A 119,191-nucleotide genomic window follows, 5' to 3' on the forward strand; every position below is an offset into this window, starting at 1 on the left:
TATTATGAGTTAAATTTACTGAAAGGTCACATATTCTAGAAGGAATAAACGTCAGTGCGACATTTGGAAGACCCCTTATATTTGTTAAGCAAACGTGCCATAATTATAATACAATGAGAAAGAAATTTTATGACAGAGCGGAAATACGTCTTTGCAGTCGATTCGCGAGTTTCATAGTGACTAGTCACATTGAAGTAGATTGGCGACAAAAAGACTAATAAAAAGACCAATAAAAATATATCTTCATAACTGACCGAGTGAAGTATTCAGTCTCAAATTCGAGATAATCAATTCACATAATAATCGAAGATAACTCAATAATAATTTCAATTAAAGAAGTTGAAGACTAAATACAAAACTAAATTATTATTTTTCCATCGCAATTATATTGTTAGAAAACGCATATAATATCTATATTATTAGAAAATGAGGATATAGTTAACTAATATTTTTATTTATTATTTGTGTGAGCATTACGACAAAAAGATCGTAATTAGATAATAAATTTTCAAGTATATATATAAATAATATCTAAGTTTTATTTATATGCATCATCGTCATGGCTGCAATTATAGGAAAATTCATAGCAGGATATGAATATATTAACGAAAATCTGGCAGGTGAGTATCTCTTATCTTAACACTGAATCAATAAACTAAATTTAAAATAAAAGATATTGTGAAATATATAAAAAAAAAGCAATATTTTGTCGTGTCATTAAATTATAAAAAAATAAATTTCTATGTAGAAGAATTTTAATTTATTACAGAGTATTTACAAATTTTGTTTATAATAAATTGCGAGTAACAAATAAATGGGCATACACAAATTCTTCTATATTCTTTCTTTTTATTCACAAAAACTATTAGAGTACGTATCATGATATTTATTTATTTTATTTTATAATATTACTATTGTGATATGTATTCTTTTATCATATCTCTCCCCCCTTCCGTCACTCTCTTCCTCTCTCTCTCTCTCTCTCTCTCTCTCTCTCTCTCTCTCTCTCTCTCTTTCAATTATTTGTATACACAATTAGCACATAATTATCAAATTATCTTATCACATTTCTGCAGTACACATATGCATATAGCATAAAAATAAGTAGCATTAGGTTATTTAGTCATATATTAAAATTTCACTATTTTTCATTTATCGTAGCAATACTAAAAAATTATATAAAGGTCTCAAAAAAAATGATACAGTACTATATAACATTGTTCCCAATACATGCATTTATTTTTCTGTTTAATCAAAATACATTTTTTTTCGATATTGAATCCTTTTATTCTCCTTTACTCCTTTAAATCTTTTAACAATTTAATAGTAAAATTAATAATGAAATACAAATATTCAATAAAATAAAATTAAAATTAAAATAAAATTCAATAAAATAATTTATCTTCTTATATTCAATAAATAATAATAAATATAATTTTTATATAAAAAATTTTTATATATAATTATTTCTTATTTAATATAAGTATATTTCAATGATAAATATAATATGTAATTATATTATATTATACTTATTTAATATAAGTATATTTCAATGATAAATATTTTGAGGAAATTTTTTCATTAATTTTTTGGTAAATATATAAAAGAATTAAATAAATATACACAGTTCCAAAAAAAAGGGGTACACTTGAAATTTGGAAAAAATCACTAAATTTCAAATAACGATAACTTTGTAAATAATAAAGATAGAAAAGTTTATAAAAAATGAAAATAAAGCTTGAAATCTCTACTTTAAAACTAGGTTCCCCGAAATGTTGCGAAATAACATTTTTAAAAATGACGGATGACGAAACGAGAACATGCAAAATTGAAAAATAATTGTTTGAGTTTGCCATGACACGTAGCGAGAATCAAATGTCGCAGGTCAATGGAGTCAAAAGCATATGATAGTACAAAGATTCCTCTTTAAAATGCTTTTTTGTTCATCTCATAAAAAAGCTTAGTAAAAAGTAAAAAATCATCTTATCCACATTTAATTCTCGTCATGTGTTATGGCAAACTCAAACAATTATTTTTCAATTTTGTATGATCTCGTTTTGTCATCCGTCGTTTTTAAAAAATTGTCGCACACAATTGCGATATAAAATTTCAAAAAGTAGACGTCTGGACCTTTAAAATGCCTTTTTAAAAATCTTGCTAGCTGTATTAGATGCTGAAACATTCAATTTTGAATTTTTAATAACGCTGAATTGGAAGAATAAGAACCTTGTGGTTCGTCAACTCCACAGTAATTTAAAACTCTAAATTCTCCTTGTAATGTGTGTGTGTGTGTGTGTGTGTGTGTGTGTGTGTGTGTGTGTATGTGTGTGTTTGTATACCATAAGGACCCCGTGTTTCATCAATTCCACAGTATTTTAAGACTCCAAATCCTCCTTGTGGTATGTGTATGTGTGTGTGTGTGTGTATGTGTGTTAATAGTGAATATGACCTCCTCGTACGCGTATTACCTCATAAAAAAGCTTAGTAAAAAGTCGTTTTTTTCTTCAAATGTGTAAAACTCGGTAAAAAATCATATTGAACAAAAAAGCATTTTAAAGAGGAATCTCTGTACTATTATATGCTTTTGACCTCATTGACCTGCTCGTGGTGTTAATAGTGAATATGACCTTCTCGTACGCGTATTACCTCATAAAAAAGCTTAGTAAAAAGTCGTTTTTTTCTTCAAATGAGTAAAACTCGGTAAAAAATCATTATATCGAGATAAACAAAAAAACATTTTAAAGAGGCAAACTCAAACAATTATTTTTTAATTTTGCATGTTCTTGTTTCGTTATCCGTCATTTTTTAAAATGTTATCTCGCAACATTTCGGAGAATCTAGTTTTAAAGTAGAGATTTCAAGGTTTATTTTCATTTTTATAGACCCTTCTATCTTTATTATTTACAAAGTTATCTGTTTGAAATTTGGTGATTTTTTTCCAAATTTTAAGTGTACCGCTTTTTTTGGAACTGAGTGTGTTTAACAGTTCTCATTTAATCGCAATATGAATTGTGACGAACAATTAAAAATGTCATATCACAAAATATAAAACAGACACAGAATCAATTATATAAATTTCATAACAATATTAGTCATGTAATTATTTTAGTTGTTATAATATGTTCTCAATCTTAAATTATATATTTAAAAATATTTTAAATAATTATTTATATAAGAAATTTATCTCTACTTACACAATATGTATAATTAATTAATAATTATCTATTATAATAATTAATATTTAACTTTTCTTATATTGCAAGATCCACGTACCAAAAATTATTTTATGATATCCACGCCATGGCCTTGTATAGCTCTACTTGGATTTTATGTATATTTTATTTATGACTTGGGACCAAGATTTATGGCAAGGAGACAACCTTTCCAACTAAATAGAATATTGCAAATATATGATTTTTCACAAATTGTATTAAATGCATATCTATTTTATAAAGTAAGTTATATTTTTAATTAATTTTTCTATTCATTTGTTTTATTATTATAGTTATTTTTCAAAAACAAGAAGAAAATTTCATTTTTCATTTGGAATTTTGCACAAATTTTTAAAAATTATATTATATGATATTTAAAAATAACATATGGACAGTAAAAATCAACAAATTTATATTTGAACAAGATTTGTACCTAAATTCTATTTTTGCAAACTTCTTGGCATCCTTAAAAAATTTAAAATAGGAATAATTGATATCATGAGACATTCTCCGTACTATAAAATTTGATCGTTTCGATGTAGAATATGACTCAACTGATATATTACTAATAGATTATGCATTAATTAGTTCATTAATACAGTGCTTATATATATATATATATATATATATATATATACATATATATATATATATATATATATGTATATATATATATATACAGGGTGAGTCATTTTAATCAATACACTCGAATATCTCGAAAACAGCACTCTTCAGAAAGAAATGTTTCAAACAAAAATTGTAGGGTGTGAAGGGGGACATAAGATGGTAGCATTGGTTTGACCTTGGAAAGTCATTTGAAGGTCACATAAAAGTCACCTTCAATTTCTTAAATTGAACCCACTATTTTTCATTACATATTCTTGTAGCTTATCTCGAGAGCTTTCCAAAACACTACAGACAAATGTTTTTTCATTAAGTACTTTTTGAGTTATAAAGCTTCAAAGTTTGCAGTACTTCGATATAAAATGTAAAATATCTCGTAAAATATTTAATTTTCGGTAGTCTTACCCTAATACTTTTATGCACAGGATAATGAGACAAAACTATTGGTGCAAAGAAAACGCATGATTGTTTATAACAAAAAGTGCATTGCAAATTACACATTTTTTATTATAAACAATCATACGTTTTCTTTGCACCAATAATTTTGTCTCATTATCCTGTGCATAAAAGTATTAGGGTAAGATTACCGAAAACTAAATATTTTACGAGATATTTTGCATTTTATATCGAAGTACTGCAAACTTTGAAGCCTTATAACTCAAAAAGTACTTAATGAAAAAACATTTGTCTGTAGTGTTTTGGAAAGCTCTCGAGATAAGCTACAAGAATATGTAATGAAAAATAGTGGGTTCAATTTAAGAAATTGAAGGTGACTTTTATGTGACCTTCAAATGACTTTCCAAGGTCAAACCAATGCTACCATCTTATGTCCCCCTTCACACCCTACAATTTTTGTTTGAAACATTTCTTTCTGAAGAGTGCTGTTTTCGAGATATTCGAGTGTATTGATTAAAATGACTCACCCTGTATATATTTCACAGGCACTAACATTGGGGTGGTTACGCGAATACAGTTTCTTTTGCGAACCGATTGATTTTTCGTATTCACCAAAAGCCATAGAGGTAATTATTTAAAATAAATAATAATTAATTAATTAATTAAAAATTCAATTTAATCTAAAATCTAAAAAAGATTTTGTTATCAATTATATTTATTCATAAAATAAAATTCTTCAGGTAAAAAAAATGACGATATTATTATAGCTATTTAGCTAGTAATATGAGAATATTAACATAATATGTATATATAATATAATAACATATATATATAATCCGGCCCAAAAATCACACATTAAATGTCATAAATATCTTCAGTTTTATTTTACGTTTACATAGAAATAAGAGACAACAAAAAAATCATTTATATTTGACTAAACAGATTACCAAAACAATATGGATGTATTTCATGATTAAGATATTGGATTTGTTGGAGACAATTTTTTTCGTACTCAGAAAGAAACAAAATCAAATAACCTTCCTTCATATATATCATCATATGGGCATGGTATTTGGTGCTTGGAGTGCCACTAAATATCTACCTGGCGGTCATGTTACGTTCCTCGGTATAAATTTAAAAAATTGCTTTGCAATTATTATAATAATTCGTGTTTTTCTGTTTAAAATATACAATAATTTTACAAATATATGTAATTGCAAGATAAGAAATTTTTTCTTACTTATTTTTTTGATATGAAAATTATATTTAATATAAGAAAATAGAATGTTTATGTTATATTAAAACTCAAAGAATTTTATTCGTTAAAGTTAAATAGAGAATTACTGAATGAGTTTCTTTCTTCATAAACGAGATCTTGTACTTTGCAGTTAATTAATTATTAACCTTATATTTCAGGATTGCTCAATACATTTGTACACTCAATAATGTACACGCATTATCTGCTATCGACTATGAATATAAATACAAATTCATGGAAGAAATACATCACTCAGTTGCAAATGATCCAATTTTTCCTGATTATTTTACATTACGCACAATTAGCCTGGGTAGAAGATTGTGGCTTCCCGCTTTGGACAGCATATGTAATGATCCCACAGAATTTGTTTATGATAACATTATTTGGAGATTTTTATTATAAAACGTACATTAAAAAACGGCCGGCAATACTGAGGAAAATGGAAACAAATGGCGTTTCCGCAGAAATTTCGAAAGAAAATTCAAAACAACAATGAATTTAAAGCATAATATATTGTTTACTCTATTTTTCTCTTTCTCTTTCTCTATTATCTATCCATCTATCTATTTATCTATTTATCAATCTTTTTTCTTCTTTTTTATACATATCTTTTTTTATATTTGGCACTAATATTAATATGCTTCTTAAAATAAGATAGTGCAAAAATCTTTCATATGCCGAACATTTAATATAATATTTTTGTAATATACATTTTCTTAAATCTTTATTTTGATAATTCTGAGAACTATAATTATGTGGTTCTAATTATGTGGTTCTTCTGATTATTAATATTCATTACATATAAATATTTTAGCATAAAAAGTATACATATATAAATAAAAATCTGTATAAAAAGAATACATATGTAAAGTATAGTATTTTGATATCTGAAATTGCAGAACCGTTTTAATTATATTTTTGAGTTTATGTATAATACGACAATCAATTAATCAAATTATTTCTCAAAATTATACTTAATTTCAAAATTTTATTAAGTCTATAGCTTTAATATTATAATAAATTCTAATGGTAAGTGTGTATTTTCTTTGAATAATAATATCATGCAAAATTTTGTGTAAGTTAAAAAAATTTTTATGAGATAAATACAAAAATATTTTTGCAATAATGTAAACAATGTAAAGAATGTATACATTTTTTATTTTTTTATTTTTCTTGAAAAATATGCATTTTACATTTTATTTAACATCATTCTTCGATCGCACTTGCCTACTTTGCATTTATTCAATTATTTTAGTACAGTAAAAACAATATTAAAATTTTTTACAATATATTATATTTAGAATAATATAAATGCTAAACTTTCAAAGTTACGGAATATGAGGAGTTTCTATTATAATTTTTTTCTACAGACAACTATATTTAAGTTTTAAGCTACATGTGAAGTAACATTAATTAATAAGAAATTCAATATTGTTATAATAGAAACATCAACATTATCAGCATTATCATTCACATACATGTAATCATTAATATAATCAAAATTTATGATATATATATATCATAAATTATCATACATGTTATACATTATTTATATTATACTTATGATATAAATAAAAATTGAAGTGTATATTTTTATAGCAAAAGATAAAAAATGATAAAATTTTTATAAATATATATGTGTAATATTTCTATTGCTTATATTATTTCTTCTAAATGGAAAAAGAGATTTAATGAAATATATAAATTATAATATATACAAATATACACTCTCTAAAAATATGGATACGCCATATAAACCATATATATTAAACCATAATTTTATATATGTATTTATATATTTTATATATGTTATTCAAATATATTTTATCTATGCATATTATCTATATACAATTTAGAAGAAATTTTATAAAAACTTATATATATATATATATATATATATATATATATATATTTATATATATATATATATTTATATATATATATAAACTTATATATATATATATATTTTTTTTTTATTATGCATATATATATATATATATATGCATAATAAAAAATTACTAGTTAAAATTATATAAATCTGTTATTATTTATCTCTTTCGGTTATCATTAAGTACGTTAAAAGTGAAAAAATTAATCGTTTTATTTTACGATATTGTTATCTCGATACTGCTACAATGTTATTTTAATAATAATTGAAATGGTTGTTAAAAATTTTATAAAGATTTAACAAAATATAAAAAGTTGCAAAATTAAATTAGCCAATTTAATTCTGAGAATATGATATAGAAGATTTTATCCAAACGACCAAATATGCTTTGTTAGTTTATTAAAACTATATAAAAAGTTTCTTGTGTACTTTTTCCATCCTTGATATTGAAATGTACCGGTAGTCTTAACTTCTCTCTTTCTTTCTTTTTTTTCTCTTTTTTGACGTACCCATTTCTCGTGGTTGAAATGATCTTGCGCCAACACTGGTTTCTTGATTTTGTTATCCGGTTGACCGCAGGCCAAATAATTAATTGTAGCCATGACCGTGGACGAGATGCTAATGACCTACTTTTTTGAGTACATATCCGAACGGGGACGAGCGAGAGGAAAAGGACAAACAAGTGGGGAAGTACCGAAAGAAGCGCATATATCCACAGCAAGTTCGGTTTTTGTTATAAGATGCCGTTATATTTGATTTTGGTTCACGCTCTCGAAGATCCGCACATAAAGATCATCAAAATTTCTGTTTCGATAATGGTACTTCACAATCGGACAGAAATGCATGATTAAAAGTGTTTCGCTTCCTTTGTTATATATAATAAAAAATATATTTATTAAATATCTTGAAGTTTTTGTCTAATTTTATTTCATAGAATTTTTAAAAACAACTTCTATAAAAAAATTATAAAAATCTCGAGCAAGGCACTGAATTAAATCTTTCTCAGCTTTCTTGAACACAGAACTTTATCTTTGACTTATCTCTAATTTCACTAATTTTATTTTTTCACTTAGTCAGTATAAGAGTCTATAAGAAAATAAAGCAGTTATTTTTCGAATATTTTTATTTAACAGTTAACTGGAAATGAAGAAACCGGTTAATGTTTTCAGTATATTGATTAGTATGTCACGATATAAACGGTTTTAGCACATTTTAAACAGTTTAAAACATATGTTGAATAAAATAAAATAAATTAATAAAAAAATGATAAAATAAATTAATTTTATCATTATTTTATTCAAAATTTGCTGTTTGAAAATTTATATAATTTTAGTCTGATTATTTAATAATCGTATATTATAAATATATATTTTATGTTTTATTTCATGGAAATCTCTCAGTTTTACCTCTAAAAGGAAACCATTGAGCTATGTTTATTGCCACATATAGCAATAAAACCGAAAGCAGATCTTCTATTTGTACAAATCTTTGTGTACATACAATGATATGATTTGTATCTCTAAAGATATTCTAAATCCAGATTTTCAACCGCTAACGTTTATACAATAACATTTACAATTTTCAATTTGCATACTTTTTTGAGATTCAATGATAAGACTATTTTTACATATCTCGACTATTTACCGTCTTCCACATTTTTTCAATTATGTATTTTTAAATCTTCCGAATCACCCAAAAACTTATATATGTAATAAGTAATTATTTAAAAAACCTCTATTAATATTTCGAATGTTTGCATCGCGTTTATCCTAAGTTTTATACAGTACTTGATCATTTACTCTTTGTTTCATTCTGTTTTTCCAGCGATATCAAATTTTTATCTCTTTTAATTGACATATTTTATGATATGTAAGCTCGATAATAATGAAATTTTTATAGTTAGTTTACTTGACTTAAAGCTTTAAACAGTGCCAGTCGTTGATAATTAACATTTACACACAAAAATTAGTAAAAATCAATTAGTTATTTAATAGCAACATCATGCAATAATTACATAATTGACGATATTATGGCTTATACAAGAATACTTTTTAGTATATAGAATACTATTTAATATATTTAACTATTTAATATATTTAATATATTAAACTATTTATTTAATATATTTACTATTTAATATATATATATATATATATATATATATATATATACTTTTTAATATATTTTAATATTTAGTACAGTATTTTCACAATAGCAGCCTCGGAATGCGGTAATATTCGCGGTAATCGCAATTACGTAAAAATGACCATAAAATTATACAAATGGATATAAACATAATTCTGTTACAATATATTATTTTTAACTTTATAGAGTTAATTTATTGTAATGTAAGAGCTTACACAAATGAGAAAATTTGATGAATTTATTTAGTGATCTCTTGAACTAAAATGACATACGCGTAGCACATTAATAATTATGTTTTTTAAATGCTATTTATTTCAACTATAGGACTGATGTACGTAGCAAATCGTCTATTTTACTATATGACATAAGTACGCGTTTGAATCAACAAACATCTTATTGTTTCATATACAAATATATGCATTTATAAAAACTCTTATTACAGAGTATTTTATTTTAGTTTTATATACATTATATTATAATTAAGTAAGTATTATAATCAAGTAAGCAAAAATTAACAAAATAAATTTTATAAAGTATATTATCTTTAAAGTATATTATTTTTATTTAAAGTATATTATTTTTATCTAAATTATGTACTTTTATTAAATTATCATACTTATTATTATTATACTTATTGCGCGCAATGAATTTAAATTTTTATAGAAATTATTTCAAATAAAAACAGTTCACTATGAATTGTTTAAAACGGGTTAAATGCGTATCTATAAATTAATTGCTTGCATAAAATAACTAAACATAGTAAATAAGTATATTTTTTTATCTCGTTTTTTATTCTCTTATCGATTTATAGGATTACATAGATTATGTTCTCTTTTTAGTCACAAGAGTATGACGTAGTTCGACGTTTCATATGTGTCGTCTTTAGCGCATAAATCTGAATTCGCTACAATCCTGTTGAAGATATTCCGACCGCTTAACCTACTACAAAGAGTATATAATCCTACTTCTTTGCTGAAAATCGTTAACTTACTTCCTAGTTAAAAATGATGGAAAGCAATATTGAACATTCCAGGTCGATTTTATTCATAACACTCGTGTCCCTTATTAACCTGGTTGCCATCAGCGTCGTAATTATTTAAACATGTCGGCTGGTTCGCTTACACAGGTCTGTTTTTAAACGAACAATAAATTTTTGTCAGTTCGTTAAATATATGGATAATATATGGTATTGAAACAATGCAATGCCATATATTATGTAAATAACGGGAAACTATCGTAAAATTTTTTCGCGTATCACGCTATGCAGCTTTAACGAACTGACAAAAATTTATTGTTTGTTAAAAAATTATTAAAGACACAAGTCTTGGAACTGCGATTTTATGTGAAACTCTAAATTTTAAGAAATTCCCTCCATGAAAAAATATATTTCTTTGCAATATTTTAATTTAATTAAAAATTACAATGACTTTGAATTTAAAAACCGACATTTCTGCTTAATTTTATTATTAATAAACTATTCGATGTCATAAACTTCTTAGATGTATTAAATTTTTTTTATTAATTGAATATAACAGAATAAAATAACGATAAAATATTTTTTTGCTAACATAACAATTTATTATAAAATGCTCTCCTTTACATCATTTATATCATTAGCTACATAAAATAAAGAGTGCATTACAATTGTATTATAATTATTATTAAAGCACTATTATAGAACCCATTTTGGCTTTTATGTAACATTGTATTTGCCTCGATAACATAGTAGGAACTTCTATAGGTATTTTATGGGTTATACAATACAATTGTAAAATAATTTTTCTATCGTTAATGATCGGTATTCTTGAGAGTTTGTTGCAATAAAATGTTTTAACGGCGCTATTGTCTAACGGTGTTATCAGTCAGTTTTCTCTACGAACATTAAAGACATGAAGGCTTCTATGCGTTTTCCAATTATAATAGTTACAGTTTAGAATAGTTAACGTCAAAATGCGATATTTCCTCGTTGAGAATGCGATATTTCAGTATCATTATCAGTGGGTTAACATTATAGTCAATGTCCCTGGGGAAAAAATAAATATCGGAGCGTAAGTCGAATATAAGGAAAGAGTAACAGAAGTGTAATCGAAGCTTCTAGAAGACGTAAATTGAAACAATGAAACGTAAATGAAGCGTTAACACTTCTGTTACTCTTTCCTTACATTCAACTTACGCTCCGATATTTATTTTCATCAGGGGTTAAATAAATGAAAATTTTTTCTCAAATAATAATAACTAAAAATTAAATCAAAATTAGCAAATAAAGCCACAACGCTGTAGTTGGAGCATAGGGAAGAAATAACACTTTCTTTTTTCTAATTAATTATATATTTCAATTTAAAAGTAATTATATTAGCAAAAAAACGAACGTTTCGGGTCATATTTGATCCCTGTTCAGTGCAATGTTAATAAAATATATTACACAGTGTTAAATGCAACGCATTAAATTATACAAACATATCTATTATTGACACGCAGATGACGTTGGTGTATCACGCGGGAATCCACATTTTAAAATATAATAATTTTAATGTAAAATTTTTTTACATTATAATTTATGACATGTTTCAAGATAGAATTTTGTTTATTATTCAGCATATAAAATATAAGGAAATATCTCATTTTTATGACTATTGTTTAAATATTTCCTATTTAGTAAAATTAGTAGAATTTTCCCTTTAATTTTGTACTATTATGCAATATAATTATATCGTTGTCCATTATATCGACCATGATATCGATTCAATCACAATTTTAACTTTATTTCAACATTTTGGTTCTCTACTTTAATTCAAGGTGTCACAACAATTATATATTTCTGACTGGGTTATATTCAAAATTTAAATTTTTACTATGTATAATTTTTACTGTATAATATTTACATTCGTCAGTTTGTATCATATTTATTATTGATAGTAATAAAATTACTTATAATGAATTTAAATAACCACAAAACATTTAAAAATAAAGTACAAAAATAAAAATAAACACAAAAATAGACTTTTAATTTGATTCAAGAGATTCTCAACTGTTCAAAATCGAGTCTGACTAATTTAAGAATATACAATGAAATGCTTTACTCTTGTTTTGATTCTACATAATTTATGTGAAGTATGACTTTTTCTTATTTAACATGATTAAAATATCCCATTTCAACCTGATAAATATGTAGATGATTCAATAAAACTAGTCTTACATTATATTATTCATCCAATTTTCAATTTTTAATGGATGAAACAGACGCAGTCATCATATTAGGATAAGAATAATTTTTTTTAAATAAATTGTATGGTGCAATATCAGCGAATTTTACTATTTTGTAAATCTGAAAAAAAAATAGAAAAAATGAAATGTGATGATCGATATGTATCTGTCATGAAAATCAATTACATTTTAATAAAGATGGGCAAACCTAAGTTATTGCATTGTCCGTAGTACCATTACGTTTCTTAAATATTTCTCCTATATGCGGTTATATCTTACTTATTCCGGTTAAATATATGGTGAATAAACATTCAAACAAATTCATAGCTTCATGCGACTTAAGTTTTCTTCGAAATGTGTCCATAATAATTAACCAATTTACATAAACGTTCAAGGAAATAGTCATAGGTTTTTTATGCAAACCATCAGCGTGTACATGATCTGCATTGTTATTTTTTCGTCATTTCAAGGTGACCTTTTTTTAATCGAACAATAAGATATTAAAACATATGTAAATCTACGAAACGGAAGCAGTGTCGCAAGGAAAATACTGCTGGCACTTCCTTTCAAAGCAGAAAGTAAAATCAGTAACACTCATGCGGGAGACAGCGTCGAATTACATCGACAAGTTCCAGTGAGGTAAGTAACTTCGAGAGCATTTAATAATAACAGTTTATTTGACACCATTTCGTCTAAAGAATTATATATTATATTATATTATATTATATATATATTATATTATATTATATTATGTATAGAATTATATATATATATATATATATATATATATATATTATTTCATACATAATATAATATAATATAATATATAATTCTTTAGACTAGGAATTATATATATGTTTTATTATAAATTAATATTTGCAGACATTTTAGCAAACAAAATTTTAAGCAAGTTTTAACAAAATTTTAGTTTAACATTCAGTAGTTAAGATGTTTATAATAAAATTTTATTAAAATATGAATTATAAATCTAAAGAGATAAAACAAGAATATTTAATGTAAAAAAATTATATTTTCAATTATAAAATAAAATATATGTAAATATTTTATTGTGTTATTAACCGTTTGAGTGCCACTTTTATAGAAACTCGATCGAAAAATGCCAAGCGGGCAGCCTTTTTAATATTAAAAAAAATGTACACCTACAAAGTGTTATATTATTTCAATTTCGTCTTACTTTGCCTATTATCAAACAATAACGTCAGTAAAAACGAATGTATCGATAAAAATCGAGAAGGCAGTTACTGTGAATTTACATATTAATGCGCTGGAACTATTAAGCACTGGGCAGAAGAAACGCAATCGATTCGCTTGGCACCCAAACAACTAATATATCCATATTCTTATTATCTAATGTTAATGGTTATAATTGTCGCGATAAGAATGTTCACTTACAGCGTTATATATTTATAGCGTTTTGGCGACTATTTCGCAAATTCTTCCAGTGTTCTCTTTTCCTTCGGCGTGTTTTTTTACTGTTATCTTTACCGCTCCCATATAAAGATCTTTCGTATTCATATACCTTCTTTCCTTTTTTTATTGACTCGCGATTGAGAATCAGTCAAATAAAACTATACCTTTTATTTCTATTTACTTATATTTATTTCTATATTTCTTCAACTATTCATCAACTATTTATCGTGTTATTGGAAATAACGAAAGTTGACAAACGAGGTGGGGATTGCAGGATACGTTTGTCGAACGGTAATTTTCTTCTTAGTGGGCGCTCACCACAGTGGACGATCAGTTTTTAATAAGACGCGTCTCTCTTCCCATCGCAAGCGAGACGCTCCTGAAGAAAATTGTATATCGGGGCTTCCTCGTTCCTCTTTTTAACGTGTCGATTTCAAGAACGTGAAAAATTTCTGCATTCTAAAGCTTGTACAAATAATTACAAGATAAGAATTTATCACTCGTTAAAGAAAGAGTGAGTATATTATAAAAAGAAAGAGTGAGTACATTATAAAAAGAAAATTCGAATTTCTCTGTTGTGAACGTGAAATCAAATCAACGAGACACTTATATCGACTGTTTTTTACGCTTGTTCAAATTTTACATTAAATGATACATAATACCGTTAATAGTGTTACGAATTACACAATTTATGTGTGATAGATAAGAGTATTTAATTAAATATAGATATATTTTTTATTGTGCTTGTGAAATTCACACACACACACACACACACACACACACACACACACACACACACACACACACACACATATATATATATTGAAAAATTGAGAAGGACACATCAATATTTTATCCGTGTAAAAAACATACTTAAAATATTCGAACATACTTAAAATGCACGAAAAATCTATAATATATATTAAATGAAAAATTAATTCATCTTACATGCAAAATTTTTATATTAATGTATTGCAAATCGCAATAAAGTTGAAAAGTAAATATAAGTTAAAAATAACTATTTAGATCTTAGATCATTTTTATTTAGTAGAAGAAGAAAAAAAAGGGAAGAATTATTCATCTTTTCTTACATACATTTTTTTTTAAGTTATATAAATGGAAAATAATGAGAAATAAAAACTCAACCTTCAAATTCAAATGAGCATATAATAAGCATAACAACATGTTTTTTAATTATGTAAATGCAAAATAATGAGAAATAAAAACTCAACCTTGAAATTCAAATAATAAAAGCATAAAAACTAAACAAACTTAACAAATATGTTTTATACTCATATTTCAGATTTTTGAAAGCCTGAACATCATGGCCAGTCTTATACGACTCGTTGTCAGCAATTATAATGAAGTTTTAAAGAATATTAAAGGTAAGCTTATTAGCACTATAAAAGAAGCCATTTTTTTAAAAAGTTATTTTATTTAAAAAAATCTTTTGAACGAGATAATATATTTGAATTTTTAAAAATTTTTTTCTCTAATAATAAAACAATAAATTGTTAAAATTAAATTATCAATGCAAATATCAATTCATTCATTTTTATTATTTAGAAGTTTTCTATTCATGTAACAAATACAACATCTATTCATATAACATAAAACACTCACATATTCACGGAAATATTAATGCTATTCAGAATAATTATATCAAATTTCTCCATTATGAGTATTATATATTTCATTTTCATAATAATTTAATTATATAATTTGTTTTATACTTGCAAAGAATAAAAGAAACAATCTTCACACAGTAAAATATCTTTACAAATGTAGATGCAGCTTGAACAATTTTAATGCTATTAATTACACTTGTAGAAAAAAGTTTTTGTTATCTTGAATTCTCGCAAAAAATTGTGAAAACTAACAAATAAAAATATACGTGACCCAAAATCAATTGTTAGACAAATTTTATAAATAATAAAAAGATGCAATATTAGATACAAATACATACTAAATATAGATAGAAAAATCTTTTCATTTTACGCGTATAACATTTGCACAGTTGCTCATTTTATTTTTAAACAAATAAATTCTTGCAAATTAGCTTCATATATTTCAATGGATATATATAATTTATCTTTATTTTTACAGAAAAAAAAGCGTATTATTATTATTATTATTATTATTATTATTATTATTATTATTATTATTCACTCATTTAATATTGATCATAAATATTTGTAATAATGGCATTTCTTGCAAACGCATATTAAATATCATTATGTATTTTCAACATTTTCATTATCTGATTTAATATGAATCAGAATTAGCTAATAAATAGCGTACAAATAAATGAGTTTTGCATTGATCATTTAATCATAAATAATCTAATTTATTTTCATTACTTGGATCTTCACTATTTACAACTAATTACAAGAATGCTCCAACTAACAGATGTATATAAATAATAATGAAACATAATTTTGTTTTATTTTAGCTTATTATTTAATCAAAATAATAAATATTTCAAATTTAACAACTCATTTATTTTAGAAATAATTCACACAACACAAAATTTATACAATAATTTATAAAATATAATAAATTATTTATATTGTGTATAAATGTTATTAATCAAAAATTTTTGATGCGTTTTATAACTTTTCATAAAAAGTAGTCGAATTATATTTTCTTCCCCAACAGATCCAATAGTAGACACTTGGCCTTTAATGGGGTCTCCGGGTCCTATGTTATGTATCGTCGGCACATATTTAATATTCGTGTTGAAGGCCGGACCAAAAATGATGGAAAAAAGGCCAGCCTTTCAACTAAATACCGTTATGATTTTATATAACGCGTTTCAAGTGCTCTTCAGTATCTGGTTGTCATCTTTAGTAAGTTTAATTTTATTGTGATTCTCCGCATCTCTTTATCATTAAATGCGTAACAAATTATAACATTTGATACAGAATAATTTGTAAAAATTATTCGCCTATTTCAGATATTGAATATTGATATGAAATATGTGTTCTCTTCTCATGGATGCAACTTTCGATTTGATCCAAAAGCCGAACTTATTCAAAAAGCGGTAAGCATTTTTTTCGTAATTTTCAATAATTGTAGATTAGTAAAATTTCAATTTTCGATAAATAGTAAATACACTATTTTAACAATATTATATGTATGTACACTATTGTAACGATATTATATATGTTTCGGACAAATAGTTATCACGAAGCGCATGGTGGTATTTCTTCGCAAAAATTATCGAACTTTTGGACACGGTAAGTATTTATATGCAAATTTATATGCAAATAAAATTAACTAAGTTAATAATTAAGATGTTTAATATGTATTAATTGATTTACAAAGATTTCACAATACAATATGCATTAATTCTTATCATACTTCCGTTCGAAAGTTACATCATCGATATCGTACTTCCGTTATCGTTCAAAAGTTACACATCATTTCGTCATTTAACCGACAAAAGCAATCGTAACCAATGGTGTTTTGAAATACGGACGAAGCGCTTTGTTAAATCGACAATCGTTAAGTATTTGTGAATTTCACACATTGTTTTGATTATATCAATAACTACAAATGAGTTGAATTCTTTTTATCACGCACGTAATATCAGGAAAATATCACGTGTTATAAAATATAAATTTAAAACACAAACTCAACACAATCACTCAAGATATTCAATTACATACTTAACAAAAATTTTATTATGTTATATATAGTTAAATTTATTTTCTTTAAATGTGATTTTTTTTAATCGCGCAATTTTATAATAAGATTGTAATAAAAATTATTGATAATGCCACAAAATAACAATTAAATCAAATTATTAAATATTAATTAAACAATACGTGTATATATAAATGTATGATATAATATGTATATATATATATATATATATATATATATATACACACGCATATACATATACATATATTATTATAAGTTAAAAAAAGATTTCATAAGGAAAACATCCCCTAATATAACATTTTGTTTTTGAAGGTATTTTTCGTTTTGAGGAAGAAACAAAACCAAGTGACTTTTCTTCACGTTTATCATCACACCATAACAGCCGTTTTCTCATGGTGTTACTTGAAATTATTGCCTGGTGAACAAGGTATCATTATAGGTTTCTTGAATTCTATAGTTCACATTATTATGTACGGTTATTATTTCATCGCGGCACTTGGCCCCAAATACAGAAAATATCTCTGGTGGAAAAAATATATGACCTGGATTCAATTGGTAACTATCTCTCAAAATATTAATTAAATTATCAAAGTAATTTACAAATTACATAGAAACTCATTTTATTATTATTTTATCGATCTATCAATGAAATTATGACATTTTTAATAACAAAAAATAAATCTTATAGTATCATATATTTTATTTTATTTCTTTTAAATTTCTTATAAAATATATAATACTATAAGATTTATTTCTTAAAAATAAATCTTATAGTATCATATATTTTATTTTATTTCTTTTGATTATTCTCTCTTCAATTAACATATATCTTGTTGCATGCTAATATTTATGCTAAATGGATTGTAATTACTGATTTTTAATTTCAAAAAGAAAAAGATTGCAGAAACATTGTTTATATAAATCACATCTAATAATTGTTTGTCATAAATTTCAGATACAATTTGGAATAATATTATTCTATCTAATATTAACATTGGCCATGGATTGCCAATTCCCGAAGATTCTGACCTACTTCTTCGTAACGAACGTGATAATCTTTATTTACTTGTTCAGCGATTTTTATCGAAAAGCGTATAAAACTAAAACGGCCTAATAATGAAAATTGATTTCGCAAGTTAATTAAAAAATACGGATTTATATTCGAATTTATTTATAAAATAAAATAAAATTTTAAATAATAAATGCATTTTTTGATAAAAGTTAAGATATATTCCGCTAAAATGTAATAAGACTGCAATTTACAATTCAACAATCTTCTATAATTGTGTCATATACTTTTACAATAAAAAATAATATCTGTATATATAGATATACGCGCGTAAATATATAAGATACAGGGTGAATCATGCAATTGGAACGGATTCAAACATCTATTTTAGATAGAAAACAGATAGAAAAAAATGATAAAGATAAAAAAAGTGGAATGGTAAATAACAATACACGTTTTGCTACGTTCCAATTGAATCGCCCACTTTATTGAATGACCCACCTTATATAGTTTATAGAACATATATGTTGAAGCTTCTGCATCTGTTATATATGTTCTGCAAACATTTTAACAAGAAAATTATTACATAATCATTATGAATCTTATAACCAATTATCATTAATTGTAATTAATTTTCCATAATCCGTTGTTGTATTAATTATGTATCACCGATTGTATTAATTACATATAAGAACTATATTATTTTAATATATTTATCTTTCAAAGCACATATTAACATTTTCATTACTATATGAAGAAATATTAAAATATGAAAGCAATTTTAAAATGCATGCAGTCTCGCGATTTCCAGTGTTATCAAGATTTAAGATTTAAGAATTATCAAGATTTTATATTTAAGAATCTCTTTTTTGGATGTCAATAAATTTACCATTGACAAATATTATCAAATATGTACATTAAATTAATTATATATCGAAAATCTATCCGATAATTGAAAGACTAAAAAAGAAATAAAGAAAGAAAAAAAACGTGTTTATTTAGACGCAGTATATAAACTCGAAGCAAAATGTGTGACATGTGCCAAATTTATATATATATATATATATATATATATATATATAAAGAAATTTTAAATATATGTATATATATATATATATATATATATATATATATAAAGAAATTTTAAATGTTATATGTATTTAAATTTTATATGTATATATATATATATATATATATATATATATATATAATGTCAAATCATGTCATTTGTCATCAAAACGATGTGCACTTATTGCTTAAGTATACATACATTGTAATTATTTGAATCAATTAATTATAGATTCATAATATATCAAATCTACGGTGTATGTATTGTCTTTTTCACTAGATACATTTTAAATGAAAAATCATATATATATTTTAATACTAAAAAAATGTTGTCTATATCTTATATTTATTATTAATTATCACGATGAATGTCTATGCAACATTTTCAATATATCTACCATATAACATATAAAAATCCCAGGTAGCAAGATGACGTCTCCAGATGTCTTAAGGACGTACAATGACGTCAATGACATTAAAACGTTATTAAGATATCATTTGACGTCACTCTGCTACCTGGGATATGTGATATTGAATAAATTAAATTAATTAAATTAATATTTCTCTAAATTTATATAAAATTAAGTACGTCATTGATTTTATTTTCTTTAAAAAAATTAAAAATATTAAAAATAAAATTTCGCTGTTAAGTATCAAAAATAACATTGTGGATTACAATATTACTAATATCGTATTAATGTATTAATATGTTACACTTTTATTTTATAATAAAAATTATACATTATATGATACAAAAAAATGATCGATATAATAATCCATCCATTCATTCGAAGTCGCGAAATTTTTGATCGAAGTTTTTTGTGCAATCAATCAACAATTTTGAAATTGCGACTCTTCGAAAATAAATCATTTGGAAGACTGTCTATACTATACTAAAAAAGATATAATATTTATAATTATAAATTGTGTAATAACTATTTACATTAGAAACCCCAGTAGTTTAGTATCTCCAAAAAATAAGACTTCAATAAACCTTAAAATCTAGAAACATATATTTTATTGTCAGTATCTCTAAATACGAAAGTATTATCAATATGTAAAATTAGAAGAAAGATAAAGAGGGAATCGTGGCATTTACCACGGAATATTCATAGCAATTAGCAAACAAGCTTAAAGCCATTTTCTTTGGATTCATTATTTTAGCTATCAATATTTCTTCCGACGTGAATTCCGATATTGTGTATAATATATTGTTTTTTACATATTTTTATTTTATTTATATTATATTTAAATTAAATAAAATTGATGAAGAAATAAAGTAACTAATAGAATATTCGTTGAGCCCTCAAACACACATTTGTGAATTAAGATGATTCAAACGATATAAAAAAACTTTTTTAATAAATATATAATATCATATAAATAATAAGTTTATTAAATATTCAATTTTATTAAAATTTATTCAATGTTTTATTAAAAAAAATAAAATAATCAAAATTTAGAAAAAAAATTCCGTAAGATACAAAATTCAAAAATTATAATCAAAAAATCATATTTTAAAAGTTTTTTCTTGTAATTACATTCGTTTAATTAACAATTAAGTTTCATAATCATTTTATCTATTACTGCTACTTAATATTACTGTGTATTATTCTATTCGAAAAATGACAATTATATTATATTATTTATGTATACTTTTTGTTCCTAATATCTACAATTATTTGATATATATATATATATATATAATAATATATATAAAATAATATATATAAATATATATATATATATATATATTTATATATTATATATATATATATATATATATATATATATATTTGATTATTAACTTGTTCCGAACACATTTAATGCGTTATTTCGAAAGTCATTTTGCTCATGCGTATAGTGCACGCATATATTTATATTATGTATGAACTTTTACAATCATTCCTAGCGCAGATAAAAATTCTAGAAAGACAAGGATTCTAATTTTTTTCGACCAACTTAATTAAGAAACTCAATAAGATCTAATTTGAAAATTTCTTACTTTCGAAAATTTAATTTTTCAGAATAAATTCGGCAGTGTTCAAACGAAATTTTCCACAATTTCACAAGGAGTTTAAAACTTTGTAAATTGTATAATATATAAAAAGAATATAATATATATATGCAAAATAGCAAAAAATATCATTGAATCTCTTAAAAGTGCTTTTGATTGACATGTTTTAATTAAATAGTATATTATGTCCATATATATCGATATGATTAACTATAGATACACTTTTTGTATTTTGATATAAATTTTTGGAATACGTTCTTTTAAATATCGTCTTAAACTTTTCATTAGCATCTATAAACGATTGATAGGATTTTTATTCGTTAAACAACTATTGTAAAATTGTATATTTAGGGCATACGGTATTCATTAATATCTTAGTGCTGTAATTAGCTCTAATCGAATGATTAATCGCATTAGATACGTATTGCGATTAATCACGTCGCGAAATACGCTGCAAATTTGAAAGTATAAAAGTACTTGCTTGTCATCACAATGTATTCTGTATCGCGTATCCTCTTTACGATTTAAAATCGCAATTCAACTCGCAATTATATAATTACAGCTAAATCTGCATAATCTTATAAACATTGTCAATGAATTCATCGGACCTCTCGACCAAGCGAAGATTACGATAATAGCAAGGCTTTAAATATGTGTGAATATATTTTTTAGCATTTATATATGATATTTTGTTGATTTCTCGAGATCTATAGAATGTTTTATCTGGCTGTTATTGTGTAAAAAAGCAATATGATTTCTCTTAAAATAACGTAATACATATTATATATTTTGCTGAAATTATGAACTTCACGTAGCAGAAAATTTTGTGATATTTATCATTTTTATAATATCCATGATTTGCAATAAGATAATCCATATAGATAATCTATGACAAAGTGTAACACGAAAACAAATGAAATAAAATATTCTTTCGATAAAAAAGCATATATAACCTATCTATTATTAACAAAGAAATATGAAAAATCTATGTTTTGAAACATTATTAAAAATATCATTAATTTTTAGCTTTTAGATATCTTGCCGAAATTATCAAATGTTAAACAAAGTATATTTCATCATGCGTAGCTATGATATAATCATAAGTGAATATTCGAATATTATGGCTGAATTATAGAATAGATAAAACACGATTTTACGTATTTCCTCATGAAAACAACACTATGTGGAAGAGATTCTAATTGAGCGAATCTAACTAATTGTCATACATACAATGTATTATTCAATTTGAACTTGTTAGTATCCAAGTATATATGCAATAATTGCGCATACGTTCTATTGTCGTAATATTTTAAACTGTAAATTTATAAATAATACATACACAGAAGAAGAAATAATAATGTTTGCATTATTTATATTTAAATCATATATAAAATAGATGTATTTGAAATATTACATACTAATTATGCACAGAAGTTTGACATTGACTTTGTTGTCAAAATTTCACTATAATGTGAAAATGCACTAAAGATAAGAAGATGCAGAATAAAATGCGCAATAGATGGATCGCTTTAGCTGGTATAAAAAACAGACTAAAAAATCAATCAATAATTAAATGTATTCGATCTGTGTCAATATCTGGCCATTTCTACGGTTGTTACGATTTATTTTTGCATTGTGCGCGTTTGATCTTTTTTTTCAGCACTGAATGTTCTTCACAGTTGTAACACATCGACAAAATTAATTAATAGAGAATACAATTGCGATTCAATTGAAAAAACAGAATGATAGTGGCCGTATCGCGTTTCATTGCGGTCGCAATCATCTTCTTCCCTGGCCGCTCCCAATTAGTCGCTTTTCCCTTTTCCGTTCGGTATCTCGTCGTTGCTCACTTTCTCCGCGATGCCGTTCGCTCTGGCCGAGTTCTGGATCGACGGCGTTAAGCTTTTATTCTTCGAAGTATAAGCGTTATTATAAAAGTCCGAGAATAAAAAGTAAAAGAACACCGCATTTGGTAGGACGAAAACCAGCGAAAATTTCGGATAGTCGCAATCGTAGAACAATAATTGGCAGTTGTGCAGGAAGGCCAGACAGAATTGAGCCTGTAGATCGAACGAAAATTGCCACATTAACAGTTTTCATAAATATATGATGAAATAGTTTGTGTCAACGAACGGTCGATGTCCAATGAAATTAATCATTAAAATAGACGAAAATAGAAATTTTAAAAGAAAATTTTAGTGAAATGAAAATTTTATCTTTTATTTTATACACGCATTTATTTCTTACCATTTGCAAAGTGGTAATGTACTTCTTCCACCAAAGGTACCGTTGATACTGGTGATGAGGTAGCAACGCTGCCAATAGATAATAAGTGTACATGATGATGTGCACAAAGCTATTAATGATTCCTGTAAGCGAATATCGAATCAGTACGTATATATGATTTGATTCTTGATTGTTAAAACTGTGGAAAATGAATGATACAGAGATAACTCTATTAGAAGAAAACGAAAGAGGTGCATATTATATTACTCCTTACCCTGACATACCTATAAAAATACCGTGGCCTCCGGGATAATATTTCGTAGCACCCCACGATATCATTGGCATCACGGTATGATGATACAAATGAAGAAACGTGATTTGCTTTTCTTTCTTGCGCAACACAAAGAACACCGTGTCAAGGAGCTCCGTGAGTTTCGCCAGAAAATACAAGTGAACACCTCTTGCGATCTACAATAAACATCACGCAAGACGCGGATAAAGATATAATTGACTTCAATCGTTCCACCTTCATTCATTTATGACGTTAAGAAAATTTAATTGCATTATTTTTGTGTATATAAGTACTGCGTGTATATACATACTGCGTTCTACATAGACATGTGTTAAATAAGTTTTACTTATCTATGTAGGATGCAATGCGCAGAACACTTTAATATGCTGCATTAGAGAAAATTACAAAACTACAAGCTTGTAGTAGTAATCCTTTAAAACGCAATGTGCAAACATATTTCGAAAGTAAATCACGATTGATTAAAAATTAATTAGAAATATGCAAAAATTTAACAAAACTAATAATTAAATGTTTTGAATGCAACATTTTACGCACTCTAAAAGCGTACGGAGAATATGAATAGTCCACCGGTTCACATCTCCAATTGTAGGAGTTATTGAGCCATGCACCGGTTAGGCCTTCCCAAAACAACCATATGCTAATGAGAATCTGTAAAAAATTATAAACGACTAAGGTATTTTTTAATTGATACGGTTTTCGATGTTCCATGTATTTCGGGCCCCATGATAATGTGAAATATAGGTAGCCAATTATAATACTAGCGCCAGGTATGGGTGATGGTATGAGAAACCAGTCTCTAGTTCGAGGATCTGAAAAGAACAAAATATGATTAAATCAAATAGCAATCTTAATTTATATTTTGTATTGACATTATTATGTAACTTTTTATATATTATTCCAATATAAATTGAAATAAGTTCGCTCTATTTCATTATTATCAAAAGGAATTTTAAATATAAATATTTTACGTAAAAGATTATTAATACAGAGAGATTAATACAGACTTACTTCTTTGAATATTTTCTCTTTTTCTATTATCAATCAATCATGTACAATTAAAGCGCAATTTATCGTCTCCCCTTTTCAATTTTATAAATAATAAATTTCATGAGATAATATTGCGTGATTCTACTCTATATTTCGGAATTACATATTTGTGTAACTATATATTATAAGAACTATATATTATAAGAATAATACAAGATTAATAAGTAAAAAATCAATCAAAGAAAGTTATATTAGCATTAGACATTAAAAGTTGTCAGATTAAAGTACGATACAGTAAATAAAGTTTTATACATTACAATTATAATATTAATTATTGCTTTATATATTACAATATATATCACATGATTCTGTAACATAATTTAGATCAATATTTCATGCAACAATGGAAAGGAATATCACAAAAGGATATCACAAATAATAGAATGTAATTATATACTGTGGAATAATTATATTTTGCGCGAATGTCCTCCGAGGACCGCTCGATGATGCCAAGGACGCGTTAATTTTCTTAGCAACAAGCAGTATGTTTTGACAACAGTTCGGCGGCTATTATAATTTTAAATTTAACGGTAAGAGGTCAGAAACGCGGATGCGAGAATTGAATAAGTCAGTCGAGACAAAGCGTTGATCGAGAAAAGTTGCGAAGAGATCGAAGGGTGACGATAGTTATTGAAGGCGCGATACTTGTTCTTTATTAATTATAATATTAATTGATCCACTTTTTTCTTTATAAATATATCCATACTCATTTATTTAACTAAAAGTTTCGAGTGATTCTATTGCTACCTCTACAAAAAATTATTAAAAACGGCTCATACCGATGAAGAAGTCGGCAATACTGTTTCATGTCATTGTCATTATATGGATTAATAGTTTAATAAACCTTTTCAAATTTAATAAATTTCGCATAATGTAAACTTGCCAGATAAATCGTGGAATATATAGTGCCAGAAACGCACTGCTGAATTGTTGTAGATATTAGACATCCTGTCGATTGTCGGTGGCGCACTGATATTCATGGTAGGAAGTTAACTGAAAAAATCATTTTATTTTATGAGCGTTAAGTTTTTAAATTTTAATAATATATATAAAAAAAACATTTATAAACAGGATGTTCCTAAAAGGTCTCGTCAAACTTTAACCATAGATGCTACGTATCAAAACAAAGCAAAATATCCATATAAACATGGATCCGGAAATGTCCCCCTTTTGAGATAACACAGGATGAAGTCACGTATCTTCATAGGCCTACTTGGCTCACTGTAGTAATGATTTGCATCAGATAAGAGCTACGTAATCTCCTATGGAATGTTAGCTTTTTGCTTTGTTTTGATAGCGTAACATCTATGGTCCACAGATGTTGATAGTGAAGAAGTTTATTACTGTATGTATTACGTACGTATTAAGTACGTGTTCACTATTGCTGCTCATGGCGGCCACTTTGAACATCTTATCTGATGCAAATTATTATTACAGTGATTGAGCCAAGTAGGCCTATGAAGATACGTGACTTCATCCTGTGTTATTTCAGAAGGGGGACATTTCCGGATCCATATTTATATGGACATTTTGCTTTGTTTTATTCGTAGCATTTATGGTTAAAGTTTGACGAGACATTTTAGGAACACCCTGTATATTCATTATATATTCTTGCACGCATAAATATATATACATTAATAAGTTTATATATATATATATATATATATATATATTAACATAATTTTTAATTACAATAATGCTTATTTAAAAAGTCTATGCTCTTCCTTCTGAATTAAATAAAATGCACATATTAGAGATTCTCTGCGCATATAATAAATAAGTTTTAAGGAAAATTTTAACACACACTGCGCATCACCTTATAGATAAATTGCTAAATTTTATTACAAACATCGTATATCCATGACATTTTTACTCGAAGAAAAACTCGCAATTTGTCATAAAAAGAAATTTTCACTTTTATATCGCCATTAAAACAAGGTCCTAATTGAAGCATGGAATTTTTAGCATGGAATTTTCTTGCGCAAGATGCGTGGTTTGCCGATTGCTGAAATCTGCATTCTTCCCATAAATCTGCGTACGAACCGGTTCGCACACGTCTAATATAATCCGATGTGGTCACAACGAAAAAAAAAGAAAATAAAAGAAAAATAGACAGGAAGAACCCGCTCATTTTCGCAGCCTCTAATGACAGTTTGAATTGCCATTTGGCATTACTCAATGGCAGTGAGTACATCGTTAAAAAAAAAACATGCGCAATCGCAAACACTTGGCGTGACGAACTCCGATTAAACTTGTTTCTCTTTCTCGTCGACTAATCTACAGTTTGAGATTGCAGTATCCTTTTATAAAGTTATTTTTTTAACTTTATAAAAATATATTAAAAATGTTTTAAAAATATTTTTCTATTTGTCTTAACTGATTAATCGAGTAACATATGTATGTATTGTATAAATGTTATTTTGCTAATATTTTTTTCTTCATAAAGAAATAAGAAATTTCTTAAATATTATAAAGTCTATTTTGTCTGCTTATTTATTATTCTATATTAATCTTATCCTTCCTATATATTTACTACAAAGAAATCCACGTAAATCATTTCTTTTGTCTTATGTGAATCGAATATGGTAAAATGTCATTCTGCATCATCAGAATTATACTCACCCGAACATACCTTCATGACACTTATCGTCACTGCAGTGATTTAATAATAGCGTTTTCTCACTATCAAATACAATTTCTATCAGTGCCGATACTCTTTCATATCTGTTCAATATACGTTCGATTTTTTATTAATATTGTTGATGTCATTATCATCATCTCGATAAAATGAAATTGTCTTTCCGACTTTTCACACGGTGCGACGGAATCAAGCTGAGGTGAGCAACGGATGATGAACGGATCGTACGTCGGACTTTTCACTGGAAGAGTGAGAGCAAAGCCGAAAAAAAGGCTGGAGTGTGATTATGACTAACGATTCGACAACTAACAACTAACCGTATGATTCCATCACGCATGAACGATCCCTTGTTAGAAGAAGCAGTCCCATATATGTATGCAATGCAATTTCAGACAATAGGGAGGTGTCGCCACAAATTTCCTTTCTGTCGAAAATTAACCATTTTTTTCACGGTCCAATCATCTGTGAAACATGCAGATTATCTAGCATGGCGCGAAGACAATTGCTCATAGCCACAAACAAGTATAAAGTTTAGAATAATTTTTTTCAAATTACATAGCTTCTATGTATATCTATGGGAAGAAGTATTGTCTTCTACTTTTTACGAGAGAGTACGTCTTTTCGATTGTAATTATTTAATAAAATTATATATAATTAAGTAGCAATATTTTGCTATTTAGAAAATACATATGTTAAATTACATAGTTTTTTTTTTAATATTTTAAAAATATTTATGAAGAATTCTCTTTTGCAAACTATTAAAATCAATGCTTAAATTTTTATCAATTATTAAAAAATATATTTTCCGCAACACTGTAATATTTTCTTTCTCTTTTCGATGATAAGCAACGTTGAATCATTAATATATAATTGAATTGTGAACTGATCGAAGAATGTTGTATTTTAATTTTCGCTAATCATATTCTCAATCTTAAATATCTGGAAATGTATTTTCTTCATAATCGCATGGTGTTTCATAATAGTTTTTTCTTGTCACATTTAGCATCGTCCCACATTACTTTTCACATATACCTTTGTATGTGCCTTTTCACGCTTGAACGTTCAATTACTATCAGATGTTTCACAGATTCTCTTGCATTGTTTATCGCAAAAATATGATATGCAATCAGCAATACATAAATTTTCAATTATAATTCATAATCTCATCCCACTAATTTAATAACTCGAGTAATATATCGTTATTTTTTTGTTATTATTGAAAAATAGATGCGAAAATCACTGCATAACGTTATGTTTTTCGGCACAGTGCGACTTTCCTCATGACTGCTAAATATAACTGTTAGATTTATTTTATATTATTAAACAAATCAGTTTTAATGGCAATACAAATCAAATGTCTATCTTATAACACAGTTATTTATTATACAATCAAATAAGTATGGAACAAATTACAAAGAAAAGTTAGCGAACGTTCCGACCTTATTTTTGAGCCATCTTCAGCGCAAATGTGATGATGTGATAAAAAATAACAAAACGTTTTATATCGAAATCAATTACAAAGTGCCGTCTAAAGTAATAATAAATGTATCTTATTATTTTGACGATGTCTGTAATAAAATCAATCAAATTTGTCAAAGAAAAAAATTATATGAAAATAAAAAACAAAAAGTGAAATAAATTAAATAAATAATGTAAACTAATGTGAACAAAAATAGAAATAAGTAATAAAATTTAATTTAATTTATATTATTACTCGTCAAAGAAAGAAGAATCATAGCTTACGTAAAATTGCGTGAACTTTCGCAAAACCAAACATTACATCAATTGTATAATGATTCTTGGGATATGCAATGTCGATGCAATGTCATTAAAAAGTGCTTTTACATAATATTTCTTATTTTAGAAAATAACCGGTTCCTCGATGCTATCATCAAAATAGTATTCATTCAACTTAATTTAGCTTTACTAACTTAGAACTTATAATTTAGACTTCTTCTTAACTGTTTTATCATTCAATTTAACTTAATATCTCACAATTTACAATATTAAACTACAATATTAAGTAAATCGTAAAATGTGAATAATTCCTGCAAATAATTTACTATCACCAAACTATCTATAACTATACTATCATCAAGAATAAAGCGAGCGTAATATTTAAATGTAAAAAGTAATGTTTGAAAAACAAACGCAATTAGATAAAAAATGTTCGATTTAATAAAACTATATACAAACTTTTGTCTAAATTTTATTTTAAGTATTTTTACAGATATGTTATAATACATTTTCCAACTGAAAAATTAAGCGTAACTGAATAAAAACGCAGCATCTAGATCTTTTACTACGTTTTATCAAATTTTCATACTGAATTCCTCATGATTCATATTTCTCTTTGACTTTATTTTTATATTCTAAAACAATGAAACAAATTAAATAAATTAATTAATATTATCGTAAAAATGTAATGACAAAATCAAACGATAAAAGATAACTAAGTAAAGATTTTAATTAAACAACGATTAATTTGAACACGCAATCGATCAATATAAAAATATACTCTCCTTCTGTTTATTTTGTTATATAATTTAAAACTTTTCTCAATTACATTGTGCATGTGTGCAACATGTAAATGTTTTGTATATTTATTGAAATCGCACATCTCTCTCTAATCGTTCAGAATGCAAAATTAAAACTCTCGAAATAATAGTCACTTCCACTTTGCGCAATTATATCCAATTATTCTCATTATTATCGCGTATGCAAAAAGAGTACAATGAAATGTCAGTTTGCAACAGCCAGACATCCTTCTATTATCGGTGTCTCACATTACGCTTCATTGACACATGAATTATCGACCCGCCAAGTTTTACATAATAAACCGCCAGAGTTATATTCCTACACCATTGTCACACATATATGTTTTCTAGAATGAACGACCGACTTTGTGAAACCAACAATTGCTTCAGGATCATGCAAATGACCGTCAATAAATTCGCCTTGCGAAATATGCCACCGCCTGCTGGCGATTTGTCCTTTTAACGGCGTAATTTCAGCGCATCATCCCCCCTATTCGTTTTGGAGCATTCATGTACGTATTTGTACACGCGCGGACACGTGACTCGCGTGCATCTCACGCGCGATTCTATCAGCCATCAAAGATCCATAATACCCTAACTGCAGTTTCACTTACTATTGCGACACATGCTTCTTCGCTATTTAACTTTTCCCAGCACTTGTTCTGATCCTTATCTCTCCTTCTCTTCTGAAAAGATTATTAATTTAGATTTATTGTTAGTCACAGCATTCTTGCAATGCTACATCAGTATTATCTGAATCAAAAGCATGTAAGCATCAAAAGCCAATAAAATTTTCCTCATATATAAATTTTCGCTTTCATTTATTATGATAATATTTATTCAATTTTTATTTTATGTTTTATTTCATTTTATGTGTGTGTTACTTAATATTTATTTATTTACAACACAGCACATGTAAATTCAATATGACAGCACTGGATGTCTTTTCTTCTCGCATAATTTTTTACTAAGTCCACTCTTTTTTTCTTTTTTATCTTATCGTATAATTTTACTTTTTCTTTCTTCGTGTCTGATTTTAATCATATTTTAGACTGATATAATTTTTTTTGTAACTTATTCTAGATGCTCCAAAAGAAATGTTTAATAATCACGATAAACTTATTTATCTAATTATTTTTTTCTCACTATTTCTTTATTTTGTCCACTTATAACAAATATTGGAGATATAGTGTTTGTTTTCATTTTCTTCATTGTCAATGCGCTTCAGAAATGAATAATTGCTAAGTAATTTAAATAATTGCTTATTATACATACTGAAATCGTATTATCTCAACATTGCATCATACATCGATGATGGATAAACTTGAGTTGGAATATTATGCATTATGTTATTACTGTTCGTTGCGCCTTATTTATGCGAATTGCAAATTCTGTTCCACGTCAATCAAAGAATGAAGCATAAGAATTGTTTTCTTTTAAAGAACAGTTTTCTTTTAAAGAAGAATTATATTATAAATTTAAAATGTATACGTAGCCATGAAAAAAATGTGTTCGAACTATGTATGCATATATATATTTTTTTAAATATTCCTAAAAGATTTGAAAACAAATGAGATTTTCTTCACAAACTTTTCCTGTTCACATGCTTTTTTTGCAATGCTTGATTTAATCTTTGCATACATTAAGCAAGTTTAAGTAAACTTATTAAAATCGATATTCTTAAAAGAAAATGTATCAATGTAGATGTCAATGTATATTACCATATCATTATACATATACATGATAATATACGAGAGAATAAATTATACGAGCTGCAGCATTAATGAGCAATTACACTGTGGTTTTTAACAACAGATTGTGTTACCAACGTTCACGGTCAATGGCACAACCATGATTATCTCATATTGAATGCAGCGTATACAACTGTACACATTGATATTATTTTACAATCTACTTGACAATTTATAATAAGATTATTATCAATAATGTTATTTTATGTGCTGTATTTATTGTTCCATTTTCTATAATTATATGAAAAATAATATAACATTGATTGTAATAGAAATCGAATTAATATTATGTAATATCCTAATATGATCTTGATAAGGAAAGTTCTTGCGAGTACATTAGAAGCGGGAAGGAGGTATAACATTTCGAATATGTCTTCCGATAATTAATTCGTCAAATTTGCTCTCTCTCTCTCTCTCACATATTGTATTAATATCATCATTCAAAATAAATATTAAAATATATATATATATATATATATACGCGCAAAAAATAGTACTAAAGAAAGTAAAAAAAGAAACATCGAAAAGAATATATAAATTTCAACTTCATCACCTTTAATTTTTAATTTTTCAAACGCAAAATTAAATGTATGCTAGGATATTTAAATGTATGTCACTAAGAGCTTATTCGACTTTTCTCTTCCTTCCCGACGTGTTTCTATGCCACATCGATCCAAAGAACTCGAATACCGGTTCGCCAAGAAAGTCATATACCTTTCGCGCATAATGCGTTTGCTCTGTCTGCCACGACATGTGTACCATGAGTTTATTGACCAATGACGAATGCATTCAGAGATGGTATATCCCGCGACTTCAAACAACTTACTTGCAGCAATAGGAAATCACGCAATATTCATTTTCTCATGATGATTAACATTCGCGTGTCGGTCTCGTTAATTGTTAGCTGATTACGTATATTTTCCTAATAGCAAACAAGGCGAGATATAGGAAAGAGAAGGAGGGACAAGAAGTGGAGAAGAAATTCTCACAAGAGAAATTAATATTTTCTTGCATTATTATATTATATTATATATATTGAATGTATATATAATATACTTGATTAATTCATAAACAGTGAGTCTACAAACGCGAAAATATGTGCAATCAAATATCTACTTTGTGCGTAATTGCAAATTAAAAATACATGGTTATTTTCATTTCTAATACTTAAATATCAAATCCTATTTATTTAACTGAACATGTATTTAACATAAAATATATATAATTAATTGTTATATTAATCCAAGCATTATAGGAAATTAGAAAAAGTTATGCAAAAATTATTATAAGTTCTCGAATTATAATCAATTTAGTAATTTCTCAGAATATAAGTAGATCTTTCGCTTTTTCTTATACCTTAATTCTGTATGAGTCTTCTAAAAGAATTTGCAAATACTTAAGATCTTTTACTTTACGCAAGCTATTTCAACAGTGACCCATTGTATCGTTCATCTTTAAAATTTTATTAGTAGCGCTCTCTCTCTCTCTCTCTCTCTCTCTCTCTCTCTCTCTCACACACATACACACACACACACACACACACATTTTCTCTCTCTATCTATTTTTGCACTAATGTCTTTGAATAGAGTTGCCTGAATGCATTCATCGCTACTATGCATCGGTGCTCCATCATGAAAACATATACGATGTAGTATTGCGTTATCTGGTAATTTTACGGCTGTAAAATCGGCCGTTGTCTGTTTCGAATGTTTTATACGTCGCAACAATTCTCCTTGTGTGTGCGAAATTATAAGATCGAAAAACTTCCAAGTGATTTATTGTCAGCTACGTTTCTTCGTGCAATATCATCCTCGAGATTTACGAGGCGCTCGGATAAAACTTAACTTCGCAATTTATAATTGGCCTTTAATTAGAAAAAAAAATTAGAAAAAAAGAGTATTAACGAAGCTTATCGAAAATCGAGAACCTAGACATTGCAATCGAAGAAAAACTTATTTAGGATAATTGCGGTTGTTACACACGCAAATGTCATCGATAGTGACCGTTTTCATGACAGCGCAATTGCCAAATTATAGAGTAATAATCTTATGACTTACAGTGAATAGAAAGGAGCTAGCAATAGTTCATACCTTGCAGTTTCATGATAAAGAAGGAATATAACGAATGTGACGCGGTACAATAAAAAAAGAACATTAACATTGATCGTAAAAATAATTCTGCAATAGAAAATTATATAGCCGCAAGAACTTGACATAGGTGCTGCAACAAATCTGAGAAAAGAATAATCATTGTAGGTTATGCAATTTTTACAAAGATATTGACAAAACTAATATGTGGTATTGATAAAACTAATCTAGTATATAGTGTATAATTAACATGAAAAAAAGACAATTATTCTTGTAAACGTTAAAGTTAAATGAGGTCTTACTAATTTTCTCCAGAATGTCTAGTTGACTCGAAAGGAATTCTAACGACAATAATTTGTACGTTTCAACTGATGTAAGCAATGTCAAGTAGCAATTCTTGACAGAGAAAAAAAATAGAGAAATCGATTGCTCAACGAAGTTGCAATCATTCATTCATATATATATATATATATATATATATATATATATATATATGCTGTTTTAATTGTTTTATTTGAGATTGTATTTATGTATTTTCCAATCTGACAATATATTTTGGAAAATAATATAAAAAAATAATAATATAAAGAAACAATATGTGTAAAAAATAATATAAAAAAACAACTGTTTTTGAAAAAGAAAAATGAAGAGAAAAAGAAAGAAAAATAAATAAAATTTCTATTAAATCTCAAAATATTATATTTTCTTAAATTCACATAAATACTCAAATCAAATTTCTCAAAATGTTATTATTATTTATTTTGATAAATTGTAATAATTTTAATTGGATTTATATCTCCTATTTTGATCATGGTGATCATGATAAAGTGAGAGATATAGAAGAATAGATTTTAATTTTCTTTCAGCTCTTTCTTATAAATTAAATATGTATCACATTTATATGTATTACATACATTATACGAATATTCATTTTTATATTATACGTGCATGCATTTCAATAGTTTCTTTTATATAAAAATTATCATTATTAAATTATTATAATGTATATGTTGTTATATAACATTATAAATGAATAAACATAAACTACATTGTAAAATTCAAATTTGTGTTTATAATTATAATTATATAATCCATCATTAAAATAATTATTTTACACGTTGAATCCGATACTAAACAAAAAATTGAAATATCATACATTGACAATTATAGAATAGTAAAAGCTCTACAATATATGCATAAAAACAATATTGCATATAAACAATATCTTCTTAAGACTACATTTATGCGCGCAACGGCATTAATTATTTTAAATATATTCGCGCGTCAACAATATAATCAAGCTCTTTGAAAATAACACGTTTTTGTCATAAACTTATATTACTGTTAACTTTGTTTGAGCTCTGGATTTTTAGTATTTCGATAATTTTTATATTTTACTTTCTTAAATAGGTCAAACAGACTATAAAACTAACTATAAAACAGATACGAATATTGTCACGTAATAGTGAACATGTGGACTAATAAATATCTTTTTCTACAAATTTTATACAAATAAATAAATTATACATTGTAAATATATATATTTTATATAAGATGATTTATAAATGCATAGCAATATTTCCAAAAATAAAATGTACATTTTAAAACAAGTAAAAAATATTATTTGAACAAGAATCGTACATATTATAGTTGAAAAATTTTGTAAAATGTTTAAATATCTGTCTTGCACCTCCATATATGTTATAGCTTCTTACCGAGTATTTCATATTCGTTGAAAAATATCAATTTCGCATAATCTTGTATATATTTTGCATATTTTCTAGCAAGTCATGAATATGATTAATTTGTGTGCATGCATATAATAGATTTTAAATAATGACAAAAGTAAAAATCGCAAGTCATAAATATAATTAATTTGTGTGCATGCATATAATAGATTTTAAATAATGTCAAAAATAAAAATCGAATGGATTTAAGTCAGAAGACCGATTATAGTGTCAAGATTTCGATCTATTAATCTGGAGAAAAATTGTTTTAAAAAAATGTTTGAACTGCAATCCCAAAAAAGTAAAATTAAATATTTTCTTTTTAATCTCCAATAATTCAATTCAATTCTATAGTAAATTCTATATGCACAATTTACCGAAATTAATTATTTGAATGAAGCGCTTAATGAATATCTTGAGCGGTGTTCGATCTTGTGATATCAACCTTGCGGCCGTGTATGTACATTCAGGATCACTTATACTGTCTTACCAGTGAAGTCGACCAACGTAACAACATATTATTGGTTTCCTGCTACGCTTTCTTCCCGTTAGCCATTTCACCATCAATATATAAATATATGTATATATATATATATATATATATATATATTTACACACTATACAGAAAGTTCATGTGCAATAGAGCAAATGGATGTTCAACGACATTCACGCACGCGATCGCGTGCATGCGTAGATATGCCCATCTGTATGCCACGTGTGCCACGTGACTATTAACGAGAATCACACCATTGACAATGAAATAACTTCGCAAATAAACATATGATAAATCATGCTCATTTTAGAATCTCATTGTTCAATATCGCATTCTCCCATATTGTACATTCGAATCTGTATAATCAATTCAATATTCAATAAATTCATTGAAAAATTTAAATTTGCAACTGCGATTCATCGATAAAAAAATGTTACTTCACAATAGTTGCATTAATATTGAAAATAACGGTAAAATACAATTTTATACATTAAATTAATTGTGAAAAAATTCGCTTTTTTCATATATGTATATAATACTTTTAAATAACTAGAAAAGGATAATTTTTTTTAACTTTATACAATACAAACTAAGATAAATCTGCCCGTTAATCTTAAAATAATACACATACACACATACATATAAACGTTCCTCAAATCCTGAATTCCCTTCTAAAGTGCCTTACTTCTTTGATATACAATCTTTGTGAAAGTAAAAGCAGAAAATATTCTCACTGAAACTCTCTAAGTTCTACACTGTATAATAATTTGTGCAAACATGAGTAAGCGTAAAATATGAAATATAGGCAAATTGCACAAACATGTAATCTGCATAATTTTGTTTGATAATGACATAAACGATTTCTTCAATTCCATTTTGATTATTCAACATAAATAATATTACGTAATAAATTTTAGAATTTTTATAAACGAAAGAAATAAAACTCTTCGTTATTCTTTATTATATGTTAAATTTAAAGAAATTAAGATTAGCAAGAAAATGATATAATTTGAATTCTCGAATGTGTGTATATATATCGAAATTCGAATTTCTATTTCATTCCATCTATTTAATTTCTTAATCGTTACACAATTTGATTACTTAACTCGCAATTTCTGTATTTCCCACCATCCTACAAAGTGCGCTGTAAAATAAAAAACCTATCAAAATAATAATAATGTATCAAAGCGAACAAAGATATACATCTGTGAGCTCTTGATTACTAGCATATGTGCGAAGATTGAAAGAAAAATAATTCACAGTATTGCAATATAGCATTAAATCACGGAAGGCTGTATAGGAAAGTATATTACTTCCGCGTGACATACAACTAGTAATTTTGATACATGTTTTCATACATGGAATTTATACAACAAACATAAACAACGAAAGAACGAAATCGTTTGAAAAAAGGAAAAAGAGAATGTCAAGATTATTGTTACGACTGTGTCACGATTATTTTCGCTCATTTTTTTTCCACTCATTCCATCATTGTTAAAAAAGACTAGGTCGCTGTAAGAATCAATGCAAGAAAGTTGTATATCAAAGTTATAAGCATAATGGAAGATTTTTTTTTACATCTTTTTAATACTTTCACTACCAAGTGAATTAGTAGGAAGGACATTTCCTTACTGCAAAAGCATATTTGATCGCGATATTATTATTTCCAAGCCTGTTATTCGTGAGAGATAAAAGAAATCGAAACTTGGTAGAGAAAGCGAAGTTGAAGTGAGAAGTAAATATGTTACAGAAGATTTCCTGTTATATTTGCATTTTCTGCCAGAATTCTCCTCTCTCAACCCAATTTCTCTCATTTCGCCTCGATTTAATAAATAATTATAATAAATGTAATAAAGTTATATGCATTTAATGAATATATAATAAGTTAAAAAATTATTTTCATGAAAAATTCCTCTCGTTGTCGTTGTGCGGGAACAAATTGTATAGCGTGTCAAATAAGTTTTTCTTTTTTTTTTTTAATATCAGATAATTTTTCATTGAGAGTGTAACTTACACGGGTAATATTTTTCGCACATGTCAATGCCCTTACATATCGTAATCATAAGAAATGAAATCACTATCGTAATCGTGGCGCTTGTGAAATCTATATCAAATAAAATCGACTTATTTTCAATTCTCTTCTCTCTTAATAATGTAATGACGAAAGTAATGACGTTTTGTAAAATAAATGGGAAGAAATCAAGAATCTCTATTAAATGAAACGCGACACTTTCCTTCCGGAAATACTAATCCACAGAATAGTGGTTAGTGGCATCAGCAAAAACTAACGCGTTGATCTCTTAGAAAATGATAAATGTTAACAACTCTTAAGCTACTTCGTGGATCATGTAAAGAAAGTAGTAATCAATAATTTCAAAATTTCACAAATATAGAAAAAAAATCGGCCGGCAGAGAAGCTTACCTTTGAATTTTACACGTATAGCAATAGAATTCACTAGTTCATCCTCTAGGATCGTCACGGGACGCAACCACGCGATCTTTTTTTCAATTCCGCAAGCTCACAACGAGAATGACAATTACGTACAACACGACGATTTTAGGGTATATCAGCAATTTTAATCCAAGAAAAAAGAGAAAAGCGTCCCTATTAATATATATATTTTTAAAAAGAAATTAAAATGTCGCCAAAGCACGCACTATATAAAATCGATAAGAGGACCGATCCTCCTACGATAATCTACAGTGATTTCACAGCAATCGATCTCGCGCGATCCAATGTTTCCAAAAGACTGAACGACCGATCGCAATACGCTTGAAGTAAGCCCGCGGTGTGCTTTCCACCTTCAGGATCGAATAGTTGTAAGAAGTGGGGTGCGAAACATTTAAACATACGGTTTCTCGTAAGCACGACCACCACGATACCAGTCGATGTGATGGTGGGGTGCTTCCGAATGACCACAAAAGAAGTTCCCTTTCCCGCAATCTTTCAACGGTCCAGTTTTACTCGATCTTTCTCTCCTCTCTCTTTTACGGAATTACCATCGGCTGTTCTCGTCGTAATTACGTCATTCAAACTACGAAAGTTGTATGAGATATATGATTTCTTTCACGACAAGACGTATCTCTCCTTCCTCCTATAGCATAAATGCGTAATACTATTTAGAAGAAAAAGGGAATCGCGAACGCATGTAATCTGTGTATTTATAAGAGAAATCTGTGTACTTATAACAAAATATGTACTAGTCTATAGTTTTGTAATAAAGATCATATAAAATCGAAAGATGTATAATACTAAAGTGTGATTAAAAAATTTTTCAATATTTTTAGAAAATTATCTCTTTTTTCTAAAATTTAATTTATCGAGTGATTTGTTTAGTTTTTTACAAAAACTAAAACAAAATGATTTTTGAAATTTCCAAAATGCGCGAAGTCAATTTTAACCTGAAATTATAATTTACAATTATTATAAAAGGTTAAGCAGATACTATAGTAAATCATAATTAGGAGAATACTCATGAATAAAAAATTAATTTAATGTATATAAAAAATAATTTTCTCGAGTTTCTATAAGATATAAAGAGAAAAAGATTGCGTAAAGTTTAGATTTCGTGAAGTCAATGCAAATCTGCATTAATATTTTAGAGAACTTCGTGATTCTTTAATTTATCATTAAAATACTTATAAATAAAGCTTGTATAAATAGAAATATAATAATTATATTAAAAAACATTTTTTAATCAAATCATTTTGTTTTAGTTTTTGTAAAAAACTAAACAAATCACTCGATAAATTAAATTTTAGAAAAAAGAGATAATTTTCTAAAAATATTGAAAAATTTTTTTAATATACCGAATACAAAATATTGTTGATCATATATAATTCGATTATAATATATAATTAAAATCTAAGTTTAATATGTCTATAATCTAATAAGATTATATTAAAAAAATATTCCTAATATAATATTATCATAATAAATTGATAATATTATCACACAAAATCTCTGTCTCTCTCTCTCTCTCTCTCTCTCTCTCTCTCTCTCTCTCTCTCTCTCTCTCTCTCTCTCTCTCTCTCTCTCTCTCTCTTTCAAAATAGAAAAGAAAGTAGAAAAAAATTATTTCCAGCATATTGTTTATCGAAAATTTACAGTTCGTATTTCTTTTTAATCGTATAATACATCCGATTGTGAGAAAAAAACATAATTAAGTTCCGAGTGCATATTGCACTACTTATATTAATTTTATACATTTAAATATGTAATAATATAATTGCCTCCTTTAAATTAAAATTGTAGATTATTCGTGCATTATGTAACTTTTTTGTTATTTATTTTGATATCTGCCAAATCTTAATTACAAAAATTTATGTTTATTGGTAAATAAAGAATGCATATATCTTCCAATTTCTCTTATGAAAAATATTTTTTTTTCATATATATTATTTTTTCATATAAATATTTGAGAAAAATTTGGTAATGATTTGTAAATTAATATAATTTATTGTCTAATCTGCTTAGTAGTAATTGATTTTTATCATCAAAATTCTATCAAAATTTCTATCAAAATTTATTGATAATAACGCAAAAAGGTTATTGTATAAATTGCCGCTATTCTGCCAATATTTACAAAAATCTTATACAATATAAAGTAAAATATAATATAAAACTATAAATTATAATACAAAAAGCAATGCAAAAGATATATAAAATATACATTACTTAGCCAGTGCTTATACAAATTGAAAAACGCAAAAGCGCTTCGTTAGTAGCTAGTGTATTCTTAGTAAATTAGTTTTAGAGAGATTCGAAAGTAGAAAGATTTCTATCATATTGCCAACTTATACCGCATTTATGATCCATTTAATCTTGATTACAATTACAGATCATATATAGTATAGGTTTTAGCATATTTCGCAAACTATTTCTATATTGTTAGAAAAAGAAAGAAAAGATCCTAAAAGAAAAAATAATATATTAATAATATAATATTAATTATAAAATAATATATTCTTTGCTGAATATAAGATATTCATTTAATCTTTATATTATTTTAAGTATATTCACAATATAATATAATTCAGATGTAACAGCAGAATATTACGATATTATAAAATATATATTAAACTTATATTAAACTATATATTAAACTTAAAATATATATTTAAAAAATTATCTTTACAAAATAATTATTTTTTTGCGTAAAATTATCTCGTACAAAATTATTAAGATGTACATATTTAAAAAGTACGAACACTTTCTTAATCATTATGTAACATTGATAATTGGAAAGTTTCAGTTTTGTCTTGTCCAACATTCTTATAAAAAATAATTGGCTTAAATTAATAAAAGCATGATTTAAAAAATAGAAAATAAGATGCTCTATACATATATAATCAATTAATGAATTGATATATTCATGTATAACTTGATTACTAATTGTAATCTGCTCATTTTCTCGAGACGCAAAATCCTTTCTTACTCGCAAAGACCTTGAATGCGATACCATCGCGTCGGAGAAAGAGTAGGAGAAAGAATCAAGCGAGCTATTAAGGCCAAGAGAGAAATCGCGAGCGTATATAGTAGGTGATCGTAAGTCAGGAAAAAAAAAGGAAAAAAGCTCATCAGCCAGAGCAACGACTCTGAGGATGAAGATAGATCGTTCATTCTCCAAGGTCATTTATGCGAAGCACAAACGATTATGTCACTGGCGTTAAATGTCGAGCCATGATTCAATCTACAGAGCTATGATTCTGAAACAACACAACAGCCGCACATAGCATCAGGGATAAATATAAGTCGGTAAATGTAACAATCAACACTGTAATCACGCCGAGATTGTTGCTACAAGTCAACGTTCTTTAGGAGTATATTATATTGATATTTCAATCCATACCATAATGTCAGGTTTACGATTCACAATGTGAAAGTATAATTTTATTAAACCCATAATGTTGATTAATGTTATTAATAATACAATCGATTAGGTTAATAATGCAAGCGGTTTATAAACATCGGAAAATAGATTTGAAATTTGTTTACTTCAAAGTAAAATATCTTGAAAATTACATTACTGCAATGCGCTATTTATTTATGGAGTTTTCATTCATTTTCTTTATCATCATATTTATCATTTCTAGTATCATTAAATTAATTACAACTGTGCAAATATGTAAGTATACAAATAGCAAGAAACGAAATATTTTATAAAGAATTTCATATATATATAAATTTATCTCTTTAAAAAATAAAAATTACATATAACTTAATATTAATAAAAAATATATTTGTGTATAATATTAACGAAAAATTTTATCTCATTGATTTATAAGCCATAATATATTTTAACGAAACTTAATATCAAAATTTTGAGAATAAATCTTATTACCAAAATCCTTGATTCTTCTGTGATTCAAACTTTGTTTTCATTTTTTTACTCATTTTTTAAATCAATCTCAGCTTTATATTGCTGCATAATTTGCATATGATAAATTCTCCAAAATATCCTTTTAATCTCTCTATGTATTTAACATTTCAAATAATTAGAGATTAAATGAATATAAAGATTGAACGAATAATTTCGTAAGAAAGCGAATTATTAGTTGAAGAAAAGTAAAACTTTGAAGAGCTTTGTTTTCGTGATTTTTGTGAAAGAAAGTGAAGTGTGAAGTAATGATTTTTATTACATATATAATTTATAATTTTTATAAATAATTTCATTAAAATATAAATAATATACATAATAATGTGCGCGAATATAATATAAATAATATACATAATAATGTGCGCGAATAAAACGAAATTATTTGCACAAAGAGCCATTTCCGGTATACGTAGAGAAAACATACTTTCATTCATCAATGATGAATTTAGGTTAATTAATGCCTTTAGCATACCAATTACTCGGTTACTACGATGCATGTTTATTAGCTTCGAGAAAAAATATATACATATATTAATAATATATTATAAATATTATCAGTGCTATTTGTTACTTAATTAGGTAATCACACTATATTGCAATTATTATTATAAATTTCTTACAATTTCTCAATAATCATACAGGTACAAATTATGTGTGACATGACTTATTGCGTGTTACAATGGATCCTTTACATTTTCATATAAAAATATGATATGCACACCTGGAAATCACATACATTATAAATTGTTAGTCATAAGACGAGAAGTTAAATTAATAATAAGTGGCTCTTCAATATGAGGAAAAATAGAGGAAAAAAATTCATACATGATATTAGCATTTTTTCAAGTATGCATGAAAGACTTCCATTTTCGGACAGACATACACATAAGAATTCACTCATTTTAATTTCACTCATTTTAATTTTAATTTTACAAAAGCATTCCTGAATGTTTATATCATATTTAACGCGTACAATTTAAATAAACTAATTATACTTTACACAATAAGTTTTAGATATATATTTAAAGCAAAATGTAATCTTAAATGTAATTTTTTTCAAAAAAAATAACAATCTCTTATTCTTAATAAAATATAAGAAATAGTAAATTTCATTGCATCAAAAAATTACTATAATAAAAAGGTAAAAATTTTAAAGTACATCATAATAATAGATTGAAAAAGAACTCGGAGGATTAAATTTAAAAGTAAATAACACTTTTGTAAATTCGCATAAATTAATCATATAAAAAATAAAATTTTCATTCTTTATAAATCACATTAATATCTCATGTAAAGCAGACATTGGTTTTTACGTCAGAGGATAAGTCATGCGTAACGTATCTTAAAAATCATTTTTCTTTCGTCAGACTCAATAATACCTTGAATGAAACATAGTTGATATTCATCGTAATGCACGTGTAAACTTTTTGCACCTGGGCTACAATTCGAAACCGATTACTTACTTAACTGAATTCCGCGGATCGAATTGCAAAATCGGTTACGACCAATTGCGAAATACAACATATATTTCTGCAAACTCGCAAAATCGCGCATTTGCAATATCTCGGGGGAACGATATATATATATATATATATATATATATATATATATATATATATATATATATATTGATTATGAAAAACTAACGTAATAAAAACGCAACAAGATTACGCCAACTTTATCAAATGCAGTTTAATGAATAATTTGATAACATATTTGATAATTTCAAGCTAAATTAAACTATTATAAATGATTAAATGAAATTAATAAATACAGATAGCGTCGTCCTTTTTCTGCAAAAACAGATATATTTTCGCGCATTAATAAATTTAAACTTCTTATTTCTTAATTATAATATATTTTATTTTAATTTTTTAATATATTATTAAAAAGATATATTGTTACTATGAAATAATTAAATCAAGACATAAAATACTCAACAACGTAAATAAATAAATAAATATAAATAAATTTATAAATATTTCGTGCAGAGTTTCCAACATATGTTTTACAAAAAAAAATTTTACGCGCAATATAAAATCATGAAAATAATAAGAAAATCATAAGAATATACGGAATATAAGGAATCTCATTATTACGAGACGAAAAAGTGCATAATATTACGAACGTCCGGTATGACATAGATTTTGCGTACCTCAACAGTTATTCATCGTAAAGAAACCGTTAATGGAGACGAATAGAAGATCAGCAGGGAGAAGACAGCAATCGACATTGCAATCTGATGAATGACTATATATCGACGAGCAAGATCGTTGCTTACTAATCACAGGAAATCTTACAATCACCACCAGTCATTCGACGTGGAGCAAATCAAACATGTGTGAGTGAGGGAGCAAATGAGGCAGGTAAATGCATGCTTTCTCTGCATACTCGCCTCTTCGGTATTTGAACGAGTGTTGCAATTTCGTTGTTGGTGTCATCTTTTATGCAAAATAGATTGAAAAGAACGCGACATTAATTCTGCTTTAATCTGTCGTAAAAACCACATTTTTAATCTAAACACTAAATTTTTTTCATATTATGTATAAACGTTGATTAATAATCAGTACAGTATTGCTAAAACTATCAGAGTTATAAATAATTTAAAAATAAGGATATGTGTGTGTGTGTGTATTAAAATGTATAAATATATAAATCAATAAAAAATTTGAATGAGAAAGAGAGAGTTGAATAGTATTCAATATATCGATAGAAGAAATTTTGATATATTGATATTCTTTTTTAAATGTATAATATTCGCAAGCTTTGATATATTGATATTCTTCTTTAAATGTATAATATTCGCAAATGTATTTAAACGTATGCAGACATTTATGCGAATGTAGATAATTACACATTAAGCATCAAGTGAACCCTTTCCGTAGGTATGCCCGAGTGTCGATAATGGTTGATGACCACAAGCCGCTTATATGTATATAACACAGACTACAATCGATAATGGATTATTCTTTGGCAAATTTTATTTGCAATTAATTTAAAAAAATATAGAAAAGCACTACCACAATCAAGAAAAATGAAACTGTAAATCTAGAATGTGATTCTAGATAATCTTTCACAACATTAAATAATCTTCACCAATTCATGATTGAAATCTGCAGTAAAAAAAAAATTGTCGCAAAAAGCATTAGATTTCGAATAACCTTATATAAAATATTCGACTCTTTGTATTATTTTTTAACGAGAGAATTTTTAATATAATTTTTTCATAATAAAATTATCGAAGTATCAACAATTTTCAAATTACAAACGATTAATAAAGAAAGTTGATTTGTTTGATGATTAAATTTCGAGAACCCAAAAAAATTATTCAATAAATAAAATTAATTTTTAATTATTAAATGGGTAAAATGGGTTAATTTTTAATTATTAAAAGGATAAAAAAATATTCAAATTTAATATTTTAATTACAATGTTCTTTTTACGTTTTTATTTCTACATATAATGACATCATCCGCTTTGATTTGTCTCTTAATATATTATATATTGAACTTTTAACTCAAGACTGTATTGTTAATGCAATTTAAACTAAATGTATTGTGCAAGAATATATATATAAATTCTTATATAATATATAATATATATAAATTTTTTTATAACATATATAAATTTTTTTAATTAATAATATCTTTCAGTATTGTTGCTAATGCAATTATGTGTATTATAAATCAACAATTATATAAACTGTAAATCAATTTTCATCTACAAATGACTGATGATTTTTTGATGTTTAAGATATGCTCCATTTTCTAAGAATAGTGATCAAATATCAATGATCAAATAAAGTTCTGATATTATTAATATTAATCAAACATATAATTACAATCCATCTTATCAATTTGTTATATCGCAGCGTCTAATTAATTTTATTTCGTGTAGTAATATATTTCGCATTATATTACTGAAGTTGGAAATGTCCTCGATAGGAAAACGAAAATGTCAAAAAGTCACGGTTTATACACGAGTCGTTTACTCGTCGCGCAATTTATGAAAATGGCAAAGATATGACAGACACAACGCATCGCATATAACTAATTTGAAAGGAAAACTTTTGTAATATTGTATTTTTTGTCGGAATAAAACGATTAATTATTATCGAATATTTATCAATTGCACTTATTGTCATGTATATGCTTTTGTAATGCAATAAAATTAATATCAACTTAATCGCATCTACTTGGAAATTTCATTTTATTATCACCGAATAATCCATTAGATCATTATTTCTTGATATATGCATTTTACGTGATATATTAAATATAGAAAAATAATAAAATCTACACATTGGAATAAGCTAATATAAATTTGCTGATATCTATGCAGAGTTGACGCAAATATGATAGACTATTATTTGAGCTTTATAAATTATGAATCTTTCATAACTTTATATATATATATTATATATATATATATATATATATATATATATATATATATATATTAATGTAGCAATTCAACAAAATCATTATCGAATATATATATATATATAAGATAATGATTTTGTTGAATTGCTACATTAATATTTATATATGTATATACAGAGTGTTCGGAAATTCAACCGATAAATTTTCAAAGATTGTCGGGAACACCATAAGAATCACTTTTGCAAATGAATCTGGAGTCGAAAACATATCATTACATCGCTACGGTATACGGAATGTTTGAAAGAGTCGGGACCTCAAAATATCACAAAAAATAGAAGTTTTAAAAAAAATTGTTTCAAACAAAAGTTATAGGGTGTAAAAAAGTCTATTTACTGCAATTAACAAATACATATTTTTTCTTAAAAATAATTATGTGTTTTCTTTACACCAATTGATTCCTCTCATTATTTTGTATATAAAAGTATTAAGGTAAGATAATCGAAAAATGAATATTTTACAAGATATTTAACGGTTTATGTAAAATTTAAAAAATGATTTCAAGCCTCATAACTCGGAAAGTACTTAATGAAAACTAATTTAATTATAGTGTTTTGGAAAGCTCTCGAGATGAGCTACAAGAATATGCAATAAAAAATAGGGGGTCCCGTTTAAAAAATTCTAGATGGCCTTGTCGTGACCTTAGCGACGCCATCCAAAGTCAAATACATGGCACCAGTAAATAGATCTTTTTACATGCTACAACTTTTGTTTGAAACAATTTTTTGTAAAACTTCTATTTTTTGTGATATTTCGAGGTCCCGACTCTTTCCAACACTCCGTATGCCGTAGCGATGTAATGACACGTTTCCGACCCCAGGTACATTTGCAAAAAATGATTCTTATGGTGCTCCCGACAATCTCTGAAAATTCGTCGATTGAATTTCCGAACATGTATATATATATTAACATAGCAAGTCAACAAATTATTATCGACTTGAGATCATTAAATCGATAATAATTTGCTAGATTTTCATCATTATTTATTAATGCAGTTGGCAAAAACAATATCATGAGTATAAATCATCATCGCATATCATTTAAATCGAAATGAATTAAATCTCTGCAAATAACGCACAATATTATCTTGAGGCAAAGTTTAAAATGTTAAAACTTTTTCTATTACTAGTTTGCAAAAAGTTGTTATTATTTAATATCACTCAGTTAAAATAGTTAGAGCAAAAAAATAATTGAAACTAATACATGTATCTCTTTACTGTTTTGCTTATTTGCTTTTCGTATGAAAATATATATAAACAATATATAATCGCTTTTCTATTTAATCGATTGACGTTCACTCTAAAAAATCGATTAAAAAAATTTCTTCTGTGAATCGATATATTCTGCAAGTTTATAATTATGCGAATGATCAAAATGATTAAATGTGGATAATAAGTTTACGATTAATCAATCATCGCATACATCAATTGTACTATTATTATTAATAATCCATTATCCTTTATATATCTGAAAATAATCTTATAAACAACAAAAAAAACTTGCAAGAGAATAAATTAAAGAGAATAAATTGAAAGAAATTTTTTTAAATAAAAATAAGTTAAAAAAAAGCTCTTTTCTATTAATAAATTATTAAACCGATTATTTATTTTAAAGTTTATATATATTTAATTAATTTTTCAATCAATATAATCAATATTTTAATAAATATTTATATCATTTCATTTAAAAAAGAAATTTCGTAAATTCATATGAGAGTCGACGAATTGAATGCGACCATAAGCATACAGACACGAATAATGGTTGCAATGCAACAGGCGTTACATAGCACAATACTCTATATAAATGCAATATAAAATTAGCTATTGATTTTAAAAATATCAATCTTTTAATAGATCTACACATATCTTATTATGTTTTTAAAATATATAATAATGGGATCATTAACTGTCTGATATTTTCAGACATATAATTATGTCAGAAAAAATAAATACTAATAGACAATATTTTTCATGTTTATATAAACTAATCATAAATTTCAAAATTTAGTTACTATATAAATTTATTTATCATGTAAAATATTATATCATCTTTTGAGATTATATTCAATTACATCAATATTGCACTTATAATTTCCTTTAATATATATATATATATATATATATATATATATAATATATATATATAATATATATATATATAATATATATATATATAATATATATATATATATATATATATATATATATATATATATATAATATCTATTAAAGAAAAATAATATTAATATTAATATTATATATATATTTCAAAATAAACTTTTATTTATTAATTAAATATTAAATATTAAATATTAAATAAACTTAAATTTTTAATCTTAAATTTTTAAATATTAAATAAACTTAAATTTTTTAATTCAAATTATTTATGCCTTCTCAAAAAATACAATAAAATGAAATAATGTAACACTTTAATGTCAAGGTCATTTTATATGTTGAGAACCAGGAAATATGAATGCTGAGTCTAATCTGTCAATCAGACTATTTTTTTACCAAGTTACAAAAAGATCAAATACTTGTAAGCATTTGGCCTTTAAGAAAAATCACATATATGCTTATTCGGAAAGAATATTACAGAATAAAATAAATCACACTCTCGAATAGTTTCTAGTCTTAGAATAAATTAAAATAATTAATTTCCTATAAATTACAGAAATAAAAGATTATAAACTTGTCATATGATTAAGAAACATAAATTTCGACAATATAATTAATTAATATAATTAAATTTCTTAATGAAAAGAAATTTATTAATACATATCTTTACATATGTATGATAAAATTAAAATCCGATAAAAATATGAAGTTTTTGATGCCCTTGACTATATAAAAACAGATTTATCATCATGCTACAAACAAAAGAACGTCAGCAGTTTAATATTGATTCTATGTATAATATTATATAAATCAAGAAAAATTCAGTATATTTTTTCAGGCCTCAATATAATTTTCAGGCTTTTACGTCTAAATTAGACATACATATTTATACGACACTAAAAATTTAATCCAATTTTTACTCTCTAATAAATTATTTCTTACGTTAGTCAAATATCCACGTGTGATTTAGTAATTTATCAAATAAAAGCATTAATTTGTTAATTTATTGAAACGATACGCAAAAAAATAGTTCAATCAAATATGTATATTATATGCAAACAGGAATATAATTGCACTATAAAGACATTAACATCTTTAGTGTTTTATAAAGTCTGAGACATCTGTTCCAAATGGAATAATTAAATTTGTTTGATCGAACAAAAAACTGCGCTATTTTGCAAGTTTCAAAGTTTAATAATAAAGTTTACACATGTATCTAAAAATTCAAAAAATCAAAATTTTTTAAAATTTCATTCGCGACATTATAAATTAAACATTTTTTCTTTCTAATTTCGTAGATTTATTGAAAACTTTTCCAGTCCTATACAATTTTATGTATTTCCTTATACATTTTTTGATATTCTATATGTAGATATTAGTTTTGAATGTAATTATGAAAAATCAATATTACATAGAATGAGGATATTCTACAGCTACAACTTTAGAGACGTAACAATCTTTTTCTATCATAACATAACAAAAATACTTATTAATTCTTTTTTCGCATAATGAATGATGGATTTGTGTTATGTTATGATTTTTTCAAGAAGATAATTGTTCAAAGAAAAACTGAATATAAAATTAATCTTACTTATTATGTAAATGTAAAGAATACATCTAGAAATATTCTGAAAAATAGAAACATAAAGTCTGCAACATTATCTTAAAAACAATAAAATATACAAAATATCATGTATCTATAAATGTATCAAAATATAAATGTATTTAAACTTACAATTAGGTATATCTAAATAAAAAAAAGATGAACAATATAATATAATGTGTGATTTAAAAAAAATGCCGAACTTCTTGTATATCAACATAGTTCGTATAAAAACGTACGTATAAAAACATTGTACGTCATTTTCGTTGAACAAATCATAATACGTAACTGTGACAAATTATCTTGCAAGGAAAAATTGGATCATCAATCGATTATTTATAACGCTTTCTAAGAAGCTCGATAAATGAAGTTAATATAAAAGATTGAAAGATATTTTTAAAAATATTTGGAAAATAGAAGTTTTGCTAAGCCGGCTGCTATATATTTTATATATATATGATAAACAAAAATAATTAACAAAAACAACAAATTAACTGTAAATTACCACCTACATAAATTTTTATAAATTACATAGTTTTAATGAATTTTATTTATATCAATAATAGATAAATAAATAAATACATATATATAAGGGAATATTTTCTCTTTATAAAGTCCTTCAAAATAAAATTTTTTGCGTTGAAGTTTGAGAGCCTAAAATATGCGAATTTGATTTTTTTCTACGAAATTCATTGGATATGTTATATGATTATAAATCAAGATGGAAATTTTGAGATATTTATTGAATGATCTAATTTATTATATAATCTTTATTATCGTTTTAATTAATAGTGCTGAGTTGCAGAAATTGTCTCAACAATGACGTCAACCATTTAACTGTAATATATGCGTCTTATATATGTAATGTGCTGACAAATCGGAATTTTTACCGTTGCATTACGTCGCGAGCAAATTATTATTCTTTTCATTGTAATTCGATCTTACGAAATTCGATTCTAGATACACAATCTGATTTTTGACTACTCGAATTCCTTACAAGATTCTTTGCAAGCTTGCAATGTATATTTTGAAAGATATAATTGAAAAAATATCTCATAAAAATTTTTAATGTAAAAAATATTAAGCAAAACATTTTAAAAAATTGCAATTGGTAATATAAGATAACGTCAACATAGATTTCTCTAACATTAAAAGAATAGTTTAACAATTTATCAATTGTGCAAAGTATTATTTATTATATTATACTAGCATATTAATCATCCCTGATAATAGTTTATTCAGTAAAAATCATCGAAATCGCAACTTATCTAATCTGCACTAATACATTTGCCTAATGCAAGGTTGCATCAAGAATGCTTGATTGCGTATAAGAAAGTCATAAAACGTGTAATATTGTGTAATGTATTTGTGGCTAACAGAGCGAGTGACAGATACTTTAGCGAATATTTTAGAGTACATCCTTGAGAATGCGTGTAATATTATATATATATATATATATATATATATATATATATATATATATATTTGGAAAGTTAATATATATTGCAAAACCCCCGAAAAATTTGAAGAATATTTCACGTGATTATGCAACAATCAATACAAATGTAAATTATTAAGTTATTTTTATAAAAATTTTATAATTATCTTTCTTAGTTTGCTACGTTTTTATTCAAAAAGCGTATAATATGATATAATATAATAATAAACTTATAAGTAACTTTTTCTCTTGTTAAATTTATATTACTTTGTTATTCAAACTAGTTTGTTATTTTAACTTTGTTATTTTAACTTTATTATTTCAACTGTATTATATAAGTATAAAGAATGAGTAAACAAGTTTTTTATTTTCGTATATTACGCATAAATTTTTTTTTTTAATGGTTCGTATATTACGCATGAATTTTTTTTTAATGATCGGTATATCGATTATAAATATAACTTCTCTTCGATTAGACGAGTTCAAAGTGACACTATATTTTATGTCAATACAAAAAAAACTTAAATAAAAATCTAATATATCTAATATATAGAAATCTAATATATATAAATACATTAAAAATGCCTAAGAGTTGTTTGAAGAATTGGTATGCCTCTTAGGTCTCAAAAATACTGCTATTTCATTGAAAATAAAAAAATCACAAGAAATTCTTCTCTATAAATACATAACTGGGAGATTATTAACTATAGTAATAAATTAAATTTATATATATATATAATTTAAATTAAATTGATGCAATAGTTCAATGTACGGAGTGAAACAGCAAGATTAATTCAGAATTAAATTAGTGATGTAAATTAATTCAAATATATTTTTAATTAAATATATTTAAGTACTGTTGGCTCTAATGCTGTTACGTCAACCATAGTACACGGTCCAAATTACACGATTTGTTCTTACAGCACCGATGAGCGCGATTTAATTACGATTGCTTTGTATATTGTATTTTTATAAATCGTAATTTTAAAAGAAAAGATTATATAAACCAGCCAATAGATTCTTTAGACGAAATTCAAGGATAAATGATTAATTTTCAAAATTAGCTTTGTGTGTATCGATGTGTTGCCGAGATAAAAGAACATTCAATCTCAGCTTTGAAATGTTACGTGATGAACGTTTCTCTTATATACTTTACCTGTTGACTTTTAAAGCAAAGTTCATTTTAAATCCACTTAAAAAATCAAATCTGGTTTCAGTGTCGATTACTTCATCCTGTCAAATATATGATTCATATAACTCTTATATATTTTAAGAATAACCAGTACAAAGTCTACTTAAGAATTATACACTAGATAATGTATTCTAATCAAAATTTATATAATCAAGAACAGTTAGAATCTCTAATATTGGATACATTTCATTTGATTCATGATAGATTTTTTCAATATTTAAGAAGGAATTAGATTATTAATATATGAAAATTTGTATATTATATTTTCAATTTATACATATGTGTATATTAATTTTGCATATTTCATAAATTATTTTAATTAGATGTCGTATAAGATTAGTGCATAATATTGCCATACAATTATTAATTATATGAACAAAGAGAGACTTCAAACATTATTTGTTAAATCATTAATCATCGGATATATAATTGAATATAAATAAAAAATATTGAACAGACATCTATCAAGTAATATTTATTACTCTTTTCATATAAATTTGAATATAAATAAATTAGTGAGAGAGAGAAAACAAAACAACCAAGTAATATTTATATACTTTTTATACCAATTTTTTGTCTGTAAGTACTCTCTATTATATATTGCAGAAAATGATGTATCATGCCGTATAAGGATTACTTGTTGTTAATACCAATGTCTTTTCTCTTACAATTAATAATAATTTGAAAAAAAACTCTTATGTAAATAAAATGTTATAAAAACATAATTCTCTATCTGTTGTGAGAAACAAATAGAAAGACGTCATGGAAAGATATTATTGAAAAACAAAACGCTGTAGAGTGGAATAACACTCATAATAATCTCTAAAATATAATTTTATCAATAGGAACTCTAGAATTAAAATATTAAGGTATAGCGAAATCTTATTTAATATCTAATAATTACACCGCCAATATGCATTATTAATATATATTTTTTATTTCTGATTTTTCTAATATCATCATTATTTATGAAAACTTAATATTTTTATATTAATATTTTGTATTAATAATATTTTTATATTAATATTAATATTTTGTATGATTTTTTTGTATCCTTTTATCTTATTTTTTATGATAATTTGCTTTTACAAGTCTACTAACATACGTTTGTACATACATTAATCGTGTGTAGATTATTATTAGATTAACATACATAATTGCAAAATATAAAATATCCTAGAATTAGCAGAAAATATACAAGATAATATACAGAAGCAGAAAATATACATTCTTTACGTTTCTTTTCAAGATGATATATTTCTTCCTAATAAAAATGTTAGTTATGCATTGCAAAAGTAAAATCGTAATTTTTCACTGTATTTGTCAATATCGAAATTATTTCAATAATATCTAGGAAATAATAATTTTAATAATATTTTTATTTCAATACCTTTAGCAATTAAATGAAAATTTTATTAGAATCGAATTTATTTCACATTTATTGAAATCTCTTCGTTTTCGAAATTTAATTAAGAAAGACTTTATTTATTATTTTCATTAACTTATAGATTTAAAACTATTGGCACTTTGATATTTTGACGATTTCAAATATAATACAAAATACCATATCTTTTTACTTCTTTTATTAATTTTAACATATTTTATATTATATTAATAAATATATAAGACTAATGAAAAATATAATTACGTTAGAAAAATTGCGACTACTTCAATATTCTCTTTTATAAGATAAGTAGAATTAATTATATACGAGCAAACTTTCACTGTAACATCAATTTTTCAAAAAAATGAAATTAATCAAATGTACATTTTATCCGTTTTCATCCTATTGAAATCCATAAGAGCGATCGCATATCCAGAAACCGTATCTACGAGAAAAGAAAATATGAAAGATCGTTTCGAAAAAAAAAACCAGTATGAATGACGATAGATTTTGGGGAATACCAGTCCGTTTCTAGAATCGGCCTCGACGTCGTCGGTTTCTCAACGGAGGTGCGTGTTTCGAATGGTATGTGACCTTGACCGAAGGGTGTCGCGCCCGTGATACGGAGACATCATCGAGAAGAAACACCTTTCTTCTCCTCCAGACACAGCCGCCTGAAAAGCGACCTTGACTGAGCGCGGATTTTGCAGACGATCACCTGGTAGAGCCCCGATCGGTGCAGCCCCTCCTTGCGCTCTCACGCGCGCTTAAACCCCACTTGGGTTAGCCAATACTTAAACCGCGGGCTTACCGTGCCGCAGACTATTCTCGCAGCATCGTCTGGTTAGACCCATAAGCGCACATCCGCACTGTACACGCGCGTACACGCGTTTCAATTTAGTGCGCGACCTCACGACCTTTGTTAGGACTAATCATTGTGCGCCGCGCGAATCAGCACTGATCGCGCGTATGCGATCGTGGGAGTATATGTAGCTACCTGCACGCATACAGGTGTTTTTTTTTGACCCCGCGAGAAAAAGGAAAGTCGCATGAGCGATCGGTGGACGGAGTGACGAAAGCCTCCCTCCGAGTCTCCGCGACCCTTTGCTCGTCGGAAGGGGATCCCCTCGCGATCGGTATCCATCACCAGTGTTCGTAGCATCGGTCGACGACGCGTTTACCAGGTTCGAGGGAAGTGCGCGAAAGTCGAACGAGCGAGTCTCCGATGATCCGTTTGATGCGTCGCTCGGTTTGATGCAGCATCGTTGAATCATCGTAGAGATTGGTAACTTCGGGTAACTTCGAAGTAGCCAAGAGAGCAGGAGTGGTGAAGTGCCCGGCCAGTTTCTGATCGACAATCGAATCCGGCGGACCGTGAGCGGAAGGTAAGCGGTTTTTGGGAAATCCCGTGGAGAGTGGAACGCGAGCGAGCGAACAATCCGAAACAAATTTCCGCCGCGAGAAATCGGGCCGATTCCTTAAACGGATCGATGCACGTACGCGTGCGAAAAAAATTATACTGCAAAAATCCGCATCTCTAACGAGTCCGCATCTCCTCGAGTGCATCATTTAAATTCTTTTGAGGTATGCTGCACATTAGAAAATTAGAGAAGATGAAGGAAATTTGACAAAATAATGATACGAGACTATCAATATCGGACTAGGAAGACAAATTCTGTGTCAGAAAAATTTTTTCCCATTATCTTACATGTTTTGCTCAAATAATGAAAATATGATATCGTTGTTAACACATATATGCATCCTACATCCAAAATCGCACGCGTGACCTGGCCACAAATCAAATAGTAGAGCAATACGCTAATGTCGTATAAAGGATTCATCCTACTATGTCTGTTTCACGAATCAACTAATTATAGTTAAAAAACAATATAGATACAGTAATCAGCCTAATACGAGCTAAACTGCGGATGATAGGTCAGTTAAAAAAAACAAAAAAGTAGAAAAATGTCGATAAGTCGCACTTATTAAGAGAGCAACTAAAAGTGAGACGTTTCAATGCTTACTTGCATCTCTTCAGTCACGAAGTGTTATAATTCAAAATATGGTAATTGCATCTCGAATATAGGAAGTCACACAACGTGTGTTGTGTGACAACTTGGTTTCTTTCTCTCTAGTAAAAATTACATACACAAAACATAAGAAAATGACTAAAAAATAAAAGAAGAAATTTGCGCAAAAAGTAAAGAACCGTTACAATTATATATAATAATCATTAGTAAAAAATCTTACTAAATCTCCTAAAATTTGAAACCTCCACACAGACTCGAGTCTTAATATTAAAAATTAAAAAAACAGTGTTGCGATAACGGCAGACAGTAAGACTATGAGAAGATACGTTATTCTCAACGCAATATAACCAGTACAAGATGAATAATTCCAGATCAATAATTACAGATTTAATACAGAAAAAACGATTAAAAAGCGAAAAAGCGAATAAAATAATTTCATGCACTGTAATACCGATGATGCAATAAATATCGATTAAATCGTTTATATTTTATATGCCAGGCTTATTAATATTCAAAAGCTACATTTAAATATTGACAATATCATCAACTCATTATATAATATATTTTAGCCCGTCAGAATATATATTTTGCACATTAAGGTTTTCTCCCGGATATTAATCGATATCACGTTTTGTTAATTTCGATCGATTTTAAAATGAATTTCGAAAAATAGAAACAATTACTTTAATATGAGATGACAAATATTTCCGTCAAAAAATTTCAGTAAATTTTTGTGAAAATATACACAAAAAGTTAAAAATGCAAAATTACAATTATTTTATTAACGCATAAACTATTGCAAAAATAATTATCGCTTCGCTATTTAAATCATATCCTGTTCATATTGATAAAGTAGACCAAGTAAATTTTCTTCGACGCAACTGCACAATTTCACCGTGTCACATGTATATTCTCATATCACAGTAAGTTCTTCGAAAAAATGTCACATTCATCATTTTTGACATTAACTCTCTCTCTCTCTCTCTCTCTCTCTCTCTCTCTCTCTCTCTCTCTCTCTCTATCTCTCTCTCTCTCTTTGCCATAATATTTTAATAAAGTATCTATCAAAAAATGGGTCAAATTTGATCGCATCTATACACACACACACATACAAATGTTTAAGAAATGTAGGCTTTTCTGAAAAAATTTACTTTAAAGAGATTCTACAAGAATATTGAGAGAGAGAGAAAGAAAGAACAAGATTTCATTAAATAAATGATCGCAATTTATCAGTCTGTTTAATATTTGAATATGTAAATGTACAGTCTTTAAAATAGCTGCGCACTTTTCATAACTAAGATGAAAAATATATACATTAGAAATGTCGCAGCTGTTTTAACTCAAAGTGTCTGATCCTACTATAAATGCTGCATATATGTTGTTTCGACAGATGATAGAAAAGAAGATCCTTTCTCGAGCTCTGTAAAAATTTGGCTCGTCTCGCAAAGATCTTCTCGCTGGTCTGTGTACACGAACGTGCATTCGCTTTGTATGAGCAACTACTTGTTATAATGTAACCCCTACGTATGTATGTCCAGGCACGTGAAATGCGTAACATTACACAACTGTCTCGAAACACGTCGTAATATTCGGCACAAGGTCGCTGGACCGTTTTCGAGCCAGTTTCTTAATAGCGACGCGATTTCGCGTATCCGAGGAAAACGAAATCTGCCCTTTTGAAGCGACATCAAATAAAATATAAGTTGCACGTAATGCAAAAAATTCTAGAATTTTTTAACAAAATCTTTGACTCAATTTGTAGTATTCAAATCTAATTAGATTCACAAAATGAGCAGCAAGAAATATATTAATTAATTTTTATGTAATTCACAAATATTCATACAAGTATACAAAATATCCATAAATAATATTAAATATTATATATAATACAGAATATGGTAAATTAAGTGTGCAAATCATATATACACACACAAATCATTTAATTGATACTTAATAATTGAATAATTATATTATGTCTTTGCTTAAATGAACAATAATGATATCCTAATAAACGAGAATTAGTCATTATTATATTACCATTAATAACAATATATCTTTCATGAAGCGAATAAAGTGAGCAAGATCAAAATAACAAAAAAAAATAAACTAATTATCTGAAATTATTATTTTCAAATACGTAATTAAATAACTATGATTATGATCATTTTCCATATCTTTTTCGAAATATTTATAGACTATATTTACCTTGATATTTACATCTAATCATATAAAAAATAAGATTTTTTCTTATTATAAAGATAAGAATTGTCTTATAATAGTACAGCATAAATTAAATATAAACATAAAAAAACGATTATTAACGAATTCTAATGTTTTTACATTCTAAATGAATACATTTGAATCGCAAAATCTTCCAATCTTGGATAAATCATAAAATATAAATATGCGTTTTACCAATCGAAAACATCATAAATGCCAATTTGTTTTGTAAAAACAACTTGGCCGATTTAAAAAAAAAGTATCTTTTTTCTTTTTTTATAGAAATTTATGGAAATTTGTTTTCAGTGTACAATTTTTATAATTGAATTATATCTAATATATTTATATCTATTTATATCTAATATATTTATATCTATGTTTATATCTAATAATATGTTTCTATATATAATATAATCAATTTCTTAATAAATTAGTTTGTTCCTTTAGAGATATTATATGTATGTAAATCAAATAAATATTTTTTAAATAAAATATTATGACAAAAACTTTTAAAAAATTAATTTTAATGTACAAAGAAATCAATAAAAAATGTTTTAAGCTAATTTATGTAAGCATCTTTCAAGTTCATTAATTTTAATAGTATCCCTGAAATGTTTATTACAGCATTAAATTTTAGACGAATAAAGATGAATGATAAAGTAATTTGATTAAATAATAATATAAGCTTCGTTCTCTCTGCCGAGATGAATGATCATCGCATGCAAAAGGTGTTGAAGCGACGAAAGAAATAAATCTCATATTTACACTAAAGATTAACGCACGATTTCATATGACACAATATGTGTCTCTGTAAAACTCTGAAGATATTTTGCGCTAGTCAAGGCTAAGATCTCTCCAACGGAGATTGCAGAATTTCGAAAGAGCGTTAACGTATCATTGCTTTTATCCAAATCGAGGACATTGAAGCACTTGAGAATTGCGGCAATTACTTTCAAGTTGTTAATAATAACGACATTTTCCTCTTCTTCATTCTTTCAACCACTATCTTCTAATTTATGCGCTTAGCATATTAGTTGATAATCTCGATTTATATTAGTGTCTAATCTAGTCCAAATAAGAAATGTATTCAGAACTCGACATTTTAGTGAAATCCATAATAATAATAATTCGCTGGCTGGAAGGAAAATCGAAATAAAATGTTAGAATGCGAATTGAAAACTGCGCGTCTCATAATTAACTCATCTAAAAGCCCTAACTCTAGATGAATAGCTGACAAAAAGGAAGGGACTACGAAAATGATGATGAGATAAAGTTTCACGATGTAATTGTTATACTTATAAATTATACCTCATTCTTTGTCAAGCAACTAAACAAAGCCATCACATTGAGCAATAAATTTCAATTATAAATGCAAGAAACGCGCGAAATGCTTTGAATTGTTTCAAATCGACTATCACAATCAAAATCTGTAATATTTATAAAAGAAAAACAAGATTGTAATCGATCGGATTTTGTGGTTTTACAGAAATGTTGAAACTTAGGAAAACTGAGAGAGAAATAATCTAAAGAGGAGAATGTACGTAATTTTCTATTGATTTAAAAAATTATTATAATTATATCAGAATAGAAGAAATTGCAGCACATTTATATCTTATCATTATTTCGAATTATTTCCGTCATTATTCTAATCTTTGACATTTGTGTATATAATTATATTATAATTTTATTAATTTCGTACATTTCAACTATTTTCTAATCCGTACTATACCATCATATAATTGATAATGTAATCATAAATCTACGCTTTTACTTAGACATTTCTAAGTAATGACGTTGTTATTCTCATTTAAGAGCGGTGAAAACCGTTTTTAAAAGTCGATAGATTTCGATCGCGCAAAAACAAACTAGTAGCACGGAGAAATTAGCGAATAATACCGGGTTTTTTTAATATATACAAAAGATTGCACGATGACGTATAATGAATAAATCGACAGAAAGAACCCGTTCTGAGATATAGGACATACATTTCCGAGCTGCGGGCAGAAATAATGCAGGAAGAGAACATCGAGAACAAATAGCAATGAGTATATGTTGTTAAAGAGAAATTTCACAAGAATGAGCGAAGAAGAAAAACTAAAAATCAATATAAAAATCTGTAATAATTATACACAAAATATTGCGCTCTATTTCTTTGTTTCGACGATAGTTAATTAACTCGAATAAGTGTAACAAACGATTGCATGAAGCTATAATATCTCGAATCTTTAAAAGATAATTAACTGTTTACTTTTTAATTACACTTATCTTGTTCGAAATACATAAGATGAGAGAACTTAAGAAATACATGCAATGTTATAGATACAATCGATGATACATATTTATCAAGCACGCAAAAATATTAAGAAATAAAATAATAGAGAAATAATAAAATCAGTTCACAAAATACTCGGCGAAAAATGGAATTGTTGTTTATCTTTTGTCGCACTTATATTAATGTGAATGCTACTTCTGATAATTTATCATTTATGAATGTAACGTATAACTTTCTTGACACAATTGTAATCCGGTCAATATAACCGGAATTTCTTAACCGCAATTTCTTAATTTCCTAGTCGCAATCGAACCAATTGCATTCTTCTTGCATAAATCAATGTCGTTAAGTAAGTTCCATTTAATCGATTAACTCTCGTCAAAAATATTGCTAAACGATTATTATACACAGAAAGCTGACATAGCAAAATTTTTAATCGGTCGAGAAAGCGAGACGAGAAAGAGAAGTGCACTGCAAATCTTTCGTAAAATTAGAACATCATGCTCAACATATGCATAAATATCGTTAGAATTTGTTAAAAAAATAATAGCTTTTTAACTTTATTTCCAAGAGTTTAAGTACATGAATTGAAAATATAAAAAATTAAAATATAAAAAATATAAAAAATATAAAAAATTTTTGCAAAATAATGAATTAAATTACAAAAATTAGAATGAATACTCTCTATTCTTTTTAGGCGAAATGTCACGGAAAGATCAAAACAATCTCGATAATGCTGAGCAAAAGTGATTGACATACGCGTTAAAGTTTTGATTGGAGACGATTAGTAGCACGAGATCAGAAAGTAACAAGAAATGCGCGCGAAAGGGAAGAGAGTAGTCGCATTCGAGAAAGTGCGAAGCGGAAGAAGAGATCGAGGAAGAAGAGAATAAAAGGAAGAAGAGTCACCTCTCCTGGCATGACAAATGTCTCACGTTATACGGCCGATCCCGGCAGAGGCCGACCTGCAATTAAACGGTCGAGACGACCCACTTACCCACTAAACTCAAAGAGCCATCCCGCCGCACGGATGTTACCATCACATCATCGGAATCCTCTCTCATTGAGAGAGAACTCGCTGACACTGGCTACACGGCATTTCTCTCTTTTTCCATCTCCCTCTGCTCGCCGATTTCATCTTCTTCGTATTTTCGCGGTCGTGCGAGACTTTCTCTATGTAACGAGTACCGTTTTACTCTACGGATCGCGCCGTCTGAACGATGTACCGAGAGATGAGACGTGAATCAGGATTCTTCATATAAAACGTGCCACTATTAACCTTGCCGAATTAATCCACCGCTCTCCCCAATAGATAAATTTAACGTTTAACATATTATAGTGATATCTTAAAGTAAAATGACAGGTGTTAAAGGATATATGATCCAAAGATATATATTTTAAATTATGTACAAATATATATACACGGTATCCCAGACCATCGGTACACCCCTTTCAAAATGAAAATAAATGGCTTTTATCAAAAATCGCGAACAATTTTGAAATACATCGGGTACGCTCTATCAAATGGTGATATTTTCAATTTTTGATTCCGACCAGAAATACGTCATCTGGATCGGAAGTTGAATTTTTTTAGGGGAACATGATACTTTTTATTAGAGATTCGAATTGTACATGAAAAAATAAGAGACTTTTGTATCAAACGTTTTTTCTAAAAGTGTCTCTGTCAATCTTAAAATTGACCCTCATTATTTCATCACAGTTACCTTCAAGATCAATTTTTAGATTGACAGAGGCACTTTCAGAAAAAAACGTTTGACACAAAAGTTTCTTATTTTTTCACATACAATTCGAATCTGTAATAAAAAGTATATTCCCTATATTCCCCTAAAAAAATTTAACTTCCGATCCGGATGGCGTATTTCTGGTCGGAATCAAAAGTTGAAAATATCACCATCTGATAAAGCGTACCCGATTTACTTCAAAATTGTTCGCAATTTTTGATAAAAGCCATTTATTTTCAATTTAAAAGTGTACGGGTGGTCTAGGACACCCTGTGCATACATACACACATACACACACACAAAGACATCTCGTTTCCTCTCATATATATAAATATATTTAAGAGATATGATTTTCTTCCTTTCTTTCAAAATTTTATTTCTCGTAAGAGAAAAATATCTATTTTCATGATTGAAAACAGATTTTTCGTTCTCAATAACGCATAATATAATTGATATAGACAAACTAATTTTTCTTACTCTAAAGATTAAAAAATATTGAACGTATTTGCGAATTCTCATCTGATACAAAAGCGCAACGAAAATAAAATCAATAAAATGAATAAAAATTCAATAAATTTTTATTTTAAAATTTAACGAAAAATCCACGTGTATAATACTTTCACTTAAACAACGTAAGAAATATTTGTAGAAACTTAGATCGTTAACCTAGATTCTCTCGGTAAACAGTGCAATGTATTTTTGCGTAATCCTAATCATAAACAATATTGACATCGCTGACATGACATGATTGTGTTTAAATAACCGGGCATCCGGTTATGCAAAATCGGAGGTTCATTCGTTGCGGAATGTAACGAAGGTTGCTCGAGAGTGCAAATGACCGATGTCTTTCCGTTTTGACACCCACATCATGTACATATATATGTACGCGCGCGCGCTATGTAAAAGATAAAAACCGATGATAAAAACTGACCATTGTATGGCGTAAAAAGGTGAAGGGCCACGTAACGACATTGGGCAACCTTCAGTCGCGTATAGCCGTTACTCCAGTTTTCGCAGTCCGGGCATTGCAATTTCAATTACGCAAACGCAAAAACTCTCCGCTAGCCTTAGAACACCGCACAGGCCACTGAGGCGATGATCGAATCGCGGCTCGTTTATTTTTCTGGTCTACTTGCCACTTGTTCATCCCCCGTGTCCATTTTAAAACACGTATTAATTTATAAGCGTATTTCGATAACCACACGCATAGATAAAGATGTTACAATAAACAATGTATTCCCTGTTCGTATAATTGGATATGATTGTGTGACTTATTTAGGAAAAATCCTTGAAATAATCGTTTCTCTAATCACTTGTTATTTGAAATCCTTGATATAATTTACTAATGATTTAATGTTAATCGCACAAGCGATTATCCCAAGGAATTATTCTTTTTAAAACAATGAGATGATACATAATTGAAGATAACACAAAAGTTCGGGAAAGTATCGTTTTAATTTATCAGATGTATATTTTCTGGAACTTGGTTTTTTAAACAAATTTTAAATATTAAATCGAGATAATTTTAGAATATGTACAATAAATTTCTTACATATACACGAAAACGTTTTTCAAAGGATTCAATGCATTTTGCAGTTGCATCACGATTACGGAAACCATGAGTAATCAAATTGTGAGACTATCGTAGTTACGATCTTTTCTCCCTCGTGCAATTTTCTCTAAACTGTGTCTTCAAAAAATTGCAATACTTAATTCGCATGTCCGCCGAAAGTATCCGAGTTACATCATAAATACGGAAATCATAAGCAATCGACTGTTACGAATCACGAAGACGCAGTCGCGCTATTCTCGCGATTCCATTCCATTCGATTAGTCGATGTCACCCAACATGACGAAGTGGGAAAAAAATCAGCGAGAGTCTCCGAAAGATGATTACATGGAGTTCCCTAAATCGAGCGCGGAAGTGAAAATCGATTGCGAAAATGATTTAGGCGATTACGATCTCTTACGAGAACAGACTGTCTCCTTTGTCGCGTTATACAAATTGGTTGTCATGCGCGAAAATTCGCACGACTCATGTATAATAATCTAATACAAATCGTCTACGGGAATGTAATCTAATGACCATACGGTAAAACGGTATTGATGCACGGTAAGATATAAACTTTTTTCGCGATGAATGACGAGAAAGTGTTATTCGTGAATTAGTGCTGTTCATCGGCAACATTTACGACTAATAATTTGCTAAACATTTACGAATAATAACAACAAGCTCTAAATCTCGAAAAGTGCATTACGTGACATGGCAGCGACAGAGTGCTGAACATGCGACGCACATCCTCAATTATTATGCACAACATGATTATCCTGCAATTACGCAAAAAACTTATCGGAAAAGGTCAAATATTCATAAACACGATTATGTATGTATATATAATAAAAAATATGAAGAAAGATGTAGCGATGATATTCGGAAAAAATTTATTCTTTTTATGTTATTGATTTTTTTATCTTCTTATCTTCATATATTGCAGATTCACGTGTGGAATGTAATTATAAAATATGTACATTAGATAAATATTTAGTTCGTTAAAAATACAGAAATAATTAATTTAGATTAAAAATATATACTTTTAATGTAAATTAATTATTTCTGTATTTAAAAAATATATATTTTTAATGTAAATTAATTATTTCTATATTTCCAACGAATTAAATATTTATTATTGTATATATATAATATTTGTATTCGCAATCCTGACATCATTGCACTCGCTCATAGGGACAAAGATACAGTGATTTATTCGTGTGCAAAACAAGACAAAGAAAAAATACGAGGTGATTAATGGAGACGATAAAAACTAAAGAGGGAGGGAAGGAAAGGAGACCGGTTGACATCCGTACATAAAGTCACAGCGAAAGCGTGGCATGATGACTTCGCGATAACGCGAGAATTCTTAATGATGTCCTCGACGAATTCCCTAAGCCATTGCGTTCATACAGGCTAGATTCGCTTCGATCGATGGTTAGGATTATATGTATAATTGCGCATCAACGTGAGCGGAAAGAATTATTCGCGAATCTCGATTGCGAAATTGCATCGTTTGAGAGAATGCAATTTAGTCAGTCCATGATGCACAATAAATGTATATGCATAGAAAGAAGACATATTCGTGAAAAAAATAAATAAATAAATATTAATTTTCTTAAATAAAATTAAAATTTATTAGAATATTAATAATTTTAATTTAAACTAAAACACACATATAATAAAATTTAATTTATTTAAAAATTAATATTTATTTTTTTATGAAAATGTTTTTTTCTTTTAAAAATATTTTATTAATTTTTCATTTCAGAATTCATTATTTTACATCAAAAATAACAATTTTTTTTACTTCTAACAAATTTCAATTTATTCAATTTTTTTAATAATTTATAAAGTGTACGATTTGCTCGATCAGAGATATTAACTGTAGATGATCTGATAAAATTGAATGCCTTACTCAATAAAAATTGCAAATATCGAAATCTGATTCAAACAATCAATTCAAATGAATCTGATTGTAGCTCAGAGCGCAACTAAGCGCAACCTACGCAAATACATATATCCGACAATGAATCGAATCAAGCCAATATTTATTAATGATATGCAGAGAATTGAAAATTTACAAATCTTTATTATCCTTCTATCATTAAAGAAATGGTTTATTGTTCTTTCACATTCTTTGTAAAAAATATTGATGATTTTAGCATATATGTCTTAATAATATTCGGAAAAAAAATATATTTCTCTCGCGTTTGCATCTGTATCATTCACAAATTAAAGTATTTTTCCCTCGTCACTCAATCTGATAAATCAGCATTTTGCGCACATATTGCACATATTATTTACTCTATGTATTATAAATCAAAATATTCTGAAATTATTTAACATAATAATTTTTATAAAATTTCTGATTATATTTAAAAATTATGATTTGATGAGTAATGTGAAATTTTGGGAAAAATTAAAATTAAAATTAAAATTTAATTAAATAAAGTTTATTTTTAACAATCAATAAAATTTAAATTTAATTAAATAAAGTTTATTTTTAAATTTAATTAAATAAAGTTTATTACTTAAATTTAATTAAATTTTAAATTTAAATTTTAAATTTAATTAAATTTAAATTTAATTAAATAAAGTTTATTTTTAACAATCAGTTTTCATAATCTTTTTTCTAGAAATGGCATCGGCGGCAGCGGAGTTAGTAGCGGAAAGGGAGCCGGAGCTCATTCTCGAGATGACGGACTCAAACAGAACCTTCGTAGGCGCCCAGGGCTTGGTTAAGATGGCCTTAGATCAATACACGGAAATTCTCGCGACAATCTCGGATCCTCGTGTCGGTGACTGGCCACTGATGGACTCGCCTGTACCAACAGTTCTCATTGTACTCCTTTATATGTATGGCGTTGTCATATTCGGCCCGCGTATGATGGCCAACAGAAAGCCGTATAAACTCAGAAATGTCCTGGTAGCGTACAACGCATTTCAAGTTGTCTTCTCACTAGGAATGATGTACGAGGTAATTGAATTTTTTATAACTTTCTATTATGATTAATCGAGGATATGATAACATTAATTTCATCTTTTTAAGAAAGTAAAATAAATTTATGATTCCTCATCAATATAAAACCAACATATGTATGTGTTGTTTCCAAATAATAATAAATGTATAATAAATTCAAAAAATGACATATTTAGTCTCATCTAAAAAATCTATAATATTAATAATCCCGATAAAATTTTTTAAATATCTTATATGATTCAAAATCTATATATTTTACATAAAAAATTAAATATCTTGCAATGTTAAAAATCGAAAATAGATACTATTAAGAGACTAACAAAGATTTTTTTTATTTACGCTTTAACGTTTTAAAAAATTGAAAATTTTTAAATAAATATATAAAGCAAAATATATGTATTGTACGTAAAAAAATGTTGAAGAAGATACAATTAAGTTATTAGGTAAACTAATACAAACTGATTATTGAGAGAATCATGAAAGTAGAATCTCGATAAAGAGGCACACGAGCTAGAAATCGTATAATTTGTGATCATACTACCTTTAGGCGGAAAAATATGTTCACGAGGAAGAGAATAACAAAAGATAAGAAGAAAAGGAGAGAGTACGTGCATGCGAGTGACTAAAAAAGAGAGAGAAAGAGAGAGCTCGATATGACCTTGTCCAAGTCACCCTTGACATTCACGTCTTCTTATAGCCATCATTAGATCCTTGCTATACAGGAAAACACATACACGACGCACAAAGTTCACGAACGCTAACGATCCGTCAGGATCTAAAGACTCGGCAATCGAAGCCAGTCAAGCAACTTCTGCCTCGTTATATAGGTCACGATATAAGTATGCCATCGGTATAGTACGTATTCGCGAGATCGAAAAGGATTGAATCGCTAGTCGCGGAGATGACGATGAATCGAAGCGAACAGTATACGAATTCGCAAGATTGCTACGGTTAATAAAGTGTGACGGTGAAAGGAGATGCTGAATAATCGCGTAATCATTGACAAAGAGAGAAAGAGAGAGATCGAGAAAGAAACTTCGACCTAGAACTTCAATTATGCTGCGCGAAAAGTCTATGTAACACGCGACAACCAAATGCGATAATTCCCATAAGATACGTATTATAATTACGTATTGTAATTAAACGTCATCCGATCTTAATTAGATATGTTGTACAGTATTTAATCAATCGTAATACGTACAATAAATAAGCGACTTATATCACTATTATCGCGACGCTCACATAAATCACTGTACGCTCAAAATTCGCTAAAAAATAATGTGGTGACCAGATCAGAAAAAAACGTGAATTAATCAAAATGAAACGAGTCAAATGACCAGAGACAGGAATATAAATTTTGTACAATATTCTCAATTAATTTTCACTAAGCGAAAATGAATAAGAAATGAAGAGCAAGATTTAAAAAATAAAATATAAAATTTGACTCTTTGATTCTACCATGTTTTAAAAACAATAAATTAAAAAACAAATTATATAAGAAAATTTATATTTTAATCAATTTTTCAATTATTTTGAATTAGATTTAATGATCTTAATTAATTTTAATCGTTAAAAGTTTTATTTTCTTTCATAATAATATTTAATATAGTTTAATACAATGATTTTTAAAGCACATAAATTATAGATTTTCTAAATTAATAATCATAGATATTAAAAACGATAATAATTATAAATATGAAAGATTATACATTCATTTTCTTAATGTTATCAATATTAATATTTCCATAAAAATGCACTTATTATTGTAAGAAATTATATAATCTTTTAAAATAAATTTTTAAAGTATGCATAAATCAATAAGAACAAATGAGTATTTAAGAATTATTAAAAAAACTCATCATAAATAGAAATTATTAAACATATTTTAACTGAGTTCCATTCATTCCTCGAGAGTTTATATATTTAATTTGATTTCAAACAGACAGCAGTATAAGCTTATTATAATTTCAAAGCGAAGTTTCAATAAAAATTCTAATAACAACTAAAATTTTAAATCAAAAGTTGTAAATTTCAATTAATTAAGAAAATTTTAAATTTCTGATAAAAATTTTTAATACAGATATACAGTCTCTCCAATCAATATCATTTCCAATTCGCGCATTTATTTCGGATTCGAGAAATATATTTAAAAAATGTAACTATTATGTGTAACTATAATAATTTCAACATTTTGAAATTTCCAATAATGTAAACATAGAAATAAGAAATTATATTCCTTATAAATTTTGAAAAATTTCATTTTCTCGTAAGCTATTAATTGGATATAGCGCATTAAAAGTTCTGCTCGTAAATTTAGTGGTAAAATTGCTCAATAAAGAATTTACAATTTTAGAAACAGAGATTACATTTCTCCTTCTTTGATAGTAACCTTGACCTACTGATTACCGCATAACTAGGCGTGGTCAATATCTTTATTTAGCAACCTTGTTCTGAACAAGGTTATCAAATACGAAGCATCCGCTTTGTAATAATGTAATTAAAATATTAATTTCGCAACTCTCTTGTCTTTCCCCATTTATTAATCGTCTATTTCTCAAATGGAAAGATATTAATCAGGAACTAATTTATATTTTGTAGTTATATCATTTTTATTATCATATTTTTAGCTAACATATTTTAACAGATTTCTTCTGTAAATATAATAGAAATATGGCTCTTATCTTTTTAATATTTTCGCAAATTTCACATATCGATACAATGCAATTTTACATGAATTATTAATTGCATGCATTTTTATTGCAATCCTTAGAGATAAAAAGACTTAAAATATATAAATATTCACAAAATTTCGTGTAAATTTTTACGTCGACAGCACTAAATACTTTTTGTTAAAATTGTACTTAACATTTTATTTAACTATTGTATTTGTAGTAAATGCAAAATATATACGTACGCATATTAATATTACATATTAATATTACAATATTTGAAAATGTTCTTTCTTTTCGTATCATCTATATATCGATCTCAAAGGTGACAAGAAATATGCATAAAGAGGTATAGTATTTCATAGCGACTACAATGTTGCTTAATCGGTTTATGCACTCGTACGCATTTCGTTAGCAACGAGACGTCCGGTTTTCGACTTTCCAGTGCTTTCCTTTTCGACTTTAAAGTGCTAAACCTCATTCACTACTCCCACGGTGCACGAAAATACAAAGTAAAATTTCGTGTGGAAGAACAAGAAACAACAAGAGACGATTTTTCATGCGCAATAGAATGGATAATAAACGGTTGCAACTACGCGAAAGTTTATTTTACAGAAGCAAGTAACCGCAGTAACTGCCGTTTCTGTTAGAGAGTCAATCGGAATAGCTTTTTATGTACGAGATGGAATAACTTTTCAAGATATTTCTATTCGTTCAGCTATGTAAATTTTAGTTTATTCGACACTTATAATCTTTTAACAACTATTCTTTTTATATTATTTACTAAGTAAAATAATACACGTGAGTCATTGTCAAGATTACATGAGGCTTACATAAACAGTTTTAGAATAAAACTGTTTATTTTATATAAATATATAAATTATAAATTTTATATATTTATATACTTTCTAAAAATAAAAATATTTAAAAAAAATTTTTTTTCTCATCAAATATTTCGTAAAATTTTCTCACGCATATTGCTTAAACCGTTTAAAATAACAAAATATAATAAACTAAATAAAAAGTTATTATAAAAAAGAAGATACATATCAGTAGGAGAAAAATGTATTTATGTAGGAGAAAAATAGATTTATTATGCAAATGTTAAGCAGATAAAATATGCAAAAATATGCGAAACGGAACATGTCGGCCTTAAAACACATAGTTTCTCCTGAAACTATTTTATGCTTAGTCACTTACTATATGAAAGCTAATAATGTGCAATCTTCACGATAAACATTTATAACTGAATCTAGAACAACACACACAAATCAATGAAATAATAATATATTTACTCAGAACGCAATTAGCAATTAAATGTAGCGATTACATATATCTGTCTAAAGAGAATATAAAGAATTTTTTTTAGTATTTTTTATAAAATATATCTATTTAATCTAAAATAATAAATTTTATTACATTATTATTTTTCAATTATACTGATTCTGCAAGGCATATTTAATTTTATTATTTATAGAAAGTAGAATTATACTAACTCTCTGTTTTGCGCGATCCAATATGGTGAAATACAACAAATGTTTGCTCAAACCGATAGTATACAAAATTATATTTCATCAACTTATGTTGAAGTTCTTATACGTAAACAGTTCTTATAAATATCGAAATGAATGAATTGAGACATCAATTATTTTTAATTGACCTATGAGGTCACTAAAGAATCAAAATTGTTTTATTGGAACTAATTGATATTGAGTGACATCTAATTAGATGTTTTTTGTTTTTTTATAGCACTTGATGTCCGGATGGTTACTTGACTACAGTTACAAGTGTCAACCGGTTGACTATTCCCACAATCCATCCGCTCTGAGGATGGCAAACCTCTGTTGGTGGTACTTCATCAGCAAATTTACGGAATTCGCTGACACGGTATGACTCACTTTCATACATTCGTGTGACATATATAATAATAATAATAATTAAAAGGTCAAATCAGCAAATTTAAAGAGAAATTTCTTTGGACTTTAAGAAAAAATTAAAAACAAACTAACAAAATTAAAAAATATATATATATATATATAGATGTATATTATTAATAAAATCAATATATAATCAGGTACGATTAAACAAAATGTTATAATATATTAAAATAAACACAATATGAAGAAAGTATTACGTAGATTTTTAAATGATAAGAATCACGCGCAAAAAGTCATATAAACATTTGATAATTTCCTTTGAAATGGTGTTACATTCAAAACGTTAAAACAAGAAACAAAATTATCGTATCGAGACGCACTTTCTAGATTTAGAATATATCTATTAATAAAATATTTTTAGTATATATCTTAAAACAGTACTTTTTCTTTATAATAAATAAAAAATGAATAACATGCAATTATAAATGTATCTTTATGACATAAACTAGAGATCTATACTCCAACTTATTCACTTCGGACAGAAACAAAAATATTCAATATATCACGTTATATATTCAATAATATTTTTATATACTGTGTTATTCACATTATTTTTAATGAAAATGTCGTCACATGATCAATTTTTTAAACAATTTACAAACTTCATTATTTGACATTTTAATGAACAAGAAAATTATATAAATCCAAATTATATTAAATTATAAATTATAATTAATAATTATTAGTTATAAATTATAAATGTACAAACTAAAAGAAAAAGACTCTATTATCTATTTGCACTTTCAAAATTTATTTTTTTGCAAAATTTCTCTCTCTTTCTCTCTCTCTCTCTTTCGTTTTTTCTTTTTCTCTTTTTCTCTATCAAATTATGCTATCGATTAAAAAAAAAATTATTACCTATTTTTTATTTCATCACACACGATCTAGTGAACCCTGTACTTGCGACAGATATGTATATGCATAAGAAATATAGATCCTGAGTAAAGAAAGAGGCGAAGTATATATGGTTAGCTTATTTCACGAAAATCGGATAATCACGTACATATATGCTCGTATATCCCTTCTCTCGATGCAATAACCCTTAAGCAATCGTTTCCATTAGCGCGAGCGAGCTGCGCGGGCAGCACCGAATTACTTGTCGAGCACGCAATCATGCTGGCGGATAAAAGGAGCAGATAAGATTTAATCAGGCGATCGCTGATTTGTTAGACTCTGACCGAAGGAACCAACAATTCGCGAAGTGGATGTTAGCTTACCTATCTACCCTTGCAAGAGAGAAAGTGCCTGTTAGTCTTTCAACAGCATGCGTACGAAACCCAACCGAACATAGGAATCATCGCAAAACAGATTCTTTTATTGTTCATTGCTCAATTTTAATAACGATGTATGTTGCCACTATTAAGATATTTTCGAAAAGATATACGGTATAAGAGCTTAATTTGCCAAATTATTACAACAGTGAAAAATATTATCCACTATAAATATACTTTATATTAAATAATTATATTAAATATGATTAGATTATTTATATTAAATAATTAATAATTTTTTATTTATTTTTTCATGTTGAAAAATATGACTTGAAATATATGTATATATAAATATATGATATAATACGAAGATATATTTTCATAATTTATGACAATGTAGTCTAAAGAAAAGCAATTCCTTAAACTCATTCCTATCGGAACTGAATTTTACATAGTTTAACAATCAATTATTTTCTATCTATTTAAAACGTGAGTCAGCGAATCTAGACCTAAGCTGAATAACAGGAAATTATGACCTCAGAAAATGTCGTAACGTTACTCGTTGAAATTTCAGATATTCTTCGTATTACGCAAGAAGGACAGCCAGGTGACATTCCTGCATTTGTATCATCATTCTCTCACACCTCTAGAGACGTGGATATGTGTGAAATTTATCGCGGGCGGTCATGGTACTTTGGGTAATCTTATTAATAACGCAGTACATGTGATCATGTATGCGTATTACATGTTAGCAGCCATGGGCCCGGAATATCAAAAGTACTTATGGTGGAAGAAGCACTTGACCACAGTACAACTGGTAAGTAAGCGAATCTAATTAAATTACACATTCTTTTGTAAATGTTCATATGTTGTTTCAAAAACGGAATTAAAATTAAATCAAGTCGAAATACATGTAATATTTTTTAAGTGGCATATTAAGGTAGAATTTAAAATCATAAAATTAACAACAATGCAAAAATTTTTATCTGTAATTATATAATTAAAAACGCAGTATAAAATTATAGAAGAAATAAACTTCCGAATTATAGATCATGTTTAATACATAAATTATATATTTCATAAATAAGTTATTTGTTTAAAAAATGGTTTCTTCAGAGCTCTCAGTCACTGTTACCATAAATGAATCTTATTATGCGTTCTCCGGGGATAGATTTTTCCTCTCCCTTTCAAGCACAGTGTATGCAATGTATAATTTACAATGTACAATTCGATTTAATGCCTATCGGTGATTTACAAACACAAGAATGCTGAGCGAAATTCTGGGCGAGTATGATATAGTAAAAATGCACACATGATTCAATATTTCAAATGCGATTGTTGTACGGTATTAAGCGATTTTCTCAATGAATCAAACCGATTCGTGATACCTTCTTCTTGCTCAACACAAGTTTCGCGATAATAATTCGAGTCGTTGAAAGTGAACGGATAGAAGCACTACTGACCCGTTGCCTTAAAGATTTAAAGGGTGTGCATCGGTAACACGCAAAATATGCTAATTGTCCGTTAAGACACGTAGCGTATTTGCTTTTCTCCTGTAAGTCCGCTTGTCAATACAATACCTGCCTTTTTCATCGCTAAGAATGTTAAAATCAACGGTTTTTTAAATAAAAATTAATGAATATTAATTCCGGAATAATATAAAAAGAAATAAATGTATGATTATTTTAATAAAAGTAACGTTCTTTTTTTAAACAAAGAGAAAGAGAAAAAATAGGAAATTTTAGTAACTGTCTAAAATTGTCCTCGCTTCGCGCCAGTAACTAAAGTCTACGATAGAACGTACTTTTCATTGCCCGTTTTTTTTGCGTGCCACTTTACTGGTTGCGGTTTAGGATCCAAAACTGGTCTCGCAACATTCGGCGTTTTCCGTTACAATAATCGTAGCGATTTTAAATCAATCGTTTCGGGACATTAAATTCGTACAAAAATTCTAATGAATACTATACTCGAATTTGCATTTACAATTTGCATTTACAAAAAACTTATAACGAGACATGTTTTTTGCGTAAAATTAAAATAAATTGTACGAAAATAGCATATTCATGAATGTAACGTATTTTTAAACAAAAAATGTGATTCTGATTATAAACGTATGGAAACGACGTAAGACTATTAAGATTTTATTATAATTCCTTTTTTATTCGTTAATCCGTTAAATCAAGTTCAACACTGCTAAAATTTTTTTACTGTACCGATACACTCTCAAAACATACAGGGAGTATATTTTCTCAAGTATCTATCTCTGCCTTTTTTTTCTCTCTCCGCCCATATTTAATAGAGATATATTCATGACTTAAGAAGATTCTTTTAATATTCTCAAGCTTTTGCACATCATGGCAAAATTGATTCGTTCCCATCGACGATATCTTTTCAAATCGAGAAATATGAAATACCTAAGATTGATTTTAATACTGGGAAGAGGACAAATTTTTGACAAGGTATAAACGCCTTCGCGACACCTTCCCCTCTCTCGCCGGATATATAATACGTTGCTCGAACGAACTCGCCATCGCGTTCGCGGATTCTGGGCCATCGGCCTATACATTCGTGCTCGTTAGAGATTAGTCGGTCTCTACCCAGGCAAAATTTCATACGTCGTATGTGCACATGAAAGGTAGGGGTGAGGGAAAGTGAAAAGTACAACGCGCGTTGGGCAATTCGACTTGACTAGACCTCGCTTTAAAGCCGGCCATCGGACCCGGCCAACCACGCTGGCGGTGGCGCAACAATTTGGCATTCCGATATGTCGTACTGTGGCACACTGTCTTGTACCACCACCATTGCCCTACCCCGACACCATCATCATCATCACCGCCGCGTTGTCGTTGTCATTGTCGTCGTCGTCGTCATCGTTGTCAACGTCGTCGCTGCAACCGGCAGCATATCGCGAAAGGTACCGCGAACCGGCTGCATACCTATGAAGCCTCACCTAAATACTTACTTATCCCGGCTTACCTCGCAAGACCCTCGATCCGCTACATGCCAGGTATAGGCACAGGTGTATTCGCTTCTGTTCGCCTTTTTCCCCACCCCCGAGAAGTTCCATCTCGCGAAAAAACGTACGGATAGATAAGGATATAACCAGCCACCATTTGTAAAAAAGAATTTCATCGATGACGAAATTAAATCGAATGGTAGATAAATAGCACGGGTGTGTTTTATTACGGACGGTAATTGCTAAATCAATTATTGCGACTATAGAGAACTTGAAAAAGTATGTAATTGTTCAAGTAAATAGTAATTGAAAAATATTCGATGATAAGAAGAAATTCGAGAGATATAATAGAAACATATACATATGATTTAATTATTATTTAATAATTAATGAGCACTTTTATTTGCAACATTTTAAAGTCAATCTCATAAAGAATTAAAGATTAGATTACAGTAATAGAAAATATTTTCACAACCTTCTTAATAAATAAATTTAATAGCAAGATGCCTGACATTTAAGTAAGTAAAAATGAAAGAAGAGGTTTTAGCAAGTTTTATCTAAGAGATTCTACACGTACGAAATATCAATTGTAAATGTTAATTTATATATTGCACGATATACTAATATGTACATAAATTATAGAAAATTTTATAATGATATAAGTTACTTCAATATCAGTTGAAATTAAATGATCTCGCATATTTTTGTTCCTGATTAAATATTAGATTATTACAACAAAGAGATCTTTTCTCTCGAATTGATAATAATCAAATGAGGCATTTGACATTTAAATACGAACAGAAATGAAAGAGCTTTACAAAAGTTACAATTCAAAAAATCCTACACGCATTTCATAAGATGCAAATGCAAATATCAAATTATCACGATATGAAAATAATTTTCTCAGTTAATTCTGATTATATCCTAATTATATTTATTTTCTGGCTATATCTTTGATTTAATTTAATTAACAACATCTTCTAACATATTTTTTTAATTAATGAAACTATTAAAATGTTCAAAATATAAGTTTCTTAGAAGTAGCATTTGCTCATGAAATATAATCATTCGTTCGCAATTGTTTTATATACTTTAAGCAGAAGAACGGATTAGAATAGATTGATATACCGAAAGTATATCTCGATAATAAAGCATGGCAAGTTTTTACCAAATGAACACGCGATAAATTTAGCTATCGGCTCGCGAAAACTCGGCCACACACATACATCTATATATACTTTCTATAAATCGGTTAACAGTGTCTGACTTTATGTATGATGATTCGCCCTATTGAATGGACTTTTTTTTGTACAAGCCCTCAAAAACAATTTATGAGAAACATCAGTAGGTAAACTTTAAAAAGTTTTTGCCCGTACTACTGTTGTTTCATTCACGAATCGGCCTCTCGATCGTTAAGAGAACGAACATGTGGTAAGCAATGGATTTATGAGCAGTTATTGCTACATAATGTATATTGGCGCATTTTCTTCGAATTGCTTGATGAAGTCAATCGTGTTGAGCGAACTAATCGCAATACGCAACACGACTGTGCAAGAGGCTCGAGAAAAAGATCTTTGTATAGAAGATATAATATATATATGGCTTATGAAATATGACGAAATCAAGAGTATTAAACCAAGTAGAAGTACAAGATAGTACAAGATAATATATAAAAAAGACGTAAATTTATGTTAATTATCTTGCCAATTATAAGTTTTGTATATTCGAAGCTAAAATTCCCATACTTCTAAGTTTCCGTTATTAGCTATAAATTATATTCTTTTTCTTTACTCACCAAAGTTGTTCATGATTTATGGTGTCCGGCTATATCGCTATTTGCATTAATTTTCAGGTACAGTTCTTCGTGGTATTCGTGCACAGCGCGCAGGCCTTCATTTTTGACTGCGGTTATCCGAAACTGGTAGCGGGTCTTCTTCTACTTCACTCGTTGATCTTTATCGTGCTCTTCTCTGACTTTTATAGGACTGCTTATCGTAGAGGAAAATCTGCGAAGAAACTTAAGGCTGAATAGAATACATGAAGAACATATGGAAGAAAAAAAAATCTTCGTTCTTATGTGTTGGACAGAATATGCGTACACATACACACATGTCACGAATTCGTTCAAATATAGCTCCCTTCTACATCAGTGAATCAACTTCCAAAACCTGTCTCTGTATATCGACGAATAAGTGTGTGTGTGTATATATATATATATATATATATATATATATATATATATATATATAATATTCAGAATATGCAGTTGTGCAAAAGGAAACTTCAAATATACGCAATAGGAAAAATATCATAATTCTTAATGTATTAAAAAAAAATGGTGAAATTTTATATATATGTGTATATATATAAAAAAGGAAAGAGAAAGAGAAAGACAGATGTCAGATGAGATGAGTAAAAAATCCATTGCCACCACTTTCACGTCAACACACTTTCATATTTATAAAATTTTCCCGTATATATAAAATAATTCTACTTATTATTTTATATATATATATAAAATTTTTTATGTATATTATATGTGTGTAATATGTATATATATATATATATATATATATATATATATATATATATATAATAGATAGAGATGTATAGATGTTTAAATATAACAATTATAAAGTTGCAAGTAATGAAAAAACTTAATGATGACAAGAAAAACTGATAAGTAAAGAAGAAGAAGATGATCAGTCGGCCAATGGGTTAATACTTGTATCAATCTCTCGCATCTTCTTATATCCATTTGTAAAAACAATATACAGTGAGAAATCTAGGATGACATAGGAAAGAGTGCATTAGAAACCTCCTTTTTATTCGTTAATGCGACTATTTCGGTCGCATTTGCACAGACATAAATCGTATTAGCTTCCGATACAACTTTCTGGTAAGACGATCGAGGTCAAACATTTCACTAGTTGCGAAGCAGTAGAAATTGCTTCTCTAAAGAAGAAGATTCTTATTCGTTATACCTATCGTGTCCTTCGCAGAACATCCCAAATCTCGCGCACACTTTGGACCGGCATTTCTATCAATTTCAAAAATATCATCTTTATCATTCTTTAATTGGCGTTCAACATTTATTTTTATATTGTTTGTATATAATTTACTATTTTACTATTTTTATGTTGTTTAAAAACATTCAACAAGTTAAAATAAATCTACATAAAATAAAGTCTAGAAAAAATTTTGAAGTTAAAAATTTAATAAAATGTAAAGAGAGCAACATTAAAAACGAAATGAAACAATAATAAAGCGGAAATGTGAAATTACATTGATTACAGGTATAATTCAAGGATACGCTTTGTCATATTAGAATTATCTATCTTGAAAATTATGCGTATCTCAGAAGCTCGGAATCATCGTCAAGCATGCCTTAGTGTCCTTAGTGTGTGTCGTAACTCTTTTATCATTTCATAAAAATTACTATGTTTCATCGTGTAAGTAGAATTATTGTAAATATAAAAGTAGTTATTATTATGCGTGCGCTTGGAGTCTTGTCATCTCCAACTAAATAATTACAAAATGATTGATTCCGATGGATCTATTTAAAAATATTATTCACATAAGTTGTAAAATGCACGTTTATAATATTATCGCGAGCACTTTTCATTCGTGTTTTTTTCTTTATGAATTTTAATTTTATGTCAAAAAATCCCTTGCACAACTTGAATCTTTTTTATATAAAATCTTTATACCAAACAATTGCTCAATATAATATCGTCATATTGCATCGATTTATTACATAGTGAGAAAAGTTTTTGTTAAATTAGTTAAAGAATATTTCGTAGAAATCCGTAAATATCGATCTATTTATTATCGCAAGATATTTTGTAAATATTCAAGCTCAAATATATCTGCCATTACAAATTAATGTACCTGTCAATTATCCAAATACTTATTGATAAAGATTAAAATAAGTATAACATATAATCATATGATTCAAAAAGCAATCAACGCAATATATTAAATTAAAAATGTGAAACTATTTTATACACAATATATATATTGTTTGGTATAATTTTTATAATAAATAATTGTAAAATCGATTAATACTATATGCGTAAATTGAAGAAAGATATATAGAATTTAATAAGTTTATATTTCTATTATGTTCAAAATATAAAATCAAGACACGCTATCACAAGATTTCGCGATATCGCAATGCGGGTTACGCGAAATCTTGTGATAGCATGTCTTAATTTTATATTTTGAACATAATACAAATATTTATTATAAGCAGTCATTGCAAAACATTGAATACGCGAATGGAATTACACATCGTGCACTTGCAATAAATTCCGTTTACATGATTCTCGTCTGAAAAACTGATGATTAACTTGTAAAGAATGGAGCTTATAGTTGATCGAAATTGTTCACGTATACACATAGCGAAAGAAAATCTAGTTTACTATGTTTTATTGCTCCTTCTGTCAAACTCACCATTCCGTGAGGTACAGAGAGAGATGCGATATAGAGGGTATATTTGTTATTTCAGGTAATTCAATGTATAAAGAAGAAACCCCAGGCGATCTTACGCTACGTAATATATTTCACCACTGTCATTACTATGCTTCTACAGAATATTAAGCGAGACGCGAGATGAATACCGCGACGAAGAGAGATTAGAACCGGAGCGAATATACACGGCCCGATGCCGTCGAAGAGGACCCGCGGAGTTGCACGTTCGCGGCGCTTTCCGTACTTTATCGATTGCCTCGATAAAGCTGCGCGACTATAAAGGGCGCCGAGAGCGCGCATCCTGCCTATAGCGATCGTCGCGAATGTCGACACACACACTCAAGGGGTTTAACAATTGTAATTAATGAGATAAGTTATTAAGTCTCGAGACGCGAGACTCTAATTTTACCTCCAATCTTAGGATTACCGCTCACTTGCGTATGACTTGTGCGCTGACTTGTACATATTGTATCTTTCTTTTTTTTGTAACAATAAATAAAATATTATCTATAGATTCTACGTTCGTGTAAATCAATTATCCTCCCTGCTACATAAAAAAGAAGTTATTGTATACATTTCAGAATAATTAGCTATGAAAATATTGATTTCTTGCCAAATATTTTCGAAATTATGTATCAAAAAATGCGTCATAGAAATAATAGCATCGTTAGTTCACAAGAAATAATTAAAGTTATTTCAAACATAATGTACCATGTCATATTTTTCAAAAAAATCAAAATAATTTTTTATGTAAATCTGATATCAATCTTCTTAAATTATGTATATTGAACGTCTTATAAAGTGAAAAATCTATCATTATATATTTTATTGATATAATTTATATACAAGGTGGACACAACACCTTCGTGCATCCTAAATTACTGACGACAACAATCAAAATTCATCAAAGCTCTATACAAGATTTTCACGCTGCGGCTGCTTGTTCTATCCTTTTTTGTCTCTCGAGCAAACGGCGTTCTCTTTCATATTCCTTCATTCTTAGAACATAACTAGAAAATTTATCATAATATATCTTGATATTTTTATATTTATATATTTTTATTATAATTATTACTTACTCCTCGACATAGCATTCATAATACTCATGTCTTTTGTGTGCACACTTTATCATGAAGGGATAATGAATTCTCTTACAGTCGTGTAACTCCAAATATTTATGGGCACAATAATCACGTTGCTTAAGTGGTATTCGTGCAGCTATCATATCTTCTTCTGATACTTTCATCTCTGTAAATCCAACACACTAAGCAAAATTTAAATACAGCATACATCTTCTAAATAAACATGATCATAAAAATCATTAGATATTAACATATAATTCTTTAGATAAACATCATAGATTTATACTCAAAATTTAATACATCATAATTTTTCAAATTTTTCTTTTTGATAAAGCAGTAAAACATTGCGGTACATTATAAATCAGCCAAATAAAATAATTATTACCTAATTTAATCAGATATAATTGCAATAAAGTAAAAAACACAATAATGTTAGAATTTATAACTCGTTTTCTATACGCGATGAAAACAATATAGACATTTAAATTATACTCCTCATAGCAAAATTACATATATTGCCAATATACATTTCTCATTGTAAATAAGCCAAATAAAACAGTTATTGCCTAATTTAATCAGATATAATTGCAATAAAATAAAAAGCACAATAATGTTAGAATTTATAACTCGTTTTCTATATGCGAAGAAAACAATATAGATATTCAAATTATACTCTTCATAGCAAAATTACCTAATATATTGCCAATATGCATTTAAATGTAATAGCAGATGTAAAGCAACAATATATGAAATCGGAGTAAAATCATTATTATATCACAACTTCTGTTTGTGACAGGAAATTATAAAATAATTATAAAATAATTTAATGACGAATGCGACGTAGTATATATATATATATATATATATATATATATATATATATAAATTTCGATATGTAAATTTTATATCTTCAAGTCATTTAATCAAATAACAATAGGATACTATTTAATGAAAGTACTTACGCATACGAGGTTAAGTGAGGTTCGAATGACAATACTTGCCTCTGGGTTTCCGACCGTTTGAAAATCCAAACATTGGATCAAATGTTGGTGGTCCACTGGAATTGGGCATTGTTTCAGGATGTGTTATGTAAGTAGCAATGTAATTACCCATTTCTCTTTAAATTACATTCAACGGAGCATCTGATCAAAGACTTAAAGGACACTGTTACGTACCGCAACGACATCTATTGATTTGACTTATGTAACATTGAACATCGCTCGAATATTAAATTGCTTCGAATAATAATAATAATTTATATCATTATGTGCGATAAATTAAAAGTTCAACACAACCGTATATTTTGATAATATGTGAACTCAAATTCTCGTTACCATTGATCTTGTGCATTTCCAGCATTGATAAATTGAAAAATTTTTCATAAACTACAAGATTTTAGGAAAATATGCAAAAATAAATATAACGAATCTTCAATTATTTATCGAGTCAAATTTGCTCAAAGTACGCTCCTGAATTTTTGTCTCGTTAATTCAAAAGTTTATATAAAGTATAGTGCATATAAAGTATAATATAAAAGTATATATAATATAATATATAAATATTTATATAAAGTATAATATAGGAGATTCAATAATAAGATGAATTTCTTGAAGAAACTTTTTATTCGGATCTCACTGAAATAAACATATCGATATATTAAAATTATTATTTACATGTAATAAGGAACAATATCAAAAATCGCTTCAAGGCTATATTCTTAATATTTTCATCTTTATTTATATCAAGAAAATCAATATGTATATGTATCAATTTGTAATATTAAAAAAAAATAATATCTGTGTAGTACAATTTCTTATCAGCATCATATATATTGTATCGCGTCCTATATTATCGCATCAGATACTTACAATGTGAGGTCCCTTCATGTTTTTCAGGCTTACATTATAAATATAACATAGAAAGCTAGTTACTCAATCATCATCCTCTTCCATAGGTTCCACAGTTCCGCTCCCTAAATTATCATATGAAAAACATCATTATATGTACAATATGTATAGAAAATGTATAAAATTATACTTTAAAACTTATATTTATCTCGTTATATTATTTTTAATATTTATAAGTGCAAAATTTATGTTTAAAATGTTAAAAAAAATGGAAATACTATGCAATGCAAAACTTTCAAACTCACATACCATTTTGCATTCGTTCTTCTCCTGGAATATGACCAGATTGCAGGAATTTACTAAGCCTTTGTACCTCTTCCAAGGAAGAAGCATTTGTAATGGCTTCGCGAATCTTGTTACGTTCTTCAGGAGTAGTCAGAGGTTTATCCATAGCTGTACCCGCCGTTTGAGCCTTCACCTTCTTTGCTATTTCACGTGTCATTTCTTTGCCACGCTGACTTCTGAAGTATTCTATTGCTGCATTGCGTTCTTTCATTTTAATTTTTCGAAAATCAAGTAATTTGAGCTGTGGAAATCTATATATAACGTATTGTCGATACTGTGGCTTCGCCGATACTGGATTTTGAAGCAGGCACAAACTTGTAAGATTTTTCAGCTGTATCAGAGGCTCTAGATCAGCCAATTCTTGAATCATATTACCAGTTAACATCAACGTATGTAAATTTGGTATACAATGCTCTAATCCATCAGCAATTCGGACAATACGATTGTTATTGAAAAACAAGGTTTGTATTCTTTTCAAAAGTGGAAATCCATCCAGTTTACGTATATCATTATCAGAAAAGTCTATTGTGTCAAATTGATCCTATATAGAATAATAAATAAATATATCTATCATAATTATAACTATAGGGATTTATAATTTCATATTTTTAGTCCAACTATCATAATCATATCATAAATCTATCAAGGAAAGTATATTTTATATATTGAGAAATTTTAATGTAATATAAATATTGCTTCAAACTTCGTATCAATAATAATAAAAAATCAGTTGCAAGTATATCCATACGTAATATAAATATACATCATTTTGTTAAATTCAACTCAAATTTTTTGCAAAGCAAACAGTAAATAGCAACATTCTATTATGAATATAAATATATATAGCCACGTGTACTTACCAAAGTCGCCCCCAGATTCTCGATGGTGGGTATTTTGTATCCTGTAACATACAAACAGACCAAGAAAAATGTATAATAAACGCAATATATAAATGGCAATAAAGGATTTAGCACATTGGAAAACGCGGTTTCTCCCACAAACCTCTAAGATCTAATTCCCGATCACGCACAGGATTAATGTATTGCATCGATTGTTCTATCAATTCCGGTGTCAGTTTCACCATTGTGAGTGAATTACTGATTAAACTTTTACTTTATAATGAAGTTCTAATTCGTTTCGTGACCGGCTACCCAAGTATACACGTTTTGATTGTCGACACGAGACAAGTACAGATGATAGACGATATGAGAACATATGAGAACAAATAAGTTCAAACGATTGGATGCAGCCCAACAGAGAGACGAATGAGAGGTGTCGTGGCCCGCTTTTGAAATGATCCCTGAAAGCGATACGTCCTCTATGAACATTAAAAACAAGGACATAAACTACGAAGCCAAGTCCACGAATGTTCTCAGAGGATAACATATAACGTGCACAATTTCTGGTTTTGTTCCGTGCTATGTGCACGAAATGCCGATAGCACTGTAATGCTGTATAGTAAGATAAGTATATATAAGTTATAATACATATATAATTTAAATACAATAATTTAAATTACAAATGATGCTATCAGTATCGAATAATTTCATATAATATCTATTTTATTAATATATATTTAACATTGCGAATAACTGACAAAGATTTTAAAATAATAATAAAAGTGCAATATTTAGATTAAATTAATTATAATAATAATATTTTATCAATTTAAGTAAACTAAAAATTTTAAAAATCTAACAAATTATTTATGTTAAATATAATATAATTTATATAACTAATATAATTTAAATAATAAATTTTATTATAAGTTTTATTATAAGTTTAATTATAAGTTTTATTATTTATATATTTATAATAAGTTTTACTATTTTATTATTTATATATTTATAAGTTAAATAATAACTTTTATTTAATATTACCGAAATTATTAGATCAACATTTACATCTGAATATTCTGTAAAATTTTTATAAAAACATAATTTACAATGTAACATAATATTATATATATATATATATATATATATATATATTATATATATTAACTTTAATACGTATATTAACTTGAATAGTTCTTTTCAATATATAGTAATAGAGCATCTTAGGAATGCAAATTTAAAATTAAATAAATATAGAAAAAAAATTTTAATTTTTTATCAATTCTTTATTACAGTTAATTATTTATTTTGTTTAATAAAGAACATGCTATTAATTTTATTAATATTTTATATAATAATTTGTTTTGATTTTGTCTTAATTTTTCGTAGTCCATCTCTTTATGTAGTATAGCATATCAGAAACTTTGCTTTGACTATTATAAATCTAAGTTACTGATTAAGTAAATCATATATAATATTTTAAAATCATATATAATAAATCATATATAATATTTTAAAAAATTAGTGAATAAGTAAGTAAATATAAAGAAAAAATACAATGAAAAATATAAAAATGTATGTTCAATTAATTTTATTTTATTATAAGTTTATTATAAATTTTGTTACAAATATTTTATATATATACGTATAACATAAAAATTTCAATGAATCAATTTTGATGAATGATTTAGTATTATATTAGTTAAAGCAAAGTTATATTAAAATGACAATGGTCGTTACAAATTACGACTATAAATGAGCGTAAAATTACGCTTTATATATATATATATATATATATATATATATATATATATTACAACATATATATTACAAATACATATACAATATATATATATATATATATATATATATATATATATACAACAAATTAAACAAATTACATTTAATATATAACATTAATATGTAACATAATTTATATATTACAATCAAATTATTAAATATTCACATTACATATAATTACATGATTCGCAATGTGGATATTTAAAAAAAAATCAAGAATATCAAAAATATTATACATCAATCTTGATTGTATAGCATTGTAAAAATGAATGTGGAAATTTACTCTCATTAGAAGTTTTCTAGGTCTTCTTTGATAGAAACAAAATGACAAAAAATGATTCGATTAGTAAGTTCGCAGTGAATTATATACGACATAACGACATCACGAACATGACAGCGAATGTATGTAATTGTAGTTGTATAATAAGTATGTTTTGCTACAAGATGTAATAACCTTTTTCCTTTATCTCGGAAGATTGCAAGAGAAGATGAAAAAAGTTCTTATATTTACGTACAATTTTTCTATTTTACTCGATACGCATATGAAAACACATATTATTGAGGAGAATGAGCAACTGATACACAACCTTCAGGAAGCTATGTTTTAAAAAAAAGGTGGATAGATATGAACTTCGTGCACTGCGTATAATCTTTTTTTTATGATTTTATCCACATATTGTGATTCAGCATTTTAATATATTAATTTATGAATTTATAAATACGTGATATTACATGACTTTTAATATGCAAAATAGTAATATCTAATAAGAGTATTTGTTGAATACCTAATAAATTGCGCGATTATTAAATACATATGCAAAATGCAATCAAGCAACAGTATCCGATTTTCGTCTTATTGTATAGCACATATGAGTAATGAATGTTATACTACTTTAATATTTATTAAATAGCTATTTATCGCATTAAATTATCGCATTAATTTATGAATCATATCTATATAGGTATTAATTTAAATTACAATTAGTTGTAATAAATAAAGTAGGTAAACAATGGTAAATGAATATTCAACAAGCCTAATCATATCATCTTATAAATTTAATAAAAATATATATTTAATTTCTCTATATAGAGAAAAAGAAAAGATAATAGAAAGGGACAGAGAGAGAGAGAAGATTTATACATATAATGGATTGGATATAATATAATATTTGCAAAAATTAATAAAAAAGCATCAATATCTCGATCAATTATTAAATATTATTGATGATTATGACAATATTTAATTCATAAAATAAAAATAATCCAGAAAATAATTCAATGTAAAAAAATTAAAATAAAAGTAGTAAATTTAATATGTGCAAAATATCCTAGAGAAAGTTGCTGAAAAGATCAATTATCATTTTTAAACGCACATAAGGAAATTAAAATATTTCTAATAGAAAACATTTCACAGTTTTATTTACATATGGATTAAAGATAAGATGTTTCCATCATTGTTTTTATGAATAAACATTCATAAAAAAAATTCCAAATATCGATAATCTTAATAATAAATATTTTTAATAAATAATAAATATTTTTAAAGTGCTCACCGTTATAATTAAAGCAGAAATTAAGTTTCTTTAAAAATTTTTAATAAACTTAATAAAATGTGATTTTAAAAAAAAAGACACTATATAAAATTCTTTACAGTTTTCGAAAACTTGGTTTCTATTTCTATTTTGACAATACGCACTTCGAAAATATATTATATTATTAATATATTATTTTATTATTATTTTATATTATATTATTAAATTATATTATAATTTTATAATATTTTACCGGTATTTTACTTTTTCTTCTCTTTATTTACGTTTAAAAATAACCAATTAGCAGCAATTTTTTAATGGGACACAATATCGTGTATGTACTGCCTTTCTGTGAAGTAGTCAAATCATATTTATTTAAAGTAATACTTATCCTAAAGCTATTATAAAAGCTAATGTTAAAGTAGATAAATGTAGATGAAGTAAAGTAGATAACGTAAGTAAAAAAAGAAATTACAGAAAATTGATTTCGTCCATTCCGCAAAATATGTTACACAAACAACATTAAAAATGTCACGATTCCAATTTATGAATATCAGTTATTTAAAAAAATATATAATTATGCCAAACAGGAAATTCTTCTTTTTTTATTTCTTCTCAAATTCAAAATTAATGCATCGTCATATTTATTTCTTCTTCTGTATTTTTCCACCTTATTTTTACAGTTAGCGCCGTATTATCATCAGGACAAATTTCATTGCAAAAATATGGTTAATATGTAATATTATGCAACAAACAGTGATATTCAACCAGTCAAAATCAAAGATAAACTTGAAAAAAGACATTTTTCTGCAAATTATTACGACTTAATGTCGCAATTCATTTTCCAAACGTCTGCATGTGTGTTTTGCAAAATTATAGTACATGGTTTGGCTCGCATGACTGTTTCTAACAATTTTAACTTTTAGATAAAAAAAACATTTGCTTAACTATAACATGTTATATATGTGTTACATACAATTATCAATACATTTTTAATACCTTCGAAATTATTTAACTTACGACAATACAATAACAAAATAATAAAGCTATAATTATATGTATTTATTGAGAATATCTCTCTCTTTAAAAAAAAATTATTATTATTATTCATTAATATTCTTTTACAGACAAAATGTTTAGAAGGGTAAAAAATTGAATTGCATATAATTGGCGGAATAAATAATTTCCATTTAAATAAAATATAATTTTTAATGTCTGAGATTTAAGATAACGTTGGATATTGACAACACAAATTCATTAACTCGCATGATATATGACTTAATTCACAAGTATATACAATAGCTTTTATTCAAATTACTCAAGTGGAAATTGAAGATAAAAAGTTGGAAAATACCTACATCGCAATGTGCATTTACGATAATACTTGCAAATTGCTTCTACCTAATTCTTTTTATGTGACTCAGTAATATTAATTCTTGTTTTTATAAATTACTGACGTACAAAGATGTAAAAAATAATATCAAATTAATATTATTTTTTACATTTTTTATGTCAGTAAAATAATATCAAATTAATATTATTTTTAACATCTTTTTACGTCTAAGTAATCTTATCTATAAATAATAATAATAAGATTGCAAATATTATATAAAATAGATCTAAAAAGCAAAACGTAAATAAGAGATCTCTTCTACGTTTTAAAAAAAATGTATCTTTTTTCAAATAAATGTTGAAAACTAGATTGAAAATTAGGTTTTATAAATCTGTTTAAAAATGTAATAATTAAACAATTATTTAAATTTTTATTTAAAAAATAATTAAATGTTTTTTGTATATTATTTATAATTTGTTAATATTTTAATTAATCACTAATGTACATATAATAAACATGTATATAAGTACATAAACATATATATAATGTATATATAATAAACATATATAAGAAAAGACAAAATAAAATCAATAGTAAAAATCAATATCATGACATGAAAAAATCAATAAACAGATGACAGATCGACACGCGTGTATATATGTATACAGGGTATTCAATTTAAAACTTTCCACCCGTTTCTTTCTCATAAATCACTATTTTTGCGAAAAATGCCAAAACACGTCAATTTTGTTTTTGAGGGGAATATTTAAGTATTAAATATAACGAAATTTTTTTCTCGGGATTTTTTATCCTTCGTCGGGATAGCTACTTCTTCAAAAATTTTAAATGCCAATAAGAGTCAAGTGATATCATTTTAAAGATCTTTTAATTCTCTGTACAATTCTTTCTTTTTTTATTTAAGTGAATATTTTTCGAGAAATTGTATTTGCAAGTGTTTTAAGTGATTTCAAATTTTTTTTTTAAGTGATCAAAGAATCGTTAAAAAAGAAGAATAGGACAGCCAATCTCTGTCACTTTCTATTCAACGCTTAGAAAGAAAGAGAAATGACTTCACACTATTTCAATTTTTCTGATCACAGTTTAGTACACTGTTTAGTACACTGTTTAGTTACAAATAGCGCAGTCCATGCTCTATCTCGAAAAAAACAAAATTTTAAGAATTATGTTTAAAATCATTTTGAAGAGAAAGTAAAAAAAGAAATAGAAAAGGGAAAATCATATATAATTTTCAATAAAATTATAAACAATTATTTTTTTAGATATTTAAATAATTCTAAATTTTTTAGATATTTAAATAATATATTAAATATTAAATAATATATTAAATATATATATTCAAAAATGCTTAATTATTATTAAATAAATTATCAAACTTTTTAAAATTTGCAAACATACCTAAAATATTTGCGAGTTTATTTACATCTCATAGTGGTAAATAAGTAGAATAATATATTATATTATTACTGCTCACTGTGCGCAGCGCTTTTTAAAAAACAATAGGAAAAAATAGTTATAACTTTAATATTTTTTAATATTTTATTTTTAAAAAATATAATTACCTCCTTAATATTTGTACTTTTAAATAAAAATTTATTTACAAAAAAGAATTATTATACTGTTAAAAAAAAATTAATATTGCTAAAGTAAAAATACACACTCAACAAATTAATCTCCTTTATTCAGTTTTAAACTAGTTCTCTCTCTCTCTCTCTCTCTCTCTCTCTCTCTATATATATATATATATATATATATATATATATATATATATATACATTGTTATATATTATGCGTTATTCCGACATTATTAAACACGATTATACATTATTATGTTATTATAGAAGTGAAAACATATTTCCTGATTTTAATAGCATCATTTGCATAATCATTAATAGAATTAGTTTACATACATACATATGTGTGTGTGTGTGTGTACATTCCATATATGGAATGCTCTTCAATGTCATTAATATTAAGAAATAGACCTATTTAAAAATGTGAAATAAAAAATATGTTATATTTTACAATCTAAGCTCTTTCTCTTTACTGCTGAAATTCAAGTGTAATTATTTTCACATGTGATATAATTTAATTTAAACAAATCGACTGTTATTATGATGGGAATCATTGAGGTCAATAGGAAAATGACTTTGAATCGGTAAAAGGATTGAAGAAATAGGCTCTTATAAAAATTCATGACTTTTTGCATAATCTTTACAAATATTAAATTGAGATTTGTATGAAAAAGAATCATTTCCGTTTTTGTACTGATGCATTAACCAGAAAATATTTTCATAATAATTATCAAACCAGAAAAAAGATGTATAAGATAACATTAGAATATTTGAGTGGGAAAAAAAGAAATTGAAATGTGCTTTGCTTGTTTTAAATATTATTGAATCTCATTACAGTTACTTGTTATAAGAACTAGAATGACAAGCGAGAAGTTATCAAGTATAAAGCAAAGTAAAATAAGTAGAATTTTGTGTAGAATGATAATTTATGTTACGTAAATAAGCAATTCACATTTGAACATTTGCCGGACAATGAACGCCATCGATCGTGCATTCATTCTTGCCACATGTATAATTCCACATTAACATGATTCCGCGTATCTCTACATCGTCAGACTTCTTAGGAGTGTATAATTATTAAATGAGATTTTATTATCTAAATGCATAATTGGAAACATTTCTATGCAAGAATGAGCTGTTTATGATGGAATTTTATTGCTAACGCCTTGACATTAAATATCATAATGACATAATGACATAATCTTTTCCTTAAAACATACGTTATTCTTAAAAATATATTATTACATTTTTTAAAATAAATGTATATACGAAAAAAATATGAAGAAAAATATGATATTATATAATAGTTTATTTCTGGAAAATTTTCGCACATTATTTCCGCGCAAAGGAAAACTACAAGATTCTTGACAAATTAATAAACAAGAATAGAATAAGGGAAATCCCAAGTATGTTGATATCTCGAGATTTTTTAAATATCAAAAGATTTTATTTTAAGAATCTCGAAAACAGTATTCAACAAAGAGTATTCGATGTAAAATATAATAGCAGAAAATTATAAATATCTCCTTATATATTCTAGACATATTCTATCATTATATATTCTATATATTCTATCTCCTTATATATTCTAATGAAGTTACTTTAATATATATTTACTAAGAAAAAAATTAATTTCCCTACGTTCAAAATATTATGTGCATAAGCATGATGAATTTTAATTACAATTTGTTAATGTAAGAGATTATTTTAAAAGCAGAAAAGTGGTGAGAAACTTGGATTTCAACCTTAAATACTCTGAAAAAAATACAATAATAATAATGAAAATAAAGTAAAAAAAAATTGAAGATGAAAAAATAATACTTTTCTCAATGATGAAATTATTTATCAAAATATGAGAAGGAAAAAAAATATATATATATATTTAGATGTTATTTAAATCGCAATCGTAAAATCATATTACATGTTGAAGGTTAAATAGATATAACCTTGTATTTTTACGGAAGACCTCTTATGACCATTTTGAGTACAAAGTGGATTTATATGTAGGAAATATGTATACTGATCGCCCATCAGAAACCTTGATTTCTCGACCGCCGAATACATAGTGCGTAAATGTTGCACAGAGTTTGAAGGTCAATATGCAAATAAATTGCTTTCAGATGAGACAACTACATCGACACATAACCATGAACTTACATACTTGAATAAATTTTAAATTCATAATTTTAAATAAATTTTCAAATCGTAAAATGTACTATCATTAACACGATTTATTTAAAGAACATTGAAAATGCAAAGCAAATGAAAAAGAACATTATATCCATTCAGATGATCTATTATATCTTCTTTTAATTCTCTTTATAAAATGATTAAGATAGTGTGTATTGGTTGTCTCATTGCACAAATGAAAGATCATTGAACGCGGCATAAATATCGAAGGACAACAAGTTTCTACTGACCAAGCTCACCTTTCGGTGAAACAGGTAGGACGTGAATAAAAATTCCTTCATAATGAGCGGCCTATTGATGAAAGGGTCTGATTCTTCAAAGTCCTTTTTGGCCACTTTGGGGGCATCCTGAAAGAATCAAACATTAATTTTGCAACCCTCGCAAAAAACAAGACTGATGAATCAGTGGAATGATCAAGCCGAAATTTCTGCATAGAAGAAACCGGTAAAAAATTGAAATATTTCCTGGAATAAATAACATTTTATAAAATCGTAGCATACGTTTTTTATTTCCTGTATTTAATTAATTCTTCCGATGATTAAGCATTGTGAATATCATAGGAAGTGAGAATTCAATTTTTCGATGCCGAAAAATACTTTAAAAACAAGTTCAATCGTAAAAATCTTCCTTAATATTTTAAATATTAATTGATAATAAATTGGAAAAGCCATATTATAGCAATTTTTTTGTGAAAACGAAAAACAATACAAAATATATTTATAATCAGGAGATAAAAAGGAAACAATTTTATTTCTTAGTAAAATATAAGTAAAAATATAATATAAAATATAATATAAAATTGCAAGTTAAAAATTAAATATTTTTAATTTGTCCGATTTTTTCCGTGAAATCCTTGTACGAAATCGTAAATATTTCTATTTCGATTTTTTAAAAATGTTTCAGATGAAGTATAATCGGATTTGGAATAAATAAAATGCTTTAACTATAATATGTTAACTTGGCTCTTATTATTCTGAAACTAATTAACAGTTTTCTGCTATTTTAATTATTCCAAAATATTGCTTGCAACAATAACAAAATTATCAATTTAAATTAATTAAAATTACATCGATTGACTTTATCTTTATAAAAATATATTTACTAATAATAATTAAATATATTGACAAAATTGTCTAAAATATGATTGAAATATTATAGAAAACAATTGATATATATTTGATTAATATATTTCATCGAACAAAATTGATCATTAAAATAATTGCATTCAATGTTTGTATAAAAATTACATTTCATATTTAATTTAAAAATGCAAAAATTTACACTTATAGAAATAGTTTTAGAAAAACATAATTTTCTTAAAACTATTCTTAAGATTCAATTTTTCCATTTATAATAATTAATTATATTAAATATACAAACAATATCCTCTTTTTATTATCAAAACAAAAAATTTTATTTGAATCTATTTTATATCAATTAATTGATCCATGTGTGTATCTCTTTCTATAAAGCACACACATGTACAAAAATTGTACTAATTTCAAATTAAAAAAAAAAAGAAAAAGACTGCAAATAAGCAAATATACAAGAGGAATATCTTGAATGTTTGCGACAATGCACAGGTTGTTGGCTCGAGTTTACGCGAAATAAACAGTAAATATCGACGTAGCAAATGTGCGTGTACACCATTTGCGTGCAAACAGTGTCTTAAATTCGAACGCGCGCACTCGTCATCCTCGCGCCATGCGAATTTTAATTCCGTGAACGATAATCACTCGTGGTATGGCAATTAGTGAGTCGTGGAATGGCACGGCCAAGGTCATCCAGACCTGGTAGTAACCAACGTAAAATTTTCTTTGTAAGTTCAGCCTTTGTCTTCTTTATCTATAGTCTCGATTCACCATCGCAAATATAATAAATATTATGTGGATGCAATGTCACTTCCCTATCCATTCAATACTCGTATAGACGTATAAAAATATAGACATATATTTTATATATCTATGGGTACTTGTGTTGTTATTTTTGCATGTCTTTTTAATTACAATTGCGTACTATTAAAAATAAAATAAAGATATGCAAAGTTATTGCATTCACATAATATATAGAATAAATCTAAACTAATAATAAAGATGAAATGTTTCTATCATTTATTTTTGGATCGTTTGGAAAAATTCAAGAAAATATCTTCATAATATAAGTACTTATGTTAAAGAATAAACGAAAATTATGCATTTTTATTCCGATAATATTCGATTCATAATATACCATTGTATCTAATTTTTCATATTCCAACTTTATTCTGGAGCTACGATAATGTTTCTTATCGCGCAAATTCTTATCTTTATTGTTACAAATACAAATCACTTTCGCTATCTATATCTAATCTCATAATCTCATGTTATTTTTCAACTTCGGTCAGATACGCGACTCGAATATTCAACGGATAGAAGAAGCAGTCAACATTCGTGCTCATTCGCATTACGCGCCACGCCGATCGTAGGCTTGTTTACCGTGCATGCTCCCTTACATATAAGGACCACCCAGTGCCAAAGTTCGTTGTGCGCATCGCGAATAATAGTAAATTATATGAATAGCTAATGGCACTTGTCTCGATTGCGTCTCGATCTTACGGAGTGGTTCGCTCGGATGGCTCTCGCACGCAACTTGAATGCCGATTCCTAATCGATACTGTATACGTCGTTTACGATCGTTAACGTCACGGACACTATCCAACACCCACTTAAAGACATCAATTTAATCAACACAAAAATGCGACGTTTTAATCTACAAGTATGATCAAGGATTCAAGAAACGATATGACCTTCTCAATCTCTTTATTTTCAGTCATTTGGAATTTATATATCATTTACTTATTAATCAATATTGTCAAATTTGATAAATAATTGTCACAAAATAATTAAATATGCGCATTTACTATTCATTAATGTGCGCATTAAGGATAGATAACATATATAACATGTATAACATAAAAAAGATTGAAAAAAATTCAATTTAATAGAATATATATATATATATAATGTGATCACGAATATTTTATAAATATTAATAAGGAAATTAAAAACCTTCAAAGGCAAAGAATCAAAGAGGACAAATTTTTTCTTCCTGTATATCATCATATAGATATCAGACTTTCGCATTTAAAAATAAATTGACCTTCCAATATTATCATTTTATTTGTAAAGTGATCAATTTAAAATGATTCATGAAAAAATACAAAGTTATTTCACATGATATTATATCAGTTATTTACATAATTTATTCAAGAAACTAGAAATAAAAAACCAGAAACATTTACGTTAAAAAAATATAATTTATACACACGTAAATTTGACCAAAATACACATAATCTGCTATTGTTGTATATCAATGCAGACGTTTCTATATTATATTTTTGCTCATTGTTGTAATTGTATTGTGATTATGTGAATTATGAGTATATGAATATATGAAGATAATAAAAATTATAATATTATCATATGAAATATATGAATATAATATTCGTAAATTTCCTAAATGACTACGCAAAAGTAATATGCTAATAAGTGCGAGTCAAAAGTTCCCTACATACATGTGTATTAATGACTAAATATATAATATTAAAATAAGTAATAGAAAACAAAATATAAAAAGTGCAAAAAGCGAAAAACTAATTAATATTTTATTTGCAAGATACATCATATTTCTATTATGTAATGTGACGGTATATTACTTAACAATAATATTTAATAAAAACTGATATATATATATATATATATATATATATATATATATACACTTGATGTAATGTAATATAAATAAATCTAATTAAAGAAAAAGAAAATTATTACATATAATATAAACTATAAGCTTATTTTAAATATATTAAAATTTAATCATACAATATTAAGCTTTTGCAAAATGGGTAAATTATCATAGAAAACATTTAATGTCACAAAATACTTATGATTATTGGCACGTAAAGAATAAATCGTGCATTGATATAATCCTTATGCAAGATTGTTAATAGCACTTGCAAAGAATAAAATATTTAGGTAATTAGGTCATCTGTGTCATGAACTTTGAAAAGAAATATATGTACATCTTAATTATATGACTTGTGTTTTCAAAAAAAAATGTCCTTATTAAGCATGCATGTATGCGTTCGACAGGAAAATCAGAAAAATTGAGTGTCATCAAAATAAGTATAAAAATAAAGCATTGTTAAAATGGAATTTATTCATCGTTGCATTTGATTTGAAACAAAATATCGGTAAAAGTTTCAAAGTTAATAACTATAATTTTCAATTGTGCTTAATAATTAATCAGAAATTAGTAGAATTTAATAATTAGATAGAAATTTTATCTACATTATACATTATATATTTTTTTATATTTAAGGATACATAACATTTTTGTATATCTTTTGTATATCTTGAATCATTTAGAAGAGAAACTAATTTATTAATATTTTTTCAAGTATTTTTGCAAAACTCTATGTAATAAATAAGTAAAAATTTTTTAATCAAATATTCGTTTCGTATTTAAAAGATTGATATGTAAAAACTTTCTTGTAGATAAGACAGTTCGCGGGATATATCATTTATTTTAAAAAATTGTTTGCTCAAGAATCAAGAAATTCCAATGGAAATAAATCGAATATCATGTACATCGATTAGAATCATAAACGACTGTAATCGTATTCCAAATACTTATAAATCAAACATTTAAATGTTATTCAAATTATATGTTAGAATTAAAATAATAATAATTTACATAATACACAATTTTATATTATCGTTATGAAAGAGAGAGAGAGAGAGAGAGAGAGAGAGAGAGAGAGAGAGAGAGAGACGCATGCAAATATGAGAGCTATATCTTCATCTTTGATATTTCGAAATAGATAAATAAAAATAGATAAATCAGTCAATATATAGAGACAACAAAAAAAAGGAACCAAAAAAATTCTTAATATTTGTTAAATTAATAACAATTGAAACAACAACATTTTATATAGAGCCGGTTAGAGTCCAATTGATAGAGTGGACGAGACAAATAAAAATATATTTTCTTTCAAGGATATGTAAAAAAATTACAAGAAATATAATATGAAATTAGCATATAAGCGTCCTCCAATAATGCATACAAACGAAATAATATTGACACATTTTACACACTTATACATTATATTTATCATCCAAAGATTGTAATCTATTTATCCAATTTGTATTTTTCAATTAAATTTTTACAGGGCACAATACAACATTTTTCACTTGTCAAATAAATGCGCGGAAATAAAAAGCAGATTTGAGCAGATTCCATATCCTTCGTATATCATTGTATAATTAATACTATAATTCTATCCAATTGTAAAGATAAAATAACTCGGACGTTCACGTGTATAGGAATCGCAGCCGGATAACGTACAATGGTGAAACCGCATCATCACTCGCGACCGCGGAGCGTTTATTCTCTTTTTCTTCATGGGGATGATTGTAAAAGAGTGGATCTGCGCACGGAAGTGGATGGGGAAGGTGTGTAACCTACAACATGCTCATGAAGGTGTTATACAGGTAGAGACGATATAAGGCCTCTGCGATGACGGTGCGGCCTCAGTTTGTCGACAGGTGTCTCGCGACGGAGATATTCACCTATTCTCATTGGTTCTTACGATTTATTTATTTTGTCGGGTGTATTGCTCATAATTATCACTCGTGATCACGACTCATTCACAAATTGGACGTCGCCTCCGCGGTGAACTTCTGTATAGATTTATCTTCCTCTACATTAGGGATTTCATAACGATAGAAGAATAACGAACAGTGAGTATTACGCATAATTTCACGTGTTCCACATATCGCTGTTATTTATATATACCACATTATTGCTGTGTGTTTACACAGTTATTATCTATGAGTAGGCAGACGATTGATATACTTATTAATTAGTACGTCAAAGTATGAACACGCGATAACAATAATGCATTCCGCTGCGCTTCACATTATCATACAGAGATTTTATACATAAACACATTTAATTTATAGATTTTTTTCAAAATTCTAAACAATCAAATTATACTATCTAAACGATAACATTCTCCATAATTCTCTATATTTTTTTATCCTTTTCTATATTTAAACGATAATGTTTAAATATTACAAAGAAATTTAATTAAATATAATGGTATCGGAAGAAATTAATTGTTTTGATACTCTTATAATTATCATTATAAATATTCATATATTTATTTATTTATAAATAATATTGAATTTGTTTTATAAAATATTAATATAATGTGAGAAAATATAACAAACAAATACACACACATTGCATTATGTGGGAGATTATTTATCGAATCATCTATTATACTTGAATTATACATTAGGATAGGCAAAGTAAATTGTATTCGGGAATATATTATTAAAAGTAACAGTCGCGAGAATCATTCCTATGTAGAGATGTCCGAGTCTAATGTGTTTTATTCATGTATGTATACAATGCAAAGCATACATACAACAACAAAAAGCAAATTAAATATAATAATAAGCAAATTTACAAACAAATGAATGCAATGAATATCACTAGAAGATTTGTATTTAAAAACCTAAAATTAATATTTTTGTTTCAAGTTCCTTTTAAAAAAAATAGCTTATAAAAATAAAATCATTTAATTATGAGTAATGTGCAAATTTAAAGATCTCTTTCAATCAGAATAAATAATAAATAACCACAAAATCTCTCTTATCCATTTGTAAAAATTTCTAAAATTTTATAAGAATGTTTAATAACTTAATAAATATTAATAATTCATTTGCTTTTATCGCATAAAAATATCAATGAATTATTTATCTTTTCGAGAATTTCTCAATGATTATATTTCAACATAGGTTGTAGACAAAATAAATTTTCGTCAAATTAAATGCAGAAAATTTTAGTAATTTGTTAATCATTATTACCTTAGAATTGTTAATATTATTGTTCAATATTTACTGTTTTATATAATCAAAAAATACACAGTGTATGTAATTAATAAAATATAATAATAAAATATTTATGAAATATTTATGAAAGTAATAATAAGTAATAATAAGTAATAATAAATCTTTATAAAAGAATCAAATTTTTGGAAAAGATAAGATATCATAAATTATTGATTATTTAACTCTTTCAATTTGCCGATAGATAATTATAGATTAATTATTTAAATCATTTTTTTATTATGCAAAATTTAGCTGCATTCTTCAGCCTTGATACATCAAATTTTCTCAAATATTTATTTGTTTTTATTTCTATTTGATTTAATAATATCATTCTATTTGCAATTCTATTTATCATGCTATTAATAATTTAATATTAATATGAATACAAATTATTTAATAAATTCTCATAATCATAATTGTATATTTGTAGATATTGAAATGAATATGATTTGTATTTAAATAAGATTCATCTTGACAGAAATTGTGAATATACATAATTTATATGAACATAATAAACATATAGAATTATTATTAATGTTATAGAGATTATAATTATAGCATCTTCCTTCTAAAATATTCATAATAACAACAGAATTATATAAATCTATAAATAATATGTAAAATGTTTTTATGTCCAACTTATAATATGTCTCGTTTCATGACTTATTTTGAAATCAACAAACATATTACTAAATTAATATAAAATTATCATGCATAATATTTGAATCTAATCAGTTATTTCTCAAATTGAATAAATATACTCCTTTATTTAAAAAAGAAATAAGAAAAGAAGTTTGTTATTTCTTGAAAACTTCAAATATTTTTAATATATTTAATATTTATAAAATAAATTCCCATATTATAAAAACATTCTTCAAGACAAATGCATAAGTATTTGTGTAAATGTATGTGTGTAAATTCCTATTTTAGCTATTCTATTGTTATATTGCGCCTATTATTAAAATATTGAAATATTGATTTAATATCACTATAGTAGTTGTAATAATCTGAAAAAGATTACAGCGAACTATTGGTTGTCCTTCACTTTCTAATCGTTCTTTTTCTTCGATACATACCACACTTAAGAAAATATTTTTCTTCATTTATCCGAAAGGTCGCGAGCGAATTCCTTTGATTGGACATAAAAACACGTATCGAAAAGGGGGTTAACATGAGAAACGTGCTTCATAGTTAGGCAATGTATCATTATTGAAAACGCATATCTTAATGGAACAAAAACGCGGTACACTTTCGTTATAAAATAAATGTGGCAAGATGCACTTGACTCGTCAAACAAGTGGCACTTAAAAAGCGCGATGAATCAAATTGCATCACGAGGCAAGCGTGTAACATTACTGTTTACATTATAAGTCCATTTTCTCATATTTCTATCTTGCATATTCGTTGAAGTACATGTGACGATAATCATCGGGAAAACGCACAAAAGAGTAATTTGAATTTTATGAGATCAGAGTCCGCGCGTTTGCGATCGAACGAAGGCAAACTCTTTGGATATGAATGGGAAAAAAGATACTCTCAGAGGCATATGTACATGTAAAAAAGATACGACTATATTAAAGACAATATCGCGGAAATTCCACGACGTGATTATCGCATTTTTCAACTTGATTTACGATCGTGCCTCGAAGCGAATACATTTGCAAATTCTATTACGTGTTCCGCCGTCAAGAGATAGAGATTATTCGACAAATGGTTTCGGAATAACGGTGCCCAGAAAATTAGCCGTAACATTTAGATCGTCAATCACGAGAAATCTTTCCAAGGTGTTTTACGAATCAAAGTATTTGCGAATGAGTTAACGATAGAAAAACTATTTCTTTATTACTTTTAATGATCACTTACATAACAAAAGAGCAACCTATAATCAAGAAAATTCGTTAATATTACAGAAGAAAGTATTAAAAAAAAGCAGATATTGCACAAGTTGCAAAACTGTCACTCTACATCGAGGCACGTGATTATACAAATTTTTATAATGTTTAATTGCTTTAGCACATATCACGAACTTTGTAGATTTTGGTAATACAATTTTATTAAGTATAAAAAGAAAAAAGAGAGAGAAAAAATATAGGTAACATATACATGTAGATATATATACAACATTTTATTAAGAAAAAATCATTTTTGACCACATATATCTACTCGAATGCACCTAGCCATAAATAAGCTTCTTTTCGTCGCCCAATAATTAATAAATTAAACGTCGACGCCTATGATTAGGTATTGCGTATCTTTTAAAACATTCGTTTGGCATTAACCGCAACAGTCGCTGCAGGTGCAAGCGGTCATGATGCGGCCGAGCATCGGAGGAGCAAACAGGATTACGAGACGAGTATCGTGTGACTATGAATCCAGGACGCATGCGAAGGACCGCATTTTTACGCGGCAAGAACGAGTTATTTAGCCGCATACAGTCTTTGGTGAAGCAGCTTAACTTTTCCTTTCCGCAGCGAATGCGAAGATTGCGAAATCCCATGACTAAGTCGCGACGCCGGTCGCCGCACACGTTTGTCGTTTTTCGTGGGTAATGAGTTTCATTTGACAGTCGAATCGCGAAATCACAGAGAAAGGCACGAGAAGAATGCTCGAATTTTTAAATTTCCCTAAAAATCCAGAGTTTCTGAATCAGGGAGAAAAAAAAACAATGTCGAATCGAAGCAATTGAGAATGAATGGTATGTCAAGTTTCGAAACACATCGCAAAAGGAATTAGACCGATAAATTCCGCAACAAGTGCATTCGCGAATGTAGATATCGTGTAAATTATTGTCGTTTAAATTAATCAATCATGAAAAAATCAATTTCTAATCTACCAATGAACGACAGTGTGTGTTTAATAATTTTTACACCTCAAAACTTTGTCATTTGATTCTGTGTGAAAAATAAAATCACACACACACACACACACACACACACACACATATATATAAATTTGATTTAAATCATTATAAAAAATTAATTACGGAAAATAATTTTTCTTTATATTATGTCTTTATTTTCAATAGTTAATTGCTTAAAACTTATTAACGTTTTGACATTCTCGTCAAAGAGAGATCTATTACAATTTATTTAAAGAAACTTTAATTAGTAAAATCTATTTGATGCATCTTGAAGAAACCTATTAAATCATAAATCAAATGCTTGTCATAATGTTGCACGCTAAAAATACAATGTATGTATGCTTTTACATACGTAATAGCGTTAGGTAGCATTAGCTTTTTCATAAAAAATAAAAATCAAATATTGACATGTGTATTTTTAACGCGTCAAAAATGTCGAGAACATAATGAGAAAATCACTTACAATCGCAAATCAATTTTTGCAGAATATTCTATAATATTAATTAGATAAAATTGTGATAATTACTGCAACACTACGTATTACAATTAATCATCGAAATATTAAAAAATTCGATGTGTGAATATACTTTATAACATTTGTTTCTATAATTGCATAATCTATAGTATAAAATTTAGTATAACATTTAAGTACAAACATACATAACATTATAGTATAACATTTAATAATTTCAATACAGATATTTTTAAAAAACTAAATGTAAATGTATTTTTTTCGACGTTATTAGTTTAAAATTTTTTGCAAACGAACGTGATAAACTTTCAGTTATTTTAATTACAGAAGTAAAAGAGAATCACGTCTTTCATTCGATTTATAAAAATTTTATATCCGAAAATTAAAAGAGTCACGTCTCGTAAAATCTTTATTTATTATTACTGTGACGATTTACGAAAAGAATTACATAAGATACAATATTGCCCTTGACATTGCTATATTTTTTTAACACTACAGAAATAAGATTTAGACTTCCCACGAGAATAAAAATTATAGCACAGATGCGCTTTTTCGTACATTGTGAAACAATATGATAAAAATATCGTTGGTGAATTTATAACAAGTTTTAACAGATAAAAGAATAGAGCCCTAATCTTTCATCATCGGAGAGACGCGATTTGTAAATTCTCAATCGTCATTTGCACCGTAAATCGAGATCAAGTCGCGTATTTCATGATTTAACGAGGCCGAGGTCGAGAGTTCGTTGACATGCAGAAACTGTTTGCTTTCATTTGCAATTTATCGAGATAAAAAAAAATTTTAAGGTAAAAGTCGTGCGTAAAAGTCATATACGTATGCGACATGACGATGTGTTTTAAATAATAATTCTAAATTGCTATTTTTTAGTAGCTAATATACAGATTTTACTTATAATATATATGAAATCAAAGTGTTAGATCTATTGATATTATAATTAATAATATAATAATAATATAATCGATATTAGAAAAAAAAATTTTATTTTATATTAAGCGTCTATCTAAATAAAATTTTTTAGTGTGCTTGTATTATATTATATTATATTATGTATTTTAAATCTTGAATCAAAAAAGCAAGACTCATTTCAAAACGTTAAATATATTGTGTCGTGTAATTTAAATAATTTTTGCTATAAATTAAAATGTTTATGTTAGATGTGCTTGTCATTTTATCTTTCAACTCGTATAATTATAATCGATTAAAATAATATAATTTATTTCATCTGCGTTCATAATATCGCGGTATAAAAACATTGAATCCATTAAATTACTGATGTTTAATTACTATAGTATAAAAATCATAATCAATGTCAAAATCGATGTCAGCTATTTTATTCCTAGTTCCTAGTTTTGCAATAATTATGTTACGCACGTGTTTAAAACATATACTTAAGCTATTCCCATACAGCACAGAAGCTTGCTGCAACGTTGCTGCAATGTTGCAATATTGCTCACTGCAGTGTAATGTTGCAGCAATAATGCAGAGACATTATTTTGTAATATTACTTTGGCAATGTTGCAGCAACATTTTAACATAGCAAAAATGTATAACATCCCTAGTAGCACACTTTATTTCCATACAGCACCGAAAGATTGCATACACCTATCACGGAAACATTGTAACATTGCATGGAAGTTGCGAAATGTTTCTGCAACATTACTGCAAGCTTATAGCAACGTTGAAATGTTCGCCCTCAAAAATATTACAATGTAAGATTGTAGTAATGTTACGGTACAACGTATTTGCAATATTAAAACGCGTTTTGCTACAAATGCAGACCGTTTTAAATTTAATAAATAAATCTTGAAAATATGAAATGTTTAAGAAAGATAGGAAAAAAACATTTACCGCCATTGAAAAAAAACATCTATTAGTGTTTTTTATCAAATGTATCTTATTAAATATTTATCTCAATAATATACATACAATTATTTTACATACATTCGACACCCAAATGTATAACATGTGTTTCTTTACTTGCCGCTACGCGGCGACATCCAATTTAACTAACTCGTAACTTCGAATTCATCTAAGATGGATATAAGGTCTACAAAGGATTAATGTAGTAATTATATTTCTTGTCTTGTGTCAGTTTAATTTCTGGCGATAAACTGACTTGATTTACTTAATATTCTGAATTCTAATGAGGGATCTAGATTATTAAACAAATAATTTGTTTAATAATCTGAATTCTTCATTGGGTTTCAGAATATTAAATAGATTTTTCTTAATTGAATGAGTAAATAGGAAATAATTCATTTATTGCACGTATTAAAATATTCTGGTGTCGAATGTATGTAAAATAATTGTATGTAATATTATTGAGATAAATATTTAAGAAACATCTAATAAAAACATTAATAGATATTTTTTTAAAGGCATTTTTTCCTATCTTTCTGAAACATTTTTTTATTTTTTCAAAGTTTATTAAATTTAAAACGGTGTCTGCATTTGTAGTAAAACGCGTTTTAATATTACAAATACGTTGCACCGTAACACTGCTGCAATATTGCATTGCAATATTTCTACAAGCGGACATTTTACCGTTGCTGCAATATTGCAGCAACGTTGCAGCAACATTTTGCAACATTTCTGCAATGTTGCAATCTTGCAAAGAAATATTTCTGCAATGTTGCTGCAATATTTCTGTGCCATATGGGTTTGTTGCTCAAGCAGTTAAAAATAGCTAAATATAGTTATGTGTCATGAACGATATATCGATAATATACTGGACAGTCTTATTAAGAATCTTATATAATAAAATCAATGGTATTAGATTACTAAAATTAAATTGATACTTTTCTTTTATTTTCTAATTTCTTTGTCTACTTTCGCGCAAAACAGTATCAATTATATAACTAGATTGAATTGTTACATATTTATATAATCTAAAAATCAAGTGATGAAAATAATAAAATATTATTCAAATAACATAACAATAACGAAGTATTACTTTACTTTTAGATGGCGCAGTTAATACAAATAATATACGATGGTTATCGAGACTTAATGGACAACAAAAGTGATCCGAGGGTCAATGATTGGGTTATGATGAGCAGTCCATTCCCCACACTAGCAATTTGCTTATTTTATGCCTATTTCGTTAAAGTCTTGGGACCGAAACTGATGGAAAATCGAAAACCCTTCGATCTCAGAAGAGTGATGATATGGTACAATATCTTTCAAGTAATATTTTCGTCATGGTTATTCCACGAAGTAAGTGTTTGTATACGTATTTTCGAACATGAAGAAAACTTGTTGAGATATTTTGTATCTTTCATTTCGTCTCTTTGCAGAGTTTGAGTGGCGGTTGGGGTAAGCACTACTCCTTCAGTTGTCAACCGGTCGATTACTCCTACAATCCAATCGCAATGCGAATGGCGCGAGGTTGCTGGTGGTACTACATCTCCAAGTTTATCGAATTTACGGACACGATTTTCTTCGTATTAAGGAAGAAAAATGATCATATTAGCACCCTCCATGTTATTCATCATGGCTGCATGCCTATGTCCGTTTGGTTCGGAGTTAAATTCACTCCCGGTAAGCGCTCAATATATTTTTTATTATTTTATTTACATTTAATTAATCATCTTGAAACTCAAGTATATGTATATTTTACTATTTTAGATATATGAAAAGTCTATTTTTTTTAATTAGTCTATTTTTTAAGTGCTCTGATTGGCTTTGACATTAGGAAAAAAAATTTAATCTTCGTCTGTAAAATAGATTTAATCCAATATCTATATTTTTTTAGGCGGTCACAGTACCTTCTTCGGTTTCTTAAATACTTTTGTACATATAGTAATGTACTCGTATTATCTTCTGGCGGCGCTCGGCCCACAAGTACAACCGTATCTCTGGTGGAAGAAATATCTGACGACACTGCAGATGATCCAGTTCATTCTCGTAATGATTCACGCATTCCAGCTGCTCTTCATCGAGTGCAATTATCCGAAGGCTTTTGTTTGGTGGATCGGTATGCATGCTATAATGTTTTACTTCCTTTTCCGTGGCTTCTATAAGGAAGCATACAAGAAGAAGAATTCAGCAAACACATCGGGCAAACGAAAAGCCTTCAAAGCCGATAAGAAGCAGGATACGCAAAATTCTCAGGATGACATCAAGGAAAATGAAAACGGTGTGATATATGCGAACCAATATAAAATGGCTACCGGTTACATTTCGGACAGTGGCCTTAGAAACCGCGTGTTCATCGACAATCGAGGCTTTGATGAATGATGACAAGCCAATATTCAAAGAGACTTCAATTTTCAAATGTATATTTAGCTGTAAATCATCGTATATAAAACGCTCATGTTGCATCGAACTGTTATCCTCTGATAGCGTGATCAAATATGAAAAAAATCGAGATTCAGAGACTAAACTTAAAAGATATTCGAAGAAATGAAAAAGAGAAAGAAAAAGAGTACGAACTTTCTGAAATTTTTGAAAGCCTGAACTATCATTCTTTTTGGATTTTGAGATGGTGTCTTTTATACATGTATAGAGAATTTATAAATGTATAGAGAATTCTTTCGTACTTTCTTGTGTTGATATGAATGCCTGTGTTTGTTTGTATTCGTTAAATATCGCGAGAAGTGGAAACAGACTGGAAACAGACTAAATCGCTAATGAAATTGCCAAAATTAACAAAATACTGTTTTCCTTAGTTGGATAGTGAATCAAAATATCCCGATTCTTTTATAAATTATTTTTTATGAATTATTCTTTCCCCCGAAGAGCGAGATTTCTAGATTTCTCGTCGGTTATACATATCATATTTATTTTTTGACATTTTAAAAGAATTTTTAATCTGCATCAGATCGGTGATAAATTTTAATTACAAGTTAATATAAAATAATAATAATAATAATAATAAAACATTCTTTGACGAAGAGCTTCCACTAATTAATTATTTTTAACTAATAAAAGTTAAATTATTTATTTACACCTCTCCATTAATTACGAAATATATTTTATATGTCTTCGAGGAAATCTTACTTATATTACTAAGTAAATATGTAATATAGGATAAAAATATAAGATAAAAATATCTCATCATATACTGTATTTCTCCAATATGTTAAAAAAAATTAGAACGGCATTTTTGCTAAATTTCTTTCTTAAAATAAAAATTAAGCAATTTGCTCACATCTTTCAAAAATAATGTAATAAAATATAGTAATATTTTACCAATGTTATTTATCATTTACTAATGTTTCGCATTAAATAAATAAATTTATTTTTTTGTAAATGCCAATATGAGCAAAATTATAATATGATTATATTATTTTTTATGTTATTTTTTATGTTATTTTGATATAAATCGTTTTCAAAGTTGAAAGCTAAATGTTATGTAATATAAAACTCTGATTTGCAAAAGAAGTTTCTTTAATTATAAATAAGAAAATATCTATATATTTACAATATATTTACTAATTTTTAAAGTGATTAAACTGTACGATTTATTATTCAAAAATGTTTTCTTTATGTGCACAAATTCTATTATATTTCTATAACAGGATTGTGCACATAAAGAAAACATTTTTGAATAACAAATCGTACAATTTAGTCGCTTTAAAAATTAATAAATATATTTGTATATTGTAAATATTTTATAAATATATATGTATATATGTGTGTGTATGTGTGTGTACATATACACATATATATACACCTAACGTAAATAACTAGTATGACAGAATTTCAGATTTTCAAAATTTCTTATATAGTCGGATTAAATTTAATTTTAATATAATCTATAAAAGAAAGTGTTATATTTAATATAAGAATTGTTTAGCTAACATTTTACTCGGAAATCACATATTCTACTGTTGATATTTCTGCAGAACTTTCCTTTTGACCATTTGTAGATCAAGAGTCGATACAATTGAAAGATATTATAAAGCTATAAATTAAAAGAATATAGTCGGTAACTAATTGGTATTTTAATTTTAATATTTATGCGAAAACTGTTTCACAAATATAAAATAATAAATATTTTTAAGTAACAATCTCTAAAAGACATGTTTTATTATGTAGAACAGCAATTATTTTTAATATGTTTGAATAAATCTTAACTCTAATACCTCAATCTCCCAAACAATACACATATCCAAAAGACAGCTAAAAGATGAATTAAAGACGTCTTAAAGTCCTCTAGACGTCTTTTGGCCTTCTCTTTAGACGTCTTTTGGTCTCCTCTTTAGACATCTTTTGGCCTTTTCGTGCTGTCTGAACTATTGTCATATAATATTTAATTTTTACTGCATTTATTATGTAAAGTTTTAGAAAAACATAGCTAGTATTTTAAATAGATTCTGTAAAAAATTTTATAATACAAAGTTAAATATTTGAATTAAATATAAATCTAATTCAATAATAATAAATTCAGTAATATATATAATAATAAATAATTATCCTTGATATGTATAGAAAAAATCTTTAATAAAGAGTCAATTAATAAATTAAATAAGAATATAATTTAATCCAGTAATTATTATTTTTGATAAATAACTCAAATATTTGTCTAATTTATTAGAATTGTAGTAATTTATTAGAATTAAATAAAAGAATATGCCTGTTGCCAATTCGATTCGACCTATTATTTGTGCAAAAAAGACTCAAAGAAGATTTTACATGTAGAAGTGCAATTTAAAATGATAAAGTGATAAAAAATATCAAATTAAAATGGTAAAAAAATATTAGATTCTAAAATGCTGTTGTAAGACGTAAAGCAGAAATTTACCTGCACCAAAATTTATTTAGCCCGAAATAGAGACGATCTTATCGCGCGTGTCTCCTCTAAGAATGGACGAAAGAGCCGGTGCTAATTTTCAATGGTGAAAGTACACGAACGGTGAAAGTCTCTCGAGATGTAAAATAGCCAGTCAAGTATTACTGAGCTTGCATATAACCGGTCGCATTCCGCACGCATAAATAACTCATATACATCCATAATATGTGTATGTAAAATGCATCTCATCTGTAAACCGACTTTTTCCTCTGTTTTAATAGCGACGTACAATAAATCGAAGCTGTGCGCGTAGCTCGAAAAAAGCGCGGAGATTTCATTATGCGATTACAGTGAAAGTACATCAACAAGTTAAATCATTCTACTATGATTGTGTAATATTATATGAATAACATTACATTGGAATATAATTCGAAAAAAATTTCAAATTTAGCGAAATTAAATCTCTTATCAACCTTCTTAACGATTTTTTTTATTTGAATCTTTTTATTTGAACTTGTTTTCATCTATTGACTGATATTGAGTGTATAAAACAAATACTTATAAGTTTAAAAATTAAATCTATATCATTATTTATTAAATCAATTTATTAAATTCCATATATATATATCTCATAATAAAAAATTCTATTCTAATAGTATTATTATACTGAATGTGTATTATAATAATTTATTTATTATTATTAAAATTCTCAGAAAAAAGTTTATTTTTTCCATATAAGTTCTATAAAAATAACAGGAAATATATGCTCACATTTATAACTTGAATAAATTAATTTCAATAAATATTTTAGCTTCTTGTTTCTAGATAAAATTATAATATATTTCTGTGACATTAAAATAATAAAAAAAAAATAACTAATAAATAGTAAAAAAATAACTAATAAAACTAATACATAACTAATAAAAAGTTTGCATATTTTTAGAGTAATGCCTATTAATATAAAAAAAATAAACAACATCTATCATTTTAATTTCTTCTGTTTAATGGAATGTATTTTTACAGTTGTCATCTTCGACAAAATAAAAATGCATTTTAATTAGAAAATAATTGAATATAATTACATCTGTTATGGATTTATATACATCATCGGAAATAGTGAAAATAAACAACAGTAGAAAATTTTGAGAAAATAACATAAATACATTTTAACTGTCTGTAACATGTTCGCTCGTAAAATTCCAAGACAAATATCCTCGCATATGAAAGTAAGCAATAAAACTGTAGCTTATATCATTTGAAATATGTTTTTAATAATATTTGCTTTCGTTTTCATATTTTTATACTCTTGCATAAGAAAAATAATAAGAAAAATATGAGAAACCTGTTTAATATAATTTTCAGAATTATCTAATTGTAAGTTTACGACATATTATTCTCTCTTTCTCTCTCTCTCTCTCTCTTTTCTCCAAAAAAAAAAAATATATATATATATATATAAATGTATATTTTCTTTATTAAAATTATTATTTTATATATATTATTTTATATGTATTTATTTGTTATTAAAACAGATGCAGAAAATACGTCTTCTTAAAAATGAATTTATTATGTAAATTTTTTTCCGAGAACATGAAGATATATTTTTAAAAGAGTTTGAAAGTGATTGATAAAACTAATCAATTAATGTACATCGCATGAAAATTATATTACAGATAATATTAAGATATTATCTTAATATGTTTGAGAAAGAGAAGAGAGAGAGAGAGAGAGAGAGAGAGAGAGAGAGAGAGAAATATATATTCAATCCGTATAATATATCACCAAATGTACTCAACGGTTACAAAATCTTGTCGCATTCTCGAATACATAAACCTTCAATTTAATTGAAATCTTCATTCTTTTTAAAGTTTTTTGATAGAAATGATTCAAAGGTGAGAAATGTTTGAGCTACTCACTTTTGTATATTTTAAAACTGATGTTACAATAATTTTGTAAATAATTTTTTTATTTTTCTTTAATCTGACTTCACGTATCTATTTTCATAAATTTTTTTATTCAAGTATTGACAATAATTAATGCAATAATGTTTATAAGAAAAAAATAATTACTTATTTTCAAATAAAATATACTTAAGAAAGAGAGATATCAATGATTTTTTTACTTATTTATAGTTGCTCTATGACAAAGATAAAAAATTATCAATTCAAAATAAATTAATTATGCTAATGTTATTTACTAATGTAAACATTTTAATATGCACATACAATGAATAATGGTTTCTAATAAAATTTTATTTTGCATTTTTGCAAAATGATTTAGCACTTCATATTCATTTAAAATAAAAAACATAAATAAAAATTCATTTCTTGTAATCCGCATGTATGTATATTTTTCAAGCATTTTTTTTTAAATAAACGATATGCTATATCAATGTTAATAATAACGCTATAAGATAAAACTTATAACTTCTTAATGTAAGGAGAAAAAATATTCTTTCTTAAACTTAATATCTCTTTCAAAATAACTACGTTTGTAAAATTCGCGCGCTCTTTTAATTCAATATGTGAATATTAATATTCCGAAATCTTAAAGACATATTTCTCGTTTTAATATATTGATATTATTAATATTATAAAAGTACATTAACTTATCGTACATTATTATATTATTATTAATAAATATTTAGTATATTAAAACTTTAGATAAACTCAATATTATTTTATACAGTTTATTTCTATATAATATTTTATATATTTTTGTAAAAATTAATATTATTTCAATATGATAAATCCACATAAATATGATATTTATGTATGTTCATGATTTGTTCAAAACTTGCCATAAAATTACACAAGAAAATAATAGTATTACTTGTTAGTTTTATATATGAATCAGATATGAATATTCTCATTATGTTATCACATGATATCAAACATTAGCTTGCTCAGAAATTAATTATGGATTTTAGTCTCATGTAAGATCTAATTTATATAATTTGTTCTTTTCTTTTTATCCTCAAGTTGCCAAAATTGTTATTCTTATCATAATAATACTTAAAAAATAATAAATTATAAACGAACACGTTGCTAAACATTAGCTTTTTGCATTTATAATACATAATACGAAAGAAAAAAATTTACACGAATATTATAATGATCTCATAAAAAGAAAAATTATAATGAAAATCTTGTGAAAGAATAAATCATAGATTTGCAATTAATTTTCAGATAATTTCATACCTTTTTGCACTTCTATATGTGTTTCTATCAATTTATACTTAATTATTCGCATTAGTAGCAAAACCTATGTAAAAACACGAAAAGAGCAAAATACCGAAGTTGTATTTTTCAAGGAAAATTAACATATTATGACGGACGGACTATGCAGCATATAAAATAATATTTAAAAATGATTAATGCTGTTATGTGAAGAACTAGTGTAAACAAGGTCAAGTAATGTAAAATTGAAAGATATAAAATGAATGCCTGGCATCATGCTGATGTAGTTGCGCATTCACTAGTTTTTGAATTGAAGATTGAACCGTTCAAAAATAGATTTAAAAATAGATGCAAAAATAACTTAAAAAATGAGTCGAGATAATTGATGGTCTAATATTGTTTCATAATTATGTAATTCAAAGCTTAGAAACCATACATATTTCAAAACAATGATTAAACTTTGTGACTCCAATTGAAAATTGTAATTATCATTATCCATAAATAACCGCCAATGTATTTATGTAATGTTAACTAATATGAAAGTTCAAGTATTAAAAAAATATAAAAAGTTATGCCAAAATATATCTTATTCACTTAAAAATTTACAAGAAATAGCATTTGCTAAAATACGATGCTTTCGAGGAATTGTACATTTCCTATTCAATATAAAAAATTAAATGTCTAATATAAATAAATCTAGTATAAATCCAATGTAAATAAAAATCTAATATAAATATTGCACATTATTAATTAATTTAATTATTAATTTTCAATCCTTCTCTACTTTAGTCTGCGCGCAATGCATGTATATATACAGGGTCTACCAAAAGTGTGGAAACCCCTAAATATCTCGGAAAATATACGTTTTACAGAAAAGTGTTTCCAACAAAAGTTGTAGGGTTTAAGAAGATCTATATACTGATTCTATCAGTTTGACCTTGGATGGCGTCGTCAAGGTCAGGTCAAGGTCACATTGACTTTTTTAAATGACACCCCCTACATTTGATTGCATATTCTTATAGCTTAATTCAAGAGCTTTCCAAAACACTATAATAATGTTCATTTTTATTAAGTACTTTGCGAGTTATGAGGGTTGAAATAATTTCTTAATTTTACATAAACCATAAAATATCTAGTAAACCATTCATTTTTCGATTATCTTACCTTCATACTTTTATGTACAAAATAATGAAAGGAATCAATTGGTGTAAAGAAAACATACAGTTGTTTTTAAGAAAAAATATGGAATTGTTAATTGCAAATTACATATTTTTTCTTAGAAACAACTATGTGTTTTCTTTACACCAATTGATTCCTCTCATTAATTTGTACATAAAAGTATGAAGGTAAGATAATCGAAAAATGAATGGTTTACTAGATATTTTATGGTTTATGTAAAATTAAGAAATTATTTCAACCCTCATAACTCGCAAAGTACTTAATAAAAATGAACATTATTATAGTGTTTTGGAAAGCTCTTGAATTAAGCTATAAGAATATGCAATCAAATGTAGGGGGTGTCATTTAAAAAAGTCAATGTGACCTTGACCTGACCTTGACGACGCCATCCAAGGTCAAACTGATAGAATCAGTATATAGATCTTCTTAAACCCTACAACTTTTGTTGGAAACACTTTTCTGTAAAACGTATATTTTCCGAGATATTTAGGGGTTTCCACACTTTTGGTAGACCCTGTATATATATGCATACACATACATACATATATACTTATATATACACAATATCATGATTACTAAAAAGTTCTAATGATATACTAAAAAATTTTAACAAGTTCTCGAAAGAATGCAAAGAAATAATCTTTATAATAATCTTTATAAACTTTATGTAGATTATTGTTTAACGTATTAGAGTGAGTCTAAGAAATGCATTTGTGTCTAGTATGTGTCAAGATCATTCATTATCTAAATATCTCATTATTGATCGCGCAATCGCACTACTATACGAATATAATGAAATTTTATGCAAGCGAAAAATTGAATTTACATTTGATTATTTGCACATTGATAGAAATGCGCGTAATAACTTCCGAAAAATTCGAAGGCTATCTTTTAAATCATCATTCAGACATCTCATTATTAACTACAAATGTCAATAAACATTATTAATCAAGTATAGTAAAAAGTGAAAAATAGAATAAAATATGAGACGTAGCGTTTTTATGATAAAATTATTACGAAAAAAAGCGATAATTTACATATTATTTTTTTTTACATACTATAAACAATATTAATTTTAAAATTTTAGAGAGACTAATATTGAGAAAAAAATATATGTATTCATATATTGTGCTCTTGCTGTTTGCACTGCTGTTTCCTGGAATCGTTAAAAATTTTATTACATCATCGAAAATATTGACAGTATAAGGTACACCTATCATCTATGATATATGACGTTTGCGACGATTCAACTTCTCCAAAGTCGAAATTAAAATTCAACGAAATGACGCGTATGTCACATTCATTAATTTTTATAATAGATAAGATCTAAGCAAATATTGATATGTACGCAAGTTTATCAATGCGCAATAAATAAGAAGAATGCATCAAGTCTGCAAAGTACTTTGAAATATCTTAAAATGAAAGGTTTCCCATTAATCTCAACAACATTAATCTATCTGAAAAAGAGCTTTAAAAAATAGGATTGTTATAGTATACATAATAGAGTAGATATATAGCAAAGACATGTGCAAAAGAAAATTATACATACAATTAAGAAGAACGCACATCAAGTCTGCAAATTGCCCCGAAATATTTTAAAATGAAAACGTGAAAAAACGAGGAAAAAAATGATGTAATCAGCAGGTAAAATCATATCATCTTCTCGTATATATCTATTCATATTTTAAATGCATGTAATATATGATATATATATATATATATATATATATATATATATATTTGATATATTTCTGCTGTTTTTTTTTATTTTATTTTCCGCAGTTCAGGGATCAGTTTGATATATCCATATATATGTGCGCACTTTGAATCAGGTAATCGTAAAAAGATATTCGCCAGATGTTAGGAACTGCTGAGCCGAAAGATTTTTGAGAAAATCGATTTTTATGGAGATAATCCACAACCATTATTGCCCGCGGCTATTTGTAAAGGACCACAGTAAAGATCGCTTTCGCTGACCACCGCTACAACCAATACACCATCGACACACATCGCAACTTGCGTAACATTTCACATAAGAAGACTATTACGTAGGAACCAGCGGTACCGCTCTTTTCGTAGCCGGAATCGCGCGCTCATTCCGGTCCACTTATTTCACTTTCTTCTCTCGATTTCATGCCGAACTTGACGCGACGAACTTGTATGAGAGTCGCTGGTAAAGGTAACGCCACGACGCATATAAAGAATCTAATACGAGAATCGCATGATTCGACTCGATAATCTCCACATTTAAATGCAATCGATTTTTAATCTCGATAATCGATAATTAATTTTTCTTACTATTGTCAACTTCCTCTGAATTTTTAATAATAAACGTATTTAATAATAAATGTAATTTAATAATAAATTTTTAATAATAAAATTTTTAATAATTTTAGTTTTAATAAAATATTTAATTAATTTTGATTCATTAAAAACGCGAGTTTTATTTAATTTTATTTAATTATATAAGGAAAAATTCTTCCTCTTCATGTGTTTCTATGCATCAAAAATGTTTCAAAAATTTTTAAACAGATTTTGAAATTTAATTTGTACTCAAGCGTATTAAAAACACAAATATAGTGATATAAAGTGATTTAAATTAAACTCGAAATTTGTGGGATGAATCTTAACTATAGAATATTTTTATAATTGTATGTATAAGAGAGACATTATATTCTAAATTGTAAAAAATATATTAATAGAAGATGAAATAGATATAACATATCACTGTTCATGTAAAATTATTTAAATCCATTTAATCTTAGATTCTTGGAAAATAAAAGATTTTTATGTCTTGAAATATTCATTTCAATTTAGCTAACTTAAAATTCAACAACTAGGTACATATAACGATATTCGGCAAATAATATATGTGATAAACGAATATATAACTACGAAACATATGAAACACCCATAATACTTTGAGATAATAATTGAACGAATTATTTAAATTATTTAAATCCATTCAATCTTAGATTCTTGGAAAATAAAAGATTTTTATGTCTTGAAATATTCATTTCAATTTAGCTAACTTAAAATTCAACAACTAGGTACATATAACGATAATATAATCGGCAAATAATATATGTGATAAACGAATATATAACTACGAAACATATGAAACATAATGCTTTGAGATAATAATTAAACGAATAAAAGAAAAAGAAAAAATTTGATTCAATAAAGTAAAGATATCATAATTAGTCGGTTCAAAAATTTTGGAGAGATTTCTGACACAAACATATATATATATATATATATATATATATATATATATATATATATATGAAACACACAAGTTTTCTCTTGCATAATTAAAAAAATTGATGTTTTTAATTAATTAAAATTTTCTTTGTCAGTTCCATAAGTAACGACATATTTGTGTATTTACTTATTTATTTTTAATAATATGCTTCTGGACAAAATTAACACAGTTTAACATAGTTTACTTTATTAAATTATTATTATTTTTACTTGATCTTTAATAATTTATTTATTTACATGCTCTCTATTGCCTATGTTCTTCCATTTTATTATTAAATTTAAGAGAGCTTTTTCCAATATTTGTAAAATTAACACGTAATTTTTTTCACTTTTTCTTTACAATTTAAAATTTAAATTTTTCGTTAAAATTTAAATATCAGCTTTTAAAGAAAAAGCGAAAAAAAATTATGCATCAATTTTGTCCAATAGTATATATATATATGTATATATCTTTCGCAAGAGTTTTATAAGTTTCATTATGTAATTGCAATGTAACGGGCAGACATCTTTACCCCGAATATTTTTTGTACTCGAAATATTTCATTTATCATATGAGATATCTTCATTAATATTTATTAATATTTATTAATATTATAATCTACATTAATATTTCATTTATGCTTTTTTTCTCTAAATTAATTAATAATATA

General features: G+C 26.7%; 7 protein-coding genes across 12 annotated transcripts; 4 read left to right on the plus strand and 3 right to left on the minus strand.

Annotated features, from left to right (window-relative positions):
- Positions 1-441: 441 nt before the first annotated feature.
- Positions 442-6,039, plus strand: LOC105258626 (elongation of very long chain fatty acids protein AAEL008004). The gene is made up of 5 exons (XM_025411570.1): positions 442-620; positions 3,264-3,454; positions 4,778-4,858; positions 5,175-5,358; positions 5,649-6,039. Exons 1-5 carry the CDS (start codon positions 560-562, stop codon positions 5,984-5,986), a joined length of 855 nt encoding a protein of 284 aa, XP_025267355.1. The 5' UTR covers positions 442-559; the 3' UTR covers positions 5,987-6,039.
- Positions 6,040-13,324: 7,285 nt separating this feature from the next.
- On the plus strand, positions 13,325-19,500 carry LOC105258627 (elongation of very long chain fatty acids protein AAEL008004). 3 transcript variants are annotated; one of them, XM_025411601.1, is made up of 7 exons: positions 13,325-13,366; positions 15,462-15,543; positions 16,817-17,007; positions 17,115-17,201; positions 17,341-17,397; positions 18,140-18,382; positions 18,783-19,500. In XM_025411601.1, the coding sequence occupies exons 2-7, from the start codon at positions 15,483-15,485 to the stop codon at positions 18,939-18,941; spliced, it is 798 nt and encodes a 265-aa protein (XP_025267386.1). In that variant the 5' UTR covers positions 13,325-13,366; positions 15,462-15,482; the 3' UTR covers positions 18,942-19,500. The 3 variants fall into 3 exon arrangements, with proteins under 3 accessions (XP_025267386.1, XP_025267385.1, XP_025267384.1); XM_025411600.1 differs by lacking the exon at positions 13,325-13,366 and adding an exon at positions 14,212-14,696; XM_025411599.1 differs by lacking the exon at positions 13,325-13,366 and adding an exon at positions 14,213-14,672.
- A 3,812-nt stretch (positions 19,501-23,312) lies between these two features.
- LOC105258629 (elongation of very long chain fatty acids protein AAEL008004) lies at positions 23,313-78,815 on the minus strand. 3 transcript variants are annotated; one of them, XM_011269990.3, is made up of 6 exons: positions 78,655-78,815; positions 26,391-26,500; positions 24,995-25,269; positions 24,432-24,615; positions 24,169-24,290; positions 23,313-23,981 (listed from the first exon to the last, which is right to left on the minus strand). In XM_011269990.3, exons 2-6 carry the CDS (start codon positions 26,485-26,487, stop codon positions 23,727-23,729), a joined length of 933 nt encoding a protein of 310 aa, XP_011268292.1. In that variant the 5' UTR covers positions 26,488-26,500; positions 78,655-78,815; the 3' UTR covers positions 23,313-23,726. The 3 variants fall into 3 exon arrangements, with proteins under 3 accessions (XP_011268292.1, XP_011268291.1, XP_011268293.1); XM_011269989.3 differs by lacking the exon at positions 78,655-78,815 and adding an exon at positions 39,163-39,536; XM_011269991.3 differs by lacking the exon at positions 78,655-78,815 and adding an exon at positions 31,297-31,475.
- On the plus strand, positions 56,046-78,910 carry LOC105258628 (elongation of very long chain fatty acids protein AAEL008004). The gene is made up of 5 exons (XM_011269988.3): positions 56,046-56,675; positions 67,743-68,083; positions 72,505-72,642; positions 74,478-74,720; positions 78,712-78,910. The coding sequence occupies exons 2-5, from the start codon at positions 67,745-67,747 to the stop codon at positions 78,889-78,891; spliced, it is 900 nt and encodes a 299-aa protein (XP_011268290.1). The 5' UTR covers positions 56,046-56,675; positions 67,743-67,744; the 3' UTR covers positions 78,892-78,910.
- Positions 78,911-82,133: 3,223 nt separating this feature from the next.
- Positions 82,134-83,611, minus strand: LOC105258631 (NADH dehydrogenase [ubiquinone] 1 beta subcomplex subunit 7). Its single transcript, XM_011269992.3, has 3 exons — positions 83,416-83,611; positions 82,412-82,580; positions 82,134-82,342 (listed from the first exon to the last, which is right to left on the minus strand). The coding sequence occupies exons 1-3, from the start codon at positions 83,525-83,527 to the stop codon at positions 82,258-82,260; spliced, it is 366 nt and encodes a 121-aa protein (XP_011268294.1). The 5' UTR covers positions 83,528-83,611; the 3' UTR covers positions 82,134-82,257.
- A 569-nt stretch (positions 83,612-84,180) lies between these two features.
- Positions 84,181-85,830, minus strand: LOC105258632 (probable U2 small nuclear ribonucleoprotein A'). Its single transcript, XM_011269993.3, has 4 exons — positions 85,609-85,830; positions 85,467-85,507; positions 84,571-85,147; positions 84,181-84,386 (listed from the first exon to the last, which is right to left on the minus strand). The coding sequence occupies exons 1-4, from the start codon at positions 85,688-85,690 to the stop codon at positions 84,346-84,348; spliced, it is 741 nt and encodes a 246-aa protein (XP_011268295.1). The 5' UTR covers positions 85,691-85,830; the 3' UTR covers positions 84,181-84,345.
- Positions 85,831-99,449: 13,619 nt separating this feature from the next.
- Positions 99,450-108,897, plus strand: LOC105258633 (elongation of very long chain fatty acids protein AAEL008004). 2 transcript variants are annotated; one of them, XM_011269995.3, is made up of 4 exons: positions 99,450-99,672; positions 107,148-107,399; positions 107,480-107,723; positions 107,938-108,422. In XM_011269995.3, exons 2-4 carry the CDS (start codon positions 107,148-107,150, stop codon positions 108,420-108,422), a joined length of 981 nt encoding a protein of 326 aa, XP_011268297.1. In that variant the 5' UTR covers positions 99,450-99,672. The 2 variants fall into 2 exon arrangements, with proteins under 2 accessions (XP_011268297.1, XP_025267378.1); XM_025411593.1 differs by lacking the exon at positions 99,450-99,672 and having other exon boundaries at positions 107,938-108,897.
- The last annotated feature ends 10,294 nt before the right edge of the window (positions 108,898-119,191 follow it).

The sequence above is a fragment of the Camponotus floridanus genome, unplaced genomic scaffold (genome assembly GCF_003227725.1).
Source record: "Camponotus floridanus strain SB8 unplaced genomic scaffold, Cflo_v7.5 scaffold40, whole genome shotgun sequence".
Classification (NCBI taxonomy): domain Eukaryota; kingdom Metazoa; phylum Arthropoda; class Insecta; order Hymenoptera; family Formicidae; genus Camponotus; species Camponotus floridanus.

Excerpts from the sequence above, each read along its gene's own strand:
- LOC105258632 (XM_011269993.3), bottom strand. The coding sequence starts at position 85,690 with ATGGTGAAACTGACACCGGAATTGATAGAACAATCGATGCAATACATT. Across the intron at positions 85,148-85,466 it reads AGAATCTGGGGGCGACTTTG|GATCAATTTGACACAATAGA; the intron begins GTAAGTACACGT and ends TATTCTATATAG. Across the intron at positions 84,387-84,570 it reads AGAAGAACGAATGCAAAATG|GGAGCGGAACTGTGGAACCT; the intron begins GTATGTGAGTTT and ends ATGATAATTTAG.
- LOC105258633 (XM_011269995.3), top strand. The coding sequence starts at position 107,148 with ATGGCGCAGTTAATACAAATAATATACGATGGTTATCGAGACTTAATG. Across the intron at positions 107,400-107,479 it reads CGTCATGGTTATTCCACGAA|AGTTTGAGTGGCGGTTGGGG; the intron begins GTAAGTGTTTGT and ends GTCTCTTTGCAG. Across the intron at positions 107,724-107,937 it reads CGGAGTTAAATTCACTCCCG|GCGGTCACAGTACCTTCTTC; the intron begins GTAAGCGCTCAA and ends ATATTTTTTTAG.
- LOC105258627 (XM_025411601.1), top strand. The coding sequence starts at position 15,483 with ATGGCCAGTCTTATACGACTCGTTGTCAGCAATTATAATGAAGTTTTA. Across the intron at positions 17,008-17,114 it reads GTATCTGGTTGTCATCTTTA|ATATTGAATATTGATATGAA; the intron begins GTAAGTTTAATT and ends CGCCTATTTCAG. Across the intron at positions 17,202-17,340 it reads CCGAACTTATTCAAAAAGCG|TTATCACGAAGCGCATGGTG; the intron begins GTAAGCATTTTT and ends TCGGACAAATAG.
- LOC105258626 (XM_025411570.1), top strand. The coding sequence starts at position 560 with ATGGCTGCAATTATAGGAAAATTCATAGCAGGATATGAATATATTAAC. Across the intron at positions 4,859-5,174 it reads ATTCACCAAAAGCCATAGAG|ATTACCAAAACAATATGGAT; the intron begins GTAATTATTTAA and ends TTGACTAAACAG. Across the intron at positions 5,359-5,648 it reads CGGTCATGTTACGTTCCTCG|GATTGCTCAATACATTTGTA; the intron begins GTATAAATTTAA and ends CTTATATTTCAG.
- LOC105258631 (XM_011269992.3), bottom strand. The coding sequence starts at position 83,527 with ATGGGTAATTACATTGCTACTTACATAACACATCCTGAAACAATGCCC. Across the intron at positions 82,581-83,415 it reads AAACGGTCGGAAACCCAGAG|AGATGAAAGTATCAGAAGAA; the intron begins GCAAGTATTGTC and ends TTGGATTTACAG. Across the intron at positions 82,343-82,411 it reads TATGAATGCTATGTCGAGGA|TTATGTTCTAAGAATGAAGG; the intron begins GTAAGTAATAAT and ends TAAATTTTCTAG.
- LOC105258629 (XM_011269990.3), bottom strand. The coding sequence starts at position 26,487 with ATGAATATCAGTGCGCCACCGACAATCGACAGGATGTCTAATATCTAC. Across the intron at positions 24,291-24,431 it reads AGGCCACGGTATTTTTATAG|GAATCATTAATAGCTTTGTG; the intron begins GTATGTCAGGGT and ends ATTCGCTTACAG. Across the intron at positions 23,982-24,168 it reads ACATTACCACTTTGCAAATG|GCTCAATTCTGTCTGGCCTT; the intron begins GTAAGAAATAAA and ends TTCGATCTACAG.
- LOC105258628 (XM_011269988.3), top strand. The coding sequence starts at position 67,745 with ATGGCATCGGCGGCAGCGGAGTTAGTAGCGGAAAGGGAGCCGGAGCTC. Across the intron at positions 68,084-72,504 it reads CACTAGGAATGATGTACGAG|CACTTGATGTCCGGATGGTT; the intron begins GTAATTGAATTT and ends GTTTTTTTATAG. Across the intron at positions 74,721-78,711 it reads ACTTGACCACAGTACAACTG|GTACAGTTCTTCGTGGTATT; the intron begins GTAAGTAAGCGA and ends ATTAATTTTCAG.